This window comes from Halichoerus grypus, chromosome 1 (genome assembly GCF_964656455.1).
Source record: "Halichoerus grypus chromosome 1, mHalGry1.hap1.1, whole genome shotgun sequence".
NCBI classification, from domain to species: Eukaryota; Metazoa; Chordata; class Mammalia; order Carnivora; family Phocidae; genus Halichoerus; species Halichoerus grypus.
In genome coordinates this window covers 3,329,096-3,471,052 of record NC_135712.1, presented here as the reverse complement: position 1 = coordinate 3,471,052, position 141,957 = coordinate 3,329,096, and the positions used below count along the sequence as shown (strand labels likewise).

The 141,957-nt window shown below is 53.2% G+C and overlaps 1 protein-coding gene across 8 annotated transcripts; it reads left to right on the top strand.

The window, feature by feature from the left end:
* Nucleotides 1–41,552: 41,552 nt before the first annotated feature.
* On the top strand, nucleotides 41,553–132,260 carry PDE9A (phosphodiesterase 9A). Of its 8 annotated transcripts, none has more exons than XM_036094384.2 (19): nucleotides 41,553–41,725; nucleotides 70,833–70,903; nucleotides 72,001–72,078; nucleotides 75,429–75,472; nucleotides 102,202–102,256; nucleotides 103,136–103,206; nucleotides 108,654–108,738; nucleotides 113,987–114,068; nucleotides 115,759–115,833; nucleotides 119,386–119,472; nucleotides 120,308–120,412; nucleotides 120,648–120,730; nucleotides 121,768–121,924; nucleotides 124,719–124,832; nucleotides 127,373–127,477; nucleotides 128,133–128,261; nucleotides 129,398–129,493; nucleotides 130,863–130,971; nucleotides 131,768–132,259. In XM_036094384.2, exons 1-18 carry the CDS (start codon nucleotides 41,657–41,659, stop codon nucleotides 130,953–130,955), a joined length of 1,599 nt encoding a protein of 532 aa, XP_035950277.1. In that variant the 5' UTR covers nucleotides 41,553–41,656; the 3' UTR covers nucleotides 130,956–130,971; nucleotides 131,768–132,259. The 8 variants fall into 8 exon arrangements, with proteins under 8 accessions (XP_035950277.1, XP_077926409.1, XP_077926363.1 ...); XM_078070283.1 differs by lacking the exon at nucleotides 41,553–41,725 and adding an exon at nucleotides 64,784–65,016 and having other exon boundaries at nucleotides 129,398–129,500; nucleotides 131,771–132,260; XM_078070237.1 differs by lacking the exon at nucleotides 41,553–41,725 and adding an exon at nucleotides 64,784–65,016 and having other exon boundaries at nucleotides 129,398–129,500; nucleotides 131,768–132,260.
* The last annotated feature ends 9,697 nt before the right edge of the window (nucleotides 132,261–141,957 follow it).

Sequence of the window (141,957 nt, the reverse complement as noted above, 5' to 3'; positions counted from 1 at the left end):
GCAGATATTCTAGAAAGCCCCCATCTTTGTCCAACGGAGTGTAAAGGCAAAGATAAGCCATTGCCCATTGGAATAATTGCCCACTTGAGTTGACAGGAATTAACCCAAAGCCTCCCTGAAAATGGTGCCAGGGTACATAGCTGTGCCCTTTGGGTCAGATCGCCTGTCTTCTTTCTAGTTAATTTTCATGGTGTATATAATGCTGGTGGAAAATCTGATCTGCATCCCTACTTCCAAAAGATTACGAGACACTGGTCTGGCAGCAGAAATCTGGTAGAAATAACAGATCTCAGGAATAAATGTAAGCATTTGTTCTTAGGCACACCATCTCCCACATGGGTGCGTTAGAGCACATCCAAAAATTTAAACCATCTTCCTTTGTATTAGTACTCCAGTGAATTGCAATTAAAAGCTACAAATAAAGAAATATTGACCATGTGTCACCTCTATCCCTCGAATGGAGTTGGAATTTTTGTGTCAGAGTCTGTGCCCACATTACACAGCGACCTCAACAAGGGCAGGCTATGGTTACAGCTCAGTGCCCAGTACATACTGGCCTTCCCAACAGCACTGCTGAACGAATGAATGGGTGAACTTATGGAGCCTTCACCTGCCTGCTCTCATCCTTCACAAGGGCATTGCACAGAGGTGTTAGACCCAGGACTCAGCCACCACAACACGCTCACTCCCATCAAACTTGAAGACGTGGCTTCCCTCCACTCCCTTGCTCCTACTTTCCAGTGACTGAACTTAGTGCAGGATGGATCACCGCCATGTTGAAAATGCCAACTGGCATTTTCCCTCTCCCTGGTCATCCTGGGGCAGCAGGAGACTTTCAGCATCCAGTGAGATGTACCTCCCGTTAGCCCACAGAGGCTGGTCCCATCTTCTTCGTCCCAGACATTGCTGACTGAATTCCTATTAGGAGTTTGACATCACGCTGGAGGCCATGGAGATTACGGAGATGGGTAAGATGTAGTCCAGCCCTGGAGGCGTGTACAGCCCACTAAGGGGGTAAAATGTGATTGGAGTCGGGGACACCGGCAGAGACAAGTCCAGAGGCCACGACGCCTCTCCCTCGGTACTGCTGAGTCACGAATTTACACCTCAACTCACTCCGATTCAAGGCCACATCAGCTTCATTTCCAGTGCAAGCTGTGCCTCAAAATGTGTGGTCTTAAAAATACTGATTATTCTATTTTAATTAAGCTTCTGTCATCTGCATTTCCATTTTGGGACAAGCTGTCAGTCACTGCTTCCCTGAAATGCATGTGGATATGCACAGGCTAATTTAGGGGCAGCTGGATAATGACTCATACTGAAGAGGAGCTAATGAGAGCTTGTCTGCTTTTGAGATGCTGTGGGGAAGGGATTGACCCAGTGAGTGTTTTATAAGCTCCTTGCAGGGCAATCATCCAATCTTTCATGTGGTCGTCAGCAGCCTGGATAATGCTGATCAAGGGGCAAAGAGAATGGGGGTTCCCCACTAAGCTTGGCCACGGAGGGGCCCCCACTCCTCACAGGCAATGCCCACCCAGTACCCTGCACCAGTTCAACCCCAACTCTTGCACCCAGTTGACTCTGGCTTTGCAGCAATCAGAAAGCTCTACACAGTGGCTTTTAGCACCCACCCCAGGGTGCTCTTTTTAAAATACAGATTCCCAGCCCCACCCTCAGAGATTCTGGTTCTTTTGGTCTCGAGTGGGGCCCGGGCATCAGCATTTTAAAATACTCCCCAGTAGACACCCATGGGGACCCAGAGTTGAGAGCCCCCACTGTGCTGAAAGAACTTTCCTAGACTGAGGACCCTGAGCGCTAACAAATTCTCTTCTCGTGGACTCAGCGTGTTCCCAGGTCTCTGGAGGCCATGCCTCAAAACATCTTTGCTTGAATTAAAATATTGACTTCTTCTGAAATTCTCAAACTAATTTAGCTTATTTCACATGAGAAACTATTACTTCTTTTCTAAAACAACATAGTAAAATGGCTGTTTTTCATATCTACAAACATATAAGGTGAAATTTTGTGTAAAACAGACACCCGTACCAGTCATAAGATTAACCAAGTCATTTGGTGCCTAGTGATATTTTCGACACCTGCAGAGCAAGGAACCTGAAACTTTTCTCTCTCTTTCTTTCTCTCTCCTGCAGAGCTGGGATCCCACACTGAGCACAGAGTCTGATGCAGGGCCCTATCTCACGACCCTGATCATGACCTGAACCAAAACCAAGAGTCAGACACTTAACCGAGTGCACCACCCAGGCGTCCCAATGTTGTATTTAATACAAGTATACATTGCTAGATGTCACCCTCCTCCCATGCACCCACCCTTCCATGCAACACAACCAAGCCTGCTGTGTAGACCAAGCTGGGTTGTGCCTCACACAAAGGTGCCAGCCATACAGGCAAGTGGGGCTGAAATCCAGTTCATCTCATGGCACTGTCACCAAATCTTCAAAGGGGCACACACTGATCTCCATTGAGAAGAGGTACCCATTGGTCTCCAGTGTGAAGGGGCATCTGTTGGTCTCCAGTGTAAAGGGGTACCCGTTGGTCTCCATCAGGAAGGGGCACCCGTTGGTCTCCAGTGTGAAGGGGCACCCACTGGTCTCCATCAGGAAGGGGCACCCATTGGTCTCCATCAGGAAGAGGCACCCATTGATCTCCATCAGGAAGGGCCACCTGTTGGTCTCCATCAGGAAGGGGCACCTGTTGGTCTCCATCAGGAAGGGGCGCCCGTTGGTCTCCAGTGTGAAGGGGCATCCATTGGTCTCCACTGTGAAGGGGCACCCGTTGGTCTCCAGTGTGAAGGGGCACCCGTTGGTCTCCATTGCCGAGACTGGGAACCTGAGCCTGAGTGATGTTAAATGACTCCCTGGTGGCAGTGTGCATATCTGCATGCGGGTTCGTGTCACTGTAATGCCCATGCAAGCATGTGAACACATCTGTAAATTGATATGCACATGTTTCAAGAAGCAAGAGGCCTACTATACCATCTTCTCCCAACCCCATAGGTCAGCTGAGAGGCCTGCTGCCCCTTCCCTTAGAGCCCCTCTGCCCCTTCCCTAACAGCCCCACTGCCTTAGTGCAAGACACTGGTGCCTAGTTTTCAGCAGGTCAGGGTGGATGGATCCTGGGCTCAGACCCAGTGAGCAGGAAGGGCCTCTCTTTTTGGTGGCTTCTAGGCCACTGTTGGGGTAATGTGTGTCAACTGCACCAGGCCAGGGGTGTTTGGGGGTATTTGGCTAAACACTATTCTTGGTGTGTCTGTGAGGGTGTTTCTGGGTGAGATGAGCATTTGAATTGGTGAACTGAGTCAAGCAGAGTGCCCCCTCCCCAGTGTTGTGGTGGGGGGCTTGTCCAGTCTGTTGGAGCCTGAATAGAGCAAAAGGCAGAGAGGGAAGACTTGCTCTCTGCTTGGCTGTTGAGCAGGGACATCGGACTCCTGCCCTCAGACTGGGACTCACACCACCTGGGCTCCAGGCCTCAGGCCTTTGGACTCAAACTGGATCACACCACCATCCTCTTGGGTCTCCAGCCACAGATACAAGTCTAGGGATTTCTCAGCCTCACGATCACATGAGCTGATTCCTTATCTTAAACACATAGACATCTGTTCCCTGGAGAACCCTGACTAACGTGGCCACCCCACCTAGATTCCATTCAATTTGCCTTTGACCCCGAGGCTGCCCTGCACCCCATGAAGTGGGCCCCATGCAGGGTGGTGCTGGAGAAACCTGTCTGTTTTTTTGCTCCACAGGAAATAGCAGAAGATAGTTCACCTGGAAGCAGGCGTCAAACCCGCTTCCACTCATAAATATAAGAGGATTGCCGGGCCTGAGGAACTGCAGGAGCAGCTCCCTTCTCCTTTCCAGCACTCGTACAACTTTCAGAAAACAAGCCAACCTTGGCTGGAAATGACTGGCAGGAGAACTGAGTCAAGGACAGAAACTCCAGGGCAACTGAGTGCCCCCCCACATGGTGTGGTATGCGGGACTCGATCCAAGGCAGGGAATCCCCAAACAAACTGGTTCTACAAGGCAAAAAGAGCCTGAAGGTGAAACATGGCCTTCCGAACATGAAGAGCCGCCCCGCCACGGAACCGCGACCACAGGTGCAGGTGCGGTGTTCTGCCGCCTTCAGGAGTAGGGGGCGAGGGGTTCTGTCACCTGGTCTGCAGCAGAGACACACGGAAGGAGTCCAGCTGACAACTGAAACGGGGTATGACTGTGTCAACTCTCAGGATAGGAAAGCCAGCCCAGACAGGCAGGTTGGAGAAGACTGTGTGGTCAGCATGGCCCAAACAGTCATCCCTGGGCTGAGGTCAGGGTGCGTGGCTTTCAGGAAGAGTATCTGCGGCCTCGCAGAGCCGCAGGGGCTGTCTACAGTCTCCTTTGATTCCAGAATTTACATCTCTATCGTGGATGAGGCACTTAACCCCTCCAAACTGGGTGGGGAGAGACCATGGCTGAAGGAGGTCACAGCAACTGAAGTAGGGTTGGACAGGAGACATCCTTGGGCAATGAGGCCCTCACCATCCTGTCCAGGATGAATTGATCCCCTTTTGTTATGTGGTTCTTTGGGCAGTGAGTTATTTTATGTTGTGACCATGACTTCTGGGTGAAAGACTGTGCAATAGATTGTTTAAATCCTGAGTTGGTTGTGGTTGGTTGGTTGATTGTGGTTGGTTTTGGTTGGTTGGTTGTGGTTGGTTGGTTGGGTGGGTGGTTGTGGTTGGTTGGTTGTGGTTAGTTGTGGTTGGATGTGGTTGGTTGGTTGTGGTTGGTTGGTTGTGGTTCTTTGGTTGGTTGTTTGGTTGGTTGTGGTTGGTTGTGGTTGGTTGGTTGGGTGGTTGTGGTTGGATGGTTGTGGTTCATTGGTTGGTTTGTTGGTTGGTTGTGGTTCGTTGTTTGGTTGGTTGTGGTTGGTTGTGGTTGGTTGGTTGGTTGGTTGTGGTTGGTTGTGGTTGGTTGTGGTTGGCTGGTTGGTTGGTTGTGGCTGGTTGGTTGGTTGGTTGGTTTGAAAATATGCTTTTGTGTTGAAAATATGCCTTTGTGTTGAAAATATGCCTTTGTGTAGAAAACCCCTTCAAGCTCAGAGAGAGTTCTGTGCCAAGAGCCTCCACCTCCTTGGGGAATGCTTTGTCTTAAACCCACACTTGCTCTCCCAAGTAAGCTCAAGTCTGTACTCAGAGCACATTGTTTTCCAACAACTTGAAAGGATGTGGCATTCTCCCTTAAACAAATGCAGGGTACAGGCCCAGACCCCGTGCTGTGGCCCCTGTTTCTGTGGATTCCAGGCACCTGCACTCTCCTTTCTCTGAGACAGGGAACCTTGCAGATGCCTCTGTCAGGCCCCCCACCCACCACCCCCTCTTCTCTGGCACTCTGACAACACTCCCAACATGTCCACATTATTAAAGAAGTGTGGACAACAGCACTTGCCACCCTCATATCCCCTTAAGCAGACCTTTGCACCTGCTCAAGGAGACTCCTCTGGGAGTCACATTCAGACCATAAGATTTCTCCAGCACCCAGATGTTTGTTACACAGCAACTGCTGACTGATGCAGCCTCAGCTTCTCTCTGGTTCTCTCTAGGTGAGACCTGGCCCTCTCACAGATCTTGCAGTGTACCCTTAAAATAACCCAGTCCGAACTTGAGACATCCAAAAAGTGTCTGTCCCTTGTGGCCCAGGGTACTCAAAGCATCCCCGAACTCATGCCTCTGTCCCCCACATTTCCCCTCCCAATCCCTGTTCCCTCAACTATATGACAGCACCAGGCTCTGGTAGGATGACCCAGGGGTCAGAGCTCATTCCCCACTCAGGATCTGTATGCCTTCAGGCAGTTCGTCCACTTCCTTGGCTTCAGTTTCTCTTATTGTAAAAGAAGATTGGTAAGTGAGGATGATGTTTTAAAAGGCATATGAAACCCCTCACACCACCAGGTATACAATAGGTATTCAATAAATGTTTTTCTTCTCCACCAGTTCCCTTCTCTGCTGCCCCAATAAACCTTCCTAAATTACCACTGGCTGTGGACTGACTTGTGTCACCCCCCAAACTTATAGGTTGAAGCTTTAACCCCACTGTGGGTATATTTGGAGTAAGGAAGTAATGAGGTCAAATGAGGTCCTAACGGTGGGGCCCTGATCCTACAGGACCAGTGTCCTTGTGAGAGTACAGCAGAGAACTTGCTCAGTCCCTCCCCGGCCCCACCAAAGTGCACACAGTGGGGAAAAGCAAGAAGGTGGCCATCTGCAAGGCAGGAGGTGAGCTCTCACCACAAACCAATTTGCCAGCACATTAATGTTGGACATCCAGCCTCCAGAACCATGAGGAAATGAACTTCTACTGCTTGGTCACCCAGTCTATGGGATTCTGTTACAGCCACCTGAGCAGACTGAGACACCCTGACAACATTACTCTCGTCCTGCCCATGGTTTTTACTGCATTGTGAAGTCAGCCAGGGGGCAGGCAATGAGGGCTTTCCCAGGTGGGACTCCGACTGCCCTTCTGGTACCATGACAGCCCCACCGCCAACACCCAAGGGTCCAGCCACACCAGGCCAAGCTGATGGCTGATCACAGATGGACAGACAGACACGAGGGTCTGAGGGGGTCCCCAGAGGGAGCAAACTCAGTACCTTATGGCCACAGAGATGGCCAGAGGGATGCAGTAACAGCCGGTCACTGTCAGTTCTTGGAGGCGCTGAGGCTCAGCCCACGGGCTTCTCCTTCCTCGGAGCCACACTCTGTTTTGCTCTGTAGATGAGCAATGCTGGCAGTCACATGCACCACTGTCCCAGTGCCAGGGCCCTGGCTGTCATTATCTGCTCTCAGAGTCAAGGTTTTCACTAGAGCTCTACTTCACTTCTAGGGACCCTGAATTGGGTGCTCACCTATTCATGTTTTGTTTTATGCATTCGGTTTTCAACCTAGGCTTATCAAGAGGACACTGTTTAGGAGGCTGGGCTCCAGCAGTGATGGGGGCTGACCAAGCCTCTGTCCTCCCAGAACCTAGGATCTGATGGTCGATGTTGTTATGGAAGAAATGCAGGAGGACAAGCCATGAAGGACAATCTTCGGAAACAGGTCTTTCAGTCTGCGGAAAGTTTATCAAAAGCAAGCCTGAGGTGTTGATTTTATCTTTATGCGGGCAGCAGGTCTGTATGATCTTGCAAGCCTGTCTCATCTTATAGGCAGGGTGGTTTCTGAAAGGCTGACAGTCGACTTTCCTCCATATTAAAAGGTCCCTGCAGTGAAACATGAGCTTTAAAGTCACAGTATAAGGGCAGCTGCTACTGGGAATCTACGAAACCCGAGCGTCATTCAGAAAAGGAGCCGCAGGGAAACGTGTTCCAATGTGACCTCCTTGAATGTGAGCTGGCTTGAGGTGCATGTCGGGCAGCCACAGGTCAGCTGACCAGCAAGCAGCCTCCGGGCCTTGGTGTTCACCTGAAACTGATGGCTGACGTGAGCTGGGCTCCTTCCTGCTCTGAAATCCACCCTCCCCCCGCTGATCCTTCCTTCTGTGGTGTGGTGTCACATGGCAGGTGTCAGTGGGAAGAGCAGACAGGTGGACCCCGTCCCACACGGCCAAGGGCTTGCTCTCCTGCAGACACCTGGGTCCGAGTGTCCCACGGGCTCTGGCCGGGCCAGCAGTGCACCTGCCCCCACGCCGATGAGCCGCCTGTGTGCTTTGGGGAGTCAGAGCATGCTGGGGCCCCCTGGACACGGGCCCCTCATCCTCTTCCCGCCAAGGAAGGACCTGCCCGAAGCCGCAGGGCAGGGTGCAGGTGAGGCAGGAAGCAGAAGTTCCATCTAGATCCTCACTGTGCTGGCAGAGCATTTTCCTGTGAGGTCTTTGGAGCTCTGCTCTCTGCCTGAATGGCTGCTGACGTGTTGGGTCTGTGAGCCGGCGGACGCCACTTGTCCACCATCTCCTCTCCTTCCTCCACCTCCTGAGGACGTCTACAGTATTTTCCATGATCGTTTTTTCTCCTTGTAGAAGTTGCAACCCAATAGGGGAAAAAAAGAAACAAGCCAGGACAGACAGGCAGAGTGGATGCCTACAGTGCATCACTTCAACATCCCTAAGAAAGAAGAAAGATGGGGACAGAAAATGCAGGATTCCATGAAGTTCAAGGGGACAGAAATGGGAAAAAATATATTCAAATATGTTATGTTATTGGAAATTAAAGGTGGAGACAGAGGGCTCCCTGTTCTCCCTACTTTTGTGCAAATTTGGAAACTTTTGTAATTGTAGTCTCGGGAGCACCAAAGAAAGGGAGGTCCCATGCCACCTGGAAGGGATCGAGCAGCAGCCTCCATGGGACCGGAACACTCCTGTGAACGAACAGAAAAATCTAGCCAGACTGATGTAAACCTTTAGGATGTGAAAACAACATAGAACTCTTAAAATAAGGGATGTTTAAATATGAAACCACCCCTTTTATAGACTACAAGCAAATCTCAACATGTCCAAATGCACTGTCAGAAATAATGCACCAACATCCTGATTGTCACGGGGACAAGACCCTGCTGTCTCCAGAGTGGTTTGGGAATATGTCACTGCTTCCTTAGTGGCCTTCTAGAGATCACTTCTCAGGACATTTCAACAGCTGAAATGTTTGGAATCTTGTACAGAAATTTTAAGAAAATCAAACTCCTAGTCTATATGTTCATGTTAAAGAATTTATGGATATTCGGAGTTTGCTGTGTTCATAATCACAATCAAAGGGCTCCCTGGTTTCTTCTTTCGATTAAGATAGAAGTAACTGATGTAGACTGGGGATGTTAAGTAGAAATTTTCCTAAATTTATTTCCAGCATGGAAATAATTTGAAAGAACTTGAGAATCGAGTCCGGGAGCAAGACAGCAGAGGAGTAGGAGACCTGGATTTCGTCTGGTCCCAGGAATTCAGCTGGATGGGGATCAAACCATTCTGAACACCTACAGCCTCAACAGGAGATCGAAGAAAAGAATAGCAACAACTCTCTGAACAGAAAAGCGACCACTTTCTGGAAGGTAGGACGTGCAGAGAAGTGAATCTGAGGCGATATTCGGGAGGATAGACGGCGGGGGAGGGGGCCTCCGTGGGCCGCTTCTGGCAAGTGATAGAGCCGCAGGGCACAAAATCGGAACTTTTAGAGTCTACTCCGCTGAGGGACGTCGCTCCAGTGGCTAAGTGGGGGGTGGACCCCTCATGGGACAGTGTGGTCTCAGGACCCTCGGGGTCACAGAAAGACCGGGGGTGCCTGAGTGCGGCAGAGCTCCCAGGTATCGGAGCAGGGAGGCTGGCTGCAGAGACGGAGCCGAGGCGCGGGCTCTCAGCTCGGGGTTGTCATAAACTGTGATCCGCGGCACAGTCGGGCCACTGCTCCTCCAGCAGGGACCCAACAAGTGGCAGATCCGGGGAGACTCCCCTTCTTCCCCCGGGAGGAGAGGTGCGGGAGCGCACCGTGGGGATCTGCTGGGTTTGGAGACTCCACCCGGGGTCGGGTGCCAGATAGAAAGGCGCGGTCACAGGCCGGGTGAGCACGGAGTGTGGCCGGAGACCGGGGAGACGGGAGTGACTGACGGCTTTTCTCTGGGCGCACACTGAGGAGTGGGGCCCCGAGTTCTCTGCTCCTCTGCGGCGGAGATTGGGAGGCCGCAGGTTTCACTCTCGTCCTCCAAAGCCGGACGGAAAGCTTGCAGGGAACAAAAGCTCTTGAGAGCAAACCTGAGCAGGTTACTTAGCCCGGACCCGGCAAGGGCGGGGCAAGTCCGCCTCCGGCAAAGACATTTGGGAACCACGGCAACAGGCCCCTCCCCCAGAAGATCGGCGAGAACAGCCAGCCAAGACCGAGTTTACCGATCAATGAGAACGGCAGAACTCCAGCGCTAGGGGAATACTGCACATAGAATTCATGGCTTTTTTACCATGATTCTTTAGTCTTTCAAAGTTAATTTTTTAATTTTCTTTTTTTTTATTTTTCTTTTTCCTTTTTTCAACCAACATCTTATCAATCCTTTTTTTTTTTTGCAAATCTTTTTTATTTTTCATTTTTAGAGTCATGTTCTATCCCTTCATTATACTTAACCTTATTTTTGGTATATATATAAGTTGTTCTCTCTTTAAAATTTTGGGATACAGTTTCTTCTAACAGACCAAAATATACCCTAAATCTCTAGTGTATGGTTTTGTTCTAGTCTCCTGCCTGATCACATTCCCTCCCTTTTTTTTTTAAATTTCTCTTATTTCATTTTTCAACCAATGTCTTATCAATTCCTTTTATAAAATCTTTCATAATTTTCATCTTTACAGTCATATTCCATCCCTTCATCGTATTTACCCTTATTTTTGTACATATATAAGTTTTTCTTTCTTTAAAATTTTGGGAGGCACTTTCTTCTAACAGACCAAAATACACCCAAAATCTAGTGTGTGGCACTGATCTATGCACCAGCCTGATCATATTTGATCATAATATTTTTTTTTATTTTTTTTTATTTTTTCTTTCTTTCCCTTTCTTTTCCCCTGGTTTCAGGTCTCTTCTGATTTGTTTAGTGTATATTTTTCTGGGGTCATTGTTACCCTGTTAGCATTTTGTTCTCTCATTCATCTATTCTCCTCTGGACAAAATGACAAGATGGAAAAACTCATCTCAAAAAAAAAAGAACAAGAGACAGTACTGACTGCCAGGGACCTAATCAATACGGACATTAGTAAGATGTCGGAACTAGAGTTCAGAATGACGATTATAAAGATACTAGCTGGGCTTGAAAAAAAGCATGGAAGATACTAAGGAAACCCTTTCTGGAGAAATAAAAGAACTAAAATCTAATCAAGTCAAAATCAAAAAGGCTATTAATGAGGTGCAATCAAAAATGGAGGCTCTAACTGCTAGGATAAATGAGGCAGAAGAGAGAATTCGTGATATAGAAGACCAAAAGATGGAGCATAAAGAACCTGAGAAAAAGAGAGATAAACAACTACTGGATCACGAGGGCAGAATTCGAGAGATAAGTGATATACCATAAGATGAAACAATATTAGAATAATTGGAATCCCAGGAGAAGAAGAAAGAGAGAGGGGCAGGAGATATATTGGAGCAAATTATAGCAGAGAACGTCCCTAATTTGGGGAAGGAAACAGGCATCAAAATCCAGGAGGCACAGAGTACCCCCCTCAAAATCAATAAAAATAGGTCAATACCCTGACATCTAATAGTAAAACTTACAAGTCTCAGAGACAAAGAGAAAATCCTGAAAGCAGCTCAGGACAAGAGGTCTGTAACCTACAATGGTAGAAACATTAGATTGGTAACAGACCTACCTATAGAGACCTGGCAGGCCAGAAAGGACTGGCATGATATATTCAGATCACTAAACAAGAAAAATATGCAGCCAAGAATACTATATCCAGCTAGGCTGTCATTGAAAATAGAAGGAGAGAAAAAAACCTTCCAGGACAAACAAAAATTAAAAGAATTTGCAAACACGAAACCAACCCTACAAGAAATACTGAAAGGGGTTCTCTAAGCAAAGAGAGAGCCTAAAAGTAACATAGACCAGAAAGGAACAGAGACAATATAGAGTAACAGTCACCTTACAGGCAATACAATGACACTAAATTCATATCTTTCAGTAGTTACCCTGAATGTAAATGGGCTAAATGCCCCAATCAAAAGACACAGCGTATCAGATTGGATAAAAAAACAAGACCCATCGATATGCTGTCTGCAAGAGACTCATTTTAGAACCAAAGACACCTCCAGATTGAAAGTGAGGGGGTGGAAAACCATTTACCATGCTAATGGACATCAAAAGAAAGCTGGGGTGGCAATCCTTATATCAGACAAATTAGATTTTAAACCAAAGACTAAAAAGAAATGAGGAAGGACACTATATTGTACTTAAAGGGTCTATCCAACAAGAAGATCTAACAATTGTAAATATCTATGCCCCTAACATGGGAGCAGCCAATTATATAAGCCAATTAATAACAAAATCAAAGAAACACATCAACAACAATACAATAATAGTAGGGGACTTTAACAACCCCCTCACTGAAATGGACAGATCATCTAAGCAAAAGATCAGCAAGGAAATAAAGACTTTAAATGACACACTGGACAAAATAGACCTCACAGATATATTCAGAACATTCCATCCCAAAGCAACAGAATACATATTCTTCTCTAGTGCCCATGGAACATTCTCCAGAATAGATTACATCATAGGTCACAAGTCAGGTCTCAACCGGTACCAAAAGATTGGGATCATTCCCTGCGTATTTTTGGATCACAATGCTTTGAACTAGAACTGAAACTAGGACTCAGTCACAACAGGAAAGTCGGAAAGAACTCAAATACATGGAGGCTAAAGAGCATCCTACTAAAGAATGAATGGGTCAACCAGGAAATTAAAGAAGAATTTTTAAAAATTCATGGAAACAAATGAAAATGAAAACACAACTGTTCAAAATCTTTGGGATGCAGCAAAGGCAGTCCTAAGAGGAAAGTATATAGCAATACAAGCCTTTCTCAAGAAACAAGACAGCTCTCAAATACACAACCTAACCCTACACCTAAAGGAGCTGGAGAAAGAACAGCAAATAAAGCCTCAACCCAGCAGGAGAAGAGAAATAATAAAGATCAGAGCAAAAATCAATGAAATAGAAACCAAAAGAACAGTAGAACAGATCAATGAAACTAGGAGCTGGTTCTTTGAAAGAATTAATAAGATTGATAAACCCCTGGCCAGACTTATCAAAAAGAAAAGAGAAATGACCCAAATAAATAAAATCATGAATGAAAGAGGAGAGATCACATCCAACACCAAAGAAATACAAACAGTTATAAGAACATATTATGAGCAAATATGCCAGCAAATTAGACAATCTGGAAGAAATGGATGCTTTCCTAGAGATGTATCAACTACCAAAACTGAACCAGGAAGAAATAGAAAACCTGAAGAGACCCATAACCACTAAGGAAATTAAGCAGTAATCAAAAATCTCCCAAAAAACAAGAGCCCAGGGCCAGATGTCTTCCCAGAGGAATTCTACCAAACATTTAAAGAGGAATTAATACCTATTCTTCTGAAACTGTTCCAAAAAATAGAAATGGGGGGCGCCTGGGTGGCTCAGATGGTTAAGCGTCTGCCTTCGGCTCAGGTCATGATCTCAGGGTCCTGGGATCGAGCCCCACATCGGGCTCCCTGCTTGGTGGGGAGCCTGCTTCTCCTTCTCCCTCTACTGTTCTCCCTGCTTGTGCTCTCTTGCTCTCTCTGTCAAATAAATAAATAAAATCTTTAAAAAAATAAAAACAAAAAAACAAAAAAAACCCAAAAAATAGAAACGGAAAGAAAACTTCCAAACTCATTTTATGAGGCCAGCATTACCTTGATCCCAAAATCAAAGACCCCATCAGAAAGGAGAATTACAGATCAATATCCCTGATGAACATAGATACAAAAATTCTCACCAAAATACTAGCCAATAGGATCCAACAGTACATTAAAAGGATTATTCACCACGACCAAGTGGGATTTATTCCTGGGCTGCAAGAGTGGTTCAACATTTGCAAATCAATCAATGTGATACACTACATTAATAGAAGAAAGGACATGAACCATATGATCCTCTCAATAGATTCAGAAAAAGCATTTGACAAAATACAGCATCTTTTCTTGATTAAAACTCTTCAGAGTGTAGGGATAGAGGGTACATACCTCAATATCATAAAAGCCATCTATGAAAAACCCACAGCAAATATCATTCTCAATGGGGAAAAACTGAGAGCTTTCCCCCTAAGGTCAGGAACACGGCAGGGATGTCCACTATGACCACTGCTATTCAACATAGTACTAGAAGCCCTAGCCTCAGCAATCAGACAACAAAAAGAAATAAAAGGCATCTGAATCAGCAAAGAAGAAGTCAAACTCTTACTCTTTGCAGATGATATGATATTTTATGTGGAAAACCCAAAAGACTCCACTCCAAAACTGCTAGAACTCATACAGGAATTCAGTAAAGTGGCAGGATATAAAATCAATGCACAGAAATCAGTTGCATTCCTATACACCAACAACAAGACAGAAGAAAGAGAAATTAAGGAGTCGATCCCATTTACAATTGCACCCAAAACCATAAGATACAAAAGAATAAATCTAACCAAAGAGGCTAAGAATCTGTACTCAGAAAACTATAAAATACTCATGAAAGAAATTGAGGAAGACACAAAGAAATGGAAAAACATTCCATGCTCACGGATTGGAAGAACAAATATTGTGAAGATGTCAATGCTACCTAGAGCAATCTACACATTTAATGCAATCCCTATCAAAATACCATCCACTTTTTTCAAAGAAATGGAACAAATAATCCTAAAATTTGTATGGAACCAGAAAAGACCCCGAATAGCCACAGGAATGTTGAAAAAGAAAAGCAAAGCTGGCGGCATCACAATTCCGGACTTCCAGCTCTACTACAAAGCTGTCATCATCAAGACAGTATGGTCCTGGCACAAAAACAGACACATAGATCGATGGAACAGAATAGAGAGCCCAGAAATGGACCCTCAACTCTATGGTCAACTAATCTTCCACAAAGCAGGAAACAATGTCCAATGGAAAAAAGACAGTCTCTTCATCAAATGTTGTTAGGAAAATTGGACAGCCACATGCAGAAGAATGGAACTGGACCATTTCCTTACACCACACACAAAAATAGACTCAAAATGGTTGAAAGACCTAAATGTGAGACAGGAGTCCATCAAAATCCTAAAGGAGAACACAGGCAGCAACCTCTTCGACCTCAGCCACAGCAACTTCTTCCTAGAAACATCGCCGAAGGCAAGGGAAGCAAGGGCAAAAATGAACTATTGGGACTTCATCAAGATAAGAAGCTTTTGCACAGCAAAAGAAACAGTCAACGGGCGCCTGGGTGGCTCAGTCGTTAAGCGTCTGCCTTCGGCTCAGGTCATGATCTCAGGGTCCTGGGATCGAGCCTCACATCGGGCTCCCTGCTCGGCGGGAAGCCTGCTTCTCCCTCTCCCACTCCCCCTGCTTGTGTTCCCTCTCTCGCTGTGTCTCTCTCTGTCAAGGAAATAAATAAAATCTTTAAAAAAAAAAAAAAAAGAAACAGTCAACAAAACCAAAAGACAACCGACAGAATAGGAGACGATATTTGCAAATGACATATCAGATAAAGGGCTAGTATCCAAAATCTATAAAGAACTTATCAAACTCAACACCCAAAGAACAAATGATCCAATCAAGAAATGGGCAGAAGACATGAACAAACGTTTCTCCAAAGAAGACATCCAAATGGCCAACAGACACATGAAAAAGTGTTCAACATTGCTCAGCATCAGGGAAATCCAAATCAAAGCCTCAATGAGATACCACCTCACACCAGTCAGAATGGCTAAAATTAACAAGTCAGGAAACGACAGATGTTGACGGGGATGCAGAGAAAGGGGAACCCTCCTACACTGTTGGTGGGAATGCAAGCTGGTGCGGCCACTCTGGAAAACAGTATGGAGGTTCCTCAAAAAATTGAAAATAGAGCTACCGTATGACCCAGCAATTGCACTACTGGGTATTTACCCCAAAGATACAAATGTAGTGATCCGAAGGGGTACATGCACCCCAATGTTTATAGTAGCAACGTCCACAATAGCCAAACTATGGAAAGAGTCAAGATGTCCATCGACAGATGAATGGCTAAAGAAGATGTGGTGTATATATATACAATGGAATATTATGCAGACATCAAAAAAAAAAAAAAAAGAAATCTTGCCCTTTGCAATGACGTGGATGGAACTAGAGGGTATTATGCTGAGCAAAATAAGTCAATCAGAGAAAGACATGTATCATATGATCTCACTGATATGAGGAGTTTTTTTTTTTGAAATCAACTGTATTTTTTTTTCCTGCTTGTGATTCCCTTTATTCTTTTTTTTGAAGTAATTTTATTTATTTATTTATTTATTTATTTATTTATTTATTTTATTATTATGTTATGTTAATCACCATACATTACATCGTTAGTTTTAGATATAGTGTTCCATGATTCATTGTTTGCGTATAACACCCAGTGCTCCATGCAGAACGTGCCCTCTTTAATACCCATCACCAGGCTCACCCATCCTCCCACCCCCCTCCCCTCTAGAACCCTCAGTTTGTTTTTCAGAGTCCATCGTCTCTCATGGTTCTTCTCCCCCTCCGATTTCCCCCCCTTCATTCTTCCCCGCCTGCTATCTTCTTCTTTTTTTTTTTTTTTTAACATATATTGTATTATTTGTTTCAGAGGTACAGGTCTGTGATTCAACAGTCTTGCACAATTCACAGCGCTCACCATAGCACATACCCTCCCCAATGTCTATCACCCAGCCACCCCAGCCCTCCCACCCCCCACCACTCCAGCAACTGATATGAGGAGTTCTTAATCTCAGGAAACAAACTGAGGGTTCTAGAGGGGAGGGTGGTGGGGGGATGGGTTAGCCTGGTGATGGGTATTAAAGAGGGCACGTTCTGCATGGAGCCCTGGGTGTTATACGCAAACAATGAATCATGGATCACTACATCTAAAACTAACGATGTAATGTGTGGTGATTAACATAACATAATAAAATAAAATTAAAAAAAAAAAAAACTTGAGAATCTCTGTGTTTAAAGGGTTAATTTCCTAGATAGTTGGATCCAATAGGCAAGTTTGCTTTGTTAATCAAATAACTGAAGCTCTCACCAAGAAAACCCACTGTGCTGAACTGAGGAATTTAAGATATTCCCAGGTGTTTGACCTGTGCTCATAGGTATCAAAGGCCTCGTTAAAGGACTTGCTTCCAGTTACGAAACTGATAAGCTGAACTTAAATATAAGGAAGAACTAGTTATTCAAATTCTCCACTTTGATAAAACGAAGATTACTTTTATAAAAAAACGAAAACCAATTTGTGAATTATGTTTTTTGTATAAAAGCCAGCCTTGAGAGTGCCAAACCCTCACATTTAACACAAAAGGGAAAATGCAGGAAGAAGCCACCCACTACTGAAGTGCAAATGTGCTCTGACCAAGAGCCCTGCAGAGAGCGGTGGGGAGCCAGCCAGGGGCCTCTAATGGGGGCTCTGGAAGTGGGTTCTCGGCCCTCCGGCCCACCTCTCCCGCCTCTTCAGCCATCCCTGTTCCTCGGCCCTTTCCTGACACCCACCTGCCACCTGCATGCGTCCCTCCGGGCTTGCACACACCCCTCACTGCATCCTCGGCCCCTGTGCCTCCAGAGAAGAACCCCTGGCTCCTTCCACGCCAAGAGCCCCCCCAGTCCCCACACACAGCACGCCTCTTCTGTGCATGAATCACACACCTGTTCTCCAGTCCTCACAATGCCAAGCACAGAATAGGAGGCTGAGCAGAACGAGGCCATCCTCCCGTGCTAACCCACGGTGGCCCCGAGGGAAGGCAGGGGGCAGGGGCTGAGCTGGGATCTCGCCTAGCTGTGGAGTGTCCGCCCCTCGGGGTCTGCTTCAGCTGCAGGGGCACCAATTCCTGTCCAGGCTGAGACCCGAGAGAGGGGGAGGCCAGAGTGAGCCAGGGCAAGGGGCACTCCAGACAAGGCAGAGGGGACAGTGTGGGACCCGGAGCTGCAAGTCACAGGGCTCCCCTGGGAAGTGCTGGCTGGGGTGGGAGGCTATGTCCTCCAGGGGGCTTGTGGCAGCAGGCACCCAGGATGGGTGTCTTCCTGAGCAAGGGTGAAAGGGGCAGCTGAAGGACAGTGGCTTAGCTGCACCGTCCCTGGACCATAACCTGTCCCCAGCAGATCACCTCCACCCTCAGGAAGCTGCCAGGCAGGCACCCCTGTGTGCCCGAGGCTTTGTTCAGTCCCCGCCCTGGACGCTCTTGTGCTCCTCACCCACCCACCAAGGTCCCATGGCACCCCTCTGAGCCACCCGGCTCTTCTCCCTCAGGAGATCCCCTGCCACCTGAGTCTGATCTGTGAGCTTCCTAGGACAAAGCCTCTCCCTGTGGGGTCACCTAGTCCTTAAGTTGGGAGTGCTCGTTCCTTCCCACAGCACCGCCAGCCTCGGTGGGCGAGGTGGGCTCCCCCCATGTCCAGGAGCCAGCAGCCCCCGACACCCCCAGAGCCGGCCCCTGCTCTCCCAGCGAGGCAGGCACACCTACATGCCCTCGGTGCTGTTCTCCAGACCCACAGCCGCCGCCCCGGCCCCTGAAATCGTACCTTCCGCCCACCGAGAAGCAGGGCCCAGACTAGATTTGGAGGAGAGAATGGGAATGAATCAAACATCCATGGCTCCCCAGGCAGGCATTTGCTGAGGGTCACTAGCATCTGTCTGCACCCCCAGGGCCCCTGCCCAGAGCCTCCATGGGGACATTTTGGCAGTGGGAAGGCAGACTGGGCCGTTTCCATGTCCTTCCTCCCCCTCCTCCTCCTTCACCCTCCTCTTCCCTCCCCCTCCTCCTCTTTCCACGCCTTCCTAGTGACAGTGTTAGGGACTTGAGGGAGAGGAGGTGTTCAGGGTTTAACCACACCCAGCTCTCCGTACCCCCTCACCAATCCCCAAGTTCATCTCCTCTTTTATTTTAACTCTTTCTTTTTTAAAAAAAATGTTTTATTTATTTATTCATGAGAGTCAGAGAGAGAGAGAGAGAGAGAGAGGCAGAGGCAGAGGGAGAAGCAGGCCTCCCGCAGAGCAGGGAGCCCGATGCGGGACTCTATCCCAGGACCCCGGGACCATGACCTGAGCCAAAGGCAGACGCTTAACTGACTGAGCCAGCCGGGCACCCCTATTTTAACTCTTTCTTGAAGTATAACCTGCATAAAGCTAAATACACAAATCATAAGTACTTAGTTTTATGGATTTTCACACCGTGAATGCACCTGCTGAACCAGCCAACAGCTCAAGCAAGAGAGCCTCACCCCCCAAGATCCCACACGGCCCCTCCAGTCACACCCCCTTCCTAGAGAGCCGCTGTCCCGACGGCCAGCACGACAGAGTATCTGGTGTTCCCTTGAGTAGGTGGACTGCACAGGGCTCTCCTGTTTCTGCCCTCCCCCATGTCCCGCCTGTGCTGTTTGTCTATAAGGTTGCCCGCGCCGCTGGACCCTCCACTCTCACCACCGTGTGGGGGCGCACGGGGCTCCGTACCTTAATCCTACTGGTCACAGGCTCTTTGGCAGTTCCTCGCTCGTGGCTAAGATGGACCGTGGCACGGTCCCACTTGAGCGTGTTTTCTCTGGGTATATGATAGGAGGGGACTGCTGAGTCCTAGGATGCTCACATGCTCAGTGCATGCTTTTAAACCATGTTCCCGAGCCATGTGGCAGCTTACAAGCCCCCTGCCATGCGGGAGGGCTTGCTCCTTGCCACCAGCACCTGGAATCTCTTTCTATCCATCCTGAGGGTGCATTCCAGACCTGAGTTGGGCTCCTCTGATGACTAATTGAGTTGAGCATCTAGAGGATCCAGTGTGATCACCCTGTACATGGGGATCCCAGCTCCCAGCCAGTGGGACGCCGTGGCACTCGGTGGAGCGTTGGAGGCCAAAGGACTTCCAAGCTGTGGTCTTGGAGGCCAGAGGGACTCCCAGCTCTCAGTTCAGTGCTACAACAGTGGGGGAAGCAGGGGCCACGGACCTGTGGAAGGAGGCGGCCGGCCGGCCCCCAGACCAGGTAGGCTTTTCTTTCCAGGATCTTTTCACGCTGACACCGGCGGCTCAGTTTATAAAACCAGAAAGGAGGAATTTGCTCAGCTTTTACAAATCCTGCAGAAAGGCAGCTCGAAGTTGAAAACTGTTCAAATTCTGTTTTCTCAGCGTGTATTGATGTAAAGTTGTCCGTGTTCCTTCCCCACCGAGGACCATGAAGAGGCACACGATCTGTCCCAGCTTCCTCATCTATGTGATACTCTGAGGGCAAGACATCCCTGGTGCTCCAGGGAGCCGTGCCCAGAGGTGGGGAGCCTACACTCTGGGGCTTGGCTCTTGCCTGTCTGGGGGGACCCTCAGGGTCTCTCAGCTGTGGTGGTTTGATGGGGGACCCTCCCAGCCCTACACGGGAGTCAGAGAGCAGCTGTGCCTGTTCTCATGGCCCCCGAGGCCCTTGACCGTGGTGAGGTCCTGATTCCTCCCGTCTTCACGGGATGTGCCGGCTACAGTAAAGACACCGAAGATGTGAGGAAACCCTGGGGCGTGGACAGCACTGGCCAAAAGTCTAATCCAAACGACATCTCAGTGCCGGCCCATCCCCCTTTGCCTTCATCCCTTGCGGGCCACCAGCCTGGCTTCTGGCTGCCTACACCTGCATTTTCCTACCTGAGCAGTGCTGTGCCAACCCAGAGTGGAGCCTGAGACGAAAGGAAGTATATGCTTCCCATATGCACGCTTTATATAGTTGTATATGGTTATTTTCCCCCAGAGCATTAAAGTAGTAGAAAAATAATGAAAAGCTAAAAAGTAGGTGTATTAAAAGCCACAGCGCTACTGGTTTATTTATATTGAAACAGAATTCATTATAATTTTACTTCAATTTAAGTTAACTAAAAATTATTTAAGGTGACCACTCAGTTAAGAGAAATCGTCAAACGGGGAAATTCTCTCCATTAAAAATCAGATTAGCAAACAAGTCAATTTTGGATATGTTACTGATGCTTTGCTTCATGAAAGCCAGGTGTAAACCCACCCAGATAGATCTACCTGAATCCTGTGACTATGACCTTATTTGGAAAAAGCGTCTTGGTGGATGTAATTAAATTAAGGGTCTGGGAATGAGACCATCCTGGATCGGGATGGGCCCTAAATCCACAACAAGTGTCCTTATAAGAGAAGAGAAGGGGGTGAGACACACAGAGGGGACAATGATGTGAAGAAGGAGGCACAGGTGGACGGTGGAACTGATACAGTCACAAGCCCAAGACCACCAAGAACTGCCAACAGCCCACCAGCAGTGGGGACAGAGGCTGGAGCAGACTTCCCCCCAGAGCTTTCAGCAGGATCCAACCCAGCTCTCCCTCCAGAGCCAGGAGAATATGCATTTACCTTGTTTTAAGCCACCTCGCTTATCACCACAGCCCCAGGAAAGTAATACAGCTGGGGTTCCTCTTCTCCCCTCCTCAGGCTCCACTGTGGTTTGGTGTCACCCTGGGTTGTATCTTAAACTTTGATATTTTGTTTATTGTGGATTTTTTTTGCATTAATTTTAATTTTTAAAGTGTATTGTCTCTTTGACATGGATCCAACGAGCAAACACTGGGCTGGTTGAAGAAAGAGATTAGCTGATATCCATAAGATGGGATCCCTGAATACTGGGATGCCCCCACATCCCCCAATGGATATTTATGTCAAATACAACTATCTTCACACTCTGCCCATTCCACAAGATCCACAAATGTCTCCCCAGGACCCACCTTGTCACCAGGTTTTTATTTGGGCTCTTTCCACAGCTCTGGAAGACTGGCCCACCCTTTTGCCACCCTCCACCAAGCAACAGAGACCTGTGCTTTCAGTGAATTCTACACCTCCATGAAGTAGACAACTAGATGTGTTTCATGGAGTTCTGCCCACCAGGAGGATTTCCCGTCCTCATTGTCCTTTAGGGCAATGCCTTGATTGCACTGCATTGCCATCTCCTTCCAGCTGGTGCCAGCCCGTGTGCAGACCCCTCCACTAACCAGTCTCATGCTGCTCCTTCCCCATTAACTGGTGGCCACAGGTGTGCACTGAGGGAAAGGTGATGAAAGAGCCCGCAGGTCCCATAGAGTCTGAGCTCCTCCCTGCCCACGCAGGTTACGTGTGCCTTGTGGTCTACTCATGCCCGGTGTCCCCACGAAAACTTGCATTCTATAATGGAATTCTGTTGTGTGTATCCGATTTCATGGTTGGGCCACATGGTCAGCTGGCGACCTTCTCTTTCGGGGGTGGTAGCACCTGCTCACCATGAAATGTGTTGCTCTTGGGGGCGATGTAGTGTGAATACCACAGTAACGGCTGGGACATCCTGCGGAAAAGGGTTGGTGGTGCTAAGGAGCACTGGGGGCAGGGCAGGGAAGACCAATTTTTTATTTCTGTGAAAACAGAGTGCTGCTCCTATGCAATGGGTATATCAAGCTGGCCACCAAGTAGTCAGCTTGTCCCAGTGGGGATCACGCGTGACTCGGCACAGTCTCAGGTCAGCACTCAGCAGTGCTAGTAACCAGGTCAGCTTTGGTGAGAGGAGGATCATGTGGCTGAGTCTCCGTGCATACCGTAAGCGCAGACTGCTTATCATTCTCCTTAGTGATCAGAACTGAAAACAAGGCATTTTCCAGGCGATACCTACAAATCTGGTGCCAGGGGCTGTGCTGACTTCCCCCAGTAAAGATATATCTGAACCATAGTCTCCATCACCTCTAAGTTTGTGAAAACCCACTATCATGCTCTAGGGTCCATCTGACTTTTGTACCAGCTAAATGGGTGTATTAAACAGGCTCGTGGTACCAATCTCCACCCCGACATCTCCCAAGTATCCTGGTGTCCCAAATTTTCAGTTTCCCTGGGATGCAGTTTTGGGTTTGATTCATTATTTCTCAGGGGTATGGTGTAGAGGGCAGTTCCAGAGTTTCCTTGGCCCCTTCTACCAATATGGGCATTTGGCCAGTTGCTGAATATTATGGACTGAATGTCTGTGTTTCCCCTCCCCCCACAATTCATATGTTGAAATCCTAACCCGCAGTGCAAAGATATTCAAAGGTGGGACCTTTAAAAAAGAATAGGTTTGGATGAGGACATGAAGGGGAGCCCCCATCGTGGGATTAGTGTCTACAAGAGACACCAGAGCTGGTTCTCTCTCTGCCGCGTGAGGACATGGTGAGAAAGTGGCCATCTCTAAAAGCCAAGGAGAGACGCCTCACCAGACACTGAATCTGTAGACACCCATATCTCAGATTTCCCAGCCTCCAGAACGGTGAGAAATAAATGTGTCCTGTGTAAGTCACCCCGTCTATAATACTTATTACGGCACCCCGAGCTAAGACATTAAGCATATTTATTCCCACTGTGCACTCTGCATCTGGGGAAATAATTAAGAATGGATCTGTAGGTCCACTGGGCTCCATGTGAGATGAATTTGGGCCAAGACTCCATTATCACCGTGCCAAAAGCTTCCACTTTTTAAAGATTTATTTATTTATTTGAGAGAGAGAAAGAGAGGGTGTGAGTGGGGGAAGTGGCAGAGGGAGAGAATATCCAAGCAGACTCCCACTGAGCTCAGGGCCCGGTCTCACGAGCCATGAGATCAGGACCTGAGCTGAAAGCAAGAGTTGGATGCTTCACCAAATGTGCCACCCAGGAGCCCCCAGAAGCTTTTTCCACTTTTATTAGTGGATCACAGTGTCCCTTGGGGATCAGTGTATGTTCCAAATCAATATCTAATAATGCCCTAGGGTTGGCCATTGCATTGGTCCCGGGACATGGACACCTCTAGGGAAGGCCTGAGGAAATTCCCACAACATATACTTGTGCCTCATTGCAGCACCCTTCTTCAAAGGAAGACAGCCTCCCCATCAATGGAAGGACCCAGATCTGCGAATTGGCTTTAGGTCCAGATCTGGGTCATGAATCCCTACTATAGTGATTTAAGTTGGATTTCTACCTATTGATTTAGAATTTGAATTTTCCACAGATAGATCAATATAGATAGATGATAGATAATGATATGGATAGATAGGTAGATAGAAAGAAAGAGAGAGAGAGAGAGGAAGGAAGGAAGGAAGGAAGGAAGTAAAAAGGAAAGAGAGAGAGAGAAAGAAAGATAGAAAGAAAGAAAAACACTCCTCCTTACATACATATGTCTTGAGAGGCTGTTCACCCGTTTCATTTCTATTGATTCCATGATCAGTTAGCCATTGCTGCACATCCGACTTGTCCAAACACTCTGATGACTACCCTTCCCATTTGGATATGGAAGTGGAGCCCACTTGTCTCTGATGGGTAAGCCCTTGGCCTCTGCCACTCCAGAACCTTTCTCAGAAATGCAGAGCCGTAGGCTCATTGAGCCCTTCTGTAGACCATCACTGAGTCCAGGCTCTGATGAGCAACCTAGTAGTCTGTTGATGAAAACATTACATTTAACCACACTTAACCAATGGTTCCCAGCCCTGGCTGCCCATTAGACTCTCCTGAGGAATGTTTAAAACTCCTAATGTCCAAACCCTACCCCAGGTAATCACCTCAGACTCTCTGGAGGTGGCATCAGGCTCTGCAGATGACTCCCATCCCACCTGAGTCAGTGGGTTGGGTGGGCCTTGAGCCTCATATCCCCACTTGGCCTTACACCATCAGAGCCCCCTCACATGTGCTCCCCTATTTCCTGCTAATAACTTGTCAAGGTCTTGAAGCCTCTTGGTGGGCAGGCTGCCTCCTCCCTTCCCAGCAGGACTGTGCTGAGCCCGCCTCTCTGCTGCTCAATCCATGGTCCAGAGCCCAGTGGCAGCACCAGGAGCTTGTTAGGAATGCAACCTCTCAGGCCCCACCCTGACCTACTGAGTTAAATCTGCCTTTTAACAGAACCCCCTGAGGATTCCCAGGCACACTGAAGCATGAGAAGGGAGACTCCACTCTCATTTGCACCTGGTGGGAATGGAGGTGTTTGGGGGTGGTGGTGGGGGAGGAACAAGGAGACTTAACATCAGCTCAGGGGGCACCTGGCCCAGTCTAATCCTTGAAAGGCTTTTGTGCAAAGCAGGGCTGGTGTCCTCAGACAAAGGAGGGGGACTGTTTCTAGGGGGGAAAGGAGCCTCAGGGAACTTGGAAGTTCAAAATTCTCGGCTCTATACATGTCTCCATCCCATGTGTCAGGTCCCTCTCTTTGCCCGCCGGGGCTGTTACCTCATGCATGTCCAGTAATCTAAGTTTTTCCTCTCCCTAGGGAGGTTGGAAAGCCAGGAAACTAAACTCTTGGGACTCATCACTGTCACCCCACAAGGGCTTCCAACCCAGTGCTCTGCCCTCCCCACTGCACTGTAGTCCACACTGACACCAGTGATTATCAGAATCATCAAGATGCCACTGTACTTGTGCTTCCCTGTGTCACCAAGGAGGTTATTCCTGGGCTTCTGGAATATGTGACCAACCCATTCCCAGACCCTATTTGGGCCTCTCCTTGTATTAACTACCTTATCAATCAAGATCTCAACAGGAAACAAGTGCAGAGTCAGGATACTTTGGGGTTATTTGGTAAAGGACTAATTATAAAGGTATGGGCAGAGCATGGGGGACACCTGAGAAATGATGTGGTAACCTGGAGATGTTACCACCAAAGGGGTTATAGGGAGGGGGAAAGCATTTACCAGGAGCCTGGAAGAAGACAGCCATGTATAGGAGGACACCCTGAGCAGAGCAGTGACCTTCAGTCATGGGAGACAACAGCCTGATGAGGGCAATGTCCCAGAGTCTGAGGCCCTGACCTCTCCCCCCAACTCTGAGCTCCTGCTGAATGCAACCAGAAGCCAGAAGAGAAGGGGGCCTGTTGGTGTGTCCATATGGGTCAGCCCCAGGACAGGTGAAGAAAAGGGACAGAGGGTGGACCAAGAGGGCATAGCCCCGTAGCACCATGATACAGACTTGCAGGGCTTTGTGAAGCCCAACATCATCACCAGGCTGTTCCTACCATATTGTTCTCTCTGCTAGAAAGCTCTGTGCCCTACCTGCTCAAGGCCAGTTCCATCTTCACTCAGGCTCAACCAGCTGCCATTTCTTCAGATGCTTTCTGACCCTCTACCAACAACCGGGGTCCCCAATCCCTAAAAGGTAAGCCTCATGCTGGCACCGTGCCTGTCACAAAGTAAGTACTCCATGAATGTGTGTCCACCTACCTAGTGAACTTCTGTGATTGCATGTGCTGACATTTGCCTAAACCAAACCAAACATCTTTATTTGTTAATTTATCCATCCATACATCTGTGCATCCATGCATCCATCATCCAAGCATCCATGATCCACCCATCCATCCATCCAAGGATCTTTGATCCATGATTCATGCATCCATGCATCCATCCATAGATATAACCAAGTATCCATCCATCCACCCATGCATTCATCCAAGCACCCATCCACCTATCCAAGCATCCATGATCTATCCATCCAAGCATCTGTGATCCATGATTCATCTACCCGAGCATCCATCCATCATCCATCCACCCATCCACCCACCCATCCATCCATCCACCCATCCACCCACCCATCCATCCATCCATCCATTCATCCACCCACCCATCCATCCATCCATCCACCCACCCACACATCCATCCATCCATCCATTTAAGATATATTCTCCTATCCCTTTCAGCACCAGCCTCACTTCACCAGGTGCCTGTGGATTATGACATTAACCTCATCTTTAACTCCTCTTTTCTTGGAGGTTGTGTAGAAACACACAAAGTGACACTGAGATGCAGATACCCTGGACCAAGAAAGCTTTGCCTCTTAGGTCACCATAGCCCATCTCCACATAAATGCAAAGTAGCTCTCTCATTGTCCAAGATTAACATTTTTCACACCTACCCCAGGGTGGGCAGGCAGGGAAGCCCTAATTGGTGTGGCAGTTTTTCTTACTCCCCACCCCCAGTTAAAGCAAAGAATAGAAAGCAGAGAGCTCTAGAGCATATTCTCTGTTTTTCATTTGTTCACTTACAGATAGCTTTTTTCTTTCCTCCATGAGGCAGCTAAGTAGATTTAACAATGATTCATTAAAGTTCTGTCTACAGAACATCAAATCAGTCAGTAGAGAGGCTTACATTGTCAAATTACTAGATATTTATTCCACAGAGTGACTAACTTTCCCCTGAAGCAAATGGTTTTCTTGTTCTGTAATACTCATACCGTAATAATGTGCTATTGTGTAACATGTTAATAACACTCTGCAAACACCGTACGTAACTCAGTTAAGGAGCATTTCTAAAGAAGCCTGGAAATATCTCCCCAAAGACGTTTGCCTTTTCTGGTTGGATGGCGTCCTATGCACCATTTTTGTTTTCAAAGCTGGAAAATGAGCAGAAGTCCAGTGTATAAGCTGTCAAACAGGACAAATAATGACATTTGTTGGGAACGTGGGATGTGCATTATTTTTACCATGCACATTATTACATCAAACCCATGTACCTGATAATGGCATCTCTTAAAAGAATCAATCTGGGTTGCAAAATTATAAAAACAAATATTTCTAGAATACTGTGTGTTTTCTTAAGCCACCATTATGAGGTTTTCATGGAGTAGGTCACAGAGGGTGTATGTGTTTTATAGGTGGGGTGAGATTAATCAGCATTAACCAGAAGACAGATTCACGTCCAGTCCCCATTGGTGCTAAATGGGCTTGCGAATAGGATCTTTCAGTGCACACACACACGTGTGTGCACACACACACACACACACACACAGGAAAGCTGCCTCTTATGGTCCATGCCTCCTTCCCAGAACTATCAAGCTCAGAGCTCTGTGAGCTCACTTGCAAATTCTGGTAAGAAATGACGTCTCATCCTCATGATGCGGAAAAGGGCATGTGACAGACAGCAAGGCAAGGCAATGTTCCAGCTCCATAACAGAGATGGGTAGGGAAACACAGAAGATGGTTTTCTTCACTCTGGGCACTCTGAAAATGGTAGCTCACGTGTCCACAGAAAACCAATACCAGGGTTCAGTTTCTATGAGGACTTTCCATATTCCCTGAAGGTCAGAGTTGAGCTATTTTTGAGCAAAATACTAAAGCCAGTTCTGCTGACCCACAAAGCACAGAGTGCCTCCTGGCCACAGCGGCAGCTCACAGTGGGCCGGCCGGCCGGCAGGGTAGCCTGCCCCAAGCTCACAGGCCCAGCGTGTCCAGGGACGACAAAGTGACAGGAAGGCGTCAGCGCCAGTCTGCAGGAGCGCTGTTCCAGGAGCAGACCCCACCCCCAATACTGTTACAAAACCATCAGTTTCACCAGGTGGGCTCCCAGGGGCCCTGCCTAAGCTACCTGGGTCTGGGGACTTCGAAGGGGCAGGTCGCTTTGGAGGAAGGGCAAGACGAGGGCCACCTCTCAACAGCTTACTTTGAAGTTGCTGTTTCAACCTTGGGCCTCCCTTCAAGAGGCTCACTGCTTAAATCAAAACCAGCACGCCGAGAGTCTTCATTCCTTTTACATCCGGGGGCCCTGCCTAGACCTCCCCTAGCTGGCCTGATAGGTCCCCTCCCAGCACGATCATTCATTCTCTCCGGCTTGCAGAGCCGGGGAAGCCACTTGCCTGCCGCCCACACAAGTTCTCATGAGAACATCCTTCCTACTATCTCCAGCTTCCTACAGGCTCCCCGTTCTGCCCCAGCCAGGGTGGGAGAGGGGCATCTGTCCAGGCCCTTCATCGAACGCTGTGCAGAGAGGCATCTCCACGGCCCGTGAATTCCACAGCAGAAGGCTGACTGCTGACGCCGCAGGGCAGGGAGCCCGGAATGCTCCGCAGCCACAGACCTGGAGCCGGGAGCGGGCGAGCTCCGCTGTGTAGCCCTCCTCACCTCCGCATCCGGGTGGCCAGGCCCTGAGAGCCCGCCCACCCCTGACGGGCTCTCCAAACATCAGGACACATAGATACTGGGCTTCGCCGTGGGAGGTGGGGGGTGCATAAGCAAGAGGAGGGGCCGGAAAGATTATTTTGTGTGGTCACAGGCTAGAGCTGAAGATGCCGATATGACCCCATCGGACGTGATCCAGATACAGAGGCGGTGGGTCTGTGTCGTCTACACACATATGTTTTCTTGTTCTGTCAGCTGAGACAGCCCAGAAGCAGTGAGCACAGCCAGCCCCGGATGCTGGTCTCAGACACCACCCTCCAGTCCAGGCTCCTGGGGACATGGCTCATCTACAACTAGGGCAGGAAGTACACAAGAGGAGCTGAGCATCTTGTGGTGCCAGAAAGTAAGGAAGTGTGAAAGAAAGAAAGGAAAAGGAAAGAGAGAGAGGGGAAGGAAGGAGGGAAGGAAGGAAGGAAGGAAGGAAGGAAGGAAGGAAGGAAGGAAGGAAGGAAGGAGAGAGGGAAGGAGCAAAGGGAGGAAAACGGAAAAGCACATGTAGAGAATGTCCAAGGGACCCAGGAGCCTACTGAAAGAGCTCCCGGTGACCAAAACTGGAACAATTTGAGTAAGAAAATAAATAAAGTAGCATGGGATTATAACCCAAAGAATTAACTAAATATCCATGAGTCCATACAGATATACATAAATGGTTGAACAAACAAACGTGTAGGGGAAAAGAGACAAATTTCCCATACAGAAGAATTCAGAATAACTGATGTCAATGGATGGGGAGCACAGCTCACTCTCCTTCCTTGGGGATGGTGCACAGTGACTTCCTCTCAAAGAGGACGCTGAGGGAGGGGAAATGGGGTGACCGCACAGAGAAGAGACCTGACAGACACATCACAGCCAGGGGACCGAGCTCAACGTGGACGGTGACAGGGCACGTGGACAGCGGCCGGCGTGCATTCCGGACCTGACGCGATTCAAATTGCTCCTCGCCTCTGGCTTCCCCCTCAACCCACACCCCAGTCTACTCATGAGAACAACATCAGACGGATCTCAGTCGAGGGGCAAAATAGCTGACCAGCCCTCCTCTAAAGTGTCAAGGTCACCAGAATCTGGGAAAGTCTGAGAAACCGTCCCAACCAAGAGGTGCCTCAGGAGACAAGATGACTGGATCTCATGTGGTTTCCTGGGCGGGATCCCAGGATATTAGGAAAACAAAATAAAACAAAGCAAAACCAAAACAAGACAATCCGACCAAGGCTTGGACCTGCGTCGAGAACGCTGGATGGATACTGGTTTCGCTGATCGTGACAAGGGAGGCTGGTGCAGGGTATGCGAGAACTCCATGTACCACCTTGGCCATTTTTCTGGAAGCCTCATAGAGTTCTGCCTTAAAGACTTTATCTTATAAACGGTAATGAGCATATTAAGCTTGTGAGTCATGGATCGTCCTGCGTCGGCTGTGACCCAGACGCCTGGGTCAGAGCACCCAGGTCCCAGCTGCGGTGACTCATGCTGGGCCCGGAGTGGCCCCTCAGGCCCGTGTCTCACCCAGTTCTGAGGAAGTGACCCTCCACTTGGGTCACAGGGCTGGCATGACCTGAGCTCTGGGCTGTCAGCCAGCCATGGCTCTGGCCACCCTGGGGGAGAGCCCATTTGGGGGTGAGGGGCGGACAGATAGACAGACAAGCATAGATTGAGACCCTGGATCTATTTGCAACCACTCCTGGACTTTTTAGTTATGAATCAGCGCATTCATTGTCTTTGCTTACATCCCTCTGAGGTGAGATCCTGTCACTTGCAAATGCCACTGTCCTGATGGGCCCTGGATGTAAGCCCCACTCTGCGCCCTCGACGTGACATTTTAGCCTATGGGAAGTCCTGTGCTTTAGAACGGGAAGAAATTTGGAGAGCCATGTCTTGCATCATCAAACAATTGAAATTTTTTGTTCTAAAGATTTTATTTATTTGACAGAGCGAGGGAGCACAAGCAGGGGGAGCAGCAGAGGGCAGAGGGAGAAGCAGGCTTCCCGCTCAGCAGGGAGCCCGACGCGGGGCTCCATCCCAGGACCCCGGGATCATGACCTGAGCTGAAGGCGACGCTTCACCGACTGAGCCACCCAGGCGCCCCAAACAATTGAAATTCTGATGGAGCCCACCTAGATGAAAAGCTCAAACTTACTTTGTTCCGGAGCGCCAAGCTTTCCTGCACACAGTGGCTGAACAACCTGGCTCCCACCTCGCTTAGTGAGCAGCTGAGGGCCCTCGGATGACAGTGTAAGGTTCTGCCGGTGGGCTGCGGGATCTACTCCCCCGCTGCGCTCAAAGGAAGGAGGGGCCGTAGGTTTCTGCGAGAAGAGCAGCGACCCCCCAGTTGTGCTCTAGCACCACAAGGACAGAGCTGCTCCCCTGCAGATGTCGCTGAAGTGTGGCCGGCTGGTCGCCCGGGAGAGAGCCTTTGGAAAGGGGGGCCCTGTGGCACCCGGCGTCCCTGCGGGCCCGTGCTGATGCGTCCGCGGACCGGCTCCTGTCCTGGAAGGCGGAAGGCCGTGGCGGGCCCCGGACGGCAGCAAGCGGCCGGGACACCCCCTACCCGCCTCCGCCCCCTGCAGCCGGGCATTGCTTGGGGGTTGCCTCGGGGAGGAAGACATTGCCCACCGCCCCGAAGGGGGAGCAGAAATTGTCTGTCGTGTTCACCTTGCTCTGAAGAGTCCTCTTCAGCAATTCTTAGACCTGGGCTCCCAGGGGGAGAAGTCACAACTGCCATGGCAACGGTGATCCGTGCTGGTCAGACAGACAGCAAGCCTCACAGAGCTTCGGCCCCGCGGTCTAAATTCTCCTCGGACGTTGGAAAGCATAAAGACGCAGGACAAGGGAGAAGAAAGGCGTGGATGGAGACATGCTGTGTGCGGCTGAGTGCTTTCTACACTTATGCCCTCGAATCCTTGCAGAGGCCCTACGAGCCCATTTTACAGAGCAGTAAACTGAGGCTCAGGAAGCATAAGCAACTTATCCAGTGTTGCCCAGCAAGGAAGAGCTGGGTTCTGGCCCCAGCTGACCAGTCCCTGGGACCCGCTGGCCCGGCCGCTGCACCGGTCAGCCGGGCCTCCGTGCACACGTGTCGCTTGCATCCACGTCAGCTCAAACTGCTCCACAGCTTTTGATCCTCTGGGGGCTTTCCTCGCACCGAGAATAAAACCCCCAATCCCACACCCCAGCCTGCTCTGATGGCTGCCTGCTCCTTTGCCTCTCCACCATCTCCCCACCCAGGGCGGGCTGCCTCTGGCTTTCCCAGGGGCTGCTCCTCTCGTTTCTGACAAGTCTCCTCCTTCACTTGATTCATGTCTCTGCTCACGTGTCACCTCCTCCGTGATAACTTCCCTGACCACAATATCTGCAATAGCAGCCTGAGGAATTCTCTATCCTCTTTCTCTGCTTTTTTTTTTTTTTTTAATTTTACAGGTCTTATCTCTGCCCTGACATTGTAGATCGATTGATACAATCTATCATATGGTATTTTTTCTATTGTTTATCTCCCCACCAGAATATAAGTCTCACTAGGTTGTTTGTGGTCTGTTTCCCCACCAGAATAGAAGTCTCAGGTTGGTAGAACTCTGCCTGTCTTATTTACCGACAGAGATTTTTGCAAGTCTCCCTGGAGAGAGTGCTTATATTGTGCATATGTGCAGGGTGAGGGAGATGCAGTATCTGCTCTTGCTTATGTATCTTCCTCTTCTCTCTGCCCATGAGCTCACCAGAGAACGGGGCCAACCCCACAGATCTCTGCCCCAACCCTGCTCCAGGCTCCCAGCTCCCCACTCCTGGCCCAGTGCTTCACCCTGATACATGCTCAATGAGTTTTGTTTGCTATTGTCTGAATCTGGGCTGGACCCAGAGTCTGGAAGGCCTGATAGGTCCTGCCATTCTACCTGCTTCATGGTTGGCCTTCATGAAGTTCTGGTCAGAGACAGGCCATCTAAAGCTCATTTTTCCAAACGTCGGTAAACCCTTTTGATTCCCTCCATCTCCCACCTCACCTAATTTCTTCGAAGAAGCTTCTTTGAAAATCTCCAGCCTCCACACTGATCAAGAAAAATGCTCTCCTTCATTTAAGGGTGTGATGGAGGTGGTGAGAATGGGCCACACCCAGCAGGCAGGGGACTCGGGGTCCTGGACAGAATATCAGAGCCTCTCCCCAGTGGCCAGGAGAAGGAAGGAAGGAGCGTAACAGGGAAATCCACGGGTTAGATGGAGTTTGGGGGAGCAAATCAAAAGGAAGTGGGAGAACAAAGTGGGAGGAGGAGTTCTGGGATATGATAAGCTGTCCTCTGGCAGGGGTGACCCCAGCCTAGTTGCAGTTTGGAGAGTCACAGACCAGAGGACCTTTCTGAGGAAGGTGGCCAACAGCGGGGTCTCTGGAGACCCTACTCCCTACTGCTCTCATTGGGGTGCCCAAGCAGAGGCCCAGTCACATGCTCTCAGACCCAAATCCTTTAAATAAGCAAATATCAGTAATGGCTCAACTGCTAAGAAAGAAAAAAGGAACAAGATTTTCCTTAAGATCTCTCTTTGTGATCATGCTACAATTTGCAAAATATAATCTGTGTTGGGGAAGGGGCACTTTGGGTTTATGGGCTTGCTTTCTGGGGAAGCACTAGAAGAACTGAGCTGGGGGTGGCTCAGTCGTTAAGCGTCTGCCTTCTGCTCAGGTCATGATCCCAGGGTCCTAGGATCGAGCCCCGCATCGGGCTCCCTGCTCCGCAGGAAGCCTGCTTCTCCCTCTCCCACTCCCCCTGCTCATGTTTCCTCTCTTGCTGTGTCTCTCTCTGTCAAATAAATAAATAAAATCTTAAAAAAAAAAAAAGAATTGAGGGGGAAGGAACCGTGTCCTCTATCAGCTGGGAGGATTCAGAGGCCCTTCCCTTCGAGTTTTGTAAACCCCCGGTTTGGGCCACGTGGGAGGGAGAGGGTGGCTCTCAGGACACGGGACAGGGAACCGCCCGCTCATTTGAACCGGCGGGCGCTTAGGAGAGTAATCACAAATGTACAAGAGTCATGGCCAAGGTCGAACTTTGAGTTCACGGAGGAGTTTCTCCCACCAGAATATGTACCAGCTCTGACCCCTAAAACTACTAGCATTGCGTATGTTTTTAACATATTCCAAGGTGTTATGGAAGCCACCCAAAATAAATAGGACACAACCATCCTCCTTAAGATCTATTAGGAAGAGTGCTATCCAGTCGGAGTGCCAGGATCCACAGATCTACTCCAGTGGTGAATAATCAAGGACAGGTCTGCATAACAATGAGGCCTTTGTGCCCTGTTTCTGGAAATGACATCATCGGTCCGCAGTGGACTCCACTTACAATGGCAGACTCACTACTGAGCCAGCGTGGGCCGGGAGGTCATTTGGCCTCTCTGATCAGCCTGGGCCCTGACTTAAAATCCTGCAGCTGCCCCGCACGGTCACCGTGGGAGCTGCTGGAGGCAGGGGATGCCAAGGACAGACTCAGATGCCCACCACGCTCTCCCAGAACCTGCCCCGGGGCCCAGACTGAAAGAAGCCCACCTGCTGGGTTGGCATCTGTGGGCGGCCACCTCCCCTCCTTGTCCAAGGACCTCGGGTGACAGGGTAATGAGATAATGACAGAAATGAGGGCTGGCTGGTCAGCAGGGACCTCCGGTGGTGACGGGGCCCAAAGCACCCAAGCCCCCACTCACCCCACGTCTGCACATCGAGAACCTCCTCCCGTTTCTGACGTTTTCGACGATGCTGGTCTTCGCTGTTCTCACACAGTTAATGCCGCTCTATGAAGCGGAATGAGCTCTCCATTCTGCCCGCGACCCGATCATAGAAACAGAGTCCAGAGAGTGTCGGGGTCATTTCATCCTAACGGGCCTGGACCCCCCGGCCCAGGGCGTGCAGCAGTCAGGCTCACATCGGAGCTCGGAGCTCCTCACGGTGGACTGCCCTGAGGGACTCAAAAGCATTTGCAAGCTGAAGACCAACAGTGGTCCAAATATTTGAGAGCGGCCATGGTCAGCACTGGTCTACGCGGCAGATCGGGGAAGCTGAGAGGGCGCATCAAGCCTTCGCAGACAGTCGGAGAGTCCGCCCAGCAGCCCTGTGCAAGGACAGGTGAGGGGGCCCCAGAGAGCCCCGCTGTTCGCCCTCCAGCTGAGCCGGGCCCCAGGGCTACAGCGCTCGGCTCCTGAGCTCCGGCCGTGCACCTCTCGGCCGTGGTGTGTCCGGGGCTCCGGCTTCACTGGGCAGACAGGAACCAAGTTCACCCCGCGGCTGCAGGGTGAAAGAGGCCTTCCAGGTCGGCATGAGGCAGCCTCTTGCTCCTCAGAAACGCCACCGTAGCCCAAGGGGCAAGGAGTGCACAGTTGGCTCTTGGTACTGTTTTAATGCCAACTGAGGCATGTCCAAAATTCAGCACAGGCCATGTGCAGAAGGAAGGTTGGCTGCTAAATCACGGAGGCACTCCTTAATGGAACAGTGTTTGACTGTCCACTCAGCTCCAGGTGGAGGGCCAGCCCCTGTCGGAAAGACCCCCACGACTCCGTCTTTTCCTCCCAAGGTCATAATTCAGTGGAGAAGACAATGGTGGTTCCGTGCACAGGATGAGCCAACAATACGCTGTCTTCCTAACGGGACAAGAATACGGCCCGTGCTCCTACTGTGTGCCAGGCCCTGAACCAGTGGATTCTCACGCATTAGCCTGTGCTCCCAGTGAATCTCCAGAAAGCGTTGAGCCTGTGTCGTCGCCCCCATTCGATCAGGGAGGAAGCTGAGGCTCAGGGGAGCACATAAGTTGTCCAGGGCCACCCGTGGGATCCCAGATGTGTGCTGGGTCTTGGGGGCCCAGGGGAGGAGCTCCCCACCCTGCTCCAGAGGCCAGGGGTTCAGGGAAGTTGGCACCGTGTAGGTGATCTTAATGGATCTTAAAAAAGAGGTGATCCAGGAGAGGAGAGAGGAAGGGACATTCTTCTCGATGAAATGAGGTGCAAAGTCACAGACATGACAGCGAGTATCTGTTGTCTCCTTGGGGGTGTGGACGGGGAAGGACGGGACAGATGGAAGATGCCCGGTAGGCCACACAGGGAGGCGAGGAAAGGTCCCCACAGAGGCCAGCGGGGAAGTGACAGCTCCAGACTGGCCCGCCAGGAAGTTGCAGCAGGGAACATGCGCTCCGGAGAGATGAGAGGGGCCGGGATCCCTGGTACGAGGCCCTAAAATGGACCACGAGAGAGGAAGTAAGAGGGCCTGGTCCAGCCCGCTCCTGCGGAGGCCGTCGCTGGCTGAGGGGATGAGGGAGGCCCCCTGAGAGCCTGGGGAAGCAGCGTAACTCCACACCACACGGTTAAACGAAGGCTCACGGCGTCACGTTCGTAAACCTTCTGAGAAGGTGGGAGGGCGCTGATTTGCCCGGGCTCATCGTATGTCACCTTAATGCTTGCTTTCCCTTTTCCTAATTTCATGGCAAAAATAATATCACAGAATCAAAAAAATAATGTTTTGAAAAAGAAAGTGCCTAGAGCCCCACCCCCCGTTTCATATCCCCTTTCCAAACCGGCGCAACCCCGTGGCGGTTTTCACGGAGCAAGCCTGGTGGGCAAACTCTGTGCAGGAGGGGCTGGTTCTGTCCACGCGGGCGTCCAGCTCTGGCACGCGGCTCAGGCCACACAGACAGGCCGTGTGTGGGAACAAGCGTCCAGCGTGTAAATGCCTCTGTGGATTCTACCGTGTCCTGGATGTGCTGTGACCTTCCCCTTGGCCTCCAAACGCTCATCATAATTACCGTGTTTGATTTTCCCCGTAGTGAATGCGCCACGATTAAGTAGCCAGTGCCGATCTTTGGAAATGTAGGTCATTTTTTTCTTTCTTTTAACAAAAAATTTTTTATTAGAAATGATACTTCTTTCTAAGCTGACAGGAGACCCACAGTGCTACCACTTGGTTGCATAAATATACAAAAGCCTCATTATAAAGACACTATGAATAAAGTTGAAAGATGAACCACTGACTTGGAGGAAATATTTGTAAGGTCTATGATGGTCAGTGCGCTGCTATCCTTTGCACAGAGGAGTCGGTAAACATGAGTAATAAAAAAGATTTGGGGGCGCCTGGGTGGCTCAGTCAGTTAAGCATCTGCCTTTGGCTCAGGTCGTGATCCCAGGGTCCTGGGGATCAAGTCCCATGTCAGGCTCCCTGCTCAGCGGGGAATCTGCTTGAGATTCTCTCTCTCCTCCCTCTGCTCCTCCCCCTTGTGTGTTCTCTCTCTCTCTCTTTTTCTCTCACTCTCAAATAAATAAATAATCTTTAAAAAAAACCACAAGATGTTTCTTCTCTTTTTAGATTGGAAAATATAAACAGGATGGCGACTATCGTATTTTGTGTGCTTGCTGATGGGGGGCACATAACTTGCTATAACTATCCAGAAGGCAGTTCAGCAAAATCAAAAATTTAAGTGTGCACACACTTCCACCTGGAAATCTTACTTCCAAGAACCAGTGCTACACAGTAAAACACAACTACCCATGAGGCCACGCATGAGGATTCTTTCCGCACTACTTACAACCACAAAATGCTGAGAAGATCGCAACGCCCACGGCGTAGGGAGCCGGCTAATGAGAGAAGAGAGCGTGCACGCAAGAGATCCACGGACGAGGATTAAGAACAGGGTGCGTCTCCATGTTCTCATCTGGATGCTCTGCCTTTCCCACTGCATTGTTGGAATTATTTACAACTAGTAATAATTTTGCAATTACCAAAGCCATAGAAAGAAACCTGTCAATGTGGGTGTGAGTCAAATACCAGTAGCACCGCATTGCGATGGTTCTTGTGCACACGGTTTTTCTCCCTCTGCACCAAAGCTCAGGGCAGACCTTTTCTCGAACTCTTGGTGCACCTGCCAAATGGCTTCCCAGAGTGTTAGAGCAGCTTAGGGGGTGTTCGGCTTATTCTATACGTGTGAAACAGGCTGATCCCTCCAAGAGGCTGACAGTAAAACTGTCAGGGTGTAAAACGTCTTACCTCCAGTTAGCTTATTAATTTTAATCCCGTCCTATGGTGCTCCCAGAGTCCAGAGTACTCCAATCTCCCTTTGTAAGCCCTGCTCAGTGCCTTGTAGGCAGCTGACACTAATACACTTTGCTTGTCTGATACATTCACTTTGTGCCCTCCACTCCACCCCTGGTTTGGAAAAAGGATCCATATAGGAAGCAACTGGATCCTCTTCAGAGCAGTTATTTAAAACACCAGGTAGACTGAAGACAGAACAGGCAGAAGGATGCCCTCAGGGCAGATCGGCAGCAGGTGCTGGGAGCAGGTGCTCAGTGCTGCTGGCCTCAAGGGAAGATGCTCTGCCTGGCCAAGCCACTCCGGACACACGTCTCCTTCTGCTGTGGATACATCCTCTGGACTTTTCCCAAGTGCCCCAATTCCTTCCTAATCTCTGCATCCTTGCTGGAGGCTGCCCACCCTGCAGAGACAGGGAAGACCTTCTCTTGCTCCTCACGTGGCTTTGCTTCTTCAAGCCGGAGATGAAGAGCTGGTGTGGGGCCCGGGGACCAGGACCCAGCCCTTCCCACCACGGTCTCAGCTCAGTCCCTCTGCTCTTCATTGTGGCTCTCATGCCTTACTTTGAAATTCTCCTTGGGGGCAGTCTCTATGGCAATTCACGAGTAAGTTCTGCATACAGCAATGAGCTTGTGTGCACGCACAGAAGAAAGTGCAGTCCACTCTGGGGGCCAGAGACAGAGGCCGGCCCCGGCTCTGGCTCTCAGGAGCCCCGCTGGCTTTGCACCTCCAGGAGCTCCTTCACCTCTTCCCCCTTCCCTGTGAGATTTAGGCAGGATCTGGCCCTCAGACGTCCCAGCCCATCAGAAGCTTCCTTCCCTGTGACTCCCCCGGGGACTGTGTGAACGCCAAGTTCCCATAACACTCTGGGGCCTCCTGCTCCACCCTGGCTCCTCGTCCTGCCCCCAGCCCCCAGCCCACCAGGCAGAGGCAGGCGGTTTCTTTAGTTTTTGTCCTGATTCTGGGAACTTATATGGGCTGCATTCCTGGTGACCAAGCCAGGGTCAGGAGTACAGGTCAAGGACACCGCAGAGATACCTGGGCTGATTCGGTGCTCGGAGGGGAGAGCTGGCTCCTCGGATAGCACCCCAGGGGCCGTCCAGGAAGAAGGAGCATGACTTCAGGCAGGACCACATGACACAGAAGGGAAGGAGAGCAAAACGTAGAAATAATGTCAACCTAAGCAATGAGCAGAAGTGAAAGACCTGAGCACCAGCCACACTGGATGCAGAATCCAGCCACTTCTCACCGCTGTGGCCCCGTAACCTGCGCTCTTAGCAAACGCTACCGCAGCAGGGTCTCCGCGGCCCTCCCTCCTACAGCCCTGCCAGCCAGCAGCGGATGATGCTGTCAAAACACCAACACGCGGGTAAGCCACGTCCCTCCTCCGCTCCGCCGCCCGCGGGGCTGGCATCCAGAGCAGGGGCATCGGGTGACTTGCATGGCCCACACGGGGGCCTGCCCTCCCCTCATCTCTCTGACCTCACTCCCCACTGCAGGCCCCCTCTCTCCCCTCCTCCTCCTCCCACCCACTGCACCGGCCCCCTGTGCGAGGAGCCTTGGCCTGAAGGTTCTTCACCTTTGCTAGAAGGTTCTTTCCTTCTGGGCTCCTTGCTCCCCGACTCCTGTGTGCTATGCCTGGTGCGTTCCTGAATACATCAGCTCCCCATATGCCGTATTTGGGATCTCCTTCCCACAGGGACTTTTCTCCTTGGCACTCATTATGATCCAACACGCTACATGCTACATTTCTTTGTCCCATCTTGTCTGCCTCCCAGTGAAAGGCCAGCGGCCCCAGGCCGAGATTTCTGTGTATTCTCTCCTGAGGCTCGGACACACAGTAAGGAGTGCTGACGAGTGCTGGAAACACTGCCCCGCGCGGGAATGAGGCAACGGCAAGGACCCCTCTTAGGGGCAACCGCCGAAGTCTCACTGTATCTGCAGCAGTCCTCGTCCATCACCCGCTTACGGGAGTATTATTCTGAATACGGAACCAGCCAGCCTGCAAGGAGGCCTGCCCCACATGATGCCGGACGCAGTCCCAGCACTGCAGGCTCCCCTCTGGGGTATATAGTTCTGCAGAGCTGCACGCAGCATTTGGACACCTGTCCTTCCAGGGCGCCAGAAGGAGATGACTGGAGAGGGTCAGGTCAGATGGCTATAGACACGGGGAATAAAGAAGTGCCTGGCTAATGAGCCATCTGCTGGGTGGTGAGATTTCCACACCGGGCAGCACACCCGTCCCACAGATCCACCACTGGATTAGCCCAAACATCAGAACATCCGACAACAAAATTGAACTACAATAACTGTGCTTTTCCCAATTTTCTGGGGACACGTTATCACGATTGTGAGTCAGGTGGCCAAGTATAACCCCCCAGCTTCAGCTACCCCCACCTCGAAGGTCTCCTGCTGCCTCTTGCTCTCCCTCTAGTCACTTCTAAAACAAGTCTCATGGTGCCCAGGTTCTGACGTGGTCCCTTCACTGGGCTGGAGGCAAGGGCAAAGCCATCATCATTCTCAAAGAATGATGAGTCCTACTCCCAGAGCAGGCAGGAGACATGAAATGACACACACTAGACTGTCCAAAGGCTGAGGAAGAACGCTTCCCGTAAAGACGATGAGCCCCGCCTTCCCCAGCGCTCCAGCCTGGCCAATGCTCCAGGGGGCCCAGAAGACTCTGGAAAGCCTGTGCACCAGGGGAGGCTGCATGGCTGGGGAAGGGAAAGGCACTGACCGTTGGCAGTGGTCAGCCTGGCTCGGGCAGGCCTGGAGGGAGGGACGAGCCTGTGTGCACCAGGCACTCTCTCAAGACGCAAAACCCAGACATTCAACAGATGCAAGGCAGTGGCTTGGAATCCACATAGAATGGAACAATCAGGGCATTCTCTGGCTGGGTTGACACTCGCTTCCAAGAGCGAAAGGCACTTGGAGCCACTCAGCACTTACCAGCCTCCCCCCATCTGGGTCCCACTCGGAGATCCCAGAGAATCGGGAGCCGCAAAGCAGCCCCCACTGTGATCTACAGGTCACTAACTGCCTGAAATCCCTTCTTTTTCCCTCCTGCTTTTCCCATACTCCCTGCAGGGATTAACGAGGTGGGGGGAGGGTGGGCAGAGCAAGAGCTGCTGGCTGGGTAATCCTCTCTCCAGCTCCATTAAGAACAGAAATAAAATTGCCATTTCAGCTCTGGGTGCAGCCGGAAAGAGGCTGTCACTCCCGAGAATGTACAGAAAACTTAGAAGGATGCGCATGAATGAGAAGCAACTTTTCCCATTTCCTAGTCAAATTACATGAGGATGGCAATCACGGCCCGAGAGGCTGAGCCTCGGGGAGTTGCCTAATGCTGAACAGTTCTGGATTAGCCACCTGGGGCAAAGGAGTCGCTCTGGGCAACTGTCCATGTGGGAAAGTGACCAGCCTGCAGCCAGAGGGGGTCGCTCTGGGAATTTCTGGCACTTGGGAAGGTGACCAGCGTGCAGCCAGAGGGGGTCGCTCTGGGAATTTCTGGCGCTTGGGAAGGTGACCAACTCTGTAGCCGGGGGGTCACCTGCTATGGGCATCTGTCCAGGGGTCACTTGGAGATAGGCTTCTCACTTGGCCCTATCCCCAAGGCGACTGGAGTCAAACGGAAGAAGAGGGGGTGTGCCTTAATGTGGGAATGGAGGAAGGGGGAGGAGGGAAGGGAAGGGAGGAGGAGGGAGGGAAGAGGAGGGATAGGGAGGAAGAGGGAGGCGGAGGAGGGAAAGAGGGGGTGGGAGGGAAAGGGGGGAAGGAGGAGGGGGAGGAGGGAGGCAGAGGGAGGGAGGAGGAAGAGGGAGGAGGAGGGAGGCCGAGGCTGGAGGCGGAGCACGAGCCCAGACGCGCGCGCCAGAGGCGGCGGCCCGAACCCGCACCGGTGCGGCGGCGGCGCTCTGGTTGGCTGGTCTCCCCCCTCCTGCCGCCGCCGCCGCCCCCTCCTCCCTCCCACTCCCCGCCCTCCCCGCGGCGGCTGGCGTCGAGAAAGTACAGTAAAAAGTCCAAGTGCAGCCGCTCGGCGCAAGATGGGATCCGGCTCCTCCAGCTACCGGCCCAAGGCCATCTACTTGGACATCGATGGGCGCATTCAGAAGGTAGCCTCCTCCCCACCCTCCGCACCCGCGGCCTCCGGTGCGAGCCCCCCCACCCCCGCTGTGTGCCCCCCACCCCCGCTGCTCACGCCCTCCCCCGCAGCGCTGTGCTTGGCCCCCACCGTGCGATCCCGCGCAGGGGCCCCTCCCCGGTGACGGCGCGGGGGGTCGTAGCGGCGGGTGGGGGAACCTGGCGCAGCGACGGAGGGCGGCCCGTGGGGAGGGCCGTCGTCTGTGCGTCCGCGCGTCCTGGGTCCGGGCTGCAGCCTCTGACAACTTGGGCTGGGGGCAACAGGGCTCTGCGGAGCTGCTGTCCCCACGCGCCGCCTCCCCCCCCCCATGGAAAGGGGCGACCCACAAGGGGGTATTTTTTTCCACTTCATGGGCAGAGCTTTCTTTGTAACAAATCTCATCAGGCTGAGTTTGTATGTTCAGAGGCTGGTGCATGAAGCCTTTCATTTCCCAGAGCAGACGCGCCGCAGAGCCCCTGGGCTGCCCTGCGGGATGTGGTCCCCGGACAGGGATGGTGACTGAGGCACGGAGGGTGACCGAGTACGCAGCCCCCCCCCCCAGTGGTGGTGCTTCCTGGCCAGGGGGGAGCAGGTGGGGGGGCGGGGTTTGGGCAGCAGGGGCTGCGCTCGGCAGCCCCCCACCCCGCCGCTCCCTGTACCCCACTGGGCAGATGGTCAGCTCTGACAGCAGAGGGGGGTCCTTGAGGCTGCTCTACCTCCTGGGCCCACAGAGAGACTGAGGGACAGGCCAGACCAGCCCTGTGGTCTCTCTGCCCTTCTCTGGAGGCATGAAGCCCTCCAGATGTCCAGGGTCCCTAACCAACTTGACTCTCATAGGAGAGGCTTCCCAGCAGACCGTCTTTGTTCCTGGCCCCTCCCTTGCTAAGCCCCTGGCCTGAGTCCAGAGCGTCCTGGGCCCATGTTTCTGATTGGCAGAGAGGCACAATAAGAAAGCTGGCTTGGAGGGGGGATTCTTAGCTCCTCCAGAACCACCCCCCACCGGGAAAAGCCATAGTGAGGAATCACTCCCAAACTTCAGCTGGACATTTCAGGGAAGCTGCCACCAATCCCCTTGCTCTTCTCAAGGACCCCCCGCCCCCTGCCGGGAAGCCAGGGAGGGATGCCCCAGCCAGTGACAGAGCAGGCATGAGGCGGGGGAAGCGGGGGGAGTCTCCAGAGATCTCTGGAGTGCCTCTGCCAGCTGATAGACTTGCCAGAAGCCACCCTCACTCTCCCATCCCCGTCTCCATCCCAGGAAGTGAGAACTGCCCCTCCCCCACCAGCGCCCGCTTTAATAGAATCAGAGAGCAGGGAACAGGAAGAGTCTGCAAGGCCAGGTTGTCAAGCCTCTGGTTCGTCAGTGCTGGGCAGTTGGTCAGCGGCAGACGGAGGACTGGACTCCGGGCCCCTGACTTCCAGGACTCGGCACCAGTGACTGAGCAGGGACTTAACAGCGCCCTCAAAGGTAGAAATGACTCTCGGCTGAATACCTCCCTGTGCTGCGGACACGCGGGCACAAACGTGTTCACACACAACACGCACATGAAACCATGTTGCACACACACATACACGGATACGCACACGTGTGCACGAAGCACACACGCTCACAAGAGCAAACCCACACGCCGACACACGCACGTGCAAACAAGCTCACGTGCACACATCTGCACAAGCACACACACCCCTACCCCCCCCGATGAGAATTCTCAGAGATTGGCCTATTTTCATCTTTTTGAAAGAGATGAGATGAGATGCCCGCCACCGGGTCAGAAGTGACAGCTTCTTCCCGAGAACTTCCCAGAGGTCTCCCCGAGAAGCTGGGTTGGAAGTGGGTAAGAAGTGGCAGAGAGGCGCCAGAGGGTGGGAGGTGAGCGCTGAGGCTGGCAAGCTCTGCCCGCGTGGCAGGCAGGCTGGTTTTTAGAAGGTGACACACCTCAGGTTGGGGTGACCTCCGGACAAACAGCCCTGGAGGCACACCTGCATTCAGGAGAGAGGCCGTGGCCTCGGGGGGGGCCAGATCTGCCGCTGAGTGCCGGCTCCCCTACTTTCTGTGGTCTTGAGCAAGTCGGCGGGCAGCTCTGAGCTGGCCTCCCCCTCCGTAGAGTGGGACGGCCGTCTCTGCTCTATAGACCGTCCTGAGAAGGACACAAGACCGTACGACCAGAGTGCGCGGGGTACCGCGGGAACAGGGAGGGTCCCTCTCTCTGTCCACAGTGGCCTTTCGCTGATACAGACGGGAGGGGGAGCCCGAGTAGGCTGGGGTCTAAACCTCGCCCGTGGCCGCGAGGCCTGGTAGCGGTTCTCGACCGGGCTCTGCGCCCTCTGCCTGTGCTGCTGACTCTGGTGGAGGCTCGTAGCTGGACTTCTAGCCGAGGTTGAGAGCCGAAGCATCTGGGGTTTCCAAGCACGTGCTGGACAAGGACCACGGGGCTCTCACCGCACACCCGGCAGCATGGTGGGGGCCGCAAGTGTCTCTGCTGAGAGCGTGTCCAGCAATGCTTTCTGTGGCCGCGCTTTCCGGCCTTAAGGCTCCAGGCACTGGATTCAGCCCTGCTCTGTCACCCTTTTATCCTTCCCAGCGCTTCTCCCAGGAAGGTCATGGACACAGACCCCTGTTGCTTCCGAGGGGCGGGCGCGCTGGGGGTGGGGGAGGGGCTAAGGCGCTGCTTTGTCTCCCCCGCCCTCTGCCCCTCCAGTGACCTTCTCTTGGGCACCCCACGCTCCCCCCCAGAGAGAGCACCAATGTCGGGGGAGAGCGTTCACAGCAGTGACTCCTGCAGGTGTAATCTGCTCCAGCCAAGCTTAGGGGGAACGGTCCCAGGTCACCGGAAGGGAGGCCGCCTGCCCTGTCTGAGGACGTACTTGGGGTGACACTGGATGTGTCTCAGGTGCTTGAAGAAACCCCTGCAGCTCCCGGGTAGCTAGTTCAGGGCCTCTGACATGAAGAAGACTCCAGACACACAGCTCTCCGACCAACCCAGGGTGACACAGCACGAGGCCAGCAGGGGGAATTTGGGGGATCCTCAGGCCGCCGTGAGGGGATCGAGCTCTCATCTGCGGGCTTTCCTTCAGCGCTGTGCGGGGGGGGCGGGTTTGGAGGGCAGAGGTTCTCCTCCGAGCCTGCGCCCCGCTGGGTCCCCACAAAGGCAGCAGAGAGCCGTGCGGCTGCTCCCAGGGCCTCGCCTGCATCCCCGTGGCCTGGGCGAGGTCCCTAACCTCTGTGTAAGGTGGGGATACGGTAGTGCTGCTTGTCGTAGAATCGGCCGGACAAGACCCATCACTCAGGCCGCTCTCCAGAGGAGCTATGGAACAGCCACTGTGTGCCGAGGCCTGGGTCCCGTGCGAAAGTGATACCCACGACCCTGTCGCACCGAGCGATGGGCTCACAGGTAGTAAACCACAGCTGTTGACGGACAGAAGGACATGGCAGGCCCCGCTGGTGGGCCAGGGCTGTGCGCCAGAAGTGGGATGCTTGATGAATAGGCTCCCTTCCTTGGTAAAGACTGGCTTTAGGGGGCCCGGCGTGGGGGAAGGGGACTTTTTGCAGACTGGGAAGCCTTAGGGTGGCCCAGGTTAGGAATTGCTGGCTGGCCAAGGGGACAGCCTCACTCACCTCCACACGCCTGTCCCCTTGGTGCCTCCTCCCCTGCTCCTGTTGAAGGAGGAGGGAGTGGGAGTCAGCGTCCCCAAAGCTGGGTAGCTGGGGACCCCCGCTCCACAGGACTCTTCTCCAGAAGATGCTGCTTCTCTTCTTTGCCCAGATGGTTTGCGTTTTCCTTTCCTCCGCTGGCCCTGGCCTCAGTACCTGTTCCTTTCTCCCCTTCCCCACACGGCATATCGGAGAGAGGGGGCACTCAGCTGGGATGTCCCGGGGCTGCCAGGGTGGTGCCCTTGGCATCGGGGAGGAGGAGGGGCCCTGCCTGGTAGCACGTCCAGGCGTGCGTTTGATGACCTTACCATTACCAATGAAGAAGAGTGAGGGGTTCACATGACCTTGGGGCCTGGCTTTGGGCTGGAGCTGCTGGGAAGCCTCATCTGGACAAGGATGGGCATTCTGGAGCTCCTACCAGCTCTGGAAGGGAGCACCTCCGTTGGTGCATTGCCCTGGCCGCTCAGGGACATGGCAGTCTGCCCGGACCACCTTCGGCCACTCTGAGCTCCTACGTCCTTGTCCCAGTCTTGCTGCCGCAGGAACCCCGGCCTTACTCTGCCACTGGAACCCAGGTCCGAGACAGCCAACAGCCACTTGACTCTGTTAAGTGGTTTCTACTCTAAAACAAGGAAATGAATGAGGAAAACCCAAAGGGAAGAGCAACATTGGGAAGTTGTTGAACTATCTGCAGAAGACTGTGCCCGGTTCACGGCTGACTGCTAGCCCCTCCCCGGGCCCTGTGCGCTCAGGGGTCCCGTCTTCTCCCAGGGAGCCGGCGTCCACCCTACCTGGGCCCGCTGTGACAGGGATTCCGGGGTACGCCCCTGGTTCCTTCCCCCGGCGCCTACAGGGCCCGGACCCTCGGTTTTCCTCTGTGGCAGGGCCCTCCCCCCGCCCTTGGAGGACAGGCCTCTGCAGCCCTGCCAGCCACCTCCCTTTCTCCCGCCTGCCTCCCTCTGTCCTCCGCTCTGCTCCAGCCCTGCGCCCTGCTCCAGCCCTGCGCCCTCCAAGGGACTTCAGGCTCGTCTACCTTCGTTGCTTGCCTTTGGCGCAAATAGAAGCCGCTGCGCTTCTTCAGGCCGGTCCTGTCTTCCATTCTTGAAGGGTGTAGCTGCCCCTGTCTTGTCCCGTGTAGTCAGCCCGGCAAGACCTTGAGACCCCCCCAACTCATGGGCACGTTTCCCCTTCCTGGAAAATACGTCTGTCCTGCCACCCGGCAAAGCCCAGTGACAATTCCCTTTCACTTTAAGATGTGCGCACCTGCTCTGCCCGCACTCCGAGCCGGCGGAGCCCAGGAGCGGAGGGGTCTTCCCTGGGTTTGCACAGGGCTGATGCACTGGCTAGGCAGACCCATGGTGAGTTCTCTGGGCTTGGGCGTTCCTGTTAGCCCTGCATCCCTGCCAGGGGACGGGAGCACCCCTCGGCCATCGCCCGCAGTTCCAGCCCCGTCTGCTTATCTTTCTTTAAATGTTTATAGCTTAAGATATTTACGCGGGTACTGAAATGGTAACAGAAGCTAATTGCAACGCAAGGAAGTCTGGGGACTCCTAGTTTGGAGAAGGGAGTCATCCCACACCGTCTTGGTTTCCAGCGGAAAACCAGAGATGGTCTGCGGGCGATGGGGAAGGCATTTTGCCTCCAGGCCTGCCCCCGAGCTCACGATGACCCGTCTGTCTCCAGCTGGGTCAGAGCTGGGAGGCGAGATTTAACAAGAACACCGTGTGTTCAGCCTCTTGCTCAACAAGTAGATCGGCCCAGAAGGTGTTGTGCAAACAGAAACTCTTGGAAACGCAACCTCTCCGAATTCTACCTAGCCCTGGGCGCTGAGAAGTCAGAGAATGCTGGCCTCCCTCTTCCTTCCCACTTGCCCTGGCCTAAAGGCTCGTTCCCAACATCTGGAGGCCCCAGGAGGGGCGTGGCTGAACCCCACTAATGTCATCAGGATTGACAGATAATGACACGGCGGTCTCTCAGACTATGTGCAGCTCCCCCTGTCTTGGAGGGGTGGCCACACCGAGTGGGGAGGAATCAACAGCCCCACAGATCCAGCTCTGTCCCTTGACGGCTGGGAGGCCCAAGGGAAGTCACCTTCTCCTTGGTTAAGTGGGCGCGGCAGTGACGCCCCCGTTGGGTGACCGCAGATGGCACTAAGTAATGTGCGAAGTGCCCAGGGCTGGCGAGCTGGCCACACGGGGAGGCTCGGCCAGCACGTCCTGCATGCAGGCCCTTGCTCCCTCCCTCCCCCAGCACACTGTGGAAGGAGCTGGGGCAACCCTTCCCGTCCCCGGTCGGTATCTCTGCGAGTCCACTGCGAGCCTGAACTAAGGCCCCAGGCCCCCGGGGCCCACTGTCCAGGACACCTTCATCTCCAACTTAGCAGAGGCTGCTGGAAACAGGACCACGTGAGCCCCGAGCCGGGAGGGCCGGCGGCCTCCCCAGAGCCGCTGTGAGCTAAGGGCTGCCTGGCCTCAGACACGTGCAGAGTGCAGCTCCGGTCATCCAGGAAGAGAAGCAAGAGCAGACGAAGAGCATGGTGTCCCCGTCAGACGGCTGATGTGAACCGACATGCAGATGAAAGAGAAAACGGACTCAGCCAAGCGGCTGATGGCAGAGCCAGCCACAGGGAGCCCAGGACGCCGCCCCGCGGTCAGACAGCGGGACTGGGTGCACAGGGAGCCTTGGCTCACTGGAGGCTGGGCCCCCACACCCCCGTCCTGGCTTTGCTGCTCCCGAGGCCCTTCCCACAGCAGAAGGCAGAGGCTGAGCCGTCCGTACCCGGTCACCTGCTTCCGGGCCACCGATGACCCGGCAGCCTGCACTACTGGGAACTGGCGGAGGTCTAGAGCTAGAAGGGATAAGAGGGTACCCGGAAGATACAAAGGGACCCCCACGTACCCACCTGCACAAGACAGCAGCAGCCCACCAGCTGGTCCCGCCCCCAGGAAGGATGCCCCCCTGTGTCTCAGCGCCCCCCGGGCCACACGGACACATGCATGCATCTCTCCCTAGGCATGTTTGGGATACGGTCACGTGGTGGGCCACTGTCTAAACAGCACTCAGCTCCTCAGCCCCAGATACTTGCAACCTCAAAAAAACCAATCTCTGCAGTCGACAGTGTGGTTCCTTTGCCTTGACTGCACCCACCTGTCCGCCTGTCCCCCTCACCTCCACCACGGCTGCACGTCTGCTCCCCGGATCCCCAGGCTGATCACCGGATGGGAGCATTGGCCTGAACAGAATCTCACAGCACTGCTGAAAACCTGGTCTAGAAGATTAAGTTCGGGCCAGAACATCTCAGCAAGTTGGCTTTAGATGTTGCCCCGCATGCCTTCTTTTTAATTTTAACAAAATACATATAAAATTTGCCATCTTAACCATTTCCGGGTTCCGTGGCGCTGAACACACTCACATTCTTATGCAGCCGTCCCCACCATCCGTCCTGAACTTTTCCATCTTCCCAGACCGAAACTCTGTCCCCGGTAAACGCGAACTCCCCCAGCCCCTCCCCGGCCCCTGGCACCCACCTCCTACTCTCTGTCCCTGTGGGTCTGACTGCGCTGGGTCCCTCCTGTGAGTGGGTCACACGGTGTTTGTCCTTCTGTGGCTGGCTTACTTCACTGAGCATGGTGTCCTCAAGTTTCGTCCACGTTGTGGCACGGGGCAGTTTTCTTCCTTTTTAAGACCGAATAATATTCCGTCATGTGTATTGTCCACGTTCTGTTTATCCGTTTGACCCTCAGTGAACCTGCCTGATCGTCTTTAGAGCTCAGTCATTCACATTATTTCCTCATTGCAGTGGGTATATCATTGTGTTTTCTGGAAAACACTCTTCTCCCTAAAGCCCTCCATGGTTTCCTGGTCGCAGTTGTGTGAATCTGAGGAGTTGTGTGTGGTGTGGTCTGGGAGGTGGGATATGTTCCAGGCGGGGAGAGTAAACTGCTCAGGGAGGGGGCTGCCTCTCAGATTCAGTGACATTCCGCGCATTTACTGGCAGCATGATGTCACGGTCGAGAGCATGGGTTCCGGGGCAAGTGTGTCTGCCTTTGAAGAGGGTCGTGTGCAGGCAAGTTCCTGACATGCCTCGGTGACTCCATCTGTGAAGTGGGGTGAAGGGAGCATCTCCCTCATGCGGTCATTCTGATTAAATGCGTAAATGTGTGTCCAGTGTTAAAAGGGGGCCAGTACGTGGCCAGTGCTACCTAAAGTCCCTGTTATTTTTATTTGTTTGTAACTTATTTATTCGTGTTGTGGATGTAAGGCAGTCAGATCTCCGTGTCTTGTTGGGAGAGCCTTATGGAGACCCCTGGCTTCGTGCTCCTGGGTTGGCAAGTGGCCCGTGGGGCAGCCGGCCGTCAGTCCCCACAAGGGGCCCCGTGTCCAGGCGTGCTCTGTGACATGCAGGGCCCGCCCAGCCCCGAGGTGCTCCCAGCTCCGTGATCCCATGCTTCCTGGGGTAGCCCCAGGTCCACCCTCGTCCCCCTGGTCTTTTCACAGAAGCTGGGACCACAGATGCCTTTCATTTCTCCTCCGTTTCAGAGATGGAGCTGTGGGGACTGCAGCGAGGAGGGCGGGCGGTGGGGTGACTGCTCAGGCAGGCAGGCATGGATGAACTAGGACAGCCAGCTCCGCGTGCACACCAGCTCTCCGGTTGCATGAGCGTTCCAGGCTTCAGCCTCATTTATTTTGCCGGAGGGGGGTGGTTGTGGTACCCAAGCCCTTAACGGTGATTTTGCTGTTGAAGGGAGCTGCACTGGCGGGGGGTGTGGCTAGTCGCTGTCAGCGGCGGCCCCGGGGCTCGCTGCCACGTTGGCCACTAGACGGCTGGCCTGGGGGAGACGGAGGTGGGGTGCTTTGGGGAAACAAAGTCAGAGCCCACCCGTAGAATGGCAGGAGTTGGCGGGCTTTGGCAGACTCTCTCCGTTTAGCCCGGAGCACTACCATGAGGACAAGCTGCCCCTGTCCCGCAGTCAGCACCACCAGAGGGAGGTGTAGGGGGGCCGGAGCTCGGTCATCCTGGGGGCCAGTCACACACGGGGCTGATGTATTTTGTAAGCAGTTAACGGAACCCGGTGATCAAGCTCTTTGTCCTCACAGCTTCTGCTTTTAGGGAATTTTTTTTTAAAAAACTTTTATAGCCTTACAAATAACAGAAAAAGACGCAGTGCCTTTTGACATTATCATCTAGAGATCTTCAGTAATGTTGAATTGGCCTTTGCGAGAGCAGCAAACCCAGGGCTTGCGTGCGGGAAAGCTGAGGGCAGACAGCCGCGGGCGTGGCTGGTGAGCCAGGCTGGGCTCGAGCCATTGCCAGGGCGCTTGGGCAGCAGCCCCAGAATGATTTCGCTCAGAGTTGTGTCCTGTAAACTTCACGCAGGGAAAAGTGAAGATGTGAGCCGTGGTGAAAGGTTCGTACGTACGCTGAGACCTCTTGGTGGAGCTTCTGAAGGCTAACACATCTCGCCGCCGCTGTGGATCACAGAACATCCAGAGCCCAGAACAGACACCAGAGGGGCTGGGAAACGTGACCCCAGTGATGGCCAATGATGCCTGGACATTCGGAGCCCCTGAGACTTAAGGACGCCCCCTCCTTGGAGCCGCCCGGATGCATGGCCGTGGTCCCAGCATGTATTTGACCCCATTCTGTGTGTGTTGTTTAGAAGGCTGTGCCCCAAGTAGCAGAGGTGGGAGATGGCATCTGTGCCCCATCGGCAAAGCCAGCCTGGGGTATCCAAGGAGCTGGGGTCCAGGGAGGCGCTTCCGTAGCAAAGGCGTGCGTGGGGAAGTGTAGGAGCAGTGAATTTCCCCCACAGCTATTTCTGGAACCCGGGCTGGGTGGCCCCAGGCTGAGCAGGTGAAGGAAGTGGGTGCAACCTCGGAGAGCTGTGTGGACACAGGGCCAGGTAGCGTCTGGACGTCGGCGGGGCGGACAGCCCTGGCCGGGGGGTGGGGGGGGAAGGCGCTGAGAAGTGACTGGTCTCTCCAGGGATGAGGGACCCTGGATCTCCTGGGTGTTGTGCAGAAGCAGCCGAGGCCACAGGCTGGATGCCAGACCTCCTGGAACACTCCGCCCCCCTACCCCCCACCCCCGCCCCCCTGCCCCCCATGCTCCCGGATTTCTGATTCGGCCTCAGCCCCTGCAGTGAGCCCTGGGCATGTCTTCCAGAGGGACAGAGCAGGCAGCCGGGAGAGGCCGCTCTAGAGCCGAGGTGGGTCCCGGCACCAAAGGGGCCCCTCGCGGCGCCTCCCGCCCCTCACCTGCCCCTCCTAAGGGCCAGGCTTGGTTTCTGGAAGAAAGAGCCGGTGGGGGGCGGGGGTCACCCGGGTGGCTCAGCTGGTTAAGCGTCTGCCTTCGTCTCCCAGGGTACTGGGTTCGAGCCCCGCATCGGGCTCCCTGCTCAGCAGAGAGCCTGCTTCTCCCTCTCCGTCTGCCTGCCTCTCTGCCTACTCATGCTCTCTAGATCTCTGTCAAAAAAAAATAAATAAAATCTTTAAAAAAAACTTAAAAAAAAAAAGAGCCAGGGGGTTGGCCGCTTTCAGCCAGCTGCTGTAAGCCCCAGGCATCAAACTAAAGGGTGAGCCCGCACGCAGGTCTGTGGCTCAGCGTGGCTGGGGAGACACGGCCCCAGCTGAGGTTACATCACAGGGACACGCCCCCCCCAAAGTCCAACGGCACTGAGCAGAACCCTGACCTTTGGAGGGACTGTGGCAGCTCCACAGGAGGCCCGCGAGGCCTCAGCCTGGCGGGTGGAGGCCAGCCTCTGAAGGACAAGAAGCAGGGTGGGGAGGCCACTGCAGCCCCCGCGGCAGCAGGCACGCGGCCGACTTGGACTCGAGGCCCCTTGCCTACACTCAGAGACACTTCTTTTCTGGCAAGAAACTATGTTGAATTTTTCTAATGAAATTTCAAGGCAATAAAGAGAAAAGGGAAAAGAGGCAGGAAGGAGGCAGGAAGGAGGGACTTCTCCTCCACTCCCGTGGCCCTGAACTGCCCACTTTCTCCCACGTCTCTCGGATTTCCTTGTCCCCCGCCGCGGCTCGCCAGGTGGCTGTGTGAGGACCTCAGATCCGCTGCCCACGCTGTCCTGTGCTCTGTCACCGCCCATGTCAGCCCCCAGCTCATGACTGTTGCAGGATGAGGTGTCCCCATCCAAACCCCAAAACTTCCGGGGGTATTACAATTATTTCAAAGGGGATTTAAAGTTATAGTTTATTTGAGGCATTTCATGAAAAAGAACTTCGAATAAAAACATGCCCCTCCCTCCTCTTGCCTGCCTCGTGCACTTGGAACAAAGTGGCCTTGTAAAGTGAGCGGTGCGGGGAGGGTCCCCATGGCCGCCATTAACGGGAGGAAGTGGGGTTTGCTTCCCAGGCCTGCCGAGGGGAGGTGGACAGAAGGACGTGGAAACTTGACCTGCTTCTCCAGCTCATCCTGGGCTACCTCTGCTCACGGTGTGGATTCCGGGTTTCATGCAAGTGCAGACTCCAGCATGGGTCTCAAGAAGGTCAGGGGTAGTGAATGATTTCCAGGATTACTTGAAAATACCCAGATAAGGAGATAGTGCTGACGAGTGGATTCCTCTGGAAAGAAGTCACGGTCCCCCGTGTAATTCCCGGAAAGGAGCCTCAAGCCAGAAGATGCATCACCCTCCTCCCAAAGCCTTGACAGGTTCCCCTGAAAGGGCCGCAAGCCCTAAGTCACCCAGAATCCTCAGGGTTTGCTCCCCACCCCCAACCTCAGGGCCAATTGCCATTTGGCCAAGGCCTCTGCGGCCACCTGTTGGCCCGCCCCAAGGAGGCCCACGCAGGACCAGCTCCCTCACCAACAGCCCCTCGGCTGCACGCTGGTGCTCCCCTGTGTTGTTCCATCTGGGAAAGAGGATGGGAGCGGTGGTGCTCACTTTCCAAGGTGCCAGAGCTCGGGGTCTCAGTTGAGGAGGGTTTCCCGCCTCCCAGGCTAGGTCTCCCCCATGTCTTTTCACCCGCCGCCACCCCCTCGGCCCTGCCCAACGCAGCTGAGGGTTGCATGCTGGGGTCTCCCGTGGGTGGTCCTCCCCACAGCCCCTCCCCCCAGGCATGAAGAAGCCTGGACCCCAGGACGGGTCTCACTGGCCCACACTCAGACCCCTGATACAGCAGAGCTGGACAAAGACCTTGAGGGGAGGGGCACGGGTTAGGCGGGAGAGCTGGGTGAGGGCCCAGCTCCGGGAAATGCAAGGGTCGTACATCAAGAGCCATCTCTTATTTGAATGGGAACTCAAGAAGTAAAGCCAATTGAAACCAGAGAGACGCCTTTGGAAATGTCCTCACTTGAAGCAGTCCTTGGAAGGGTGCTCCATGTACGCACATTTCTTACCCTTCCAGCTGTCTGCTCTTTGCACTTTCCATCCCCTGCGATCCATTATTTATAACCGGGGAGAGTGACCTCAGACGCCTGAAGTAGAAAAACAAAACAGAGCGACCCAGAAGAGTGACAGGGAGCGGTGGGACGGACCTGCCGTGACGAACGGGTTCTGGGCGGAGGAAGCCTTGGACCCTCGCAGACGCAGGCGCGGGGACACGGGCCCCGAGAGGCCGCCGAGCCCAAGCAGCCCAGAGCCTGAGCTGGACGGGTTTACACAGTCTGCGTAGCTGTGTCCTGCTAAAGAACGTCGTCAGCCAGGACAGGAATGTCCCCGCGTGGCCAGACTGTTCTTCCCCAGCCTCCCCACCCCCTGCTCCAGCCCAAGCCCACATCAGCTCTTATGAGGGGACAAGGGGGTGGGCCTCCCGCCTATAATCCGTCCCCCGTGACCCCTCCCGGAGTGTGCTCCCCGTCACAGATGCGCTCCGAGCCTCCCACAAGCTTCAGGGATTCCTGGTCCCTGCAGAGAGTCCAGCCTGAGGCCCAGGGCTGCGTCCGCTCCCGGGGCCGCTGTGGCACATTCCCACTGTCAGCCCGACTGCAAACAGCACGGATTTATTCTCTCGAAGTTCTGGAGGCCAGAGTCCAGGATCCACATCGCTGGACCAGGATCAAGGCGTTGGCAGAGACTCGCTGGCCTAGAGGTTCTAGGGGGAAGCCGCTCCTTGCTCTCCCGCTGCTGGGGGCTGTCAGCACGCTTTGGCTTGTGGCCACACCGCTCGGGTGCCTTCAGAGCTCTCTGTTCGTCTTCACATCTCTCTGCCACCTTGTGACTTCACTTGAGCACCCCCGCCCCCCGAGGTGATCCGGGCTCATCTCATCCCAGGATCCTTCATCTAATCTGCAGAGACGTGGCCACGTAAGGTGGAGGAGGGTGCTCCAGGGCCCTTTTCCACGCCGTTCTGCGGGCTTCTGGCCTCAGACTGTGCCACACGTCCTGTTCCCAGGGCTCCTCCCATATCCCTGAAAGCCAGTGGGATCGTGGGTCTGGAGTGGGAGCGGGGCGCAGTGAGGGGATGGCGCCTTCCCTTCACCGGCAGCCCAGTGTGCCTCCCGTCCCTCCGGGCCCGCCCGCCTCCACGGACCGGTGACCTGCCTGCCGGCCGGCCGCACACCCCAAGTTGTGCGGGGCCTTAGCTGTCTCTCCCCTCCCACACCAAGTTTTGCTGTTCGTTTGGATGGAGTGAACTCGTGGGGTGCTGAGCAAAAGTGCCTCCCAAACCCTTTCACCTCAGAGACGTTTGCTGAGGGCTTCCTGTGTGCCGGAGCCGAGAGAAGATGCTTGATAAAGAGGTGGGTTTGGGAGGCCGTGGTATGCTGCAGATCCCTCGGCCCCACGCCCCCCACGCCCCCCACGCCCGCCCCCGCCATCAGCTTGTTGCTCACGCAGCAGCCCTGGGATGGGCAGGCTGGGTTTGTGGCTGGCCCTGCTCTGTGCCAGTTGTAGGATCCTGACACCCAGATGCCACCCTGTGAAGTGGGGGTAGCACCTGCCCAGCAGGTTTTGTACAGTGCTCACCACAGACCACATACCTTTCTAAGGATTTTATGGAGGTGACCAGCGTCTGCCGCTGCTGCAGATGCGGAGAGTGTGCGATGAAGAATTTGCCCACGGCCCCAGGGTGCAGGCAGAGCTGGGGGTGGACCCAGGAAGGCTGGCTTCGGGTCCTGTGCCCCACGGTGCAGACTTCAGGGAAAGGTCTTCCCACGGGATGGGATGGTCTCTCCAGCCTCTCGGGCCCAGTGCAGAGACTTCCCCCCGGGGGCTTACGGCGCCTTGAAGCAGGTGGAGCTGGTATTACCCCACCTTGAGGAGGGAAGGGCTCTGCAAGGGCAGAGAGGTCGGTATTTGGGGGCGCCCCTGTGGTTTGCCCCAAACTAGGTCTCCCACAATTCCGGGAAGCTTTGTACCCATGCTGCATCTGAGCTCCATCGGAGCGCTGGGTGGCCTCCCGCACTGTGGCCTCCATCGTCCCACGGCGGCTTGTCACCCCGAGCCGTCAGTCCCTCACGGCTCCCTTGCCGACCATCACCCCGCTGCCGGACACTCACACACGCCCTTCCTGTTCATTGCCGTCATATCGCCGCTCACTTGCTGCGTGACTTTGGAAACGTTCCTGAAACTCTCTGAACCTTAATAGCTACAAAATGGGAAGAATGACACCCACCTTCAAGGCATGCTTTAAGGACCAAAGACTATATGTGTTCTTCACCAAATAATGGCAAAGAAAGGAAAGGGAACCATCTCTCTCCCTCTCTCTCTCTCTCTCTCTCTCTCTCTCTCTCACACACACACACACACACACACACACACGTTTTTAAGTCAGGATCCAAACCTGGCCGTGCACTGTGTTTATTTGCTGTTTCCTTAAGTCTCTTTCTATCCACATGTTTCGTCCCCTTTCCATTCCTGCCATTTACTTGGTGAAGAATACATACTACTTCTGATCCTTAAAGCATGCCCTAAAGACACAGATACAGACATATAGATGTACAGAGATATAGAGATGTGGATGAAGACGTAAGTGGCTGAGGAGTGATAAGGGAGATTCTCGTTAATTTCCTTTCCGTGTGAAAATCACACTGTGGCTATCTTGAACCATAAGCAAGGATCTTGGATGTTAGGGATGCACTCTGAAATGCACACAGATGACGCAGAATGAAGTCTACAGTGAGCTTACGACCACCCCAGCAGGCGGGCAGGCCGGAGTGCAGACCCGCGGGCTGGGTCCGAGCTGGCGGCCGGGGTGGCAGTGGGGGGTAGGGCTCTGCTGCTGCCGGTGCTCCAGGATTTCCAGCGTACAGAACTTCTCTTCTTAAAGATTTTATTTATTTATTTGAGAGACAGAGAGCATGCACGGGCATGTGAGGGGGAGGGGCAGAGGCAGAGGGAGAGTGAAAATCCTCAAGCAGGTTCCATGCCCAGTGCAGAGCCCGACACGGGGCTCGATCTCACGACCCTGAGACCATGACCTGAGCCAAAATCATGAGTCAGGTCCTTCACTGACTGAGCCCACCAGGCACCCCTGGAGCTTCTCTTCTTTAGAAGAATGTATGCAGTGAGTCTGGCCCATAGTAATAAATGGTAGTTTCTGCTTTATATTCTTTTCAAACACAGTGACCAGAAAAATACCTCCTAACTTGGAAAGGGAAATGAGGCCTAATACAGAGTTTATTTTAGGGATTGCCTGCCTAGCGGTTAACTGTAATCCATTCTGACTGTGACGTTATCCTTAAGTGTTCTAAAAACAAGGAGCAACATGGGGTGAACAATATGCTCAAGTTTATATGTCTATGAAATTTATAATTAGAGGAGAATTGCAGACAGATTGCAGATGCACATAGAAGGAGAGAGAGGTAGATAGCCTACAGCCTTGGCCTCAGTGTCATGCATTTATTTCCTGAGTATTAAAAAAAAAGGTAGGGGGGCGCCTGGGTGGCTCAGTCATTAAGCAGTTGCCTTCGGCTCAGGTCATGATCCCAGGGTCCAGGGATCGAGCCCCACGTCAGGCTCCCTGCTCGGCGGGAAGCCTGCTTCTGCTTCTCCCACTCCTTCTGCTATTGTTCCTGCTCTCGGTGTCTCTCTCTCTGTCAAATAAATAAATAAAATCTTTAAAAAAAAAAAACATAAAAGGTGGGATTTTGGTCTTGATCTCTGTTTAGCCTGTCTTCTGTATTAAACACTTGTAATTCTTGGGCACTAATAAGCCAATGGGAATTTGCCTTTTAACTCCCCCAAAGATAGAAAAATTGTGAATCCACGGATGTGTCGTAAATTGGCTGTTCTCTGGACTGGTCGGGTTGAGTTCTAATTCCTGGAGCTGGGGCGTGAGATCCAGGTGCCAGACTGAAATACTCTGATTTCCTTCAAGGGCAGACAAGGCCTTATAAGAGCTTATAGACATGTATGTAAAACCTTAGTAGGTAATAGAAGCTATAGAAGACGAATCACAACTTGGTAGACAAAAGATAAGGAATTTGAATTGGTTTATTTTCTTCTGGGAGGGGAGCCTAAGTCAATATTTGTTCCAGGTATGCCATCGGAAATACCAGCAACTGGAAAACAAGGCAAACAGAGAATGCATACATAATTATGGGCAAGTGACTTACCTCCCATGCAGACCTCCGCTAGAGCTCTCCTGTCAGCACAGCATCCGTCTCTGGGCTTAGAGCCAGGGAGGCTCCGGGTTTGCATGTGGGACCACCCTGGCCAGGCCAGGCCAGCTTCTTCTCTCTCTGTGGCTTAGAGTCCTCATCTGTGTGAGGGGTGATGGTGACACCAAGCTTATGAGGTTCTTATGAGGACCCAGGGTCACAGGACTTGTAAGGCATTTGGCTCAGGTTCTGGCCCAAGCATAGGCTCAATTCTGTTAGGCGGTGGTGATGGTGGGAGTGCTGGTGCTGTGGTGATGCTGGTGATGGTGGAGGTGATCCTGGTGGTGGAGGAAGTCATGGTGGAGGTGGTGATGGCAGAGATGGTGATGGTGAGGTGGTGGAGGTGATGGCAGAGATGGTGCTGGTGGAGGTGATGGCAGAGATGGTGCAGGTGGTGGAGGAAGTCATGGTGGAGGTGGTGGTGGAGGTGATGGCAGAGATGGTGCTGGTGGTGGAGGAGGTGATGGAGGAGGTGGTGGAGGAGGTGATGGCAGAGATGGTGCAGGTGGTGGAGGAGGTGATGGAGGAGGTGAGGGAGGAGGTGGTGGAGGAGGTGATGGCAGAGATGGTGCAGGTGGTGGAGGAAGTCATGGTGGAGGTGGTGGTGGAGGTGATGGCAGAGATGGTGCTGGTGGTGGAGGAGGTGATGGAGGAGGTGGTGGAGGAGGTGATGGCAGAGATGATGCAGGTGGTGGAGGAGGTGGTGGTGGAGGTGATGGCAGAGATGGTGCTGGTGGTGGAGGAGGTGATGGAGGAGGTGAGGGAGGAGGTGGTGGAGGAGGTGATGGCAGAGATGGTGCAGGTGGTGGAGGAGGTGGTGGTGGAGGTGATGGAGGAGGTGGTGGAGGAGATGATGGAGGAGGTGATGGCAGAGATGGTGCTGGTGGTGGAGGAGGTGATGGTGCTGGTGGTGGAGGAGGTGGTGGAGGAAGTGATGGAGGAGGTGGTGGAGGAGATGATGGAGGAGGTGATGGAGGAGGTGGTGCTGGTGGTGGAGGAGGTGATGGAGGAGCTGGTGGAGGAGGTGATGGCAGAGATGGTGCTGGTGGTGGAGGAGGTGATGGAGGAGGTGGTGGAGGAGGTGGTGGAGGAGGTGATGGCAGAGATGGTGCTGGTGGTGGAGGAGGTGATGGAGGAGGTGGTGGAGGAGGTGATGGCAGAGATGGTGCTGGTGGTGGAGGAGGTGATGAAGAGCTGGTGGAGGAGCTGGTGGAGGAGGTGGTGGAGGAGATGATGGAGGAGGTGATGGCAGAGATGGTGCTGGTGGTGGAGGAGGTGATGAAGAGCTGGTGGAGGAGGTGATGATGGTGGCACTAGCATCATTAGTAGTGTAACACAAACCAGCAGATGCGGACTTCAGCCTCAGCTCATCTGCACGGGAGGATTTTGGGCACCAGTGCTCCCCGATGGACAGATCCTGTGCTCCGTGGGATGCAAAGGAACTGCCCACAGTTCTGCCCACAGGGACCTCATCTTCCAAACACTTCCTTCCATGTTTAACGGAGGAGAAAACTAACACTAACAAGAGTGGGTTCCCATGGATCGCTGAGCCTATCAAAGTTTGTTTGTTTGTTTTTTAACTCCCACCTGCTGATTCTAGTAACTAATACATAGTTGAATTGCTAGGACCCGAGTTTTTGTTGCAGTTTGGGTACAGTTGAACATGGCTGATAATCAATACAGGGATATCAGTTAAAGCAATAGAACCCGTGCTGTGACAGCATTCCCAAGAGAACACATCCTCTTGGCCATACTCTACGGAACAGGAATGCCGACATGTTGATGTCAGAGCTGGGTGCCCTCGATGCCTCTTGCTGGGGAAAATGGCCTTAGAGGGGTCAAGGAGGAGCCTCCCATCCCCATCCCCAGAGAAGGGCTTCAAGGGACCCCTCCCGTAATCACAGGGACCACACAACTTAGCACTTAGTGTGTACCGGCCCCTCTGTGTGTCGTAATGAACCGTCCTAACATTCCATAGGCAAGGGATCATTTTCCTCCTTTGGCAGGAGAGTCAGAGCCTCGGAGCGGTTAAGAAATCTGCCCTGGGTTGAGCTGGTAAGAGGAGAGGTGGAAGTGAACTCACATCTCTGACTCCTCCCTGCTCACCCCTCTGCCCTGCATGTGCCTGGAGCAGTGCACGACACCAGCGGCCAGCCAGGAGTGACCCAGGGGATGTGAGACAGCTGGAACGGCACAGGCTCCAGACAAAGCAGGACCTGCGGGTTCAGACGGCGCCCGCTGAGAGCAGCCCCTCCGCCGGCTGACTGTCCCCGTTGCCAGGCCTCCTCTGCCCTGATGGCCCACAGAGTTAGTGCTCAGATCTGCACCGTGTTAGCAGCTGAACAGAGAATCTCACATGCCATCCTAAAATGTGAAGGTTACATAAAGAATTAAGTGACATGTATTAGTCCCCGTTTGTTCTAGAAGTTCACATTGATAGTGCCCACTAAAGAATTAATGGAAACAGGGGGTCCTTGTGGGAGCACCGCAGTTGGAACTGGGAGCTTGGGGTAGCAGCTGTAGGCTCAGTTAGCTTCACTTCGTTCTGTTGGCCCCCAAAACGCTGCCTGAGGAGCGCCCTGGCCTACACAGTCCGGCAGATGAGGACAGACCTGCGTGCCTGGGGGCCAGGACTCGGTCTTAGGACAGCGGTCGTGGCAGCCACGTAGGTACCAACCGAGCGGGCCTGACCTCAAAGATAACGTCCCCCCTCAAATCATTGATATTTAGGTGATCAGAGCTGAGGGGGTGCTTTGTAATTATGTCTAAAGGAGTTTTAGTCGGGCTACTTAAAGAAAGGAAACCTGAATCTGGGTTACCGGGACCCTGTCCCGAGCCCCCGTGCCCCAGCGTAGCGCCCCTTCAGAAGTCTGCCCTGGCTTCCCCGCCTGAGCCACTCTCAGCCCACCTGCTGGCCCGGAGCCTTCGGGGCCCCTGCCCAGGCTCACTGCAGCCTCCTGAGAGACAGGCCCAGGCCTCCACACCCTTCCTGGTCACCAAAACCCTCACTCCAGCAGGGTCTTGAAGATGGGTGGATCTCAGGGGTGTTCAGATAAGGTCTGGAGCTTGGAAATTCTTTACCTGGAAATCCTGGCCCATGGGGAGCGAGGCCTGGCTGCGTCCCAGGCACTCAGAGCACCTGCTGGGGACGGGACCCCCTCCCCTACCTCCCCCTGCCGTTTGCTGCTTCCGGTTTTCCCCAGGGTCCCGGGGCCACATGGGGTCCCTCCAGCCCCCCGGTTTCTTGCAGTTGCTAGGTCTGTGTACCCGTGGCCAGCCTGGAGGCACAGACCCCCTCCCTGCTCCGTCCCAGGAGGCACCTGGCCTCGTTTTTGCTCTGGATTCCTGTTCTGCCACCCCCACACTCTCTCTGCGACCCCCCACTTCCCTGATGTTCTCCTGGGGCCTCCCCCTCACCCCCAGCTCTCCCACCCCTTGCTGACTGCTATTTAAATTCTGGGCTTTGTCCTCTGGTTAATTTCCTCATCTGCTTGGCTTAATGCCAAAGAATATTCTTTCCAAATAAAAAATGGTAAAGGTTGTTTTCTCTCTCATAAGAATTTTATGTCAATGCCATAGAGCGTGCTATCAGGAGGGAATGTTCATAAGCTAGTCCTCTTATCAGTAACTAACCTCAGCTTCCAGATCTAGATAACTTTTTTCTTGCTTATAAAAGTCCTGCAGGGGCGCCTGGGTGGCTCAGTTGGTTAAGCGACTGCCTTCGGCTCAGGTCATGATCCTGGAGTCCCGGGATCGAGTCCCACATCAGGCTCCCTGCTCGGCGGGGAGTCTGCTTCTCCCTCTGACCCTCCCCCCTCTCGTGTACTCTCTCTCTCTCTCTCATTCTCGCTCTCTCAAATAAATAAATAAATCTTTAAAAAAAATAAAATAAAATAAAATAAAAGTCCTGCATACTCATTGTCGAATATTTGAAAAATGCAGAGCACATAAAAAGAAAAGAATCCATGGCACCAGCAGGCATTTCGGGATCTCTCCTGGTGTGTGTGTGTGTGTGTGTGGCTTTCTTTTACATAATTTTTTATCCTGCTCATTTCACTCAGCATTACATCAGCAGTACTCTCTAACATAGCATTAGGGAGTCTTCAAAAACATGATTTTAATGCCAAAATAATGTTCCATCATGGAGATATCCTAAAATGTAATCATTCCATCATTGGTGGGATATTTAGCTTAATTCCATTTCTGCACGACCCTCCCCGGCCATGCATCTTTCCTTATGGAGTGGCGGCGCGGGTCAGGGGTTTGGTTGGCTGCAAACAGGAGCTCGCTGGTGGAAAGTGCCCGAATGGAGCCTGGCACTTCATAAATGCTCTTATTATTATGTTTGCTGTTAGTATTTCCTCAAAAGCAATTCCTGGAAATGGCATTCTGGGTCAGAGGGTGCATGTTTGCCAAACTGCTTTCCACCAGGGCCGTGTGGACACACATTCCAGGCAGGGCACCCCCTGGCCACCCCCGGCCAGAGCTGTTTCACATAAACGCTTGGGGGTAATTGCAGATTCACGTGTGGTTGTAAGAAATAACACAGAGACATCTATGTATCCTTTACTGCGTGTCCCCCATGGTAACTTCTTGCAAAATTACAGTACGGTATCACAACCAGGATATTGACAGCGAGACAAGCCACCACCTTACTCAAATTTCCCCCGTTTTGTTGTGCTTGTTCGAGTGTGTGTATTGAGCCTACACAGTTTTATCACACGGGCACGTTCTCACAGCCGCCGCCGCAGGCACAAGATGGACGGTTCCGCCCCTTTAAGACCCACCCACCTGCTTCCTGCCCCCGCCCGCCCCGTCCCTAACTCGGGCTCACACTAATCTCCTCTCCATTTCTACAATTGTGTCATTTCCGGAACGTCATATAAATGGAATCATACAGTGTGGAACCTTTTGGGATTGGCTTTTATCCACTCGGCGTAAATCCCTTGAGATCCATCCAGTGGGTGCGTGGATCGATAATTTACTTCTTTTTATTGCTGAGCAGTGTTCTGTGAGGTGGACAGACCTCAGTGCGTTTGACATATTCCCCCGTTGAAGGGCATCTGGTTGCTTCCAGATTTGGGCTGTCCATCACTTTTCCACTGTCGTCACTTTGCTTATTTCCTCCTGTTTTCTGAGAGGCCGGTATGACTATTTTCAGAAGTCAGCACCCTTGTTTTGGTTGGGTAGAGATTTCTGAGGTCCGTGTGACATTTGTAACTAATGGGCATCATCATCAATTACAAGAGCAAATACAAGTATGGTGAAGTGTTCACGCGAGGATTTAAGAACATCCAGGGGGCTGAGACGAGTAGCCGGTGCGGATGTAGGGGGCCAGACGTGAATGTCCCGGAAGCATCCAGTCCTGATTAAGCAGAGGAGGGAACACGGAGCTGGGTCCCCGCGTGGAGGAGCTGAGCTCACTCACTCCGTGGGAAGGGCAACGTGATAGAAGAAGGCACCTTCCTGCCTTCCTCCCTTCCTCCCTGAGGTCCCCAGCAGTATGGTGTCCACAGATCTGGCTCTGCCTCTTCAGCCGGAGCCACATAAAATCACTAGGGGGGCGACACCGTAGAATTACAATGAGGGAAATTTTGCTTGAGATTCATTACTCCAAGTTCCAAGCAGCTCTGCGAAAACTGTTGCTAAGGCAATGAGTAAAAATCTACAGCTGCGTACACAGTAACAGCAAGACCGTGAACGTGAGCGCGTGTTTGGAAACAGCCGGCCCCTAAAGCACGACATGTCTGACAGATCGTTTTTTCATGATTTTGAGAGGTACCACAGATGTTCTCTGTGATTTCGAAGGCTGACGAGGGCCATCGTGGGTTGCCAGCTTCGTGAGATGGTCCCCCTGGTGATAAAGATGGTAGCCTGCCCTGCAGAGGAGATCCCCGGGACGCTCGGCTCCCTCGGGAGGGCACCTCCACCGACCCCCTCCCCGCCCGGTCCCTAGTCCCCTCCTGGGCATAGCCACACACTGATCTCTTCTTCTGTGATGGCGGTGGTTTTTGTCTTTCCCAGCCTGCAAAACTCAGCCCAAACCTAAACTGCCAGTTGGTTCTCTTCTTTGTCCAGGATGGGGAGCGTTTCATGACATAGCACAACCAATATCCGTGCAAGAACCCCAGCTGCTAGCGGCGGTTGGCTTCATGCCCATCCGCACGAGAATTGATAAGCCCATCAATGCCGTTCCCGGCAGCGGCAAGGAGGCGCCTCAGACTGCAGCGGGAGGCGGAGCTGGGGGTCTGCCCCCCGTGTCCGTGCACGGAGCACAGGGCCCGGCGGGCGCTCGCGGGCCTGGCACACTCAGCCCACTCTGCTCTGTGAGGCTCTGTTACTCCTGCCACTCTGCCCGAGCGTCTGATGGCTCCGAAGAGGGAGTCACTTCCTTGGCAGACGGGTCCTTCCACAGCTGGGCTGAAGAGATGCCGAAGTGCGTAAACAGGGAGGGAGCCACGAGTCATCTGTGTTCGCGACGCCCAGATAACAGACCACTGTCACAGTGCTTCTGTGCATCCAGCCTGGCTGTCGCCTGATCGCCCCCCCAGCTGCTTGTCGTCCTCCTTAAAAGGGGAAAGCGAGAAGCCAAAGGAGGACAGACGGTGGACATTAAGACCACTCTCCTTAAATATTACTTTGAGAATTCACGCATGGATTTCAGTCCAGAAACGTACATCCGTAAATGCACTCTCCAGAAATCAGAGCCGGTGTCAGGCAGACGAGGAGTACGGCACCCCCCCCCCCCCGCCCCAGGGCAGCCAGCGTCCCCTGAGCAGCTGGGCCGCGCCAGGCTCCGGACTCCGCAAAGCCAGCCACGGCCTCCACGTCTGAAACACGTCGTGGCAGCCACGGCCGCCCATGGTCAGAGCCGGGGTGGACGTGGAAGCCGCTGCTGGGCCTACCTGGACACTGTCGGAAGCCGAGCAGGGCCAGGAGTGCGGGAATGGGGGCGCACACCAGCCCCACTCTCCCCGGGCTGGAGCAGGGGCTGCGTGAAGCTTGTGTGTGTCACGGCCCAGGCCACGGCCACACGGTGCACACTGCTGCCGAGCTGAAGGCTTGGTCACCGGAGGTATGCGGCCGGGCCAGTCCCTCCTTACTGTCCACCTTCATACCTCAGCTTTCAGATTCACAAAGTGGGGCGTGGTGAGCCAAGAGTGGTCCAGGGTAGGAGGTCACAGCCTGAAGCGGGAGGGGGACACGAGGGAGCCCTGGCTGCTTGCCACTGGCCGAGGGTGCCGAAGCCCGGATGCCGAGGCCCTCTCAGTGGGTGGAAGAACCTTCTGGAAAAGGTCCAGCACAGGTGGGGCTGCCCCAGTCTGTGGGTCTGGAGCCCCCACCGCACCCCCGTGTCCCTGCTGGCCTCAGCACACATCGGAGTCCTGTCTCTGCCCCAGAACGTGCCAGGCATCTCATCGTTCACTTGGATCTCCTCTCCCTTGGTGGTGAATGACGCCCTTCCACATTCTCATTGAACACTTCGTGCTGGACACGCAGCTTCACTTCTCCGTGGAAAGTCCTGCTCCAAAGCTCTTCCATGGAACTTGGGAGCTCTTGTGTCCTGTGCTTGGGTTTGCAGGGCGACCGCAGAGTGCCCTCCAGGAGCTCCGGTCGAGCAATGATCCAGTCTTCGCCCGCCTGACATCACGGCAAGAAACTCCGCATTGCCTGGAGCTGGCGCTGCGGCCTGGAGACCCCATGCATCCCCCCGCCCTTGGCACACACCAGCACAACCTCGAGGGGCCCCCTTCTGCCTGCTCCTTCCATGAGCCTCTGAAGGGGGCGTCCAGGGAGACAAAGGAAAACACAGACCACCGGGCCCTTCGTGAATAGAATCCCATTCCAGGAAGAGGCCTCTGGACTCAGAATCGAAGAGAAGTCAGACCCTGTCCTTCAGAAACTGCCCATCCTGTCTCTCTAACCCGAAGGCCACGTGGGCACGGGCTCGGCAGCCTCCGTCTGTCTGCTCTGCAGTCACCGGCCCTGTTTCTCTAAGGATGTTGGTGGAGGCGCTCTCGATACTCGGGAACAGAAATGTTGTTATGCCAATTCAAGGAGGTCTGGGTTTGCCTGGGGTCCATGGATGTGAGGAGGTGCGTAAGGATGCTGTGAGTCCCCAGGAAAGGCCCAGCTCTGGGGTGCCAGGAAGCCCGGGCGGGCCTGGCTCTCCTGTCCTGTGTCCCTCACCACAGCCTCCCGTGGCTCTCTGGGACCGGTGCCCTCCCTCTGCCCCTCTTCCGAGGACTGCTCTTCCTTACTCATCCCGTGGGTGACCTGGTGTGGTCAGCCCAGGACGGACTCCCATGACCCTGCGCTCACCCCAACTGCCGCCAGCTCTGAATCGCTTCATAAAAGGTCTTCTCATGAGGAAAGGTGATGGGGTACTGGACAGAGGGTCACAGGTCAGGCCGCAAGGACCGGCAGGGCCACCAGGAGCCAGGGCCGTCCATCGGGGCTGCAGGGAATGTGCGGAACAGCCGGTTGGTTGGTATGGATTGGCTGCTGCTGTCCCTGGATCTCATGCCTAAGTCCGCACCTCGAAGGACAGGCCCAGAGGACGCCTGTCAGAAGGTGCCCCAGCCAACCAGCACGACCAGAGCCCCGGTCCCCCTTCCTGGGCTGCTCGACAGGAAGGGGTCAAGGCTGGTCCCAGCGTGAGCAGAGCCAGAAAGCCCAGTCAACCTGTGTGTGCTCTAGTACTCATGTCTCTCTTCCTTGTCTTGATCCGCTGTGGATCGGTGCCACGAAGCGGCAGGACCGTCCTGCTGTGAGCTTGAGATCCCCCCCACCTCCATGTTTGCCTTTCTGGAGTCAAGGGTGGCTCCCTCCCCAAGACACAGTGAAGCAGAGGATCTGGGTTAGATGTTCCTTCAAGCTCTGGAAATCCCACAGGTGGGAAATTGGAAGTTCTTCGAAAAGAAAATCAGGTGCCGAACAAAATGTGGTAGAAAGCCATCTGGGGCGCTCGGCAACTCAGGGCCCCCTGGAGACTTGCCCCGCAAAGTGTAGGCTTCCAGAGCCCGCAGGGACCGTGGGGGCCATGGGCAACGGAGGTGGCTGCTGTCCAGGTTTGTGTTAAAGCGACGCGTCCCCCATGATGCCTTCAGAAACCTGCCCTCCCGTGTCGCTCCTCCCGCCCTGACAGCAGGTGCGATTACCAGCATTTACAGATGGCAGACTGGGGCTCCGAGTGGTCACGGTCTTCCCCAAGGGGGGTGGTGGTGTGTGAAAGGGGAGCCGGTGGGCAGAAGGCGTAGCTGGTGGGGATGGACACTGGGCTTCCCGTGTCTGTTCCCGCTGCTCCTGCCACAGCTGTCCTTGGAAGGACGCTGGTCCGAGTGTAGACACCGAATGACCTGGGAGCCCAGGTGCTGTGGCCAGGTGCGTGCACCGGCTGGTGGGGCCTGCGGGGGCCTCTCCGGCTCCGACCCCAGCATGGGGCAGTTACGGGGCAGCAAGAAGGTTCCAGAAATTCCCATGGACATTTCCGGGCCGCTGCTGCACAAGAAGCAAGGTCAGTGTCCAGCAGGCAAGAGGCCCCCTGAATCCTCATGTTTCTCTCGTCTTGCTGTCCTATCCCGGCTGCCAGTCAAACCGCATGAAAGAGTCTGGCAGCTCGGCCGTGCCGACTTGGGAGAGCCACCCTCACTGCCTCAAGCCGGGGGCAGCACAGAGTCTTTGCTTCTCCGCTGACTTGCTGCTTGCCTGTCCCCCTTCCACGTTTCATGTTACCAACACTTGTCCTTGGCACTTCTTCGCTGGATAAAGGACTTGCACAGTGATTCGGCATGTGAACAAAAAGCTATGTGGCCTCCTGCCAAGGCGGCCTGGGGGTCTCCCGGGCTGAGCAAGCCTCTCCCAGAGCCAGGAGCACCTGAGCTAAGCTGGGGGGCTTCTCGGGCCGCGGGCGGAGAATGTCACAGTCCCAGCGCAGCCGCCGCCTTCCAGGCACACCCGCCACTGTGCCCCTGCCTGTCCCCTGCTCGGCCCTGCCGACGGTGTGTTCACTAAGGTACCAGCGTGGCTCTCACACAGATAGAGCGACCCACGCCAAAGCCGTCCTTAGCAGAGCAAGGGAACTAGTAAGATGTTACAGCCAGCTCAGAAGAGAAAGCAAAGAAGCGTAGACTCGTGTGCAGGAAAGGAATCCCGAGACCGATCTGCAGGTGGACAGCGCGTGACCTCCCAGCGGACACACAGCGGCATCCCTTCTGTTTATTCCAGATTTCCTCACAGTCTCCTGGCAGGTTGTCAGAAATAATCTCAGAGAAGGGTTCTTCTGGCTCACGAGCAGGGCTGGCCTGGCGGGGCTCGGCCGGGCCGTTTGTGGGGGGCGGCGAGAGCGTCGGCCTGCCTGCTGGGCCCGCCCGAGTTCGCCTCACTAGGGGGCCTGTGGTTGCGAGTCTTAAAGCTTCTGGGATTTGCGTTCCAAGGCTGGGAAGGCGAGCCCAGCACTCCGTCCTCCAGAGGCGAGAGACTCACAGACGTGGGTGAAGCCGCTGCAGACGACCACGGCGACTGCCCCGTGTCCCCTGTAAGGTCCCCTGCCATGCACTCTCGTCCTCCGAGCACGGGCATGGCGATCCCATGGAGTCGTCTGTGTTTCAGCCGCAGAGTTACGGTCTGGACACGGTCCGAGCGAGGCGGTCAGAAGCCGGTCCCCAGGAGTCTGGCCCTCAGCGCGGAGCAGTGCGTCCTCCTCCCTGGGGTCCGAGGTGGTCCTCCCCGCCGAGTCCCAAGCTGGCCTGTAGTGATGGCAGAGGCTGGGGGCAGGTGTCGCAGGAGAGCAGAGCCCTCTGCTGCCCGGTTCTGCCCACTCCACGGAAGATAAACAACACACAAAGACGCTTACACAGGGCCACAGAGGAGCCACCCCTCCCTGGCAGGAGGGACCCCACAGTGCGGGTGTGAGCTGCTGATCCGGGGAGCCTGGTAAACAAGATGCAGGGGCCCAGGGCCCGGCCCAAACCCCCGGCTTCGGAATCCTTGTGCCAGGGCCCGGAAGTCGGAAGCCCCAGCCGAGGAGCATCAACAGCATCCCCTCGGCAGGGCCAGGGGTCGGGGGGAGCAGCTCCCTTCCCCTCTGCAAGCCTCCTCCTCCGCCCACCCCTGTCCTTCACCTGCACAGTCAAAGGTTCAGCTGAGAAAGAAGTAGAGCCGTGCCAGTGGGGGAATGGCCAGGACCCCAGCCTCAGCCCTCCCACCCCTCACCTCTCACGGCACAGCTGGAAAAGCCGAGGCACGATTATGTCGCTCAGGCCTGTGCTGGGGCCGCTGGGGACGCGCTGTCGTGAGAATGCAGGCCCGGCACGTGGTCAGATAAAGTCAAGGCTCCTCTGCAGGGCGGGTGGGGAGGCTCTGTCCTGTGGCCAGGCGCGGGGAGAGGGGCATCCAGAAAGGGAAGGAGTGGCACCGAGCCAGGGCCCGGGGAGGGGCTCCATGGCCCACAGTGAAGGCGGGATAGGCGCCTGGTGAGGCCCCAACCTGGAAGGGACAAGTCCTCGGCCCTCATGTGCCCAGCCAAGGAGGTGGACCGGCTGGGCATGCGGGGCACGCGGGACAGCAAAAGTCTCTGCACAGAAAAAAGTGGCATGACTGGGTCTGAGTACCAGGGCTGGGAGCTGGGGGACCAGGAGCGGGGATGGGCGCAGGGGCCGCTGCAGGATCCCAGCTGAGCCAGGACGGCGGCGGCCACCAGGTGCACAGGGCGGACCACGCCAGCACTGCACGTGCGGATACGGTGGAGAGAAGGCGAGCCAGCTCGGTCTCAGTGTGGCCGGGCCAGCAGCAGGCAGGAAGTGGTGTTAGTCACAGGAAGGCTGGGTGTATGGGGGGAATAGTCACTGCCCCCATAAAGGGATATCCTGAGGCTCTTAGATGAGAAAGCGGGGCTCTGGGCACCGGAAGATGCCCGCCCTTCCCAGGGGTGAGGGGAGGGGGCAGTCAGCCAGGGAAAATGTGGAAGGAAACCCTCTCCTGGGGTGGAAATGGGGGCCATGGTGCGGATTGTTCAGGCCCACCAGCCACGGAGATCAGAGCCCTCGCTGTACTTGAAGCCCCGTCCCAGGGAGGGATCTGGAGCAGAGACGCACTGTCGGGACCCCCTGCACCGAGATGCTGATGCAAACGCGTTTCTCTCCCGTCCCCAGAACTGGACCCCCAGGCTCGTGCACCTGCCTGCACGTGATGGTTTTTACCGTGGAGACGGCTAGCTCACTTTGGAGTTTTCCCATTGTGATGCCCCTGGATTTAGTCCTACAGCCTCAGCCCCGAAGTCCGTAAAGGCAATCTTTGTTTTTTAAGCCAATGACCTTTAAAAAGGTATTTTGGGAGGGCCTGGGTGGCTCAGTCGGTTGATCGTTCGACTCTTGATTTCGGCTCAGGTCATGATCTCGGGGTCGTGAGATCCAGCCCCATGATGGGCTCTGTGCTCAGCGGGGAGTCTGCTTGAGATTCTCTCTCTCCCTCTGCCCCTGTCCCCACTTGGCACGCTCTCTCTCTCAAATAAATAAAAATAAATCCTTAAAAAAATAAAGAGTTCTTCTGTTTTTTACATCATGGCCCCCAGGTCTCACTGGAGACTCCCCACGGTGGGGTGTCATGAAGCCATGTGGCAGCGCCGTCCTGGGTGGGTGTGTCTTGTGGGTGAGAGCGTCACCTTCACGACCGTTTTCAGGAAACAAACGAAGGAACTCTTCAGTTTGTATGGACGGACTCAGTGACAAGACATACGTGTGGCATTCCCGGGCCCGTGGTTACGTCGTCTCTTTTTTACGACAAGCCTGCAGGTTGGGCCGGAGAGAAAGCTCGGGGACCCTGACGTCGCCATGGAAACCCGCTACGCAGCTCCAGCCCACCCCTCACGGCCCTGTGGCTTGTGTCTTGCAGGTGGTCTTTAGCAAGTACTGTAACTCCAGTGACATCATGGACCTGTTCTGCATCGCCACCGGCCTGCCCCGGTGAGTGCCCAGCCCGCCCCCCAGCAGGGCGCCCCCACCAGCAGGGCACCGGTTCCCCTAGAGAGGAGGGTGCCTGGGAGGGAGGGTAAGCCGCGGGTCTGAGGGGCGACAGGTGGGCCAGGGCCCCATGGGCTCACCTCGAACGCGGGGGCCCTTTCCGATCAGTGAGTGAGACCCCACAGGTGTGGGCCACGGCCTGTCCCCAGCCTGCCGGACTGTCCCCCACGCTGTGCATGCAGGAAACCACTGGGCAGAATTAGGCAGAAACCACTGTCTTAAGGGGTTTTTTTCCTTTTATTTGCTTTTGAAGAAAGGACAGAGGAGGGTGGTTGTGTTTTGGCTTTGGCCCCCCAGCCTGAGATGATCCAGCAGGTGATATTTTCTATCTCCGGGGTGGCGGGGTGGGGGGTGCACAGAGCAACGTTTGGGAAGACAGATTTTCAGAAAAGTAGTTGGAAAGGCCAGTAATCCCCTCATAGAATCATCAGACTTCCAGAAGTGTCTTTTCCCCCAGTCAGCAGCCTGTTCGAGTGCAGCTTCTATCCTCACTCTCTGACTGTAGAATGGCCAGGGCTAGCCGGGGTGCGGCATCCAACTCCGGAGCTGTGACCCGGGTCGAGGACGGGGACAGGACCTCAGCAGTGTCACAGGCAGGGAAGGACAGGCCGAGGCGCCCTCTGGAATTGCAACAAACAACAGTTTGTAGCTGCAGAAACAGCCCGCAGCCTGGGGCGTCTTCGAGCTTTGTGCTAGGAAATAGACACAGTTCTTGAGAGCACCCTGAGATTCGGTGTCACCCCCAATGCACGCACCCGGAGACCACAGAGGCTTAAATAACGTGGTCGAGGCCACACCGCTCGCCCAGAGGCCCCAGGGATGAGAGGTTGGGGGGAGACTCCGCTTCCCTGCCGAAGGTGCTTCCTAGGGGAGGCTCCCCCGCGCCCGTGGCTTCCTTCAGAATGGACAGAGCGCTGGGGATTACGCACGGCCACCTGTGTGTGTACAAAGGCAGGGCCATGTCCTGGGGCTGAGCCGGCCCCGGTACCCATGCGGTTGTCCCCTCGGGCGTGGGGACACTGACGCGGGGTGTCTTCCAGGAACACGACCATCTCCCTGCTGACCGCGGACGACGCCATGGTGTCCATCGACCCCACCATGCCCGCCAATTCAGAACGGTAAGCGGCGGCCTCTCCACACTTCTCTACACACACAGGACGGGCTCCACGGTTGTCCTCCTAATTCACTGCTGTGGGAAAATCCGAATTGAAACCAAAGATGGGGTAGGGGTGGGAGGGTCCTTTGCAGACCAGTCACTTTCCAAGATAATTACAGGTGCCAGTGTGCTCAGGGGCCCTTCTGAGGGCTTGCTCGCAACAAGAGTCCCCTGAGGAGGCACAGAGGGGGAAACTGAGGCCCTGAAGGCAAGTGAGGTCAGTGGAGCCAGGCCCCAGGGCGGTGCACTGACTGCCCTCTGTCCTGCTCCGGAAGGTTCCCTGGCCCTCGCTGTAGGTCCCCAGAAGGTTCCCCCGGCACCCAAGGTGTGTGCACACCTGAGCACCCAGAAATGAGCACCTGCTCTCCCCCCTGCCCCCAGAAGCCGGCCTGTCAACCATTTCCCCCGCCCAGGGCTGGGTGCAGGACCCCCAGGCCCTGGCAGGGGCACAGCTAAGGCTTCAGTGCAGAAGGCCAGACAGGCCCCGTGGGAGGTACAATGCCATCACGAGCCTCCCAGCCACACCGTCCCTCGGGCTCCGTGGTCCGTGGCGGGCAGCATCCTCCGCGCCCCCAGATGCCTCCACTGGGCCCCTTCGCCAACTGTGCCCATCAGTCTTCCCAAATTTCGTCCATTAGGAGCTCCTGCCCCACGCCCTCTGGCTCTGATTATCAGCTCAGGGCTCCCCGCAAGGAGCAGGGCTGACCAGCTCCCCAACGACTCCGGTGAGATCCTTACAAATCCTGGCACACCCACCCCGGCCCGACCGGATAGCGCTTCGGAAGCGAGGTCTCCAGCGACCAGTCACCCCTGACGTCCGCGAGGTCAGGGCAGATGTTTCACTCCAACCAGGGCCCCATCGGCGCACAGTGTGACCTGCTCTCTGAGCAAAACTGTGTCTGCTTAGCACTTTACTCCCTGCCAGAGGCTGTCGGCAGGGGCGGTTTTGTTCCCCTGGGGACACTGGGCTGCGTCTGGAGACATTCTGGCCACCATAGACGGGGGGCACGCTGACATGCGGCGGCCAGAGACCAGGGCTGTTGCTAGCGGCCCTACTGTGCGCAGGACGGCCCCAGCACCGACACTCACTGCCCGAAATGCCAGGGGTGCCGAGGTCCAGAAGCCCTCTCGGCGTTTTCTCTTTACAGAGCTACTGGTTATCCGCTCACAGGTCACCAACCCCCGACCCAGCTCCTCGGAGGCTGCCCCTCCCCCCTCCCTCTCTCTGCCCCCAGGTTCTGACTCTCTGTGTCTCTGGGGCTGAGCCCCAGAACTGACTTTTCTCTGGGCTCCCAGATGCTGCTGGTGACGCTGGGTGGGACCCCTCTGCCCCCTCCATTGATGGGACCTCCTCTTCCTCCACTGGCTTCCCTGCCGCCTCTGTCTGCTTCCCACCGTCCGCCCCGGGGAGGTGGGTGCGCTCAGGGGCATCCTGCTCAGCCCCGCACCCGTCCCCTTTCCCAGGTCACATCCTAGCGGCCCCCAGCACGGCCCCGTCTGCTCTGGTTCTCTTCATTCCCGCTGCCTGAGGGTCCCGTCTGTTCCAGGATAACCAGTCCCGCTAACCCAGTGACTTTCAGCCCTGCCGAGGACTAAAACCACCCGAGATCTTCACAAAGGCACCGATGCCCAGACCCCTGCTAGAACCCGTTCAATGTGGAGTTTTGAGGGAGTGCTTAAGGCTCACCAGGTGATTCCAGTGGGCAGCCCTGGGCGAGGGCCACTGATGGAAAGTGTGGAAAATGTAAGAAAGTGCTCAAACCCACACGGATTCAAAACAATGTGTTACCTGAGCTGCCAGAACCCAGACACATTATGACACAGTCTCTAGGGAAATGAACCCCTAGTTCCAAGTAACCAACTTCCAGAAGACCTTCTGAAGCAGGGCCCTTTCCTAAGTGAGAGCAGGGTACTCCCAGGGGAGAGGTGACGGTGTGGACTCGAATCTCGACACTCTGTGCTGGGAGGGACCCTCGTGGAGCCGTCCGTCCATCATCCAGGATAACTCTGCCGTCCGTCCAGTTTTTATTTTATACTTTATTTGTGTTTTCAATGGTCAGAGTTTTCCACGTGGCCTGTAACTAACTGTTAAACCACAGCTACCCCATCGATCACTGCTAACAGTGGGGTACGTCGGAGTCCCTCCAGATTTTCTGTGCTCGTTCTCTGTTAGTCCATAACGTGCTCAGTCCGCCCATCATCCCCTCAGGTCAACACCTGCACACGTATCTCCCTTTCTGACCACGGACTGACACTCCACGCAACAGCGAGTAGATACGCAGTGCCCTGCTAACCGGGGCCTGACAATTTGAAGCGCTCCGCCGTTCAAACGGTGCGGTGATACCCGTCTCAGGGTGTAGTTGAACACGGACCGTCGGATCCCTGAGGACAGGAGCATTTTGTCCTGTCACCTGTGCCTGATCCCAGAGAGCACTCATGACAAACGACCGAACGGACAAACAGATGACATGGACAGATGACATGTGAAGGTGTCCCCAGGGGCCAGTGTTTCATCTGATACCCTTGTTCCTGAATTCATCGGCTGAGTCAGAGGACTGAATATCTTCCGTTAATCAGTCCCGCCAGGCCCCTTCCCCAGGACCGTGGGGGTGCGCGCCCCCCCAGCGACGCAGTAGCACGTCTCCCTGGGCCCCTGCAGCCTGCCTGTTGAAATTTTGCTAAACTACTAGGTAAAAAACGGCATCTCTCTTGAGCCTTTCTTAAAAACTGTTATCAGCTATTGCGTATTCCTTGCTCTTTTTGACCTCTTCTCCGTGGCTCCATGTCTCTCCCTCCCTCTCTGCCGTAGGTCCTTGTGTGTCAGGGGCAAACATTCTCCCATCTGCTCTGGGCCTCGGGACCACTGGGATGGCATCACCAAGTGCATGTTCAGCCGAGGGACCCACCCTGTCTTCCCTCGTGCACCTGGGAGATGCGGTTGCCGTGCGCTCGAGCCGGGCCCGGGACAGAGAGCCTCCCGCATCAGTCGGGCGTCCGCCCGGTGGACTCAGGCAGCTCTAGTGGTCTTCTGCACCCGAGTAGCCGTGGTGCTGACCACAAAATGTGTTCAGTTCACCAAATAGGAACATCACAGAGGAAGTTCATCATTTAAATGATGTATTTAAAGTACTTGGAGTTCTTCCGAATGAGGAAGCTCAGAACTGCCAAAGAAACTAATTTCAGAAAAATAAATAAATAAATAACCCTAATCCACTGAATTCTAATTTATCCCGAGCGGCTTATCTCTCACAGCAGATGCGCCAAGAACACCTTTGACGGCATCTCACAGGGGAACTGTCTTCTGTCTTGCAGCACTCCCTACAAAGTGAGACCTGTGGCCGTCAAGCAATTGTCTGGTAAGGCCCTGCTATCATTTTTAAAATTAAAAGAAAAAAAGAAGGCTCCAGGCTGCCCCTGTGATTGAATATATATTAGGTAAGCATTTGAATCTAAAACCCTGTGCTGTTACAGAATCCAAAGCCCTATCTTAGACTCCACCCTTGACAGTCCCTTGGGGGCCTCCCTCCCATGCTGTCCCTTACTGACTCAGAGGGCGCTGGGTGACGTTCCGCCCGTGTCGTCCTGGGCACAGGGCCTGTCCTGCTCACTCAGACCATGAGCCGCCAGGGTGGGCCATCTGCAGCCCCCAGCCCCCAGGATGCTTCGTGTAGCCAGTGGTGTTGTTTTGCTAAAACCCATTTCCTTTTGGATCTTTTATTTCCCTTATTTATGTATGATTCATGCATCATAAAATGTTCCCATTTAAGTGTAGATTTTGATGAGCTTTGAAAACTGTATCCCCGCCCCCGTAACTGTTAACCAGAATCAAGACACAGAACATTTATATTACCTGAGAAGGTTCTTCTGTGCCCCTTCCCAGGGAACCCCCTCCCTCGACCCCTGCTTTCTGTCAGCAGCTGACCTGCCTTCTGACACCGATTTGTCTTTCCCAGAGCGTCGTATAAAAGATAGTCCATAGGACGTGTGCTCCTTTCTGACTTTCTGACTCAGCCTAACGTCTTTGAGACTTGTCTGTGTGTTGGGTGTCCCAGTAGCTCATTCCTTTTTATTGCTGGGGAGGTTTCGTGGTGTGGCCGGACCGCAGTGTGACTACCCATCCACCTGCTGAAGGACACCCGGGTTATTTCCAGTCTGCGGCCTTTATGAATAAGGCTGCTGTGAGCGTTCAAGTGCATGCCTCTGTGGGGACACATATTCTCATTTCTCTTGGATTGAACAGGATTGTATTTGTTTCACTTAAAAAAAAAAAAAAAAAAAAAAAAACCCTAATCCCTTTTTTCCAAAGTGGCAGCACCATCTTGCATTCCCACCCACGGTGTGCGCGCTCCTCGTCTGCACTTGGAACTGTCCGCCCCTTTTATGTGAACCATTCTAATGGGTGTGTGGTGATACTGCATTGGGTTTGAATTTGTGTTTCCCTAGTGACTAACGAGGGGGAAAGTATTTACTAACCGGTCATAAATCTTCTTCCGTGAACTGCCGCAGTCGTCGAGACTTGCTTCCCGTACTGTCAAACAGTGAGCGCTCCTGATCGGTCGGACACACCTTGTTAGTCAGATGTGTCTTGTGAATATTTTCTCCCCGCCTGACTCACTGTTTCGTTTTCCTGTTAGAGCCTTCCAGTGAGTAGAAGTATTAGATTCTGATTTAGGCCTGGAGGATCCACTTTGTTCTTTTATGGTTTTGCTTTGGGTGCCCTAAGAAGTCTTAGTTCATCCCCTATCTGTGGGGTCATCGGCCATGCTTTCTTCTAAAAGTTTTATTTTTTTTAGCTTGCACATTTAGGTCTGTGATCCATTTCAAGCTGACTTTTGTGTATGGCCTAGCCAAATGTAGAGGCTTATTTTCCTTTTTAAACTGTGAAGTTAACTTAATTTTTATTTTTTTATAAGATTGATTTTTTGTAAGATTCTGAAGAACAGAATTCTGAAGCCACCTGTCGTCGGGTGCTGGGCGGCGAGTGATGAGGGACTGAGGCACCCGGGCCTTTTCTCGTCTTGACACTTGACAGTGTTTACACATGGGCACTGTTGCTTTAAATATTCTTTAATGCTTGAGAAGCTCTTTGAAAACTCTTAATTCAATCCTTTTGATAGTAGATGTTAGAATAAAGTAGGAGTTCTAACTTTTTCTAGGATGAAAATTCCTTTTTAACGTGAAAGGTACTCGAGCCCTTGACTTGTAACAAATGTGATATTTTTTACATCCTTTTTAACTAAACCCCATACTTTATTCGGATTTCACTAGTTTTTCTCCTAATGTCTTTTTTCCGCTCCAGCGTCCGAGCTGTGGTCCAGCCGTCGTGTGCTCATCGATGGGTCTTCCCGGTTGGCCCTGGTCTCACAGGTGCTCACACTCCCCTTGTTTGGCCTCAGAGCATCTGTAGAATGTCCCCCAGGCTGGGTTTGTCTGATGTTTTTCTCATGCTCAGCCCAGGGGTGTGGATTTGGGGAAAGAATGAGGGGGTCCAGGATATCCTCTTGACTCATTGCCCTCTCCACTGTGAAGTTACTGTCTTTCCCCTTCCTTACTCTATTCTTTGGAAGGCATTGCTCAGTCCAGCCCTCCTTCAGGTGGGGGAGAAAGGGACTGACGTTCATTCTCTCTGTGTGGATATCCACTTGCTCCAGAACGTTTGTCGGAAAGACAGTCCTTTCCCCCAGTGAATTATCGTGACATCCTTGTCAACACTCAGTTGACCATGTATGTGTGAGTCTTTCTCTGGACTCACTGTCCTGTTCCATCAACTGACTACACGTCTGCGCTCAAACCCCTGCCACGCTGTCTTGATTACTGTGCATTCACGGTAAGTCGTGAAACCAGCAAGTCCTCCGATTTCTTTTTCTTTTTCAAAAATATTTTACTTATCCCAAGTTCCTTTTATTTTCACATAAATTTTAGAATCCTTCTGTCAGTTGCTACTAAAAAAAAAAAAGTCTGCTGGGACCTTGAAATTGTATTGAATACATAGAACACTCGAAAAGAACTACTATCTATAATGTTGAGTCTTCTAATTCATGAATATGGCATCTCTCGATTTACTTAGGTTTCTCTTAATATCTCTCAACATATTATAGTCGTCAGGGTAAAGTTCTTGAATAGATGTTGATAAATTTATCACTAAGTATTTAATATTTGTAATGCTATTGTCAATAGATTTTTAGGCCAATTCCCAGCAGTTTTTTGTTTCTAAAAATATAATTGGCTTTGTGTATTGACTTAACTAAATTCACTTAGCAGATCTAGTGCCTTTTTGTAGATTTCTTATTATTTTGTACATCTGCCAATAGAGAATTGCTTCTTCCTTTTAGATCTGGATGTCTTCCAGTTCTTTTGTTCCTTGGGGTCTTGACTTGTTGCCCTAGCTAGGGTATCTAGTACAAGAGAAGTATAAGGTGTGAGAATGCAGATTCTTGGCTCTGTTCTCATGTTAGAGAGAATGTGAAGTTTTCCACCATGAGTTATGATGTTAGCTGTAGGGTTTTTTATAGATGCCCTTTATCAGGTTGAGGATTTTTTTTCTTAATTCCTAATTGGTTGAGAGTTTTAATCATAAATTCGTGTTGGATTTTGTCAAATACTTTTCCTGCCTCTATTGAGATGATCATGTTTTTTACTCCTCTGTTCTGTTAGTGGTGGATCTGTTGATTGATTTTAAAACTTCAACCTTGAATTCCTAGTATAAACTGTATTTGGCCATGGTGTACTGTCTCTTTGTTTTGAATTCAATTACAAATGTTTTATGAAAGATTTTTGTGTCTACATCAACAAGGGATCCATAGTCTTATTTTTTTACAATATGTTCAACTGGTTTGGGCTTTAGGGTGATGCTGGCCTAATGGGATGAGGGAAGTGCTCCACCCTCCTGCCTTCTGGAAGAGTTTGTATAGGGGTGGCACTGTTTCTACCTTAAGTGTTTCATAGAATTCACCAGTGAATCCTCTGTGCTTGGAGTTTCTTTGTGGGAAGGTTTTAAACTATGAATTCAGTGTCTTTAAGAGATAAGTATGTCTGGGTTTTCTGTGTACTTGGGATTGACTTTAGGAAGTTGTGCCCATTCCAGTGAAGATTCATCTGAGAATTTGTTGGTATGGTGGAGCTTGGGAAGTCCTTGCCATCCCTTTTATGTCTATGGGATTGGAGTGAGACCTGCTCTTTCTTTCAGGATACTACTAATTTATATCTTCTCTCTTTTTAATCAGTTAATCAGTCTGATTTATACATTTTATTGACTTCTTTTTTCTAAGAGCTAGCTTTGAACTTCATTGGTTTTCTCCATTGTCTGTCTGGTTCCTATTTCAATGATTTCTCCTCTTACTTTTTTATTTCCTTCCTTCTACCCACCCTGTGTCTAGTTTGCTCCTCTTTTTCTGGCTTCCAAAGGTGGAAGCTTCGATCATTAATTTTAGATCTTTCTCTTTTTTACGTAATAATTTGAAGTTAAAAATATCTCTCTAAGTACAACTTAGCTGCATCTCATAGGTTTTGATGTGTTGTGTTTTCATTTTTGTCCAGCTCAAAATATTTTCTGATTTACCTTGTAGTTCCTACTCAGATCCACTTGTTATTTAGAAGTGTATGTTTGATTTTCAAATGGTTGTATATTTTCCAGTTATCTTTCTGTTACTGATTTCTAAGTTAATTCCATTGTGCTCAAAAGTGGACCCAGTTTGACTCCTCTTTTTTTACTTTATTGAGATGCATGGTATATCTTGGTGACTGTTCCAGATACACCTGGCAAGAGTGTGTATCCTGCTGTTATTGGGTGGAATACTCCACCAGTATCAGTTAGGTCAAGTTAATTGATAATGTAGTACAAGTTTCCTGTATCTTTATTTTTCTGTCTACTTGTTCTATCAATTACTGAAAGATGGGTATTGAAAGATCCGAGTCCCTTGTGATGTGTTCACGGCTTTTCTCAGTTTGTCAGGTTGTGCTTTGTGCATTTTCTATTCCTGTTATTGGGTGCATACTTATTTAGGATTGTTGTATCTTCTTAATGGGTCAGTCCCTTTAGCCTTAGGAAAATGTGGCCTTTATCCTTGGTTCCATTATATTATCCTTATCTCCTGTTAATACAGCTACCTGGGCTTTCTTAGGCTTAGTACTCACATGTTATACTCTTTCTGTCCTTTTACTTTGAATATATCTGTGTCTCTATTTGGAGCAGGTTTCTTATTGGCAGCATTTATCAATTTTGGCAATTTCAGCCTTTCAACTGGAGCTGTTAAACCATTTACAATAAACATAATCATAGATAAAGTTGGGTTAAATCTACTACTCATTTTGTTTATTTCATTCATTCTTTTTTTTTTTTTTAATTTTTTCTCTCTTTTCCTATATCTTTCGGATACTGAGCATTTTTTTTTTCTCCACTCTCGGTCTCTGAGCTGTTCTTCGTTTTATTTCTTCTTTGCTGCTCTGGGTTTCACAAACTGTATCACTGACATATCACAAATTATATTACACCACCTCTTGATGATGTGGGGTCTTAGAGCAGAGTGCTGGCATTTATCCCCACGCAGTGCTCTATGTCATACATTTTACTTCTATGCTATATATGTTTTAAGCCCCATAATCCACTGTTAATCATTTTTTGCTTTCAATAGTCAATTATATTTCTTCTACATTTCTTTGTATAGATCCATGTGTGCATTTTTTGCATACTGTTCATCATCTGGATTTTGTTTTCTCCCATTAAAGGGTGTGGGCTCTGTCCTGGCAGGCAGTTAAATTATTTACAAATCAGTTTGATGTCTTTGAGACCTGTTTTTAGGCTTTGCTAGGACCGTTGTAGAGGACCCTTACTCCAGGGATAGTTCAGTCCTATTGCTAAGGTGTGATGCCTCTGGGGTCTCCCTCGAACTCCTGGAGATGAGTTTGGGGGACATCAGGGGCTCATCATGTGGGGCCTTGAAGGCCCATCAGGAGGCTATTGCTCTAATTCCATAGGCAGAGGGGAGCATGGGGGCCGTGGGGGTGGTGAGGAGTGGTCAGATTCTGGCTTGTTCTGGGGAAGACCCCAGCTTGTTTTCTGACTGAGCAGACATGGGATATGAAAGAAAGAGGAGTCAGAGAAGCCTCCAGGGTCACTGAGAAGGAACAGCACCTCCCAACAAGGGAACAAGCTGAGGGTGTCGCAGCTTCCAGGAGGAGAAGGGAGCTCACTTTGGGACAGATCGGTGCGGTGGGGCTGTGGGCACCAGGGTTGACTAGATGTGTCTGGAGGAGGCTGCAGCTTCTTCTCTACTGTGGAGGTGCCGTGAGACTGATGGTGGTGATGATGGCAGGGTTTGCAGCCAGGGCTTGGTGAGCTCCCCAGAGAGGAAGGGAGCTGGCAGGAGGGACCCAGGACAGAGCCCTGAGACCCAGCGCTTGGGCACAGGATTCCATCAGAAGAAGGACACTGGCCTCTTAACCACCATCCAGAACAGAGGGGCCAGAATAATGAAGCCTTTGAGGAACAAAGAAGCAAAAGCAGACTGAGTGTGGGGCAGACCAGACAGGAATGAGCTTTGGGAAGGAAGGCTGGGGGATGGGGCAGCTGTGCACAGATATTTATAAGATGGTCATCGGAGGAAGAATAAAGAGGGATTTTGGTGTAACTTTGGGGCCCAACTTGGACCAGTGGAGGTGGGTTTTGCTCCTTGAGGGAAGGACCTGAGCAAAAGCTAGAGCCAGTATGAATACACCTGGCAGTCTGGGGAACTCGGCAGCCATGTTCTCTGCAGCCAGAAGAAGTGGATTTCCTCCAAAGGTGTGCATTCCCCAGCATCACGAACACCACCGCATGGGGCAGACCACCCTTGCTTTGTGCACACTGACGATCAGGCTAACCCCGCCTTTCCCTGGCTCTGGGGCGTGAGGACCCCTTCTCTTCAAGGCCACTGGCATTCCAGGTTTTCCCTTTATGGACAGACCCCCATGGCCTGAGCCTTCCTGAGACAAGTAAGGAAATGGAGCTCTGTCTTTCCCTCTGGAACTTTTTCTACGAATGTTAACTCTCGGCTCTCTGCAGGGAAATGCCCCTCCATCACCCATGCATCAATGCCCAGCCCAGCCTTGCTTCCAGAGCCCCGAGTGTGGCTGAAAGTAGCCCCTGCGGTCTGTGAATCAACAGGCCACTCTCACAATGGCAGGAAAAAGCAGCTCAGGAAAGGAAGTAGGAGCCTGGGGTCCAGACTTCCATGCAGCTGCTGAGGTCCCTGGCCCTATGGTCCCCCGTCCTTCCTGCTGAGCCCACATTTCAATAAATGCTCTGAACTTGTCCTAGCAGAGCTGTTCAATACAGAAATGCCCGGAGTCTTGCTGTTCTGTGACTTCAGTATTCGGAAACAGGGAAGTATTGTGGAAAACATGACTTTTCATAGTAAAGAAGGGTTGAGGTCCTGGCCCGGGCCCCACACCCGTGGCAGGTGCAGGGATGTGTTCAAGATCGAGGAACACCCACAGCAGAGAAGGATCTCAGAACAGGAATCGTAATGTCCCCTGTAAACAGGGAACTTCTGTGTTTACCAAACACCTTTTTGGAAAATACTCTCTTTGCCTCAGCATGGGAGACAACCACATGGATAGACTGGTTTCCTCTTTTACAGATGAAATAAAATTAATAGCAACCATGAAGACCATGGGATGGATTTTATGCATCTTCTCGGAACAAGGATGCTGAGTCTTTTGAACAGCCTTCAACCATCAGTTTTATTAGAGCTGACCGGCTCAAACACAAACAGGGCATTTTCCAAATTATCAGATACATTATTTCGGTGTCCAGCCAGTTACCTTGTGCCCGCCCACATGTCCTCTGTCCACAGGAGCCGATGGAGGAGAACATGGGAGGAACGGCTTCACCGTCGATTAACCACTGTATTCAGAGCTGGAGGGGAAGGAATGTTCACCCGGGCTGAGCCTCCCCGAGCGTGGTGGGGGGTTTGAGGCTCTGTCTGGGGCTCTTCGATGTCACAGATCGTTTCTCTTTCAACACGGGCTAAGCCTCGCTCTCATTTCTGTCTTCCTGGGCACAGATCAGGAGTGACTCAAGGCCTTCCTGCTTCAACAGCCTCATTGTCCTTGTTCCCAAGAACAGAAAATGAAACTGAGCCAGAAAGACACATCAGGAGCCATCACGGAGCAGAGGCGACGGGTGGCTAAATGGGAGTGACGGGGTGCCTGGTTGCACCTTGAACGTTACCCAGAATTCCGTCCACGGGGCACCTGTCTGCCTTGTTTCCACAGGAAGGCTCACAGCTTCAGTGCTGGTCTTCACATCTCGAGACTCAGGGAGGCCAGGCCAGAAGGGATCCCGTCTGGATCTGGCCACATGTGCTTGTCTGCTTGGGTCTCTTAGAGAAACTGAGCCCCCCAGACTGGCTCCCCGCTGCTTACGAAACAGGAGTCACAGTTAATGCCCGGGACTCACCCTGGCTGATCTGTGGCTTGGTACAATCTCAACACCACAGAACACTGCAGCCGAAGGGGCTTCCAGGCAGTGAGCTGTTCCACCAGGAGGGAACCGGGATAGAGAAGGCCACCACCATCCAAACACAGGTGCTCTAACTGTAAAATACACGCAGGATGGTGAAGATTCAGCCTATGTGAAGGAATGTAAAACACCCCGCTAATCAGTTTCAGATTGATTTCATGTTCTCTCAGTGAGATATAATTCACAAACACAACATGCACCATTTTACGGTGACAGTTCCATGGTTTTTAGTAACAGTCACTTCGTTGTGCAACCACCACCACCATCTAAATCCAGAGCATTTCCGTCACCCCCCAAAGCCACGTACCTATTGTTGGCATTCGCCCCCCCGCCTTCACACCCTGGTCCCTGGCAACCACTGTTGCTATGGAGATGCCCGTCTGGATGTCTCCGGTGAGGGGCTGTGTAGCCTTGTGCGTCTGGCCTCTTCCACCAAGAGCACAGCGTTGGCGGGGCTCCTCGTGTCAGCACCTCACTGCTGTTCGTGGCCGAGCCGCGTCCCGGCGTGGGGGTGAGCACAGGCTGCGCGAACACACGCCGGCTGACGACATTTGGGCTGCTTCCCCTCTGGGCTGCTGTGGGTGATGCCGCAGTGACCGTGGGTGTGCACTTTTTCGTGTGATACGTATTGAAATGAAGTGTCTTGAGATCTATTGGGTCAAAAAATTTTTTCAAAGTCCGGCACGTGCTCAGCAGCAGAGATCAGAGGCCGCTGACGTCACGGGCACGGCAGCCTCCTCCCACCTGAGATCCGCGCCGCCCCCCCCCAAGAGCCTGCAGACCTCCCCTCCCGGGTGCAAGGCTCCCAGAGGTGTGGAGGGCTGTCACCGCCCGGGAACAGTCCCCCCGAGAGTGAGGGAGCCAAGGGACAAATGTGCGGCAACCCTGTGGGTGCTGGACAGGTCTCTGAGGTCACCGACACGACACCGTCACTCGGGGCCCCCCCCCAGGTGAGCTGCAGGTGCCCCCCCCCACGCCCCACTGCGACAGCCCCGCGCGGACCCGCCCTCCGCGGGCTCTCTTCCCTTGCTCGCCTCAGTCCCGCACACACTCCAGGGTTTCCCGGGGTCACTGCTGCACGCAGCTCCCTGTCTTTGGGGGAGCTGCCCCCGGTCACTTGTCATTTGGGTGAAATGGCCTCAGGACAGCTTCCCACCACACTGCGCTTCAATTTCCCTGCAGAACCAGAAGTGGAAAACACACCCCACGGGGTTCTTGCAAAGACAAATGACGCAATTTGCACAAAATGCTTAGCCCGGCGCCTGCCACTTGGTAAGTGCTCAGTAAATGGCAGCTGTCATTGGTAATGACCCAGCGCGTGGCTTTGAATGGCTGAAGTCACGCCTCCCTGGCACGGCTGACAGCTAACAGCACAGGAACACCCAGAAGGTCTAAAACCACTCGGGGTGCTGGCTCTTGTCACTTGCCAGGCAAGTGCGTGCTTGGAATGTGAGCACAAATGCATTGCTTATGAGAGATAATAATGCTCTTTAATAATGTTTTCTATTCTTAGTGCAGCTTCATTGCCAAGAACTTTGTCATCAGCCTCAGTCACCCTGACTTGCATGATTTTTGAAACAGAAGGAAGAGATGCAGTGTGGCCATGAAAACAAGCCCTTCTCCTGGGTTGCCTCCGAGGGGCTTGCCCCATTCCCGTTGTCTTGTCTTTACGGGATCGCACGTCCCGCTCCCTTCGGGGTGGTCCCACCAACAAGGGCCACAGCACCTAGCTGTCGCCGGCAGACACGTGGGTAGCACACAGTCGTCTGAAGCTTTGGGAATCTGTGTCCTGACCACAGAATTGGGTGACACAGAAATGGTGGCCACACGCCCTAAGAAGCCACTGCTCTGACTTGCATTAGCACGGACCGCTTTGTCCTGTCCTGGATCTTCCCACGAGTGCAGTCATCCAGTAGGTGCCGTTTCAGTCTGGATTCCATCAGCAGCATGTTTTTAGGATATGTTCATGTAGCTTATTCACTTCTCTGTTGCTGAGTAGATTCCATCTCAGGAGCCACCCCATTGCTGGCTCACTGTGTTTCCTGTTGGGCGACCCTGGGTAGTCTCCAGCGTAAGCCACTGTAAACATCGTACAGATCTTCCCGTGGCCGTATCTGTGGTTATCTTGGGTCATAACCCAGGAGTGATGTCACTGGTTCATATGATAAATGTATGCTTAACTCTATAAGAATATGCCCCGCTGTTTTCCCAAGAGGTTTTGCCGTTGTTCCCTCGTACCAGCCGTGCGGGCGGGACCAGGGGCTCCACACACAACCCAATGTGACATTCTCAGGTTTTTAAATTTTAGACATCAAGTAGGTATGTCCTCCCTCATGGTCTTATTTTATCTATATTTCCTTATGGTCTTAATTTATATTTCTCAGATGATGTAATGATTGTTGAGCATGTTTTTATGTGCCTTTGGATATATGAATATCTTACTTTTTGAAGTGTTTGTTCTAGGTATTTGCTCATTTTGTAAACGGGCTTATGTGCTTTTTTTTCTTATCACTGGTTGTAGGAAATTCCATATATTCTGGATATAATTCATCTGCCAGATAGTGTATGGCAAATATTTTTCCCATTTCATGGCTTACCTTTTTCATTTTCTTAACGATGGCATTTGATGAGCAGAAATTTTTAACTTGATAAAGTCTAAATTAACAAGTTATTCTTTTATATATTGTATTTTCTGTGTCTTCTCATTTTCTACCCCCAGGTGGAAAGATAAGATACACTTTTAAGAGATTTAGAGTTATAGCTGTTATATTTTAGTCTACAGTCCAATTTAAATTAATTTTGTGGGTGGTGTGCGGTAGGGGTTGGCCATCATTTTTTTCTATACACGTATTTGGTTGCTATAACACCACTTGTTAAAAAGACTTCCCTTGTTCCATTGAATCACATAGATGCCTTTCTTGAAAATTATTTGTCTGTCTAGGTGTGGGCCTCCTTGTAGTGTTTCTGTTCTGTTTCATCAATCTGTGTGTCTATCTGTGTGTCTATCGATCTGAATTTAATTTTCCATTTGTCTGCTGCTAGTTTGTAAAAATAGTCTCTTCTGACATTGCTTAATTCATTTGTTAGTTCGGGTAGTTATTTACTAGATTCCTAGGATTTCCCATAGAGACGATCATATCTTGGGATAATAAAAACACTTCTACTCCTAGCATTCCAGTCTTTTTGGTTTTTATCTCTTTCACTTGTCTTGTGGTGCTGGTTGAAACCCCAATACAGTTAAGTAAAAGTGAGACCAGGCACCCATCCTCATCCCAGGCTCAGGGACATGCGTCCTCTCTCCCTGCCGAGTCTGACGTGAGCCAAAGGTGTGTCGTATGGGCCCCTGATCAGGTTGAGGGAGTCTTCTTCCCCTAGCTTGCCCAACGTGGGTTTTTTTTGGCAAATGTTCTTTGACAAAATTCTTTGTTGAATTGCATCAGGTGTTTTTCTGCATCTGTTGAGATGAGTTGAGGCAATCTCCTTTTATTCCTGGGTTTCTAGTGGTTTTTATCATAAACGGGTGCTGGATTTGGTCACATGCGCTTTCTTTATCTACTGGGATGATCATATGATTTTTCTCCTTTATTCTGTTCAGATGGTGAGTTATGTTGACTGATTTTCAAATGTTAAAACAGCTTTGCTTTTCTGGGATAACCCCACTTGTATTCCTAGAAAAATACTTAGGAATGCATTTTTAAAAGGGTACACAGGACCTCTACCCTGATGTAAGATGTATTCTCTTTTATATATCACTAAATTTGGTTTCCTAATAATATTAAGAATTTTTAAGAATTTTTGTGTCAACGTTCAAGGGGGATATTGGTCTGTAACCTTTTTCTTGTGATGTCTTTGTTATGCTTCTATGTTGACGTTAGGCGGCCTTAGAAAACATGTTGAGAGGTTTGCTTTCTTCTCTATATTTTCTGAAAGATTGTGTGTGATTTTGGTATTATTTCTTCCTCTGTCCATTTGTATGTAATGTATTTATTGATATGGTTGAGGTTAGGTTTATCATGTTGCTATTTGTCTCTTATTGATCTTGGGCTTCATTTCCTATTCCTCCTCTTCTGCTTTCTCTTGGGTTAATTGGATCGATTTTTGCATTCCATTTTATTCCTTCTGTTGGCTCTTCAGCCAATACTATACTTTTTAGCATTATTTTAAGTTGATTGTTGTAAGTATTACACTATACATACTTAGCTTTTTTTCATTATAGAGTTTATTTTTTTAATTTATTTTTTATTTTTTAAGGATTTTATTTATTTATTTGAGAGAGAGAGCACAAGCAGGGGGGAGGGGCAGAGGGAGAAGGAGAAGTAGGCTCCCCACTGAGCAGGGATCCTGACACAGGACTCATCCCAGGACCCTGAGATCATGACCTGAGCCAAAGGCAGACGCTTAACCGACTGAGCCACCCAGGCGCCCCTAGACTTTATTTTTTTAGAGCAATTTTAGATTCACAGCAAAATTGAGTGAAAGGTAAGAGAGTTCCCACGTATTCCTTTCCTACCCACTCACTCAGCCTCTCCCACCACCGACACCCTGCATTAGAGTTACACAGATGTTACAGTCAAGGAACCAACACTGACATGTCATTATCAGCCAAAGCCCACAGTTTACATTAGGGTTCACTCTTGATGTCGTACATGGCATGGTTTTGCTGGAGGCATAATGACATGTACCACCATTACCGTATCATGTCATTTCTCTACCTTAAAAATCCTCGTGCTCCACTTGTTCATTCATTCCTCCCCCCACACTCTTGGTAACCCCTGATCTTCTTACTATCTCCATAGTTCTGCCTTTTCTAGAACGTCCATAGTTGTCATCCCATACAGGATGCAGCCTTTTCAGATTGGCTTCTTTCACTTAGGGATATGCAGACAAGGTTCCTCTATGTCTTTTCATGGCTTGATAGATTTCTTTTCATTGCCGAATAAAATTTCATTATATGGATGCTCTATAGTTTATCCATTTACCATCATGGTTGCCTCAAAGTTTTGGCAATTATAAACAGACATCTATAAATATCTGTGTGAAGGCTTTGTGTGGAAATAAGTTTGCAACTCCTTTAGGTAAACTCCCAGGAGCATAATTGCTGGATCACTTGGTACGTTTACCTTTGTGACCACCAAACTGTCTTCCAAAGTACCTGCACCCTTCTTCGTTCCCGCCAGCAGTGAACGGGAGCTCCCGTTGCTGCACATCCTTGTCTTGCATTTGGTGTGGTCAGTGTCCCAGATCTTCACCATTCTAATAAGTGTATGGTGGCATGTCACTGTCACTTGAGTTTGCAATTCCCTAACATATGATGTTGAGTATCTTTTCATATGTTTATTTGCCATCTGTATATTTTCTTTTCTTAAAGTGTCTTTTCAGATCTTTTGCCTATTTTTAAATCATCCTTAACTTTTGAGTCTATTTAGAATTAATGTTGTACTGTTTCACATAAAAAGTAAGAACTGTAACAGTATAATTCCTCCCCACAATGTTTGCCATATATTTTACATCCATGCTATAGACATCCCTCCAGAATTCATGTTGAAATCCCCAGTGAGATGGTATTAGGAGGGGAGGCCTTTGGGAGGTGATTAGGTCATGAGTGCAGAACCCTCGTGAATGGGATTAGTATCCTTATAAAAGGGACCCCAGAGAGCGCTCTTGCCCCTTCTACCACCTGAGAACACAGCGAGGAGACAGCGGTCCATGAACCGGGAAGCAGGCCCCCACCGAACACCAAATCCACTAGCGCCTTGATCTTGGACTTCCAGCTTCCAGAGCTGTGAGAAATAAATTAACACCAGTCTGTGGTATTCTGTTACACCAGACCGAACAGACCAAGCCAATCTACCTATGTTATAAACTCTATGATACAATATTATCATTTTTGCTTTAAACAACCAGTTGTCTTTTCAAGAAATTATGAAAAGAAATTTAATTTTTTTAAGTTTTTACTTAAGTAATCTCTACATTCAACATAGGGCTCAAACTCACAACCCCGAGATCAAGAGTCTCATATTCCTCCAACTGAGCCAGCCAGTCGCCCCTAAAGATAAATCTTTATAGTTACCTACATCTGTATCATTTCTGGTGCTCTCATGTACTCCTGTAGATTCCGACTTCTAACAGGTGTTATATCCCTTCAGCCTGAAGAATTTCTTTTCTCTTTTAACATTTCTTACAGTGCAGAACTGCTCATGACTAATTCTCTCAGCTTTTGCTTATCCAAACATGTTTTTATTTTGTCTTCATGTTGAAAGACTGTTTCTCAGGGTATAGAATTCTGCATTTGTGGTGTGGTTTTGTTTTTGTATTTTGAAAGAAGTTTAAAAATGTTGAATCATTTTTTTCTGCCTTCATCATTTCTGATGAGAAATCAGCTTTTACTTTATCATTATTCCCCTGCAGAGACTGTGCCTTTTTTTTTCCTTCTGGCTGCTTTCAAAGGTGCTTTTCCTTTGTCTTTGAGCTGCAGCAGTTTGATTATGATGTACCTGGCTCTGGTATTCTTTTTGTTTGTCCTACTCAGCATTTATTGAGTTTCTGTGGTCTGTAAACTCCTGTTTTCACCAAATTTGTGAAATTTTCAGCTTTATTTCTTTGAATGTATTTTATGCAGCATTCTATCTCACCTTTCCTTCTGAGATTTCTTTTTTTTCAATATTAGTATAAGCTTAGTATAAGCTTTTACTTTTTTTTTATCTAAATTCAATTAATTAACATATAGTGTATTATTAGTTTCAGAGGTAGAGTTCAGTGATTCATCAGTCTTTTTTTTAAAGATTTTATTTATTTGTCAGAGAGAGAATGCGCACAAGCAGGGGGAGCAGCAGAGGGAGAGGGAGAAGTAGACTCCCTGCCGAGCAGGGAGCCCTATTCGGAACTTGATCCCAGGACCTAGGATCATGACCTGAGCCAAAGGCAGACATGTAACCGACTGAGCCACCCAGGCCTCCCTCATCAGTCTTATATAATACCCAGTACTCATTACATCATGTGCCTTCCCTATGGCTATCACCCAGTTACCCCATCTCCCCACCCCTCCTTCTGAGATTCTAATACATGTATGTTAAAAGTTTGCTATTGTCCCTCAAGTGGTTGGTTCGGTTATTTTTTTAATCTCTTTTCTTTTTGTCCTACAGATTGCATAATTTCTGTTGATCTGTCCTCAATTTTCCTGACACTTCTGCTTACTCAAAACTGTTATAAGCCCATCCACGAAAGTTTTGAGATATACTTTTAAATTCTACAATTTTTGCTTGATTCTTATTCATAGATTTCTGTCTTGTGATCCTCCATCTGTTTGCTATTTACGAACAACCTTTCCTTTAGGTCCTTGAACATAACCATAATTGCTTCACGAAAGGTTTGCTCTGCTAATTTCAGCATCTGAGTCATCGAAGGTTTCTGCAGGGTGATTTTTTTTCTTGACTGCATGTCACATTTTCCTGTTTCTTTGCATGTCTCTTTTTTACTGTAGACTTATGTTATGAATATTACATTGCAGAGATTCTGGATTTTGTTACCTTCTTCTGAAGAGTGTTGATTTTTTGTTGTTGTTGTTCTAGCTGGCAGTTAAATTACTGAGGGATCACTTTGAACTTGTGGAGGCCTGGTTTTATGCTTTGTTAGGGTACATCTCTAAGTGTGGCCCCTCTCAGCCTTCAACAGGAAGCCTGAGGTATTTGTCAAAGCCCTCTAAGTTACCTGGACTCAGATTGCAAGCTTTGTCCCATGTGGTGGGCAACACTGAAATCTCTGCTAAGCTCTATTGTCCTCCTAAGCCTACATGCATGTGCAATTGAGAGATGGATTAGGGGAAGATAAGAGAGTTTTTATGGAACTTCCTCCTTGGGGAATTCCCCCTTTCATTTCCACCCTCTCTGACAACCCCAGACCCTGCCCTCTGAACCCTCAACCCAGTGAGCCTGTAGCTTTCTGCTTAAGTTCTAGCCACCTCACGATGTAAGCTCACTCCACAACAGAACATAGACATCTTTTTCCTTTCTTCTCTAGCAGCACAGCTTCGTGGATGAACCACAGTTTATCCAACTAATCCCCCATCGGTGGACATTTATGTTGCTTCACATCTTTGGTTATTACAAATGATCAGTCAGCCATTTCTTATCCCTCTTGCTCAGCCTCTCCAGCTGTGCACAACATGCTAAACTCCAGAGATGGAGTGAAACCCTTAGTTTGCAAAAAAAGCCCCAGCCTTTAATAGATAATTGCAAAAGTCCTGTCCTTTATACCATAATCAATTAGTTTATTGGGTCAGAGTTTATCCTGACAGAATTCTTCCAGAAACTAGTCTTGTGGCGTCATCTTGACATATGCATACAGTGGACAGAGTCCCACCAACATGTACAACCCACCGCCAGTTGCCAAATTCAGATACATCTGGGACATCCTCACCAGAATATCATACCCACATCCTTCTCCCTCAAAAGTACACCACACCTCATCAGCCGTGGGGAGCATGTTTCTGAGGGAGGAGGAGTGTGTGCAGAATATCCTTGCTCCATGCGAAAGTGCCACACTGTCTGGTCTTTGCAGCCCTGAGTGGGAACACGACTGGGGTAGAGGGCAGGATGAGTTTGGCCATGTCGTCGTGACTCAACCTTCTCTCTATATCACACAGCCACATCAGGTCGCTAGGAAGGGAAAATGACCCATATGTACAAACCGCTTAGAATGGTGCCTGGAACATAGTAAGAGCTCAATAAAGACTGTTATGGCTGTTGCAATCCATAAAACAATAAAGGAACATTGCACTGCCAGCTGTCCCGGAGGCAACTCCCCTTACAGGCATTTGTCTTGCAAAACAAGCCTCAGGAGAAGGGCAGAGGGAGAAATTGTATCCAGACATCTGGGATCAAAATTAAACTATGCAGAATGGGAAATTCCCCTCTCCAAAACTGAAAGGGGGAAAACTCCACCCTATTCCTGCCTTTGAGGTGTCGTGAGTCTGTAATGATCCTGTGCATCGCCCAGCTAGACGGCTGCAAGACACACTCCAGAATTTCAGATGTGGTCATCAGGGTGCTCTGGTCCACCTCGCTTTCTCTGTTACATCTGAAGGCTAACAGGAGGCAGAAGCATTAGTCAAGGTCACCACCCGCCATAGGGAAGCATCCCTTTGGCTACTGATAAACGTGATTTCTCGGTAAGACAGGTCCTGGAAAGGGCACCTGTGCCTTTAAGAAGCAAGCTGAGGTCACTGTTAATCATATAACTTTATTGTGCTCCTGGGCTATAAGGGAAACATCCTCATTCTGCACGTCTGTTTTATGACGTCCATAAACACTGAATTGCCCGTGACTGTGCCCTGGGCCAGAATGTCCTCTACCAGCTAAAGGGGCTGGGAAAGCAAAAGTGGGACAGAGGTGAGTTCACCCCTCCTGCTTCCCTGGAGAAGAGTGGTGACACCCCGAGGAGGAGGGAGGGAGCGGGGGGCAGACAGGGAGTCGCCCTCGCCATCCCCCTAGGCAGAGTCCTGGACAAGAGTGGTAATAAATAACCTGCGTCCAATCTTCTGGGCCTCGGGGGTGTCCATCTGGCGACTGGTAATGTGGATTATTTTCCCTAATGCAAAGTAAAACACCCCTCTCTGAAGCGATAGCAGTGTTTGTTTGATAAATGCTTTGGGAAAATGCCTGTCAAGTACGTATTTCTGGAAGGATGCTCGATATCTCACTCCCTTGCTTCCGGGTGAGACAGGGGAAACCCCGCTCGCTCAGGGCCTCACGTCCACACTCGCAGCTCGGCCGTGGTGTTGGACAACACGGGCCCACGCATCAGAGATGCGGACCTGCTGTGAACTCCCGGGAGACGCACACATGCCCCGGGGGGTCAGGTGCCCGGGCTGAGGTCCCCATGCCACCTGCCCTCCGTGTGCAGGTTTGGGGCCCGCATATTACTAGGTCCCCATTTGCGTTCATTTGCTCAGAGGGAGAAGGGTACGCCCCCCGACCAGCGCGGGTGTGCGGGGGACGAAAGCACGGCTGTCACTGTTAGGGCTCCGCTCAGCATCAGGTGAAGTGAGATGCCTGGCCAATCAAGTTAGTGCATCACGTAAACTGCTCTTTAGAGCAGAATTTATAGGTTAGGCTGTCCTATTGATCAGTTAAACCAGATTTCCATGCCATTTGGTGTGGGGGAGACTGGGGTTTTGCCTGAAACAAGGAAACAGCTCCCAGAAGGGCTGGGAGAGGCGGACGCGGGCCCCCCTGAACCGTCTGCCGTGGCCCGAGGGGCAGGTGGGCGGCAGCCTCTGGGCAGCAGCGCGTGCGGGCCTCCCCGGGTCCCCTGTGAGAGCAGCTGGGTAAATGCTCTGGGGGATGGTGCCCGTCCTGCCCCTGAGCCCCAGGAGTGCCCTTGGTTCTATCCGCGGGGCTGGGTCCTGGGGCCCCGCGAGGGCACATCCGTGGCCCTAAGCCCGACTGATTTGGCGGCATCCTAGCAGCTGGACCTGGCCTCCACCAAACTCTGAGATTACCCTGGAACGAAAGGGACCTCTGCTGGGTGAGACTCCGCCAGAAGCAACATTCATGCACCGGTGCCCGTCACCTGAGAAGCCAGGGACAAGCGCTCCCGATGCCCTAACATCGGCTGGTCCAGGAGTAAGAGGCAGAGGGCAAGGCTGCTGAAGCCTCCGTCCTTAGGACTGCTCATTTGGGCGGCCCGATCTGTCGCCCGTATTGGAGCCTTGCATGCCAAGGACTGAGTCCCACTGAGCTTGGAGCAGCGCCCTTGAGGTCCCCCACCGTGCCCGGGGGCTGGGGACACTTCCAGACGGTCTAGCAGCTGCTCGGCTGCAGCAGGTTTCTCCGGAGAGCATGCAGGTTGCCCATGGCCATCCACTGGCTCTCCCCCGCCTCCGACGTGTGGGGCAGCAGTGGTTCATCTTGACTTCCCGTGCCCTCTGAGCCTGCGTCCCACCCTCCCCATTTCCCAACCCCAAAAAGCCGGCGTATCCAGTGCTGAGCCGCCAGCGTGCCCCATCACTGCTGGTTGTTCCTAAAGCAATGAAGAAATTCTCAAAGGAAGACACCTGAATACACTGTCGTTTTTTTAAATGCAACCTGTGCCGTGCAGCGTTTAGGAGAGACATGGGTTTCCTACGCTACGTCAGATTTTTCTGGTAGGGTGTGCCAGGAAGACTAACATCTGTGATTGGAAACCGTCTGTTGCCCCCACATCCAGGGTTTTAGGGCCGTCCGAGGGTTCCAGAGGCGCGAGCGGAGTGCAGAGCACATTGAGCTCGGTGCAGGCAGGACGTGCCCCCGGAGCCCAGCCTGCGCCCCGGGGGCTGGGACTCCCCGGGACAGGCAGGGAAGGAGGAAAGGGGGTCCCGGGGGCCTGGCCGGTAGCAGCAAAATGGCTAACACGCATGAATCACAATTCATTTTCAGTTCTGAAATCCGCTGGGAGGAAACGGCAACTCGCGGCAGGAATTCCAGTGAGCCAGGCTGGGGAGGGGGAGGCATCCATTTCCGGATCAGGGCTCTGTTTATGGATGTGTGGGTGTGGTTGGCCTTTGTGAGCACAGGCATTTTTGCCCCTGTCCCCTTGCAAAAGAATGCGGACTGTGCCCTATCTGAAGCACTCAGGAGCCGCGGTGCTGTCCCGGGTACTGTTCCAGATAGGGCGTCCGGTGCGAGCACCGTGACCCAGGTGACAGCACCCAGGGGCTGTTCTCACGGGGAGCTCAGCCTCCCACCTGGGCCCTTTCTGGGAACTGTGGACATGTTGGTGTAGCTGTCACACGGACCAGAGCACGAATGTCCACCCCTTGGACTGAGCCGGAGGCAGAGAAGGTACAGGATGAAGGGACAGAAAGCATTACTACTGCGTGGGCTGGAAATTAAATGTTGGCATTAAAATCCTGAGATGCTCAAAGGATCCCATCTCTAGAGTCCAAAGGGAAAAGGAAAATTGCTCCTTAACTTTTTGAATCCATCCTATCTATACAATTTTTTATCAGGCTTTTTATTTAAAAATGATTATAGAATAGTACACAGTTGTAAGGAAAAATACAGCGAGAGCCCACGTATCCCTTACCCCTTTTCCCCCGTGGTAGCATCTTTCCAAAGGTGGTAAGAAGCCACAGCCGGGCTCTGCACATCGATACGGTCCAGATGCAGAGCGTTCCGTCCCCATGGAGATTCTCCCCTCCGTAACCCCTGATAATCCCTGGGTTCCCCATTTCTGTCGTTTTGCCATTTCAAGAGCGTTCTGCAGATGTGGCCAAGCAGTAGGTACCTTTGGGGACTGGCTGCTTTCACCTGGCGCGAGTGTCTGGGGATCTGTCCAGGCTGTCGTGTGGCTCACTCACTAGCTCAGTTCTTTCTGCAGCCGAGTAGTGTTTCCTGCTGTGGACGGACCACAGTCTGTCTAGCCGGTCACCCATCGAAGGGCTTCTGAGTTGTTTCCAGTTTGGGGCTATCGCAAATAAAGCTGCTCTGAGCACCCTGTGCAGGTTTTCATCTCTCTGCCCCGGGATGCAGTTACTAAGCCTGCATTCCCATCAGCAAGGTGTGGGTAGTCCAGTTTCTCCACATCGTTACCAGCTTTGGGGGTTGCCATCGTTTTTGTTTTTGTTTTTGTTTTTAACTTTAGCCTTTCTGACAAGTGTGCCGTGATAGTTCACCGTAGCTTTAGTTTGCGTTTCCTAATGGCCCGCGATGCTCAGCATCTTTTCATGCGCTCTGTATGTTTTCTTCAAAAAAAAAAAAAAAAGTGTCTGCTAGCATCTCTTGCCCCTTTTCAAATTGGGCTGGTTTTTTTTACCGCTAAGGGGTTTTGGGGGGGCTTTGTTGTCTGCGAAGTTTATTTCACAGAGCTTACTGTTGAGTTTTGACAGCTCTTTCCATGCCCTGTATTCAAGTCTCTGTCGGATGCAGTTTGCAGATATCTCCTCCCAGACTGTAGCTTGTCCTTTCATCCTCTGGCTGGTCTTCCTCGGAGAAAGAGCTTTACTTCTGATGAAATTCAGTTCATCCATTTTCCCTTTTATGGATTGTGTTGTGATGTCGAGTCTAAGAGCTCTGCCTGGCCCAAGAACCTGGATATTTTCTCCTATTTTTTTTTTCTAAAAGCTTTATAGTTTTGTATTTTATATCCATGGTCCATTTTGGATTAATTTTTATATAAACCATGAAGTTAAGGTCAAGTTTCATTTTTCTGCCTGTGAATGTTCCCTTGCTTCAGCACCATTTGCTGAAAAGTCTGTCTTTCCTGCATTGAATTGCCTTTACACACTGGTCAAAATCAGTTGGGCATATTTGTATGGGTATAATTCTGGCTCTCTGTTCGGTTCCATTGATAATCTGTGTCTACCCCTCCACTAACATCCCACAGTCCTGATTATTATAGCTGTCTGTGGGCTTAACCTTGTTTTATTGTGCTTTGCTGATATTGCATTTTTTACAAATTGAAGGTTTATGGTAAACCCACATCAAGCAAGTCTGTCGGCACTATTTTTCTAGCAGCCTTTGCTCGCTGTCTCTGCGTCACATTTTGGTAATTCTTGGAATAGTTCAAACTTTTTCATTTTTATTATATTTGAATTGCTACAATTTCATGATAAATTTTAACAGATGAGAAGTTTCTTCTTATGGATGAGCAAAGAAAGTGGTTCCTTTTTTTTTCTTAAGATTTTATTTAGTTATTTATTTGAGAGAGTGAGCAAGCATGAGCCAGGGGAGGAGTGGCAGAGGGAAAGGGAGAAGCAGACTCCCCGCTGAGCAGGGAGCCCCATGTGGGGCTCGATCCCAGGACCCTGAGATCATGACCTGAGCTGAAGGCAGACACTTAACTGACTGAGCCACCCAGGCGCCCCAAGAAAGTGGTTTCTTGAGATGACATCTATTCTTGGTAAAGATGCTGTGAAGATTGTTGAAATGACAACAAAGGGTTTAGAATATACATGAACTGAGTTGATAAAGCAGAGGCAGGGTTTGAGAGGATTGACTCCAGTTCTGAAAGAAGTTCTGCTGTGGGCAAAATGGTGCCAAACTGCACTGTGTGCTATAGAGAAATGCTTCATGAGAGGAAGAGCCCATGGATGCAGCGAAGTTCACTGTGGTCTTTTTTTTTTTTTAAGATTTTATTTCTTTATTTGGACAGAGAGAGAGAGATAGTGAGAGAGGGAACACAAGCAGGGGGAGTGGGAGAGGAAGAAGCAGGCTTCCCGCTGAGCAGGGAGCCCGATGCGGGGCTCGATCCCAGGACCCTGGGATCATGACCTGAGCCGAAGGCAGACGCTTAACGACTGAGCCACCCAGGTGCCCCAACTGTGGTCTTATTTTAAAAAATTGCCACAACCACCCCAGCCTTCAGCATCCTGATCAGTCAGCATCCACCCATACGGAGGCAGGACCCTCCACCAGCAAAAGGATTGGGACTCACTGAAAGCTCAGATGACAGAGTTTTTTGGCAATTAAGTATTTTTTAATTAGAGTAGGTACATTTTTTAGACATCATGCTATTGAACACTTAATACACTGCAGTGTAGTATAAACATAACTTTCATATACACTGGGAAACCAAAAAATTCATTTTGACTCATTTTTTTGAGGAGGTCTGAACCCGTACCCACAACATCTCCAAGGTCTGCCTGTAATAGGTCTTAAAATCAGACTGATTCAACCCACTTTATCTTCTTTTTTAAAATTGCTTTAGCTATTCTAGTTCCTTTGCATTTCCATATAAAAGTTAGAATAATTGTGTCTATTTCTACAAAAATCTTGCTGGAGTTTTGATAGGAATTATGTTAAACCATATATCAATTTGGGGAGAATTGACATCTTTACTATGTGAAGTCTTCCAAACCATGAGTATGGTATGTCTCTTCATTTATTTAGATTTTTATTTATTTCTTTCATCGGTGTTTTGTAGTTTTCAGCATACAACTTATGTGTATGTTCTGTTATATTTACACCTAAGTTTTTGGTTTTGTTTTTTTTTTTTTAGTGTTTATACGGTGGTATTGTGATTTTAATTTCAGTGTCTACAGGGTCATTGCTAATATATGTAAATACAATCAATTTTGTATATATATCTTGTATCCTGTGACCTTGATGAACTCCTTTTTTAGTTCTAGGAGGGTTTTTTGTAAATGCCTTAGAATTTTGTATATACAATCATGTAATCAGCAAACAGAGACAGTTTTATTTCTTCCTTTCTGATCTGCTTTCCTTTTCTTGCCTGGTTGCACCAGCTAGAACTTCTAGCACAGTGTTTAATGAGCAGAGTGAGAGCGGACATCCCTGTCTTGTCACAGTTTAAGCAAGAAGCTTTCAGTCTTTCACCATGAAGTGTAATGTGAGCTGTAGTTTTCTGGTAGGTGTTCTTTATCCACTTGAAGAAGTTCTCCTCTATTCCTGTTTCTCTGAGAGTTTATGAAATGAACAGATGTTAAATTTTTTTCAAATGTTTTTATAAATTGATATGATCATGTGGGTTTTTTTTCTTTAGCTATTAATACAGTAGATTACATTCATTGATTTTCAAATATCGAACCAGCCTTGCATCCCTGGAATTAACCCCATTTGATCTTGGTGTATAATCATTTTTTATATTTTGCTGAATTCAAATCACTAATTTGTGTTAAGGATTTTTACATCTGTATTCATGAAGAATAATGGTCTGTCCCTTTCTTTTTTTGTTGTCTTTGTCTGGATTTGGTATCAAGTTAATACTGGCTTCATAAAATGAATTGGAAAGTGTTCCCTCCTCTTCTGTTTTCTGGAAGAAATTGTTTAGAAATGTGTTAATTCTTCTTTAAATGTTTAACAGAATTCTCCAGTGAAACCATGGGCACCAGGAAATTTTGGGGGGGGGGCTTTAAAATGAGAAATTCAATTTCCCTAATAGTTTAAGGCTGTTCAAATTACCTATTTTATGTTGGGTGAGTCTGGTAGTTCATGATTTTCTAGGAATTGCTCCATTTTCCTCTAAGATTTCAAATTTCTGTGTGTAGAGTTGTATGTAGTGTTTCCTTATTATCCTTCAGGGTTTGTAGTCATATCCCCCCTTCATTCCTAATATTGCAAATCTGTGTCTTCTCTGTGTGGTATTTTTGCCAATCTCGCCAGAGATTTGTCAGTTTGTTAATATTTTTAAATAACCAGCTCTTGGCTTCACTGATTTTCTGCATTGCTTTACTGTTTTCTTTTTCATTGATTTCTGTTCTTTATTACTTCCTTCCTTTCTTCTGCTCTTGCTGTGGGTTTATTTTGCTCTTCATTTTCTAGGCTCTTAGATTATTGAGTTGAGTTTCTCCTCTCTTCTAATGTAAGCATTTAGTGCTATAAATGTCCCTTTCAGCACTGCATTAGCTATATCTCACAGAGTTTGGGTGTATTCTATTTTCATTTTCATTCAGTTCAGCATCCATTTTTATTTCTTTTGAGATTTCCTCTCTGACCCATGGATTACTTAGGGGCGTATTGTTTAATTTCCAAGATTCTCCTATGATCTTTCTGTTACTGATTTCCAGTTGGATTCTCTTATGGTCAGAGACCATATTCTACATGGTTTCAGTTCTTTTAAATTTGTTGAGGTTTTCTTTGTGGACCAGGATATGTCTTGGTCTGTCTTGGTCTATGCTTTCTAGGCATCTGAGAAGAATATGTGTTCTGTTGGGCGCCTGGGTGGCTCAGTTGGTTAAGCAACTGCCTTCGGCTCAGGTCATGATCCTGGAATCCCTGGATCGAGTCCCGCATCGGGCTCCCTGCTCGGCAGGGAGTCTGCTTCTCCCTCTGACCCTCCCCCCTCTCATGTGCTTGCTCTCTCTCATTCTCTCTCAAATAAATAAATAAAATCTTTAAAAAAAAAAAAAAAGAATATGTGTTCTGCTATCGTTAGGTGGAGTGGTCTCTTGCTTGTTTGATGGGCTTCTCAATTTATGTCAAGTCTTCAAGATCATTAGCTCCCGAAGGTTATGCAATACATTATTTCTCCCAAGGATTTCAGAATAAGTGATCTGAAGTCCTGCTGAGTTCACCAAGAAAGCCTGTGAAACTTTCTCACTGGTGGCTCTTGTCCGGGGAGTCACTTTCTCTTCCCTGGTATAGGGGTAGGCCTCCCTGAAGGATAGGGCCTTGGATCAGCTAGCAGCTCCACATAGGGCTCTATGAAAATTTTACTCTTACGGTTTCGAGAGATACAACAAGGCATCGTTTTTCTTCTTCTCATCCAGTCTTAGAATGCTAAAGCCAGAGAGAACCTTGGGTCATCACCCGTTCATTTGGCAAGTGAAGGGATAAGAGATTTCAAGAGGCTAATTTAGATTGATTGTTTTTTAAATACTTTTCATGAAATTAACATATGTTAGTTATAGAAATGTGTTAGATATAGAGAAACAAAAATAAGAAAAAAGTTTATATATAATCTTACAACCAAAAAATAATTACTATCATTACTTTGGAGTGTATCTTCCCAATGTCTTCAAAAATGAGATCACACTGTATTACTGTTTTACAATCTTTTTTTTTTTTTTTTTTGCTTTAACAATAGACATGAACATTTTCCAGAATGTTATTTCTGATAGCAGAATGTATTTCCACAGACCGGATGTACCATCACTTATTTCATGTCTACCTGATGGGCACTTCGGCTGTTACGGTTTTCACTAGGTTAAATAACACAACGATGAACATATTCTATGTGCGTACATGTGCTTCTTCCTAGGAATGGATCATTAGATCAGAGCATGGGAACATTTTTTTGCTCTTGAGCCCCATCACCAAACTGGATAATTGAGATTTTTTTGTTCGTTTGGGCAAGTTTCGCTTGGTTTTCATTTGTTTGGGTTTTAGCAGAGGGCTAGCCAACAGACAGTACATGACTCAGGAGCAAGTCTTGTGTAGGTTCTCAGGGTTTTAGGGCGTGAACGAATGGCCACCTGGAGCCAGGGCCAGCTCTCTCCCTTCCCAGGAGCAGGGAGCGCTAGAAAGAACAGTGCCGTGAGCATCTGTGCCTTCCTATGAGGCCTCTGGCACGGGGCCCAGCCAGGAAACAGGAAAACTGGCAGGTTATATTCAGCCTGGGACCTGAACCTTGTGAAGCCACCACCCAGCCCGGGGTTACGTGCCAGGCAACAAAGGGACAAACTTGCTTACCCCGGCCTGCTTCCTCTCTCCAGGACCTGCCATGAGATGAGAACACTGTGTTTTACATTTGAAATATGCCTTGAACTCACCTTGTCCTAGTAATTACCCCCATAAAGTGGAGCAGGGCACTAAGTGGGAACTTCCTGTATTTAGAGACGCAGTCCTGCCTTTTTATGGCTGGCGCAGACTACAAGAGGACCAGAGTCCGGTCGCTCTGCCGAGAGACCTCTGAGAGACGGGTTGGTGGGAGCAGGCCAGGAGGGGAAGGAGCCTCTGAAGGTGGACAGGAGTACTCCAGGCCCTGGAGAGGCCTTAGCGTGCCGACGGTGGGCCCGAGGGTCCCTCCAGGTAACCCAGGCAGCTCCCTGCCGCCGCGAGGGCGCCACCTGCCCACGACCCTCCGATTCGGGCCACGACGATCCGCAGACTTTTCCCTTCTCCATCTGTCTTTCTTTCTTGGTCGTAGAGAAAGAAGAATTAATCCAGAGCGTGCTAACCCAGGTGGCAGAGCAGTTCTCAAGGTACAGAATCTTCTAGACACGTAGTCCCTGGGGAGGTGTGCCTCTCTGTGCACGGCAGGGGTGGGCCCTCGCACGGCCGCGTGGGCCGGCGGCTCTGACACGTCACTCACCTGGAGGAGTGGCCTTCCAGACGGAGTCCTTCTATGACTTCTGTAATGAAGCCAGGGCGGATGGGGTCCGGGAAGCACTCCCTTCTACCAAAGACCTCGGCAAGTGAGCACTTTGGGAGTGGGAGCTCGTGTTGCTGAGACTTTTCTCCACTGGCTCTTCTGGGACTCAAGAGTTCAACCTATGAGAATTGACACCATTTTTTAAAATAAGCATTGCCATGGCGATCCTGTGTAGACGTGGGGCTTCTTTCCGTGATGAGTTATCCTACCAGTTCCAAAGGAATGCTTTCCGGGCCTCAGTCACCCGCTGTGGCATCTCACTGTCCCGGGGCCCACGGTGACACATCCTTAAAGGCCGAGTGGTTACAGCGAACGGGCTGGAGCCTGGAGACGGCACACCGGGTCCCCCGCAGGGGTCTGGCCCAGCAGGGCAGGGGGCGGGGCCTGGGCCGTCCCTGCTGGGAGCGGGGGTGGGGGGCCTCCCCGGAGAGCAGGTGTGCGGGAGTTAACACACCTGCCAGCCTTCTGTCATGGAAGACAGGCCCTGGCGATCCTTTGAAGGTGCGTCTCTTTCCTCCCCGCCCCTCAGGGGCTGTGAGCGCCTTAAAAGCAAGCCCTAGCGTCCTGTGCCCCCTGCAGGGGTGAGCCCGCAGAGAGGGGGGTGGAGCCCACCGGGAGGCCTCGCCCGGGGCAGGGGTGCCGCAGAGGTTAGCCACACCCATTTCAACTTCGAGAATTTTAAGAGTGATGACTTTTTTTTCATTCCTAGAGCATTTAAAATCAACGAACTGAAAGCTGAAGTCGCGAATCACTTGGCCGTGCTAGAGAAGCGCGTCGAATGTGAGTGAGGTTTCTGTTTCCTTTTTGCTTGTCTTTTAACCTCTGTCTAAATTAACTGCGTCCCCGGGGCTGAGTGGCGAGGGAGGGAGGGAAGGCTGGAGGTACGTGGGAATGTCTTCTCTTTGTGAAATGCTTAAAAATTACCTTTGATGCTCTTGGAGGCGAGAACAGTGAGCATCTGTTTATACCGTGAAAGTCGCTTGGTGACCAGGGACAGGTCAGGAGCGCACGGTGACTTGGGCCGCCGCCCCTGCTCGGTAGCGGCACGTGGAGGCGCTCCTTCGCGGCAGAAGAGGACAGAATGAAAACTCGAAGCCCCCCAGACCGGCCCCCTTGGGAGAGGACCTTCCGCTGCATCTCTGTGTCTCTTTCTACATAAACGAGGCAAGCCCACACACTCCGCGCCTTCACAACTGTTTCAGGAATATGCCTGCTGAATCGTTAGCTCTTGGTTCCCCGTCACCAGCGAGGCAAGCAGAAAAACTTCCAGCAAGCAAGGAGGGTCGGTTCGGGTCTTGACTTAGGGACCAAACAGCTGAAACTGGGAGGGGGACAGCTTCCATCTCTCACCCTCTGTGTCCTCGTCCATAAAATAAGGAGCAATGCTTGAATTCTCACGCTTCACGATTCCCCATCCAACTCACACATCTTTGTCAATGTCAAGGCAAAGGGCAGCCTATTTATTAAGCTCAGGGATGACGAGACCAAATCCGAACCTGAGGCCGGCAGGGCTGTGGCTTCCCCAGACGGCGTCTGGCTGATTCGTATTCACAGGATGCACTGAATGTCACTTTCCATATCTTGTATGAATTGCTTGGATTTTTTTTCAAGAAGAATATTCAGGATCATGCAAAAACCTATTCACCTTAATAACTTGAAACATGACCTACATAGTCCTACTTCTCAGAGTATGTTGGCATTTAGAAAATCCATTTGATATTCTGTCTTCAAAACCAATATATTTTCCCCACTGATGATGAAGAAGCCACAAAGAGATTAAGTGACCCGCTGAAGCTCGTCCAGCAAATTGGAAAAGTAAATAAGACTGAGGTCCGGGTGGGGCCGCTCGAGCCGTGCAGGACCCCCGGGCACCTGGGAGGGCCGGTCGGGAAGCACCACACATGCCGGTTGTGGCCGCATTCGGCAGAAAAGGGGCTTCTTCCTAAAGGATTCTGGGGAGCTCCCAGGGCGCTGGGAGGTCTCAGAAGCAAGGCTTGCTCGGTTACTATGCAGCAGGAGCAAGATCCCAAATCCCACGCAGAGCTGATGCGTGAGGATGCCGCATCTGAGCCCCAGACGCACACTGTCTCCCCAGCGCCCAGAGCTCTGTGCTCAGACCCCACCATCCCCACGGCCACTGCTGCAGACATCAGGCTGCTTCCTCGTATACTGGCCACAGATCCGAAGTCTGGACGGAGCAGGACCGTGTGCCCACGCCCTGGCTGCAGGGGAGTGCAGTAGCTTCCGTGGCCCTCTCAGTGGAGTACCACAAACGGGGGAGCTTAAAGCAACAGAAACGGACTGTCGCACTGCCGTGGAGGCCAGAAGTCCTAGACCGGGAGGGCGGTCCTTCTGGAAGCTCTGAGGGAGAATCTGCTCCGGCTCCAGGCGGCTCCAGCAATCCTCGGCTTGTGGCCACGTCACCCCAGACCAGCCAGGCTCGACTGCCAGGCTGCTGTACTGGGCCCGGGCCGGACCCGGACTCTCACCTGCACGCTCACATGCACGCACACTGCACACACATGCTCACATGTAAACACGTGCATGAACATGCAGAGACCTATGCACACAGCTGCTTGCACACGTGCACACAGGTAAACACGTGTGAACACGCAGAGACATGTGCACACTGCTTCTTGCACACATACTCACACGTGCTTACACATGCACACATGTAAACACTTACACGAAGATGCACACAGGCGCACATCCTCTCACACATACACACACCCCCACGTGCACACCTCACACGCATGCGTGTGTAAACACACATACACGTACGGACGCACACGTGCCGTGTCTGGTGTACGTGAGCTGTTATTAGCTGCTCTCTGTGCTTGAGTGGAAGGAGGCCCGTGGCAAGGACTGGCCATGTGTAAGCCACGTTAGGCTGGCTTGACTTGTTTTAAGTGGATTTCCTGCCTTTTTTTTTTTTACCTTCTCAAACATAATTCCTCTGAATCAAATATAAATATCTGAATTTCTCTTAATTCACTTTAGAAACTTTTCTTTTTATCGAAGTCGTTTTCCTTCTTCAAGGGTGTCTGAGGTCTTGCTTAGGTTAGAAATTATTTCACGGACACGGGACACCCAGGTCCTCACCTCGCTTCCCGGTTGGAGATGAAACCTCACGGGGCCTCCACTTCCTTCCTTGTTTGTGGGATGTGGCCGCGGCGCCCAGCGTCCCACTCCGGGGCCCAGGCCTGGACCAGACCCCAAACACCCGGAGAGCTGGACTGCGGGACAGAGTTTAATGCCGGGTCACACAAACAATCCGGAAGACTCGAAGCCAAAACCCAAGCTTTTCTCTGTGTCACCCGGGACGTGTGGCTTATGCACATTCTTTGCCGAACCCCCTGGAGGAAGTGTTGAAATACAGCTGTCGACATACGTCTTTAACGAACTTCCGTGAGCTCTGCCGCTGAAGGAGGGTCGCGCCGGCTCTGGCGCCCCTCGGGGAGCCCAGCGAGCCGGTGGAGAAGAGGAGGGGCGGAGCAGCCTGTGTGGCCTGTGGTGTTGCCTCTGCCCACTGGTTTCCCAGAGGTTCTCCTTCAGGGTGACGTGTGACTCGCAGAGCCGCCCCCCCCGCCCTTCATGACTCCCAAAGTCCTAGAGGGGACCCCCAGGCTCGCAGGGGGTGCTCCTCATCAGGGGGGCTCCAGCAGCCCTCAGGGCTCTAGTTTGGGGTTCCGCTCTGTGCCCACCTGTCTAAAGTTTGCAGGTGGACAGATGAGGATACCCTGTAGGGACCTGACATCCAGCCTCACTGGAGAGCTGTCTCCAGGGTCTGTGCAGGACTTCTCAGGGGTAGGGCCCCGCTCCTAGGCCGGGCCCTGTCCCTCCTGTGGGACCGGGGCAACGCGGCGCTGGGACAGGCCAAAGGTAAGCTGTGGAATTTTCCAGAAATGGCCTGGAAGGGGCGGGAGTAGCAGTGGTGGGTGCGTGGTGCTCTGGCTGCCCCCCCGCCCCCTGTGTTCCGCCTTTAATCCTGTGACATGTTTGTTCTCTCCATTGATTAATGCCCAACTTTGCCATCTTGTTACTATCAATTTCCTTGGCAACCAGGCTCTTCATAAGCGTAATCACCATAAATTCTGAATCTCTGGGATTCAAGTTAGTGATATTATTCTGTGTCGCCCAAAAGGCTGAATTTGAACATCACCCCCCAGTAAATGGCCCGGAAATGTGATCTACATGAACCGATATTGAATAATCGAACCTTACACACCCACCAAAAGCCATGAGCCAGGAGGCGGCTGCTAACACCAGGCGTATCCTTAATTTGCTGATGACTGGAAAAAGCAAATGAGAAAACACAAGCAGCATGATCCCAAATTTGTCTTTTTAAAACTCTGGATGGACAGATAGCTGTTTCCAACACACGGGGGTGGGAGAGAAATGCCTGGAAAGATCCACACCACTATACATAATAAATGGGTTGTTCTCTGGGCCAATAGGACTGTAGATAAATTTTACAACATTCTTCTTGGAGATGCTCTGCATTTCCTCCATATGTTTAAAATGTAGTAAATGTGACCGCGGACTTCGGCAGGCCACCCTGTTTGGACTTTATACTGCTTGTCTATTTGCTTTGAGGATCAAAGTCTATACCACATACCAGAACTCTTCTCCAGATCTGCTTACTTTCTGGAAATGTCTGCCCTTCACATGTCAACAAGACTGAGCTCCTTCCCACGGACACTGAATCTGCCATGTGCTGAGGTCAGCGTCCCCACGGCAGACGCAGCTGGAACTGGGGCTCCCCCGCGGGCCAGCCTCCTGCATGTGGCCCAAGGCCTGGACACGGCGCTCTGGGCGGTCCAAACCAGAAGGGGTGGGAGCTGGTGTGCTTTTCTCCGAGGAGGACCTGTGGCTTCCAGCCACTTCCCAATGGCGTCCATGATGCAAGGAAGCGCTAAGAACACCCCGCTCCAGAAGGAGGTTTTGGGCTCTTAGTGAGGGAGTGGACCATCCCCGAGGTCGAATTCTCTGCATTTCCCCACCTGGCTGGTTCCAACCCCTTGCACTGATGGCCCCGGGCTTTGGTCCCGTGTCCTGGGGGGGGCGGGGGGGGCGGGGAGAACCTTCAGCACAACATCCCCCGAGTGGCACAGAAGCTAGTCACTAGAACCACGTTTGAATATCCAAATATCAGATCCTCCAGATTCCCACCACTTTGGGCAGAAAGAAGCAATATTTTCAGTAGCCTTGCCCCCCCGAACCCTGACCCTGGAAACGCTTGGAAAACTGCCCCGGGGAGCTTGGGGTTCGGGCAGGTTGCCTTGCGTTTCCCCTCTGCAGACACTTGTCGTGGGAGGGGGTTGTTTTTCCTGGAGAAATCATTCGCATCGTATTTTTAGGTATTCAGACCGCGCTTGAGGGAAAAGGGGACTAGAGTAGCATCGTGGGTAGTTATCTTTTTGCATGATAATTGAGGTGTGATTGCAGAGTAGCAAAGCAATTCTCTTCTGTTCCCTAAAAGCTGACTTGAACCCGAAAACCTCTGCGAAGCCGCTTGCTCAGTAGCAGTGTTTCTGGGCTGCGGGTGCAGCCGCCAGAGTGAAGGTCTTGCAGCTGAGCGCTCGCTGGGAGGCATGAGCTCCAGTTCGTTCTTGGGGGAACAGGGGTGTCCGGACTTTGCAGGCCCTCCTCTGCAGGCGGCTGCGAGAATGTGAGCGAGCCCGGCTCTGCTCACCCTTGACCGGGCCTGTTTGTGTTCCCTCCACATGAAGTCCACACCTTCTCCCGGTTAACTGCTCCAGTGGGACCTTAAAATGGGAAAGTTTTATAGCAATATGAGCTCATCCTTGCCGGGAAGGCTGCGGTTTTGCTCCCCGAGCTTCTGGTCGTGTTTTCAGGCACTGTGGCCTTATTTTCTCCTCTTCTTTCTAGGATAAGAGATTTCTCTGTCCCCTGTCCCCAGCTGGTGCCTAGAGGCCTGGAGACAGAAAGTGGGGAGTGGGTGCAGGAAGACTCGGGATTGTGGGGAGGGGAGCAGGGGCTCTGCCCTGCAGAAACCGCAAGGAGGGGTGCGGCGGTTCGTGCTGGCCCCGGACGGGACAGGCCCGCCAGGCCGGAGTCCTTGTCCCTGAGCTGCTGGCACCCTCGGCTGCGGGGACCCCGGCAGGGGCCAGAGCCAGCTTTCTCGCGGGACCAGACCCAGTCACCAGCCTTGCGGGGTCCTCTGCATGTCTCCATGGCAACCCCCTTGTTTTTCTTTGTCCCAGTGGAAGGCCTGAAAGTGGTGGAGATCGAGAAATGCAAGAGTGACATCAAGAAGATGCGGGAAGAGCTGGTGGCCAGAAGCAGCAGGTAAGGTCAGGCCCGGGGAGAGCAGCCCTGCACGTGGGCCCGGGGAGGGGGTGGCTCTGGGCTGCTCCCCCCAGCGCACTGCGGCAGAGCCGGACCCAGCTCCGGCCGGGATGAGCGCAGGGTGGAGGCAGCCCGGCTCCGGCTGGGGTGGGCTTGTCAACTGCACAGTCTTAGATGGAGGTGAGGAGGATGGCTTCAGTTAAAGGAGGAATAATCCTCCCGGAGATCAAAGCGTTAGGATTCACTTATCCAGCCTGAGAGAAGTCGGTATCGATTTTTAAAAGAAAGGGCCCAGTAAAAGGAAAAGGCATTTGGCTCACGGAGGAGGGTGTCCTGGTGCCCGGAGGCCGTGCTCCTGTGTGGACGTCCCTACAGCTCAGAATAGCAGGTCACAGGGGAGATGCCACAGGGCCCCTGGCCATTCTCCACACAGAGATCACTTGTCGTGCAGAACAAGGGGTTCTCCCCTGGGGAGCCGAAATTCGTGGAAGAAACACCCCGGGCTTCCTTACACCCCCTCGAAGGCAGATGTTTGTACAGGACCCTCCGCCGAAACTGGTCCCAGCAAGCGTTCGGGGTGACAGCGGAGATGATGAGGGAGGGGGCGCGGGCATGGAGCGTGTAAGTGTGGGGAGCTCGGCGGCATTTAGTGGGGACAAGGAACTGAAGACTAGCCCTGCGCACACCCCCCAGGCTGTCCTTGAAAGCGCACCTGCCAGTTTGAAGATCATTCCCGGGTCTTAAAACGTTGAGGGCGACCAGCTTAGTGAGGGAGGCCGGCCGCATGGAAGGCTCTTTGAAGGTACGAGGGGCAGGGGAAGCTGACGTTCCCATGTGAAGCCGAGGGCTGGCTGGCCTCGGGTGGGCTCGAAGCCACGTTAGTGTGGTCTTACAAGGACCACACCACGTTTCTATCACACCCACTTGGCACCTGATGTGGATTTGGAGATGTCTCATCCCATGTGATTTGGGGAAGTCAGGGTGAAGGAGTTTGTGAAAATTTGCAGAAAATTGCGAGTGAATAATTCATGCTGGACATCCCCTTAGTGAGAGGCTCTTTGGGAGCAGGAGCCAGAGGCCCTCGTGGGACCAGGTGCGGGCCCGGGAGTCGGCTGGGCCCGGCTCAGCAGGCTGCAGGATGCTCAGGCCCTCGGCGGCCGGGGTCACAGAATCGCCCTCTGGCTGCCATGCGCGCCGGCCAGAGGGGGTGTGTCCTGGGCAGCAATGGGACCCCTGAGGTCCCTTCCCACCTCCGTGGGCATCACCTCACTCACAAACATGCCGACCCGCGGGCCCACAGAGCACCTGCGGGAGGCTTTTTAGAAGGCAGCCACTTGCCCCTCCTCTAATGACTAAGGCCTGCCGCCTGCCCAGAGCCGCCGGGGGTGAGTCATGAGCCCCACCCTCGCTGGCCCCGTCCTGCCGCCGCGTCCCCGGGGGCTCCCTCCAGCTCCTGCACCTTCCTCCCATCCTGGGGAAGAGGGGCGTGTGCCGTCCTGGGTGGCTGCCGGCCCTGCTCCTGCCACTCGGATTGCCCAGGGAAGAGCTCCCCGGGTCCGGGTTGTCCCGGCGTCCCGTGGCAGCCACAAGAGCACCACGGTCCGGGGGCCTGAAACAATAGAACCGATGGCCAGAAGTCAGAGATCAAGGTGGCCACAAGGCCACGCTCCGTCTGAAGGCTCCAGGGCGGATCGAGTCCAGCCCCCCTCGGAAGCTTCTGGCGGCTGTCAGCAGCCCTGGGGGCTCCCGGCCGGTCCGTGCGTTACTGCAGTCTCGGCCTTCAGACGGCCTTCTCCCTGCGCGTGCCTCTGTGCCCAGATGTCCCTTTCTTAAAGGACACCTGTCCTCTTGGATTAGGGCCCACTGCCCCAGTGTGGCCACACGTGGAGTCATGACACCTGGGATGACCCTCCTTCCAAAGGAAGTCACGTGCACAGTCCTGGGGCTTAGGACTTCCCCTTCTCACTTTTGGGGGACATAATTCAACCCACACAACGGCACAAGGGGGGATACTCCTGATTTTGGAGCACATGGGAAGAAGCCTCCCGCCCGGGAGCCCACAAGGCAAACCGTGACCCACCGGCGCCCGTCTAGCCCAGTGGGCAGAGCCGAGGCGTGGCGGGTGCCTGGGCCCAGCCGAGGGTTGAAGCGCTCTCCCTCGCCGCCCAAAAAGTCCATTTTTGGAGCTCACGGTGCCGTGATGCAAAGAGAAGCCTTCCCGGTGCCCTAACTGCTTCTAGAGGCGATGTTCTCGGCAGACAGTGTTCGCAGCATCGCACGGAGGTGAGAGACGGGTAGGTGTGACTCTTCAGTCACAGACCGACGGGGTAAAACTCTCAAACGTTGCTGACACATTTAGGAAAAAGAAACCGGGTGGCCTGGGCCCGGGTCTAACCCACAGCCAGGCCCCCTGCCCTGGGCCCTTCTGAGCCCCACACAAACGGCCCTTCCCTTTGCTTTACGGAGACGCGAACTCAGACGGCAAACAGGAGGCCGCCTGCGCCCCCCGTCTCTGTTGTGTGCAAGGTTCCGTTTTAACCACGCAGGGATGCCGTGCAGCATGTTAGCGTCCCCGGGACCAGGCTCCTCCACACAGGGCTTCGCCTGGACTGGGGCAGACGGGCACCCCACACAGCTCTGGCTCCTGGCTATCAGCCCAGCTAGGCGGCGGTCGGCCTCCCTGGGGGGACAGATGTCTGCCCCGTGCCCGCACAGATGGCTGACGAGCCTGAAGGGCGGCCCCACGATCGCCCCCCACGAGCACCACCCAGCTGGGCCTCCGCGCCAGGGGCCCTCCGGCTCTGGGAGCGGCAGCGGAGGGGGGTCGCGGGCAGGCTCTGGGACGCCCCCGGACCAGGCCGCGCGCTTCCGAGACACACGCCTTGGGTTTCCCCGGGTCCAGTTTTCTGCCTGGCTGGGCACAGAGCGGAGCTTGCCACTTCACCCCGGGCGGGGGCAGGGCTCCCCAGGGCTCCGGGGGCTCCGGTCTCCACTTCCATCCCAAACAAATGGCCTTGTCCACTGGACGAGCCACGGGGCGGGGCGCTGGGAGCCCAGGAAATGAAAGCAAAAATGAGGCCCAAATAGAATGAAAAGAAAAGGCACCATGCCAGGGGCTCTGTCGCTGGAGGAGGCTGGTTCCCGTGGCAACAGGGCATAGAGGGAGCAGGTGGGCCGCCTGGCCGAGGTGGGGGAGGGTGGCAGGAGGTGCCGGGCACCCAGCAGACGCTCCCGACACCGGGATTTTCAAGGAAGCAGCTGGATTCCTGCAGCCCAACCATCTTGCTTTGTGCAAGCTTCCCCACCCCCCCAGAAAATACGGCCTGCGTACACGGCGCACGTGGGGATGTCTGCACGGAAGAGGCTGAGCGCAGGGAGGACAGGGCGATGCTGTGGTCTCCGTTCTCAAGGGCACAGAGCAAGCTCGTCACTGCTCAGAAACGTGCGGGGGCGACTTCTCATTTATAGGGCGGCAGTGGGAGACACCTGCCTGGTTGGTGCCTTTTAGCGGTTCATGGGTTACTCTTTCGCTGAATCTGTGTTAAAATCCCCTCCCCACACGAAGTCCGATGAGTTTTGTAAGCATCGCGTTGAGGGAAAGAATAGCAGGACCCCCAGAAAATTGTACTGAAGGCTCCTTTATCAGAAAGGACACGAGGTATTACTCTGAGTTTGCAAGTAGCAGACCCCCCAGGTAAAACCCCCAGACTGTACGGATGCGGGGGCAAACCCCACCTGAGATCTGGATGCCGAGCTGCCCAGGTGTGCTTCTGTGTGTAGAGACCTCCTTTTGAAAAGAAATACCGTGTTGTAATCTTTTTTTCACTTACTACACTGAAAGCAATAAATGGATCAAATTTGAACCAACATCCAGTTCATACGTTTTCCAGGAGGCCACAATGCACACTCATCTCAGCCCACAAAATGTGTTCTCTTCTCCTCGAAACTTGGTAGATTTTTTTTTTTTTGCATTACCTTTCAGCCCATACTGTATGCAACATTTCTTTTTCCCCTTTCCCCAAAAACCTTCTTACTTCACATAATACTCATCAATATCTTAACACATAACAGTCCGTCTTGTTGATGTACCGTGATGGTTTAAATTATTTCCGACTCAGCAACATTGAGGTGGCTTCTGGTTTATTGTGTTTTTACAACAGATGACGTTGCAGTGAATACCTTCGTGCACAGAGTGGTTTGCTCACATCTAGTTCTTTTCTTAAAATATATTCCCCAGCGTAGACGCACAGGCTTAAAGGATAGGAATGTCTCATGGCTCTTACTATGCGGTATTAAAGTGCTCTCCCAGGAGACAGGACGTGATCTACAAAGTGTGTAACGTCTGAGGATAAGGGAGTATGTTCCCTTCCAGGAAGGGAGGGTCCCTGGGTGGGGAGGGGGCCACATCCAGCCCCGGGTACCACCGGGCTCAGCACACTGTCCCCTGATGCTGGATGGTGGCTTCCCTCCAGAGCACGCCTGGCTGGATTTGTTCTGTCCTTACGGCGGGGAGGGGGTACCTCGATACTTAGAAGTGAAGGAAAACAGAGTCAGGAGCCCGATAGCAAATTAATCTCTAAAGGTAGGTACGGGGGGGAAACTGGAAACTAAAAGTCTGTGATGGGGACTCGATTGGCAGCTCGGCACCCCCCCAGAGGCACCCCAGAAGGACGTGTCTTTGACACCGAGCTCTGGGGAGCAACAAGCAGAGGGTTTGCCGTGAGCAAGGTGAAAAAAACAAGTAGCAAAAGAGTAAGTTTGAGACAGTTCCATTTTTGTTAAAAATCCAAGGCACTGTCCCTGTGTGTCCGTGCCTAGGAAAATTCTGGAAGGATACCCCAAACTTAACAGAAGGTATTTCCAGGGTGTGAGAGATTGAAAGGAAAGAAGTAGGTAACGTGGGGGCTTGCTTTTAAAAAGAAACAAAAAAAACTTTGCCTACTTTCTCCTTGTTTGAATTTTTTAAAATAAAAATGTTTTTACTTGCATCATCAAAAGATTTTTTAGGAATTTGCCTAAAATGAAGGTGACGTGTTTTTGGAGAGCTGCAACATCCCAGGTCCAGGCGGGGTCCCTGGTGGGTTAGCAATGAGAGGTCACTGGCTTGCTGACTTAACAAATAAGACCAAGGAGTGTGTGGGGTCTGGGTTTGGCTGGGGCTTCTTTGGTGTCACTCTGAGGAGGGGCCCCGGCAGACCCTTCGTCCGAAGCGGCCATCCCAGAGTTAATCCTGACTGTCTTCCTGCAGGACCAGCTGTCCCTGTAAGTACAGTTTTGTGGATAACAGCAAGAAACTGACACCTCGGCGTGATGTCCCCACGTATCCCAAGGTGAGAGGAAATTCGGGCTCTGAAGAAATGGCAGGTGTGTGCTCCTGGCCGGGCCCCCCACCCTCAGCCACCCCGACTTCCTGGCCAGGCCCCCCTCTGTCCGCACGTTTGCAAATGCAGCTTCCACCCTGGCCCTGGGCTGTGTGACCCCCGCTTGCCATTCTCAGGCCCAGTACTTTTTCTCTTCACCGTGTCCTAGCCGCGGGGGCCCCCAGGCCGGCAGGTCACAGCCCCTCCCCGCTGTCCGCCCCTCACCCATTCGGTGAGGGTGTTCACACTCAGACGTTACTGTAAGGAGCTTCCATTTCTGAAATCACCTAAAATCTGCCTCACTGGATCTCCTGTCCTGAACAGTGTGTAGCTATCACGAGAAATTTTGCTTTTCCGCCTCGAGAGGTTTCTCCGTTGCAAGAGCCCAGGCCCTAGTGGAGGCCCCAGTGACCGGGGAGTTGGGGGGGGGTGGGCTTCAAACCACCACGGAGAAGGGTCTTGTGATGTCAGTCATCGTCTCGGCCAGGCCTTCAGCTGAGTCAGCGAGACCCTGGCCTGGCAGACTGTCCACACACGCTTCCGCTAAGAGTCAGGCTTCCATGTGCTGGCACAGGGACAGGCCTCCCGGGCCCGGCGTGGGGCAGACCCCCCCAACTGCCCACGGTCCTCGTGGGGACAAAGAGCCTCCCAGAGCCGCCCTGTGAGGGGTTCCCCCCACCCACTTCCAAATATGTGCGACATATTGTCCGAGGTCTTCAGATGGACACTAGGGCCTCTTCCCACAAGAAAACATGACCCGCATCTCCCGATCCTGCCCCAGGGGCCCACAAGGCCCAGCCAACGGCCAAAATGAAAGGTGTCCGTCCTCCATAGCAATCCTTATAAGAAACCAAACAGGGGCCCCCGGGTGGCTCGGACAGTTAGGCTTCCGACTTGGTTTTGGCTCAGGTCATGGTCTCAGGGTCCTGGGATCGAGCCCCATGTCGGGGTCTGCACTCAGCGGGGAGCCTGCTTGAGATTCGCTCTCCCTCTTCTCCTCCCCCTGCTCTCTCTAAATAATAATAATAATGAATGAATGAATGAATAAATAAATAAATGAAAAACCAAGCAAACCAAAAGACCTCGGGGAAGATTACATCTAATCCCCGAACACCATGACGGTCTCATGTCTAAGATCACAGCCTATTTCCCACGACAGTTTGACCCGAACTCTGGCAGTCCCCATCTGCATCCCCCAGCAAGCTGCCCTGCGTTAGCCTACAGCCAAAGAAAGAAACTCCGGATAGCTTCTTAGCCAGTATTGAATCTGTGCCAAGTTAGTTCTTTATCCTTGACTTCACTCTGTTGTTTTTTTGCATCGGGTTTACGAAGAGGTAACTTACCCGCAGTCAAGCTTGCCTCCTGCAGGTGCAGCACGCTGTGACTTCGGAGAGACTTAGGGAACCTCTGCACAATCGAATGTGGAACATCTCCCCCCACAGCCCTCCTGGTGCCCCCGCCCTGCCTCTGGCAGCCACAGATGGGATGTCTGTCCCTGGAGGCTGGCCCTCCGCAGAATCCTTGTAGAGGGTGGCCTTGGAGTCCGTGCCCAGGCGTTCTTGACCAGGGAACAGGAGGACGTGGAGCAAACGTCCCCATCCATGCAAGCTCCCCAGCCTTTGTCTTAGCCCAGAGCCTAACCAACCCCTGTCCTTTCCAGTACCTGCTCTCCCCAGAGACCATCGACGCTCTCCGGAAGCCCACCTTCGACGTCTGGCTCTGGGAGCCCAACGAGGTGAGCGAGGGGCCCCCGGTGCCAGCGTCACGGGTACCTGCCAGGGTCCCCCATGGCTTCGCCTGCTCTCTGGCCTTGATTCTCCAGGTTTTCCCTCAGTCTGACTCTGGGTGGGTTCAGGGGGGCCCGGACGCAGGGTTCAGAAAGGGGCGTGTCAGAGCAGAGGCGCAGGTGGTCAAGTGCAGGAAAGCTGGCCCCCCAAACCCCACACACCCTCCTGGGCCGCCGCACCCCCCGAGGGGAAACCTGGGAGGCGCCTCCTCAGGAGAGGGGCCAAGGGAAGACAGCTGTGTCTCAGCCAGAGGAGGCAGGACTGGGGGTGCAGGACTCCTGCAGCAAGACCGTTCTTCCAATTTCCCCTTTTGCTGAGAAAACACTAACATGGAGATTTTTGTTTATTCGGCCGAATCTAATAATATCAGTTGTACCCCTCCGTGTCGGAACCCCGAGAAAACAAAAGTCCCTAAGGACATGAGGCCCACCAAATCTACGACTTCTCCAGCTTTCTGGTAACACAGACACGCAGAAAGGCCGCCCCCCTGCAAGCTCGCCGCAGGGTGCAGGAAAGGGGAGATCCGCACCCTGAGCGGGCACCATCTCGGTCGCCAGGGCCGGGGTCTCGGAAGTGCCCGGCTCTCGTGCTTTCGTTCCGGCACAAGACTGCCGCCCTGCCCACCCCACCTCTGCCCAACTGTGTGCTGGCCCGTGTCCCAGGGATCGTCCCATCACAAACCCTGGACCGGACGTCACATGGAGCCACCCAGGAGCACGCAGGATTGGAGCGTGGGTTTAGATGGGCAAGAGGCCACGGCAGAAGCCACCGTGCCCGGGGGAAATGGGAGGCAGCATGGCTAGGAGAAACGGGGCTCAGGTCCTTGAAGACAGGTGTGAGGACCAGGGTCTGGGCTTAGGACCTGGGCTGGGCAAGGCTTGTGCACAGGTGAGTGGGCACACCGGGATGGCTCGGCACGCACAGATTCCTGCTTCTGGCGGGTGGGCAGACACCGCTTCTGGAAATCGCTCCGGCTTCCGCACACCGGCAGTGAGAGCAGAGCCAGGTCCCCAGTGGCAAAGCGCCTGCCTGGAAATGGGCACTCGCTGCCCGCTCTGTCTCCATCTCCCACGGAATCCCGCTGGGGCCGGAGAGGCTGAAGGATTCACACACCCAGGAGAGGAAGGCCGCCTGCCCACGGCGTCAGGGCCGGGGTGAAGCCTGCAGGTGGGCCCGGCCTCCGGGTGGGCTTCCTCCAGCGCATCTCAGTGGCCGGGGCAGACTGCTCAGCGGTTCCAGGGTTTCCAGAGATGTTCTGCCAACATGCAGCCAGGAACCAGAGATGCCCAAAGACAGGAGCCCTAGCCTCTGGCCAATCTGGGGGTGCCATGGATTTGGGACTGTGGGCGGTGAAGGCCCCCCAAAACTGCATCTGGCCGCCCACGAAGCAGCTCACGCCCTGGAATGTCGGGGCCCCATTGGGGGATCACGCCTCTTCCTTCGCATGGGGTATCTCTGTGCCCAGCACCCCCTGCCCCAGCAGGGTCCTCCGGCTCAGAGAGCAGACGGAGGCAATGTCTTCACGTGTTCTTGTTCCCCGCTAGCTGACGTGCCAGAGCTCTTCCCGGCACGGCCACCTCCCTGGAGCGCGGGGCTTACGGGCCGTGGGGCCCCGGCTCTCTGGCGAGCGCCCGCAGCCACTTCCACGTGGCCACCCGGCCCGGACCGCCCAGCATCCGGGGCTGCCAGCGTGGGAACGGATGCACGACGCGTCCCTCCCACTCCAGAGCTGCCGCACACGTCACAGAAGTGGGGCCAGATGGTCTCGTCTGCCCATCACCTCCCGCTGTGGACTCCCGATCTCACCACCACCGTCACGGGTCATGGGGATTGCTGGAGCTGTGCGTGCGTGCGGAGGGGAGCGGAGGGGGCTGCAGGCCTCTGGCCCCAGTGCCGGCATCCAGGACGGTGGGCGCCAGCACCCCAAGCCGCACGCCAGGGCCCTGGACTCGTCCCCAGAGCCTGGCACCCTGCACATAATGCAGTCTGCGTCCGTCCCGTCCCCTCGAGGAGGACAGTCCATCTGTGACACTGCGGATTCCCACGTGCCCACTGAATTCTTGGCGATGCCACGGGTCTCGGCTCCGTGGCCTTCCTTCCACAGCCGTCTTGTGGACGCTCCAGGCACAGGGCTGGACGTGCAGAGCCCATGCTCCCCGTGTTCCAAGCTCTCCCAGTGCCGTGTAACGAGGAAGACGGGTCTCCGGTGGCGTGCCCTGTAGCTGTCAGCTCGGGCAGCCGTAACATGCGCTGCAGGCCAAGAAGGCGTCCGCTCACACCTGGAGGTCCGAGATCAGGCGTCGGCAGGGCGGGTGTCTCCCAGGCCCCTCTCCCTGGCGTGTAGACACCGCCTTCCGGGTCCTCACGTGGTCGCCTCTGTGTGCATGTCAGTTCTGGTGTCCTCTCCTCATGGGGACACTGGTGCTAGTGGACCAGGGCCACCCCGGTGACCTCATTTAACCTCAATGAGTGTTTAAAGGCCCTCTGTCCACACAGTCATGTCGGGGGTTAGAGCTTCAACACACTGATTTGGGGGCCACAGTTCAGTCCATAACACACCTTTTTGGGAAGAGAAGGTCACACAGTGACCAGAGGCAGCCCGGAAGCGTGACCGCTCGGGCCCCGGGTAGCTGGCGCCTGGGACGAGGCAGGGCTCAGGTGTGTGGCCCCGGAGCCGGGGAGCGAGGGCGGGTGTCACGCCCCGTGCCACCAGGTGATGCCTAAGGGTCCCCGCCTCATGGATCTCCCGTCTCCCTGGGCACTGCATGCAAGACCTGCTTCCCAGAAAGCAGAGCCTGTGTTCTCAGACTCTCACTTTTTAATAATCAGTCTTTCTTCCCAGGCTTAATTAGCTCCAGAGCTCTGAGCTGTATTTAAATAGATCACAACAATGACAATCAATCATCTTCGGGACTGAAAACAAAAGCTATTTTAACCTGAGCGAGATTCCCGTAGGAGACAGCTCAGTGACGGGAATGCGGCTTACCTTCCAGACCCCACAACGAGCGCCCTACAGTGTGTCTGGTCCCTGCGGGCCGCACAAGGGTGCACGAAGCGTGCTGGGGACACAGGCCGTCGAGTCTCAGCGAGCACAGGGCGTCTGTGTCTGCAAAGGCATCAGCTCTCGGGCGCGCGTCCCATGGAACCGTGTCCCCAGCACCTCAGCCTGGCTTCTTGTGTGTCCAAGTTCAGAGTCACTTCGGACGTGGTCGTTTGGGGGCGCCCCCTCTCACCCAGTCGGTCCCTTCTCGCATGGAACTCCCTTAACTTCTCAGCCCAGCTGCTCTTTCAAGCCCCCACATCCCTGCTAGGAGTCCCGAGACACCCCCCCCCCCCAGTCAACATGGCTTTGCTATCAGGGCCCCCGGGAGCAGAGGGCTCACCCTCTAGGGACCGGTGGGCCCTGCAGGCATCTCCCGGGATGCGGGAGGGGCAGCTCCGTCAGGCGGCTGGGCTGGCCGGCCCCGCCACTGACCACCCTTCTGTTCCTGTGTCCGCAGATGCTGAGCTGCTTAGAGCACATGTACCATGACCTGGGCCTGGTCAGAGATTTCTCCATCAACCCCATCACACTCAGGAGATGGCTGGTAAGTGCAGGCCGCCCCCGTCCCCCTCGAACACCGTGTCATCCAGTTACTAGTGAACAGACCAGCCGGGCCCCTTCCTGGTGGCGTCCTACAGACGGAGGTGACCTTCCCATGAGTGTTCTGTGAGGACGTGCAGCCTGTCTCTGTCCGTCTCCCACCAAAACACTCAGCACCGCTAAGCTCCTGCTCTGGTGCTCGAGAAAATAGGAAGAACCAAGGAGGGGGCAGTGAAGTGAGTGTGCAGGTGCGTGCACGTTTATGGGGGGTGTCGGCCTGAGTGCTGTGTGCGTGTGTGCATGAATGTTAGTGTGTGGAGGTGGGAGTGTGTGAATGCGTGCGGGTGGGCGTGAGTGTGCATGTGTGGAGGGGGTATGAGTATGTGAGTGTGTGTTCAGCAATTACTTTAAACAAAATGTTGCTCAGAACTAAGTGTGAAAAGCATAGATGTTAAATATTAAAATATGAAAAGGTGTGATGAGGACCGGGACCCAGAGCCACTCCGATAGCCCCCCAGCCCTCCCTGCAGCTTCACGTCCCTGCGTGGCTCCTCAGAGCCCCTCCGGGGACACCTCAGTCCATGAGCCCAGGTGAAAGCCTACTGCCCACCTGCCCTCCGGCCACAGAGTGGCCAGTGGGACGTCCTCAGGTCCCCTGGCCGCCTCGCCCGTACCTCCAGCCCAGGAAGGCAGCTGGCCTCTGGGTCAGCCGAGGGTGATGCAGAGTGCATCCGAAAAACTGGCAGTCAGGTGGCAAAATGGGAAGGAGCTGCCCGGGGTCGCTTGGAGGAGAGGGTGGGCAGCAGACGTGGGCAGCTGGGACCCTCCGTCTCTCGCAGCTCTGCGTGCACGACAACTACAGGAACAACCCTTTCCACAACTTCCGGCACTGCTTCTGCGTGACCCAGATGATGTACAGCATGATCTGGGTCTGCAGGCTCCAGGTGGGTCTCGGGGGGCTCCTGCTGGGGGTGGCAGCACCTCGCTCGGGACGCAGCCCCCACCCGGGGTACAGGCTCCCCCACCCCCCTAGGGAAGCCACCCCAGCCCACCGTGTCCCCCGCCCTCCTGGCCCCACCCCTGGGCCAGCTGCTGAGGGGCTTCATCCTACCCATGTCACTCCTCTCCCACCCCATTCCAGCCCCCTCCTCACCCCCTCCCACCCTCTCTCTGATCCAGGAGAAATTTTCCCAAATGGATATCTTGATTCTAATGACGGCAGCCATCTGCCATGATTTGGATCATCCGGGGTACAACAACACGTATGTACATGATTTTTCTTTTTCCTTTTAAAAGGCTCTCTGGTTATCAGAGTGACCTTTTCAGTTTAACACGCAGACTAGTTCCAAGTTGGGGCTGTCGGCAAAGGCCTCACCAGCCCCCAGCTCACCTCCGTAGGACACAGCTCCCACTCTGGGACTTGGTCCAGGGCCTCGGGCCACCCGGGGCAGAAGCTTCCGGCTTGCCGAGCCCCGAGGGGCTGCCACACTCCTTTGCGGTCCTGGTGATGCCAGTCCTCCCCTCCGCCTGAAGCAGGGCATCATGCCCGCACATGATGCCCCATTCTCCGGATCCCTCTCCCCAGCCTATTTCCAACAGGACCGAGGCAGAGAGGGAGTGCAGATGGGCAGCGGGTGGGAGGGGTCCACAGCGGGCCGTGGGGGCCAGGCTTCACGGGAACAGTGATTCAGTCCCACTTCTGGGGGGACAAGGGCACAGAGTCCACCCTGCGTAACTGCCGGGTCCCAGCCATGTGGTACTGGTTTGCATCCCTGGTGATGCACCTGTCCTAGCAGGTGTATTCGTGTGGTCCGACGTGGCCGAGAACTCACCATCACATTTGACAGCAGGCCTCCGTGGTGGGGACGCCCGGGCTCCTCCAAGGAGGCGGGCACTGTGAGCATCCACCCCCTGCTTTCACACTCAAGATCATGTGCGAGGTACAGTCCAGCCAAGGGGTCGAAGCCACAGCTGTAACATGAAAACACACCCTGGTGCCCCCCCAAACGCCTGCCCTCTGCGCATACCGATGACGTGTCGAGGGGCCAACACGGAAGGCCTGATCGCCTCCGGGCACCGTCACTGGGCGCAGAGGAGGGGTCTTGGGGGCGTCTACCTGGTAGGGTTACAGGAAAGACCTTGAGAGCATCGAGCGAAAGGGGCAGCAGAGAGTCAGGAGAGCCCAGAGGAGCGCGTCCCTGGTACCGCAGAGGGCCACGGCTCGCCTCCTGGCCTCTGCTGGCACCGCTGCATCCCCGCGGGTGCCCGAGGCTCCGTGTGCTCTCCCCTTCGACGCCAGGTACCAGATCAACGCCCGCACGGAGCTGGCCGTCCGGTACAACGACATCTCGCCCCTGGAGAACCACCACTGCGCCGTGGCCTTTCAGATTCTCGCCCAGCCCGAGTGCAACATCTTTGCCAACGTGCAGCTGGACGAGTTCAAGCAGATCAGACAGGTATGCAGGGGCAAGGGCCCTCCGACTGCAGAGTCAGGGGACGGTGAGCACAACCCCGGGGCGGAACCCCCTTGCTCCAGTGGCTGAGGCCCCCACGCGCTCCCGGCCCCACCCCTCCCCCACCAAGGCCAGTGCACCCCAGGGAGACGCGAGCCCTCAGCACGGATACACGGGACCCCGCCAACCTGCATTTCACATCCCTCATTTGACCGAATCCTTTGAGATTCGTCCTTTCTCCAGCCTGCAGCCTGGGAGAGTGAGGGTTCCAGAGGTTGGGTCACTCATCAGAGGTCCACAGTGAGTTCGTGCAGGCCCTGGACAGACCCACCTGCTGCGTCCAACCTGGCAGAAACCTGACTGCTTCCCGAACCCCCACCTCAACTTAGTCAGCCCCACCACCCACTTCAAATAAGGGACGCTGGGGAGGAGGGGACAGTGCCCTCCTGTCCTGAGACCCACAGCTTCCCACTCGCTGCAAGTAACACCCCCTTCCACGCAGGGGGTCCCTGCTGAGCACAGCTCCGTGCACCCCCTCTGATGTTTCCAGGGGAGGGAAGAGACCGGAAGGACCTCTTAGAGGAGTATGTGGGTTGAATGGACCCCCTTTGCCAAAGAAATTGTATGTTCCCTTCCTGACCCCCGGAACCTGTGAATGTGACTCGACTTGGGAAGAGTCTTTGCTGGTAGTTAAGCTAGATCTCTGGAGATTAGCTTGGATTACCCAGGTGGGCCCTAAATCCAATGACAAGTGTCCTCAGAAGAGACAGAAGGGGAGACATACATGGAAGAAAAAGCCGCATAAAGTGGAGGCAGAGGCTGGAGTGACATGGACCCAAGTCAGGGAGCGCCTGGGGCCACCAGGAGCAGGAAAAGTCGGGAAGGACGTTTTCCCAGAGCCTTGGGACTTCTGGCCTCCGGACTGTGAGAGGGGGCCTTTCTGCTGGTCCCTGTCACCCAGCTAGTGGCGCCACAAGCCGGGGGCCACGTTCGTGTGGAGGAGCCACGCTCTGCCGTCCCATGGATGACAACCTCACCCGCTCGATGCCTCGGGGTCTGGCTTCAGGGTGCACCTGATAGAGACACGGGGATCCAGGCCCTCCCTCCCGGAGGTCTGAGAAGCTTCCCTCTGTCAGAGAGCCCCGTAAACTGTTGTCACCCACCAGCCACGCTTCCAGGAAGCTCAGAGCTCTGGGTGGTGCCAAAAGTCTGTCACCAGCAAGTCACTGATTCCCGGCACAGCTGTGTCCCCTTTATCTGTGGGCTTTCCCGCTCTCTCCCCTGCTCTGGAGCGCCCGGCCAGGATGAGCCAAGGTGCATCTTTCTCAAGTGGGAAAGGGGCAGGTCATGGAGAGGCCCCGACGGCGGCCTGGTGAGGAGCTCCTGCAGGGCCACAGCAGCCGGTCCCCCTCGTGCGTGACCCACCCTCACCCGCCCCCCGGGAGCGGTCAGAGCAGGACCCTCCCACCAGGGGGACACAGGAGGCTTGTCCTGCCTCAAACACGTGACTAACGTGAAAATGAGACTTTCTGGGCATAAAACCAGTTGTCCCAATTTTTTTTTTAAAGATTTTATTTACTTATTTGGAGATAGAAACCGTGAGCTGGGGGAGGAGCAGAGGGAGAGGGAGAAGCAGACTCTGCACCGAGCGTGGGGCCCGACGTGGGGCTCGATCCCAGGACCCCGAGATCACGACCTGCGCCGAAGGCAGACACTTCACTGACTGAGCCACCCAGGCGCCCTAGTTGTCCCAATTTTTAATAATATTTTAGGGATGAATCCTCACAGGAGTGGCCCCTTCACTAGTAACACAATGAAATCTTTAAGAGAAATCACAGAATTCAAAATGCCAGGGATGTTCCCCTCCCCCAAAATACATCTGAGATGATCCGTCTCCACTGATTTCGGTTCCATCCCGGATGCTGTAGTTCTGTGTTTTGGGGAAAGCACAGCACTCTGTGCAGCACAGAGCTGTGTCCTTATACATGTTTTTGGGGTGCACAGACGGTCACGGCTTCAAATCACGTTACTTCTACTAAACCAATATTTGGTTAACAAGGTAATAATTCTATTTTAAAAATCACTGCATTCTTGGGGCGTCCGGGTGGCTCAGTCGGTTGAGCGTCCGACTCTTGATCTCAGCTCAGGTCTTGATCTCAGGGTCATGAGTTCAAGCCCCGCATTGGGCTCCACACTGAGCGTGGAGCCTACTTAAAAAAAAAAATTTTTTTTTAATCATTGCATCCTCATTTACAAACGTGTTAGCAGAACGATGCTGTCAAATATAACCTGACTTTGATCGCTCCTAAGCACTAAAGGCACAGATTAGATAACAGGGAAAAGTCTCCTGGAAAATCGGTTAGTGACCTCCAGCGACGTGATGTGAAAGGAATAGCTATATACCCGGACTCCTGGATTGAGGGGAAGCGTCTGTCCTTGGCTGAGACGAGCCGTCACAGGGAAGCATGGTGCTGAGCCTGCCACCTGCAAGCGAATGAGCCTGGCGGGCCTGGGGGGGCTGCCTCCTCCTGGACTCGGCATTCGGGGCTCACCTGCAACGCACGCGTGGGTTTGAATCCCCAGCCTCCACCCGCCAGCCGCGGCCTGGGAGGCTCCCCAACCTCCTCAAGGCTCCGCTTCTGCATCTTGAAAATGAGGACACTGATTCTCAGAGACACACATCGAGTTGGCACGAGGACCAAGTGGGACACTGCGCGGAGGGCTCGGCAGGCAGTCGGGGCTCACAGAGTGATGCTGGGACGGTACCCGGGGTTAACATTTTGCTTTCACTTTTCAGGGGATGATCACATTAATTTTAGCCACTGACATGGCAAGACATGCAGAAATTATGGATTCTTTCAAAGAAACAATGGAGAATTTTGACTACAGCAATGAGGAGCACATGACCCTTGTAAGTAGCTTGTTTCAGCTCGTTCGGAGGCCGGTGCGTGTGTCCCACCCTCCAGCCCAGACTGGAAACCGAGAAACCCCAACCCTTGCCCGGCCTTGGAGCAAGGCATGATTGAAGTGGGCGCACAATCACAGCGCTTACCTGAAAAGCCCCCAGCGAGCCCATGTCCCGGGTAGAGGCGGCTTTTCTGATTCCTGCATCTCATTCTGACTTGAAGGTGGTGAGTGGGTGAAGGCAGTCCATCTTGCTCTGGTTTCCTGAGAACAAAGCTGGTCTTCCCGTGAAGGCATGGCCCCAGAAAACACCCTGCGTACCAGTTTCTGGGCGGGCAAGTCGGACCCGCAGGGCCCCTTCCCGGCTCACCCCTCCATGAGCAGGGGCCGGGCATCCAGAGAAGGGGAGCGGATCTCTCCAGTGAGGAGAGCCCACCTGGGTCTGCCCCGTGCCTGCCCTTTTAGGAGAAAAACACATGGAAATGTCCTTCCCAGTCTTCAGGGAAGGGGTGATGCTGAGCCTAGTCTGGGTGGGAGGCCTTTCTGGCATTCTCTCTCTTTTAAAACTGATGGTCCCTTTCCATCCCTAGAACCTGATTAACAAGGACAGCCCTGTGAGATCTGGCTGACCTTCTGTCCATCCCGTCCCCAAACCTGAATTACAGCTAACACACAAAGTGTGCAGGGAAGGACCTAGCATTTTCCATAAGTAAAGAGCAGGAGAAAATGTCCCCGTGAGCCTCCCGAGGCATCCCTTCATGGGGCTGAACACGGGGAGATGCGGTCACGTTGGAGGGATGGCTTTGCTCCTGAAACACCAGCGGGGTGTGGGGATGCCGCCTGCCCTCCACAGCAGGGCCAGGAGGAAGAACGAGTAGGCTGAGCCCCTTCGGAGCCTCCATGTGCCCTCTGACACGTAAGGAAAGGCCCTCACGGGCAGGAGGCCAGAAGTCTTGCTGCCAGGTGTCGAGCGGTCAGGACGATGAGGAGTGACCATCACACCTCTACTCCCTCACTCCAACTGTTCGAGCAAGGGAGGGCCCTCCGCCCCCACACAGAGCGAGGGTCCATGGCCTGCGGCACAGACCAGGGGATCGTGCCTTGGCCGAGGAGCCCAAAAGCACCCACTTCTTGATGGACATGGGGACTGGAGGAGGTAGAAGGAGAGGCCCAAGAGTGGAAAGGTTCTGGGTCAAAATGGATTCTAGGACCTCAGCCGAGGCCCCCAACAGGAGGCCTGGATGCAGTGCCCTGTGTGGCCGCGGCCTGAGATCCCGGCACAGCTCCCTCCAGTATGAAGTGCCCAGGCTGTGCCCCGGGCCCGGTGTGGGGGCAGCTTCCCACAGGCCTGCCAAGCAAGGCCCTGTAACGGCCTGTGTTCTGGAGCCAACTCCCAGAGCAGACAAGGAAGGCCTGGATCGACTCCCGGGCACTGATAAGGAAGGGTGGTGACCAGGGACAGGGAAAGGGGCAGCCAGGTCACCCTGAGGTTCAGCTGGGGCTGTGCCAGACGCTGAGCTGAGCGGAGAGGTGCTTTGCTGAGTCAGGCTCCCACTCGCCTCCTGCAAGACTGGGTGCAAACAGCCCGGGCCCACTCAGAGGGCCCACAGCCCACGCTGGTGTGCCCGGGGGGACTTCCTGCTGGGTCACCTTCAGACCCTGAGCAGTGGCCCACGCTTTGTCCCGGGACGTCAGTGACCCCTGGGGACAGTCATGTGTGGCAGCAGGAGGCCTTGCTGGGGGACACCATCTGGCGCTGGGGGGGCCAGGAAGGCTGGATGGAGGGGCCAGAGCAGGACCTGGAAGGCAGTGGGCAGCAGGGGGAGGCAAGGTTTCTGCAGGGTGGTGGCTTGAGCAGAAGGTGCAGGGGCTCCGGGCAGAGAGCGCCAGCTCACAGGGGAGACACAGGCCTGGGAGCACCGGGCAGAAGCCCCCACTGCCTTCGCCGCTGTGTGATTTTTCTGACTCCAGGCAGGAGGGGCAGGTGCAATCAGAGCTCGGCCCGGTGGATGCCCTTGGGGTCACGGGCAGCCCTGCAGGTGCCACTCGTGCGCGGGGGCATGCGGTGCCCAGGGGAACGCCCCCCACCCCGAGTTTCTGTGAGGGGCCTTCCTCTGATACGCTCGCTGCTACCAGGGGTCCCACCACCACCCCTTTAACCTCTGTCTGCTAACGGTGACTTCTTTCTATATTTTTGTGTGTCCTCAACAAGCAAGAAGATCCTTTTACACTTTACAATTTAAGTTTGTATTACAAAGCGTGTCTGTGTTAACAGACTTTTCTACTCCTCAAGCCCCCCAAACAGATTCTGATCCCGTGGGGATGCGGTGAGGCCCCTGTTCTCCCGGGCGTGGCCGGGGGTCTAGACGCGGACTGCCAGCGCACCTGCCCAGAGCGAGCCCGCGGCGCCATGGACACAGGCAGCAGAGCTCAGCCCCCGGTGGCCATCAGCGCCCCCTCCATCCCCCAGGGCGGCAAGGCCAGACCCAGACAGCAGGAGTGGGACGTGCTCTTCGCCCCATGCCTGATCCCAGATCTCTCTTCCAGCTGAAGATGATTTTGATAAAATGCTGTGACATCTCTAACGAGGTCCGTCCAATGGAAGTTGCGGAACCTTGGGTGGACTGCCTATTAGAAGAGTATTTCATGCAGGTAAGTGTCCCACACCCACCAGCCCCCCCGGCCACTCAGCTTAACGCCTTTACGGGCTCCGTGTTGGAAAGGCGACGGGTGTACCCAGGGGGACTAGTGGAGTGGGTCACAGACAATCCCTCCAGCCTCCAGGAAGCCCTCACAGCAGGTGCACATCCAAGATGAACGGGTACAACCTGACACAGGGAAGACAGGGGCAGCGTGGGAAAGCGAGCGCTGAAACCCACCGCCCGTGACCAGTGCACAGCTGGTAGGGCGGACGAGTCGGGCAAACGGCCTCAAAGAGAAGCAGCAGAGGCAGGAGGGGCCCCCAGGGGCGGGTGAGACCACGCAGGTCAGCCGACGCTCAGAGAACCCAGCGTGGGGAGGATGCTGGCAGGCCAGTGAGGTGGGCCCCAGGAGGAGGCTGGGGTCCTGCAGGCCACCTCTGCCTCGGAGCCGGCCGCGCCTGTCCCTGCGCCCTGTCCTCACGGCCGGCCCCGCACACCCTCTGAACGCTCCGGTGGCCACAGAAGACACCGCTCCATCCCTGTCGCTACCTCCACCCCTACGGCAGAGCGGTCTGGTTGGGTGAGGCACAGGAACGTGCCCCGTGCCCTCAGAGTCCCCAGAATCCACGGATATTTCTAACGTTGCGGCCCACTGCATCCCCCAGAGCGACCGCGAGAAGTCCGAGGGCCTTCCCGTGGCCCCTTTCATGGACCGGGACAAAGTGACCAAAGCCACAGCCCAAATTGGGTTCATCAAGTTTGTCTTGATCCCGATGTTCGAAACGGTGACCAAGGTGAGTGACTGTCACCACGTGCTGAAGATGCCGCATTGAGAGACACACACGTGTGTGCACGCACAGGTTCACATGCGCGCCCCTGTGCGGTGTGAGGTGGGACCCAAGGGCCCTCCGCCAGCATCCCCGGAGCCCTCACCCTCTCGCCTCCCCATCTCACCCCTCCCAGCCTTCCGGTCTCCGTGCCCCCTGGAGCCGCCCCAGGCTCTCCACTCCAGGGCACCTCTGCCTTCAGAAGAACCTCCTAACCTGCCCCACTCTACCGGGCACAGGGCCATCCCCAGGCTGATTTCAGCAAGGAGACCATCCCTGCCTCTCTCCTGAACCTTCCATGGCTCCCCATGCCCCCAACACAGGGAGGGCTGCCCCCCTCGTTGCACGCAGTCCTCCGCCGTCCTGGGCATGCCTGTCTTACAGGACGGCCCTCAGCTCCTGGTCCTCGCCTTTCTTCACGCCTCCACCTCTGAGGGCACCCGTTCAGCTGGCCTCGGCCCCATGGCACCAGCCAGCCTTCCGGAACCACCTCGGCGCGTCCTCCCGTTAACCCCATTTGTTGCTGCTTCTCTGGGGACTCGCCTCCCTGTACATTCCTTGCACAGACTTCCGGCCTTTGTCACGGCCAGCGGGTGCAGGGGCGCAGGACTGCCACGTGGGCCCTGCCCTCCCCCTGCAGCAGGACCGGGCTGTGACGGGGAAGCGTGGAAGGCATGGGGGGCATTACAGGGCCGAGAGCTGCATGCGCAGGGTCCCCCGGGGCGGGGATGACAGGGTGGCCAAGGCCATGCCACCAGAACCGTCTGGTTCCTCCAGCCACGGGGCTGTCAGGAGACTAGAGACAAGGCTGGCGTCTGGACAACAGACATTCAGGGACAGGCAGGCGGAAGGCAGGGCCGTGTGAAGTGAGGACAGAAACAGAGCGGGACCCGGAGGTGGGCGGGTGGCAGGTGTTGGGCCTGCGGGTCTCCAGGAGCTGCTGACCAGATGGCCTCAGGACGGGGGTCACCGGGGACCCCGCTGCAAGTGGCGGCCCAGGGGCTCCGAGGACACTTGCTGTGTGGTCCCCTGGCCCCCCGGTTTCCCAGACGCTTGCCGCCGCTTCGAGAATGATGGACCGTGAACCTGTCTGTCTCTCCCAGCTCTTCCCTGTGGTGGAGGAAATCATGCTCCAGCCCCTCTGGGAATCCAGAGATCGTTACGAGGAACTGAAGCAAATGGATGACGCCCTGAGAGAGGTAACAGGTGCCACATGGGGAAGGTGGTCATCCTTGTGGTGCTCGGCGGGAGGGCCCTCTGCACCAGAGTTCATTTCCATTCCCCTGAAATCCAGACCTTGGCAAACCAGGGTACCTTTACTCTCCGTGAAACCAAACTGCCCCTGATGCTCTGCACCCCTTGGAGGGGTCATGTCATCCCCAGTCCTTGTGCTGTAATCGGATGCTCCAGGGTCTCTCCACGTTTCAGACCCCCTCAGAGCAGCACCCCAGCCCCATGTGCGTCCCTGTCCTCCTCCTGGCCCTGGGGCTGACCTTGCTCAGGGACAGGGCAGTAGGACACGTTGCTCCCTGCAGGACGGAAGCCACCACCCGCATCCCGGAGCTCACACATGGTGGCTCGGCCCACTTAGGGTCAGGGAGCCCAGGCCTGGCTCTAGGTTGCTGTGAGGCCTGGTACTATGTCCAGGGAAGGTCCAGTTCACATGCTCAGAGCCAGGGTAGAGGCGTTCTGCACAGCCTGTGAGCGGGTCTGGCCACGCCAGGGCCTTGGTGTGTGTACCTCTCTGCTTCAGGGACCCCTGCCCCCGGAGACCACACAGACACCCCCCCCCACCTGATAGCCAGTCACCTGGAGTGGGCCTGGCCTCGGCCGCGCCACACACCCCACACCCCATACTGTCTCTACCCCTCCTTCAGTCAGGGCTCCCCAGTTATGGTGCCCCCCAGCCTTGCCGCTGGGAACCCCCATGCCCCACTGAGCGCCAGGTGGTCTCCCAGGTGTGCTGTGTTGCTCTCGTCCCCCCAAACTGCCGTGTGTACAACACCAGGCACGTCATCGGCACTCTGGAGCTGCCTACTGGTCGATGGGCGTTCCAGACCCGCAGCCAGTTCCGCTAGTCGGATCCCTCTACCAGAAGGTCACTGAGAGGTCCTGAGCCTCCAAAGCCTACAAGCAAATGGTACAGAGAGCGATGTCCGAGCAGATGTCCCTGGCGGGCCCCCCAGCAGGATTGCTAAAGCACCTTGGCATTCCTGGGCCCCCCGAGAGCCATTGCTATAAAGGTCCCAGGCCTGGCCACCCAGCGGGGGCCATTCGGACCCCCAGGATGCTTTCCTACCCCCAGAAAGGACAGACCCACAGGCTCCGTGCTCACCCCCGCCAGTCCACTGGGCTCTGCAGCCCGGACGAGCTAGCAGTCCAAGCTCGGGACTGTGGCCGAGACGGGGAGGCCTCCCGTAGTGGGGAAGGTGGTGGGCACGCAGACTGCTGCGGACATCCGTCTCCATGACACATTAGCATTTCACTCAACGGGAAGCTCTTTAGCAGATAAGCAGGGACTCACGGGCTCCTGGAACCTGACTATCCCCTACTCTGTCCTGCTTACAGAAGACGGAGAGCCTGACATCCGGGCACACAGACCCGCAGAGAGAGGGAAGCCGAGATGTGAGGAAAAGTGAAGATAATGCCATCCTGAACTGACGTCTCTACGCATATGGTAATTCAGACAAAACGGGGCGGCAGTGAAGATCTGTGGGGGCTGCGGGGAGGACATAAGGAGGGGAGGGCAGAAAATCCGAATGGCTGATGGTTTTGGAGTAAGTGAGACTTTGATTCCTTGCCTGTAATTCATAGAATTTAGCTCTGAAGGAAGGGGGACATGCTTTGGCTGATAGCACAAGATCGGTCACGAGCCTACGGGCCACTTACAAGCACGTTGTGACAGCTTCCCAGAAATGCGGTATCACTCACACGGCTGTGAGCGTTTTCCACGCACTTGACAGTAGCTGCTCGTGTGGTCCGTGTGAAAGGCAAACCAGCACCTTCGGTCTGAAGGATCACTGGAGAGATTCTCAGTTACACAGCGTGCCAGGCGCAGGGCGTGGGACGTGAGGTCTGATTTTGTGCAGAGGAGTAGCGACAGGCGCGGGCACCCAACAGGCCCAGCTTAGCTCAGGACCAGCTGAGTGACCCGCCCAAGTGTCTCAACCTCTCTGAGCCTCAGAGCCTGAATCTCTCCACTAGCGGGAATAATACCATTACTATTGTTGTTTTGTCCGTTAAACGAGCAGGACACCGGGACACCCCAGGTGCTTGTAACGTTGGTGTTTCGTTTTTCAGGCACATCCTATTTTTTAATGGTTCAGAAGAGGGATCGAGATTGTTTTATTTGGCCTAAATGTGTTCAACAGTGTTGCGGTTTTTAAGCATCGTCTGCACGTCATCCTGTGACGTCTGACAGCATCCGCATATTTTCAGTCCCCACAGAAGCTTTCTCCTCTTCCTTTTCCAAGCAGACGGAGCCTGAAGACGGCAGGACAGTCTCGGGCCGCGGTTCTGGACCAGGCTGGCGGAGCCGGAGCCTCGTGGGAGACGACCGTGCAGGGAAAAGTTGACTCTGAGCGCCTACTCCGCCAAGACTGCGTTTTCTAAGAACTGTTTTGTTCACGATACAAAAAAAAAAAAAAAAAAAGGAATTCATGATGCTGTACAGAATTTTTATTTTTAAACTGTCTTTTAAATAATATATTCTTATACAGAAACGGGTACTGTACTTTTTCTTTGGTAGTGCTGTGTATCCCGGGGCTGCTTCTGAGAGTCCCCAGAGTCCCCCCAGCTCTCCCGCAGAGACAAGGAACTGTGCTTTTCCCGCAGATGTATCTTAGAACAGTTTTCCAGTGTGATGTGATGCTCCATCCCGTGTAAATTCAAATTAAATCTCAGGCAGTGCCCAGAGCGTGTCCTGTTTGTGAGCATCGAGGGGATGTTGGTGGCTATGCGTGGGGAGGCATGGGGCCGGAGGCCGCTTGGTCAGACATGGTTGTGAACACACCACCAGGCTGGTGCCCGTTTACAGGGAGGTGGGCATTGAACACCTCAAACCGCCATACTTAGCACGTTTGAGGGTCTCCGGGGAGGGGAGCTGTCCCTTCTTCCTGCCTTTGTTTTGGGGTAAGCATTGGGGACACATTCGGGGTGGCCCTGTGCCCATAAAGGGAGACCCGACCCCTGCTGGTGGGCAGTCAAGCACTGAGGGGCAGCACACACCCGAGCCCTCCCCCAACGCCCCGCGTGTGTTCAGACCCCTCGATGCTTCCCGGGCCGTGCACACCTCCTCGGTCCCCTCTCTGCACGGAAGAGGCTCTGCTCTGAAGAAGTCTGTAAAAGCCGCCGCATAATCTGCGCTCTGTGGGCATTTCATCTGGTGTTGATTAGTGTCCATGCATTCATTCCCTCTCGGCGAATTCCAGAACTCTACTTTCCATCCCTGAATAATTCATTTTCTGCTGCAACATTTTCCATCACTTCTTGATTCCAGTTCAGTATGAACGGCAGCTTCGGTGACACCGAACTCAGCAGGCGTCCAGATGGCGATGCACTTCGGCCCACACGCCGCCCCGCACGCGAGGTTTGTGACCTGCTCCCCCAGCGAAAAAGCTCTCTGACCAGTACCTCCCACCTGCTGAGTTATGCTGAATGCCCACCTCGCCACGCTCTGCCCCTTGTCGAACTTCACACAGCGATGACTGAATTCAGTGCTTGTGCACACACACACACAACCACACTCACATGCATGTGTATGCACGTGCACACGTCCATGCACATAGACACACAATCATGTACACATGTGTACACACACACACTCATAAACCCACTCTAACACACTGTCTGCATTACGGGGCTGAGGTCATACCAAGTCCTGGAACAGGGAAATCAACAGCTCGGAAGAAGGAGTCTGTAGGGAGAGCACCTCTGTGACAGTCCCCACCCTTGTGTGGCAGCCTGGTTTCCATCAGTGGAGACCTCACAAACTGGCACGAGAGCATCAGCCTCCCGCAAAATGCTTCCTCCAACCTTCTGCCTCCAGAATGCTTACGTACTGGGGTCATTCACACCCCATTAGCTGAGCCCATGGGGGTGACGCAGCCCCAGCCTGAGTCACCCTCCATATGGACACGGCCCCTCCCTTTACCGCCAGCCAGCCTCTGTCACACGGACGGGGGCCCTGTCACCCAGCTCAGCCTGCTCACCCACAGCCTGGAACAGCCCTGCCCTGGGAGACTGCACACACGGGGGCTAGGTCAGTGACGGCAGCAGCACTGGAGGCTGGGGGGTAAGATGTGGCCAAGTGCCAAGTCAGCGTGAAGGATAAAATGTCCAGAGCTGCGCTGCCCATCGAAGGACACACACAACGCCCTGCGCTTTCCAGAACTTGATGGAGCCGGCTGATGCCACAGTCCCGCAGGACCGCACCTTCCTGCAAACCAGCCACGCCTCCGTCACTCTGTGTTCACCCGGGGGGACGAGAACATGCTATTCTCCATTGTTTTTCTCCCCCCAGATTTCTAGCAATTGAAGGAGTGATGCATGTGTCAAAAACTGGACCCGAGAGACCCCACACATCTCGCTCCTAATGTCATGCACCAGCCAGGCACTGGAGAGGTGCTGCTTTGGGACGCAGCCCCCCCCGTTTCTCCCCCTGCCGAGCAGAAGGCCAGCACAGCCTCCAGCACTGACCTCGAGAGTGAGGAGACACAAAAGGAGAAGGCCTGTCACTCTCACCTGGGACGGGGACCCCAGGGCCCGACGCCTCCACACTGCCTGTCCTGTCTGACCACAGGCACCTGCTGCAGCTTCCTCCCGCCATACCATCCAAAGCCAACGTGACAGTCCCTTGCTGGCATCTTTAACCAAATCACATCGGAAAATCAATTCCACGTGATGCTTGAATGAACACTAAACATACAAGATACTTAATCTCCAATCAACAGCCACTGGCGTCCAATGGCCTCTGGTACAGAGGAGGAACCGCTCCACATGGCCGGGGGCCACGGAGCTGCCCCCCCGCGTCCCCCCCCAGGAAATGCCCGACTCCGTTCTCGCTCCACAGGCAGCTGCGGGTCCCACCGCGGGAAGGGCTGACGAGGGCCAATGTGTCGGGCTGATGCGCTAGACAAGAGGCTCTGCTCTGGCTCACTGCTTTTCCAATATCACCATAGGAGAGTTTTTAAAGTTTAAATCACAAGAATTTAACTGTAGTCTCTCTAAGGGGCGGATAAAATTGTCGTTCTGGATTTGGGGGGCTATTTTCGATCAGTAGGTAGGAGGAGCCGGGTGAGGACGTTAGGGACTCACACAGCGCCCCCCGTGTCCTCAGCAAGTTTTCCCAGCCTCGCCGCCGGCCCTGTGTCCTGTTGGCTGATGAATGCAGCGAGCCAGGTGAAGATCTGATGACGCAGCATCCACATCGGGGCCTCGGTGTGACGGAGGTCCCACAGCCAGGACAGGTGGTGGGCTTGTGAGGCTGGGGGGTGCGGACAGGGCCACCAGGTGGTGCATCGAGACAGGGGCAAGGCGGGGCCTGGGCGGCAGGCCTTCTGAAATGTGTCTGTGCAGAATGGCCACATGCAGAGGCCAGAGGCCAGTGAGGGAGACACCCCGTGTCATCAGGAAGAGAGGGAGGTGGGGTCCGAGGGGCCACTGAGGTGGTCACTTGTGACAACAAGGGGGGTGTCCACCTGTGGTCACCACCAACTGAGCTTGACCAGTGGTGACCCAGCCCTGTTGTGTGCTAGCCTTCCCTGGCTTAGACACACAGGAGGAAGCCTGGCTCCCAGTGAAGTCCCAACAGCCCAGAAGCTGGGCTGGGGTGACTCAAGCTGTTCATAGACAGACGCCCTACACAAAACGATCTCCCAGGACCGCACGCACCTCAGGGGCAGCACTGGTGATGTACGTACTAGGAACTCAGACACTGGCCGATTGAATGAATGAGTCTGTGTGGTCACTAACCTACAGAATCATGTAAGAGGGGAAAAAATCACACTGCAAAATGTGTGCGCGCGCTCACGGTGGGGGACAGGGATACTCTTGCAGCTGTGCGTAGTCGTGTGAGGCTGCATGTGCGCGCACATTTATAAGCATATGTGTGCCTATTATGCACCTGGCCTTGCTCCCAGCTGAGAAAGGACGTTGAAAAGATGGAAAGATGCGAGTTTTCATGCCTGGCTTGGTTTGCAGACCCAATGCACAAGGAACCTTTGGGCTGCATTAAGGGGAAAGGGACAGGTGTGGGGGAGAGGGACGCGGCAGCCAGATGGCGCAAGAAAGTATCCTGCAGCATCCAGAGACTAGTCATGGCAGGGAGAACTCTGGACTGATTTCGGCTGCTTTCCTTGAAAGTTATTTTACAGAAAACTCAAAATGCATTGGGCGTGCCAACTGGAACGTAACAGAAGGCCATAGAAGCAAATGTGGCTGGCTGACCGGCCTGCGTGTTCGCGGGGCTGCCGGCGGAGGCCCAGAGTCGCCCGTTGAACAACTGATGTGCGTCCGCCGGGTGCTGGTCGACCCACAGGAAGTGGCCGGCCACACACACTCAGCGGCCACCACTCTGGAAACGCCCACTTGCCGCCGGCTGGATACGTGCCGCGTGCCGACCACGGTTTCCCGGTTGGAAGGAATCACACAGAACTGTTCCTTCTGTTTATGTATCGCCCACCCACCTCGGACAGGCCCGTCCACCCTGAATGGAAACCCGGGGAGGCCTGCCAAGCCAGCCCCCGCCTTCGGCAGCCCGGCCGCCAACATCCAGCCGGGACTGCTCCTTCCCTCCTGTGCTGGTCCAGCATCTGCGGTCTCCAGGGAGGGTCATCCAGAGGCCACCTGTTCTGCAAAGAGCCTGGCAAGACTGCGCTTGAACCCTCCCGGGCTTCTCTACTGACGGCCTGCGAGCACCCCCCGCTTTCTGCATGAGTGTCGTGTGGCGGCCACCAACATAAACTACAGAGATTCTGTCACGGTTCGGGAGGCCAAAGGCCCAAAACCAAGGTGTGGGCCGGGCTGCACTCTGGATCCTTCCTCTCCTCTTCCTGATTCTGGTGGCTACCAGCGGTCCTTGGCAGTCCTGGGCTTGTGGCTGCATCGCCCCAATCTCTGCCTCTGCGGTCACGTGGCCTCCTCCCTGCGTGTCTGTGTCCAAATGTCCTTCTGCTGTGGGGACACCAGTCACTGGATCCAGGTCCAGCTTACCTCCGGGCGATCTCATCCTAACTTTATTATAGCTGCAAAGACCCTATTTCCAAACAAGTTCACATTCACAGGTGCAAGTGGTCATGATCTTTTGGGGGGACACAGTTCAACCCCCTACAACACCCCCCCTGGTCAGCTTTCCCATCTCTCTCTGCCTCTTCCATTGTGTGGTTACACACACGCGTGCTGAGCGCTTGGCATGATGTCTGGCTCTCAGCTCTGCATCAGCAGCAGGTACCCCCAGCAGCCTGCCTCTCTCCCCAAGGGTGGAAGCATCAATGTCCCATGGCCATTACTGACGTGCACCCCCTGTCCTGGGCAGGGTCATGGCTCAGCTCTCTGGGATGTTTTCTCTCGGCAGGTCTTCCTCAAACAAGCCAGGCTCTGAGGGAGGCAGAGGGCAGGTACCCGTGAGGTGGGAGATCAGCAGACTTGGGCCAGCAGGGTCTCTCTGGGAGGCCCAGAGGGACTCCCAGGGCACAGGTGGCAGAAAGGAGTCAGAAGGGAAGGTTGACAGGAAGGTACAGACCCAGGAAGACACAGTGTGACCATCTGCTCAGGCAAACTCAAACCTGCATGTTTGCTGCCTTCCCGCATCTGGCTGAATGGGGAGTGTCTCAGTTAGCTCCTGCTGCGTAACAAACCACCCTGAGACTTAGCAACTTCAAACAACGTTGCTTATTACTTCTCATGGGTTTGCAGGTTGACTGGGCACTCTTGGTCTGACCCTGCTCAGCTGGAGCTGGTTGGTCTAAATGGTGTTGGCCATGTGTCTGGAGTTGTTTGATGTCAGCTGTGTGCATATCTGTCACCGTGCGGCAGACTAACGTGGTTCCTGCTCATGGTGGCAAAGTGGTCCCAGCGGCAGGAGAGCATAAGCCCGAATGCTCAAGCACTTGTCATGCCTTGGCATGCACGCAGCTATTACATTATATCCCACTGGCCACAGCAAATCACTTGGTCAAGTCCAGACTTAAGGGGGGCAGGGACAGACTTCACGACAGAGGGACATGCATTTTGCCATCTATCGGAGTGAGGAAGCCCACGGTCTAAACACACCACTGGCAGCCTTGCCCCAGGGTCCTCTGGCTGCCCGTTTTAACCCCCTCCTCTACCCACGCGATTTCAGGAGTGAAGGCACACCGCAAACCCCCATGAGCAGCAGCCAAAAAGTTACTTTGACATTCTGTTGCTGTGATCTTCCAACTCCCATTGAAGAGGTTCAACTTAGAAGCTCTTGAAAGCTTCTGTGTGGTCCTTGGAGGGCTGCCCAGACATGCCTCGTGGTCTCTGTTATCAGCTTTCCCACCAGCTCTGGGCAGCGTCTGCCCCAGCCATGGGATGTCAGGGACAGCATTACACCAACTTGCAGAGCCAAGTCGAGCAGGCAAAAGGCACTTTTCTTACCTCTGGTTTTGTCTCACCAGATTCTATGCATGGTGACTCACGGTGCCAAGCCATCAGAGGTACCTAATATAACAAAGAATTTTAACCATTGACCTTGCAGCAAAAGCATTCTAAAAATGAGTGCAAGGTTTTATTCTGAGCCTCTGAGTGCTCACAGAGAGTGTCATATTTGGTCTTTCCAGCAGTGGGAGACCAGGGTCACTCAATTTTCTGAGATGTTCAGAGGAGGTTGGAGTTTTCAGGCAACTCTGAGGAAGGTGGATACCACTGCGGCCAAACGGCGTGTGTTTCAAGGGCATTTTCATTTCATTGAAAAATGTTCAGGGCGCCTGGGTGGCTCAGTTGGTTAAGCGACTGCCTTCGGCTCAGGTCATGATCCTGGAGTCCCGGGATCGAGTCCCGCATCGGGCTCCCTGCTCAGCAGGGAGTCTGCTTCTCCCTCTGACCCTCCCCCCTCTCATGCTCTCTGTATCTCATTCTCTCTCTCAAATAAATAAAATCTTTAAAAAAAAAAAAAAAAAAACATTGGAAAAAAAAAAAAGAAAAATGTTCATTAAGTAATGCTGGATTGGGGCACCTGGGTGGCACAGTCGGTTAAGTGTCCGACTCTTGGTTTCGGCTTAGGTCATGGTCTCAGGGTCAGGCTCCGTGCTCAGCATGGAGTCTGTTTCAGATTCTCTCTCCCTCTCCCTCTGTCCCTCCCACTCGTGCTCTCTCTTCTCTCTCAAATAAATAAGTCTTAACAAAAATAATAATGCTACGTTGGGCAAAGTGGATACAAAATGGTTTGTATAGTCTGTTTAATCAGAAGATACAACCATGAGCAATATTATATTTTGATGGGGTAGCTTGGCCAATGGCCTGAGGGTCAGAGGTTGGACCAGCTCACAGATGAGAGGTCGCAAATGCTGGAGCTCAGCCCCTGTGCACGGCGCCTGGACCAGGCAAAGAAGACATGGCTCCACACCTCCAATCAGGTGATGATAAGATTTTTCTTTATGCTTATTGTCCGGGAAACCCCACCCCCAGAAAGGTAAAGGCAGCCATACTTTGGGGTCATTCACAGCCCTGGCTAGGCCCTGGGCCCTCTGAAGTCCTGATGCTTCTCACTGGGACTGAGGACGCCTGGAAACAAGAAGTAAAGGCAGGCCGTGGCTCCCACACATTAGACCAGCCATCTCTGGTAGAAATCCACAAAATCCCTTGTGGAATAGTGTGCTGCATTATTATTTTTAAGATTTTATTTATTTGAGATAGAGCAAGAGAGAAAGAGAGCACAAGCAGGAGGAGGGACAGAGGGAGGGGGAGAAGCAGGCTCCCTGCTGAGCAGGGACCCCCCCCCCGCCCCAAGATCATGACCTGAGCCAAAGGCAGACGCTTAACCGACTGAGCCACCCAGGCGCCCCCTGCCGTATTATGTTGATCTGCTGTGATGGGTCACTGTCCACCATTTCAACTAAGTAGATGCTCATTTTGTCTTCAGGAAAATACATCTGCTCTCGTTCACGAATGAAAGCGTATAAAGAAAGAGGTAAAGGGAGGATGTCAGTGCTACTGCAGAAGGGGAAGGGGGTTCTTCTCTCCTGGTCATAAAGGGTCATTTCTGGGGCAAAAGGAGGCAGTACCATCAGCGTGGAGAAACCACAGTGGGGATAAGGAAATGGGACAGAGACTCACAGCCACAAACCTGGTTTGCCTGGGTCCACGCCATGTGGGGCCTCCTGCCTCCCCCAACAACAGCCTGATGAGCTGGGGGCTGGTGGGGTCACGCAGCCCCTTGGGGGAGGTGTGCAGTGATGCAAACCCAAGGGTCCGTGCATCTTCATTGATCAGCGGTGCCATCCCCAATGACCAAAGCTTGGTCAGTGAGTCATCATTACCACCGACTGTGTCCACAAGGAGGGCAACGAAGGATCCCAGCTCCCAGTGCAACACATCACTTCTAACCGGCACTGCATCTTGGGGAGCTGGAGACCCCTACTCCAGGTGACACACTGGGTCTGTCCTTCCTGGGTTATTTCTCACTGTGATTCTGGGCACGACCCCAGAGCCTCTTGGAGCATCCATGGCGGTGGGCCAGGCCTCCATGATCCCCTCCAGCAGGATCCTCTGAGGTTCTTGTAAATTCCCCACAGGAGAGTCCATGCTGACTTGGACACAAGAGACCCTCCTCAGCAAGGCTGGGGGCTCAGTGACCAACACATCCACAGACTGCGTCCCACATACCCAGGACACCCTCCCAGCTCACAGGCCGTCCCCACCATCCCCAAATCTCGGGAAGCACCATTCAAAGTCAACAAGTGAACTGTATTCTCTGCAGTGACCCTGTCAGACTCCTATTCCCAGGGTCAGGTCTGACTCCTGCTTGAACTGCTGAGGGCAGGACTGGATCAGCAGGTGCCTGGAAAGTGTGGTTTGAGCATTCTCACAGCGCAGGGATGCTTGGGAAGCATGCAGAGCTCTAACACACTAACTTCTCTTCAACATGTCTCATTATAGCCAAGAAAATGATCATTTTTACATTAAACTTTTAATTTTGAGATAATTGTAGATTCCCATGTAAGAAAGACTGCAGAACAATCCCATGTGCCCTTTGCCCAGAGCCCCACTGGTGACACCATGCAGGACTCCAGCGTGGGGTCCCGTCCAGGATGGTAATGGTGACACAGTGCAGGTACGGAGCACCCCACCCCCACGGGGGTCCCTCCTGCTGCCCGACTCCTTACAGCCTCACCTGCTGTCCTTCCACCCACCCCAGCAATCACTAATCTCTTCTCCATCTCTGTAATTTTGTGATTTCCTGAATGTTATATAAATGGGGTCAAAAGTGTGTGACCTTTGGGGGTTGGCTCTTCCCACACAGAGTCATTCTCTGGAGATTCATCCAGGTTGTTGCGTGTATCAGGAACGTGTTCCTTTTTGCTGCCGAGTAGTGTTCCACAGTGTGGACAGATCAGGGTTTGTTTAACCATTTACCGGCTGAAGGACACGGGGGTTGATTCCAGCTTGGTGCTATGACGAACAAAGCTGCTATGCACATTCGCCAACAGCTTGTGTGTGGACGTGACTTCCCATCTCTCTGGGATGGATGTGGGAGGTGATCACTAGGTCATGGGGCCACTGTATGTTTACTCTTTCAAGACACTATCAAATCTGGGGGCCCTGGGTGGGTCAGTCGTTAAGCGTCTGCCTTCAGCTCAGGTCATGATCCCAGGGTCCTGGGATCGAGCCCCGCATTGGGCTCCCTGCTCCGCGGGAAGCCTGCTTCTCCCTCTCCCACTCCCCCTGCTTGTGTTCCCTCTCTCGCTGTGTCTCTCTGTCAAATAAATAAATAAAATCTTTTTTTAAAAAAAAGAAACTGTCAAATCATTTTCCAGAATGGCCCACTTCCCTGTCCCCACAGCAATGCCGTTTCTCCACATGTTCGTTAGTTCGCGATGCTGTCACTTTGATTTTAGCCATTCCAACTGGTACGTAACAAAAGCCCAGGGGAGCTCTGATTGGCGTTTCCATGATGGCTAAGATGTTGAACCTCCAGAAAGAAGTACTCGTTGAAAGAAGATATCCTCGTTGGTAAAATGTGTGTTCTTGTCTTTCACCCACTTTCAAATCTGGGGGTTGTTGGGAGGGTTATTTGGGGTTTTTTTTTACTGTTTTTACTGTTGACTTTTGAGAGTGCTTTTTATCTTCCGGATACGACTCCTCTGTCAGACGTGTGGTTTGCAAAGGTTTTCTCCCAGTCTCTAACCTATCTTTAGAAAACCTCTTCCCAGCGTTTTTCACAGAGCAAATATTTTTAATTTTGATAGAGTTTGATTTTTCAATGTTCTCTCTTACCAATGTGGCTTTGGTGTCAGGCCTAGCCCTGGACCCTGAAGATCTTCTATGGATTTTGGCTTGTTTTTTTTTTCTAGAAGTCTTACAGTTTTACTTTTTAATCCACTATCCAACTTTTGTATAAAGTGTGAGGCTGAGGTTGAGGTTCGTGTTCTTGCCTCCCGATGCCCAGGCCTCCAGCACTCTTCGTGGACAAGGCTGTCCCTCC

Excerpts from the sequence above, each read along its gene's own strand:
- PDE9A (XM_078070184.1), top strand. The coding sequence starts at position 64,888 with ATGGGGGCGCACACCAGCCCCACTCTCCCCGGGCTGGAGCAGGGGCTG. Across the intron at positions 102,257-103,135 it reads GTGGCAGAGCAGTTCTCAAG|AGCATTTAAAATCAACGAAC; the intron begins GTACAGAATCTT and ends TTTCATTCCTAG. Across the intron at positions 129,494-130,862 it reads TGGATGACGCCCTGAGAGAG|AAGACGGAGAGCCTGACATC; the intron begins GTAACAGGTGCC and ends TCCTGCTTACAG.